The following is a 144,179-nucleotide window of genomic DNA, read 5'->3' as shown; positions in this document are numbered from 1 at the left end:
GTAACCTTGAGAGTGGAACATCATTCGAGAGGGAACCTAAACTGGCTGCAGTGCAGCTGCTACAGACTAACATCATGTTAAAAGAAGATTACACAGTAAAAACTATTTTTAAAATATTTTAAAAATAAAGGATTTTTAAAAGACCTAGTGCCCAAATAGTATAGTAAATAAAAATAACAGCTCTTAAATAAATATGTTATAGCTGCAATTTCCTAAATTATAATTGTTGTGCGACAGTGCTTGTTATGGGTTTTGCCATATTAGCCTTTTGCTGAGGTAATGTGACAAGCATTAATGTGCATGGTTACATTCAACTGTCTTAAAAACTATCTAAAAAAAGAACAGTTGTGTTTTTTGTTCTGAAAACAAATATGTATACCATATAATTTAATTTTTTTAAATGTTGGGGCTTTGTTTGTGTTCCAATCTGTTATCACCAATAGTTAACTTACCAACAATAAAAAGTTATCTAACTCTTTGATTTTCTGAGTTGCAACCAGAGTTGCACTGAGAAGTTGAGCTGATGTGCAGTTCCACCAGGTGTTTGCTAATTGCTGCTGGCTAGGTCCAGTAGTTGGTTTAATATTATCAACTCAGATGAATATATTGAACCAGCAGCTTCACTGAAAGTTATTCAAATGAGCAACATGGACATTCTTCAGGTGGGAAACAGAAGGCAAACCTGTCAAAGATTGGTGGCGCTAGGTCCACCAAACTTTGACCGAGCAGCAATCTTCAACAGCCCACTTAGGCAAAATCACCTAAGTGGGCTGCTTAATGTGGATGACTTATTCACTTTTCTGCAAACTTCTTAAAACATCTTCCTGCTGCACATAATAGATGTATGACTAACGAGAACTTCATTAAATGATCAAGTCTGACCACTTCTTTTATACCGTGTTGTTTTCTTCATAAATCGACAACAAAATTATCTTACATTGCTTAAAAAGAGTAAGTGGTCCACTATAATAAGAAAAGCCAAACATTAACTCAAAGGGGAAAAAAAGCATATATTGAGCAGGGAATTCTTTTAGAGAGACAAACTATGAAGTCTGTCTTATTCTTGATAGTCTAGTTTGTGTATATACAAAGGCCATAAGCAACTGTAAGCAACTCGTCAGGTTTACAATTCCCTGCATCAGATTTCTGTCACATAAGTGGCTGATAACAAAAACTGAATTTAAAGAATAGTTTTTAACAGTTGAAATGGTTCCTGTTTGTCACTTGTTAGGACAGAAACAGTCAATTTAATTCCAGAATGCTCCTTATATAAACAAAATGGACCAATAATGAATGAAATATGAGGTTTGATAAAAGCAGAAACTTTACTTCTTTTATGTACAGTGACAACAATGTTCCACTCTATCGCACCGCTGTGCCTTTTGAACTTGATGATTCCCCTGTTGGTGTTTGTCTCTATTGCCTTGTTAATGTCCAACCATCTCCAAGTTTAGAGAAACCTTACATTTCTCCAAACCTTTTGTGTCTGTAGTAGATACACAAGCAAATGTGTTATTAGCTTTTCCACCAATCCTAAATGCATCGGTGTAATTTGTTTTCCCACAGTAATGTAGGCTGCATTGTGTTTATAAGAGAGTCAGCCTGGTTAAAAAAAACAGTCTCTTTGATGGCTGGCTTTTGCAAAAAGCATTTTGTACTGCTGATCTAACGATACAAGTTTAAACAGTTTGTGTCCTAGATGTGTGGGGTCTGCAGTCAGGTTCGTTGCTCTTTTCCTGACCCTGTATAAGTCCTGGGTGGAGGAAAGGTCCTATCCGCAGACATAATTGTTTGTTACAGTTTGGACCTGTAGTCTTTTATGGATGAGTAGCAGCAGAAAAAACTTACATATGACTACTTAGAATATCCAGCAATTGATCTATGCATCCATTGCCTATTCATCCTGATGGGTTGAAGGGGAGGACAGGCTGGTGTCACCTTGGATTGGTTGCTGAAACCAAACCAGGTTTTACTAACTTGTTTTTACCTTGTTTATGCTATCTGTTCTTGAATTGTTACCACTATTATAATCATTTCAGATGGACACATTGTGTTGTAAAGGTACAACAAGAAGTAAGGTACCGTACATGTAGCTGAAGATCTGTTTTTTTTTGTCATCTCCATATGTAAAAAGCCAAAATGATTGTGTTGTAAAGGTACAGCACAATGTGGGAGCTGTAGAGGTTCAACTAGGGACAGCTAAAGTGCCTGATTATCAACAGGTCTGCTTGTTTGCAGCCATCAGTAATATGCATTTTTCTGCTGCTCTGGGCAGTATTAAAATGAGCTGGATGAGTCTGTGTTCATTGTGCAATTTTGAAATTGCCACCCACAAAACTTGATTGCAGCAATTTCTGCCTTGTATTTAGTTAATTGTCCAGATACTAGTTAAGATTCATGTCAGAAATGCCAGAAATTGCTTAAAAACATGAACATGACAGAATACTTTATTTTGGTCTGTGGGTTATTTATTTTATTAAGTAAAGGGCAAAATCTATTCATATTAGCATAGAAATACTTTGGTGTATCTACAAAATATGCATATGTGTGTGTCATTCTGACATAACATAACCTCCCTGAATTTTAGAGTCTAAGTCAACATTTTTTCTTCTTACTAGAAACCTTCTTCTTATTTTTCTCTATGGCGTGTGTTCTAATTAATTTAAAACATGCTCTCTTCAGCTTCAAGAGCTGGTTTGTCTCAGGATTTCAGAATATCTTAGAAGTGTAATCAAATTATTTCTGCAATTTGATTGCTGCAGTATTAAATAGATTCATCACACATGAAGTAATACTTGTCAACTGTTTAGTAGTAGAGATGTTGATGATTATGGCCTACAGCCAATGAAAACCTCAAATTATGTTTTTCAAAAACATTTCAAACTACAGAAGAACAATAAACAATATTTTATGATACCAAAATGTTTATTAACTGGAGAATGAGTCTGGAGCTTCACAGTAAATCCAATCAATACTTGGTGAGATGTTTTAACAGAAGTCACTGCATCAATATCATGTAGCATAAGAACAAGCAGATTGTGACTCTGCTAAGATGTTAAGGAAGCTATAGTTTCCTAGGCTTTTCAGCTGGTCTAGAATTTTGGATCTGGTGTTTCTCAACCTCCACTTATACTAACCCTAAACCATGTTGGGTTTGTTTCAAGGGTTTACATCCCAAATCATCACTGACATTGGACACTTCACACTTGACCTAAACCAACTTGAATTATGTGGTTCTCCACTCTTCCTCCTGATTCTGGGACCTTAATTACTTAATTTAAAATAATATTTCACCTGAAAAGAAGACTGCAACATTCTCATCCTTTTTGTGCTTGGCTCAGAAAAAATGTTCTTGTAACCAGATAAAAATCACTGATGATAACCTTTATTAGGTTATCATCATGCAAAACAAAAAGAAAGGTACATGTAGCTGAAGATCTGATTTTTTTGTCATCTCCATATGTAAAAAGCCAAAATGATCATATTTGGTCTGGGTGTAGCAAGGAAGGCACATTAGGGGATTCTTTAGTCAGCTATGATACTGAATTAAAGTTAATTGCACCACACTAACTTAAAGCTCTGCTGACTTAACAGCGATATTGAACTTTGCCATGTGTATGTGTGACTGAGGAACTTTGTATCTGATGAGTTTCATGGCTTTTGGAGTGGAGAACGACTTACAAATGTTGGTAGTGCCTTTAAGTTTGCTTTGCAGATGGAGCATTTGGAATTTTAATCAGACCATAGAAGCATACAAGACTAGAGACAAAGAAAACACAGAATATGTGGAAAAAAACACTAAATTGTTCACATTTCATTTTCAAATTTTTGCTCACCTGTACCAATCCAGCCCTCTGTCGTAGTTTCTGTCAAAAAAGTGCGGTTCTGTTCCGAGTGCGCGCACATCTGGATGTATCCGGATGAACTCCAGCACCGCCCTGGTTCCCCCTTTCTTTACGCCTACTATTAACGCATTGGGCAGCTTCTTGTTCCCATATTTTTGCGCAACACTCATATTTTTAAAATTCGCGTCTGTCCCGTGAGCACCAGGCGAACCTTGCGCTTTGCTCTGGTCCCGGGGGTTACTGGATCCAAGCTGAAAAGCCGACCTGACATTCAGCGAAGCACAGTTGTCCAGCTTCCCAAGAAGTTTCTTCCCTCCTGCGTTTTTGCTCGGCGGGCAGCGTTTCCCGTCGTAAGTCTGGTTTGTCATGACTGCACCGCGATAGAAAAGAATATTGTAGCATAAGTACGCACAGGATAGGGACAAAGTAAATATGAAGGCGAATCTAGCGCTGACTCTGTTCGCAGATGTGAGGAGCCTTTGCGCCATGTCTCCATGGGTTCAAAGTGCTGCATGATTCTCCATCGGAGTTTTCCTCTCCGCTCGGTCTGCGGTGAGAGCCTGGTGAGAAGCGTACAGACTCCAAAGTGAGACAGAGCAGTGCATGTGGACAGGGGTGGTTTTTCCCTGGCACCAGCTGCGCATATGTCCTGCAGACTGATGAAGTGATTGAAAACTTGGATCCGCAGAGGAAATGGGGTCAGTCCTCATCGAAAGTAGCTCCCTTCGAAAGACTTGAGCGGAACCATCTGTCTTGAAACGCACAGCCTACAAGAGGAGATTTTTTTATGTCCGTCATAATCCTCCAAGTCATCTTTTTTGAGTGCGAGAAAAGGAAAAAATCGACTGCGTCTCAGTGCGCCCGAAACTCTCACCAGCGCAATCTTTCTGCTCGCCTCCGGGGGGATTTCAGTGCTCATCCCTCCTCTTTCTCTCATTCTGAAGTTGCGAAGTTATAGACACTTCCACCGCCTAGTATAAATATTTAATCAACATTCTGACGTCACAATATCATAAATCTTTTGGCCTTCTCTTTTTTTTAAGAAACATACCGATTTTCCTGAAAATATCTGGGTGTAGAGATTTTCCCATTGGGGCCAGAGTCTATGTGAATAAAAGTTCAATAAACAAATGGGTTTAAGACATCCATCCATAAAAACGGTATGTGATGTTTGCACTTTCCTGTGGCACAGCTGATAAACCTGGTAAAACATTTTTTTAAATTCAACTTTGAGATGTGAACATTACCAAATTTGTTTACAATTTGTGTTTTAATTGAATTTCCGATATTTTACTAGTAACCTTACATTATTTTCTACAGACCGTTAATTAGTAAAAAAAAACGCCAAATTAACTTACCTGTCTTCCAAAAAACTGCAGACTAATATGTCATCTAATTTCTGCTGTGTAGCTTAATCCATGCTGGCTTTTCACTTGAAACAGAATGATTCATCAAGCTTCAGATATGTCGATAAAAAAGTTTGACACACATGGGTATTACTAGCCTTAGAAAGTCAAGATCACATTTGATCTTCTGTTTTGCTATGATGCAAGGTGGATGCAGACTGGAATGCAGAGTTTTCAGCTCCTTCACTCCTGTGGATAGGATTTAGCTTTGGGAGAATATTAACTTCATTGATATTGCCCTCTCTGCATTTTATTGACAACTCTGGTTAACACATTTACGAAAAATAAAGTAAACTAAAATAAAACCTTCAAAAAAATAGTTTTAACTCTGTAACCTTGATTAATTCTGAAAAGAGAAAAGCTGATTCTTTTCCATTATATGAACCCATTTTACCAATAGAACATTTTTGGCCATGACCATAGATGGTGTATGATGAAATGGATAATGGATAAAGTGAAATGCTTGCTGGATGTTTGTGTTGCAAGAAAAACTAATTTTTTTTTCCAAGTTGCGGTACTATGTGATAGTTTCTACTGCAGGAAGTTTTTATGAGACATGACAGTTTCAGGGCAGCGAACTGACTTTCAAGCTTTGCTTTTTGTTCTCATTCCAGCAAAAAGAAAGCATATTCTATACTTAAAAATCATCCCATATATACATGTAGTAGTGTTAAATAGATGCTACATAAGAAAGGCATTCAGCTAACTTAAAAAGTAGGTATCCCATTGAGCTGGACACTGACTGCTGTGTCCTAATCAGCATCACATCACTATGCTGTCCTTTGAGTGTGGCGCTACTGCCAGCTGGACTTTAGCTAAAACTCATGTTTCCTGCAGGGAAATGTGTATTGGGTGATTCATACACGCTTTGAATTTTAAAGTTCTTATAAACCACAAAGAATAAGTAACCCTGCTGAGCAGTATGCATTGTCATATTTCTCTTTCATATCACTAATACAGCAAATTATACCAGTATGTTTCACTTCTCCTTTACTTTACTACTGCTGAAAGAGAGAAGGATTGCATTAGGAACCCGAAATCATTAAAATAATTCAGCCACTCTGTATTTAAAAAATGACATGATGAGGACATATGTTATAGGCATTATTTTAGGTCCGGTTTTGCAGATAAACTTGGAGAAATAAACAAATCTGAAGTGAGAGATGACGAGGCTCCAAATTCAAGGCAGACAGTTGAGTGTGTCACTTATGATTTACACTCAAAGATGGATACATCTTTCTTATCAGTTTGATGGAAAGTCTGCCATAACAAAAAACGAAAAAAAAAAAACTACAGGTTAACTGAAAGACAATAAAATTGTGTGTGAAAAATAGACTGCCTTGACTATAAAACTTACCAACAATAAAAATGGTAAGAAAAAAGAAAAAGGATGGGAAGAACAAAACTGAAAAGGAAATGTTTTTCACTGGTGAAATTGTGAAAGTTTTATATAGGAACAGAAAGGAAAAGGAAATGGTAGTAAATTTAATTGCAACCAAGTCAAAGGCCAAATGCATATTGATAACCTACTTTCCACATTAAAGATATATTTAATATATACATTGGATCACTCTCTATTTTGGAACATCTTGGTTTCAATCATGTGCTGTTGATTTGAGATGAAACTGAAGAAATTGAATGTAGTCTTTTCACTCTGTGAACCTAAAAAGCACTAATAGAAGAAATGACTTGACAACACAAATCCCACGTTTGATGTGGTTCACTGTTCTTTGGTTTGAATGGCTCAAACTTTTATAATTGTTTTTACTGTGTCCAAAAAGCTTAACTGGCTTTATTTTTCAAATACATGTTCTGTCTCTGGTATTGATATACTGGGTCAAATAGTTGAAACAAAATCCCAGCTGGGTTCTCCAATAGTACAGTAAAGTGACCTAAAGCATATAATAATGCTGATCTTAGAATGGATAAAGTAGTGTGGACTTCATTTGTATTGAAAATCCATAGACTATGCCAAGAAGGCAGGCTAGTGCCAAAACCCATCTAATGTAATTAACTGTACTAATTCTGCCAAGAAAATCTGTCAAAACCACTGCAAGAATTGTGTCTAGAAGTGTGTTGATGGTTACAAAATAAGTGTGGTTATGCCACAGTTTCCTAAGAAAAATTAAACCAAATAGTAGTCAGGGTGCATGCACAAATTAGTACATGTCTAGATCAAAATCTCAACAATGGTCACAGATTTCATTTGTTTTTGCTGTTAATACAGATCATTAAATCCACCCAAACTTAACACAAAAAATTGTAACTTTCTGGATAACCCATAATTATATTGTTAAAATGCCTTCCGCCAGATTTAATGTTAATGTACAGCTATACGGTAGATTTCAGCATGCATTTTTTTTTTTTTTATAAAAAGAAGAATTGCGATGACATTGGAAACAGCACAAAATTTTCCTTTCCTAGTTACACTGATACCAGTTTGTCCATCATCTTTTATTTTCTTCCTTCCATAGTCTTCTCCTACCTCCTGTGTGTATGAGCTGTTGATCTGCACAGAAAAGTCAAGATGAACAAAAGTCATGCAGTGAGTAAAGGCCGTTGAACAGCAGGTTACTGCTCTCCTTGTCAACCACAGTGTCAGATAATTGTTGCTGACATTTTGCCTTTGTTTTTTTCCCCTTTTTATCCAAACTTGTCCGATGCAGCTTTTTCTTTTTTTTTTTTCCACATAAACACAAGTTCAGAAATGCCATGTTCTTTGCTGTCTGGTGTGATATTCAATATTTGACAAAAATCAGCTAATTAGAGCACAGTTGGTTTTGACAGTGCTCAGCGGTTTCCCTAAACGTAAAAGTCTAGTCCCATTGCACAAGGGGAAAAGTCGAGATTCATAAAATTGCTTTTCAGGTGGTGAATGAAAGACTCCTAATTATTAAAAATAAATAAATAAATAAAACTCTAAGTATATATAACTTCCACGAACAAAAAAAATAATAATTCAAACTATTTTATAAAACAAACATTTTGTGACAAAATCATTTAAAGGTAAAAAATACTCACCACTTTCACAAAAATGTTCATTGCCACGACACCAGAAATACATTCTGAGTTACTCATTTAAAGCCAATCTATTTTTATGTTGCAGCCCTTATGATGGACAGCTGCTTTCAGAGGCGAACATCGGTGTTGTAAAAAATGAAGCCATCTATTTTCTTCAGGTGCTTCGCAACACAGCTGCTCATTGATTTAGTCAAACGACGGGGCAGATGGATTTTTGTGAGTTTTATTTGGATCTCAGTGTCACAGACAAAGAGTCTCTTCGGTTAATGATTGATCACTGTGTGGAGAAAGCTTCTGTTGGGTTCTGCAGTCCGAACCCAACAGATTTTATTGATGGGTGAAGTGGATTTCAATGTCCTCTCAGTGCCTCTCAAATTTGTGTGCTTTGATTGCATCACAGCATCTTTGTTCCAGTTGGCCAACACGTCAAGGAAAACACACAAACATTGACAAGCTCACAAATCCTGAATCAAGCTGAAATGAGGAACCTCCCTCTTCTATAGGGCAGTATATCACAGACTACTCAGTCTGAGGAAGCCCGACAAAACATCGATAATGACATTAGACTTCGTGCAAATAAATTAGTTGTTTCCACTCTGACTTTGATGTGAGCCATTTTATAATAAATAAATAAAAACTATGTCTAAATTAATATTTACAACCCACTGCTAAGCAAAAGCCATCAATTGCTTAAAACACAAGTTGGTACTTTAAAGCACACTTGTTGTGGATGTTCCAATATTTCATTCCCTCTTGTCTAATTTATGACCCTAGGAGTTAATTAACAGCCACAAATATTGATTGAAATGTCTGGTAGCGTTTTATGTCCAACATAGATGAGGACGTTTAATTTGGCAATGTTCTGCTGAGAAAAAATTTCACAGAAGTGAGCGTGAGCACATGAAGAGAGTGTATTTACAAGTTTTCCTCTCCAAACAAATTAGCATGCTAAGCAGGGAAAAATTGGAGGGAATTGCATGTGTCTGAAATATTACACTTTGGTGTGAAAGAAGTTTAAGGGCAAAAAGAGGACATATTGTGGTGCAGGATATCCTCTTTCAGTCAGTGTAAATTATTAGCTCTAAAACGTTATTGGTCAACCAGTGCCTATTTAAAGGTTTGACATTTTCTTTCCTTTTTAAAAACCCAACAGAGATCCAAATCTCATTTTTAAAAGGGAAATGAGCAGAAATCTATAAAAACAAATATAAAAAAATTTAAAAAAAGGTTGTCTCAATTAGACATTTTGTTGATTTTTGTTTTTAAAGCACAGTAATTTGCATTATTTTGGGCCTAGAAAAATGTATCCTTCCAAAGGAACGGTAATAAGAGAACAAACAAGAATAAATCATGCACTTATGATTGGCCCTGTCTGTAGCAGTTAAGCTTTGACTAGATGAACTTTAGTCACTCAAAAAGCATGTGAATAAAAATTTTTCAGAACAGGCTGACAAAGTGAATGCATTTTATTGATCGGTTAGGGTTTTACATTTTAGAGAAAATAGTTATGACTCAATTTAAGAATTATTGTAGAATTAACAGCATCAATTAAAAAAATAGTGTGGCTTTAAATTTGGGCAAAGCACAGAGATGGTCTTTTGAAAAAAAATTTAAATGATGAAACTTAAAATGGGGATAAGAAATAAAAAATTAAAATGTACTCATAAAAAGTAAATAAACAAAAAACAGCAATTAATTAATTACCTTTAAATTTTGGACATAATACATTTGAGACAACCTGAGTCAAGTACTGATTCTTTTGAGAAATTGCTTAGGGTTTAAATTTTGTTGCCTCACTTTCCTTAATTTCAGTCACATTTCTGCCAGTGAATTTTGTGGCCATAAACAAAAGTCCTTCCATTGAACATAACTGTTTACCACCAGCTAAGATTAAAGTGAGGATTCATTATGATGAGGTGCTCTCAATAGATGATACTAATTGGTACTCCCAAATGCATCTATTAAAAGATTTTTTTTCCTCTTGCACAACTCTACCAACAGTGTACCCTCCAAAATGCTGAGCATATCATCTGGTATGACCCAGGTGACTGAGATGAGCACAGTACTTATCTGTCCGGATCCGTACATGAATTTTTAAAGATATCTGATACTGACTCCCCTGCAGCACACTCTTCCTTCAGCAGTAATTTTAGAGTTTCCTGAGAAGCCTTGCAGGTCATCAGACATCACAGCTCTATGAGTTCTGTCAGTGCAGAAGGAATAGGCTTTGCTATAACAGAGATTCTCACATTAAAAACAGCAAATGCAGGAAATGTGTTTTTCTAAAAATAACACCACAATACATAAAAAGTAGGTGAAGCGCTAAGCTCCCAGAACTCATTATCCATATATGCCTCTTGTTAATACAAAAGCTACATCATTGGAAGAGCATCACTTCTTTGCAGAAACATATTTAAAGACAACATAATTTATTTAATGTAAAAAAAAAAAAGCAAAGTATTCTGTATGATCACTGTAAACACCAGTGTTTTAACTGGGAATCCGTATGGACTGCCAGAGCACTTTACCATATTCATTATTGAAGTGTAACAGGGAATTTTTAGAGCACTCAGAATTTCTGCTGTATTCATAATTTATATTTAAATCCTTCTTGCTCCCCACTACATATTCAGATCTCATTTGCTGTCATGCGTGCAGACTCACCACCTTTATCCTTGAGTAATCTAGTCTCAATTAAAGTTCTTATTGGGATTTGGGGGGGATTTTAGAGGGAACGTGATTGACAATGACTGAGAAAAACAGATAGCAGAAACAATACGTATATTCTCAAACAGACAGTGGAGGAATTGGATGGCATTGATTTTTCTGCCTCATTTTACTGTCACTGGGATCCTGCTCCATTTACCAGATTCTCACAAAGGAATTCTGTTCATTTCTTTATGTTTATTGGGGCTTCAGAATTAAAGATAAGGAAGCCTGTGGGAGCTCTGAATATATCAACTTTTTAAATAAACAGGATTCTCCACATAGTGCACTACAAGTTCAAACTTAATGTGGAAACACAAGAGGACCTTGATAACTGAATGATTCATTGTGTTTTGCATGGCAGAACTGAAGTGCTGAAAAATTTAATTTGCAAAAGCTTCTTCAGAACAATAAGAAAATGGGGGAGGAAGGGCATGGTGTCACAGATCCTCTTATTTGATGGCATCAGAACTGACGACTGATCACTGTGAAGGCTGAAAAATAAAATACACGAGAGTGAAAAAATAGGCAATTATGGCATTAAGTGATCTGGTAGGCTATAGTTTTTCTTCCTCTATTAAATTAAACTAAAAGTGATTTAATACTTCTAATTATATTATGCTTCAGAGTAGTAAAAGTCTTTCTTTCAGAAAGGGCTATTACTGTAGGGAATCAGGGTGAATTTCCCTTGGGAGAGTCCAGACCAAACCTAATCTGAGGTTTCATCAATGCCATTTCTATGAAGAAGATGATTCAAATATCCAAACTGTGACAGAAGAAATATGTTGGTTGAATTAAAAGATTAAACCCGTATTAATAATTTTGGGGCATAGTTGTATCTGTCCAAGTGCATATTATTATTATTTTGAAATTGTTGCTATGTAATTATAGCATTTTCCAGTGTAATTTAATATAAGTACGTCACTATATGATCTGTTTAGTCAATGCAATCAAATTGGTGCTTGCGTTAACTTTCACATTCTAGGAATAATACTATTTCACAATGACTTTTTGTTTAAGACAGAAGCAATGGAGTGTATATGAGGGAAAAAAGTCCTTCACTTCCTCAAATTGAGTAGACTTGATGTCATAATGTAGAGACTAAAATACAGTTCCCTATTCCCTGTCTCAGTCAAGCTGAACGCATCCCGTTTGAAGAAGACGGCAAATAAGAGGATCCAGAAGCTGGAGCTGACACATCCACAGAGTGCAGGCTGGGATGTGACTCCACTGAAGCTTGAATCTTTGCCTCACTATCAGTGTAAGACGGCTTTTGAAGTGAGTTGAAAGAACTTAAATCTGATGATGACTGGCTGCACCTCTTCATCTGCGACTATGAGTGTGTGTACGTAGCATACCTAATGAAAACGCTGCTGTTTCAAATTTCCTCCGAAACTGTCTGAGATTAGAAAGCTGATATCCATCTGCATGGAGGGCAGTCTATTGCACATCAGGTAAAGGATTGAAACTATTGCATCACTTTAGAAGCTATAGGTTCTAAATCAATATTCATCAGTCAGATCTTTAAGTAATGAGCCTACCTGTTCATGAGCTATGGGCACAGATGAAGCACAGTGGATATGTTACATGGATCAAAAGAACAAATTCATTGCTCTGGTCTGAAGGTACACAAAATAAAGCCATTTACAACATCTTCAGGCATTTTCTGTTGAAAAGCATGTTCAATCACTAAATCATATTGTTACTATCAAATTCAAAGAACAGTTAATCTTAAAAAATGCAACTGATTGGCTCTATTTTTTGCTCAGTAATACAAGTCAGAGGTGTGGATTCGAGTTATAATCAAGTAAGACTTGAGTCACATGTTCAATCGCTTTAAATTTCACTTGAATGCAATTTGAAAGACATCGGACTTGGACTTTCACACCAAAGACTTGTGACTTTATTTAGATGTAAATCCTTTGACTTGATACTCATTGATTTTGTAGCAAAACCTGTTACAATTCTTTTTAATTTTTCGATCCACAGCAAAGAAATCCTTTTATTCTGGAAGTCAGGTTTTGTTATTCCCTTATTAAAAATAGATGACCCACTAGCTTTCAACTATCTGTAGGTCAATGTCTAATTTGTGTCTTGAATCTTATGTTCAATGTCCATTAAAAGAGTTTTCATATTCAAATGAATTACTCTCGGAAGTGCAATCAAGGTTCAGGAAAAATGAAAGCTTTTTATAAAAGCAGTACTGTGTGTCTCTTTTTATCCATCTATCAAAAGATAATGACACTGTTGACCATGGTGTTTAAAAGCACAGACCTCTTTACTTGGGGCAATCAGATTATGCAGATTCCAACGAATTATTTAGTGACAAGACTGTATAAAGTGATAGTCTTGTGTTTTTATTTTTTGATTGTCCAAAAGGAGGTGCCACATGGTTCCATATTAGGACACATAATATGGAATTTGTCATAAATTGATTATTTATGACAAAATGTGTCAGGTGCTATTTATGCATTTTTATGTTGACAAAATTATTCACAGTTTTGGATTAAAACTGAAGAGTCTGCAGAGATCTTCTAATGACTCACTCACTTTAAGACGTCACAAGTTTTTAAACTTGTGAAGAAACTTAAATTAAAGTTGCTTTTTTCCTTTGGAAACAAATTAAATATTTATTTTAAGTTCACAAAACAACTTGTTGCAGCAACATTTTTATCCTAGATTACAGAGACACGTCTGATGAATGTCTTCTTGAACAGTTTTTGTTTGACAGTCACCGTTAGCTGTACAGTCGAGCGGGACGTCCCTCCTTTTTCCACCAGGAGGTTGGAAGATTGGTACAGTGTCATTTATAAGGTCATGTTTGGGCTGTTCCCTCTTTCCATGTGTGATTTAATGACACAGACAAGCATTGATTCTTACTCTTTGCAGTCAAATTATAATTTTTTTCTCTCTGTTACATTTTTACTCAGTTCTGTCTACATGGAACATGTTGCAAAATGACTGAAAGTAACAGAACTTACGTCATTGAGCACAGTTAGGCTCAGACTAAGAGCCCTAGAGATTGAGTTTTTAAATTGTGACTGTTTTCAGCAATTATTTGTATGACATTTTAATTGTGTAATAAATCTCAGTCAGGTTCTCCTTGAGAAAAGAGGTTTTAAATCTCAGTGGGACTTTTCTGGTTAAATAAAGGTTGTTTTTCTTTTTTCTTTTTTTGAATTTACACTCAGCGTCTATGACTTTCAATCGATTTGAAACTTGCACATCGTGACTTTTGTACCCAACATACTTGTGACTTGCAAAGCAATACCTTGGTAACTCTTCTGCTGAAAAAAACATTAACCAAGTTTTCCAAAAATCCATGAGGCACTTTATGTTTAAACAAGTTGGTGTCAGAAAATTGTGCAATTATTGAAGATGTGTTGGATGTATTTGGTTAGATTTTGCATGAGTATTCGTTCTGTCAAGCTGTCTGCATGAATGGCCATTATTTTGAAAGTAACTGACAGTTTTACATTACATTTTGGAGAGCCAAAATGTGCAAAAACTCCTCTTTGTCTGCTCATAGTTTTTGAGCTGACAGCACCCTCAAATTAAAGTTGTCAGTCTGCATGTCTGCTTCCTGTCAACTTGTTACTCCACATCCAGTGCACTGACTGGAACAGTTTGTATCCAAATGTTTGGGTAAATTTGACATCACTCATTCAGTGCCATGTGTATTTAGCTGCACAGTCCTTTTCTAAAAAGTAAATTATATCATCAGCTCTGTGAGTGAGGGGTAGGAAACAAGAGAAAATTGAGGGCAAAGACACAAAGTTAGGATAGAAGAGTTCAGAAACAGAACCACAGACAGCGTTAAAGTCTTTGGTGCTAATGTGGGGCCTGAGTGTGTAACCTCACTCTCAGGGTGCTCTGATTAAAGAATGATTTATAGGCCTGTTGGAGAGCCCTCTCAGCAATCCGTCTCCTCAATGAGATTTTTTTTCCTCTTTCAAGAGGTTTGGTAAATCAAGCCATCTTTGCAAGGATCTCATGTGGACAATGTCAATGTGTTAGTGAGAGGGAGTCATCAAATGCTATGATCATAAAAAACATGGTGGATGGGTGTGGGGGGACTGTTGTTGAGGGGGTAGAGTGTGTTCGTGTATGCATAACGATACTTACTTATCACATATGGTGTTGCTTGAGACTCTGTCAATGAAATAAATCTCCTTGTGGATACACATAGACATACATTGCCTCAAATGATTGATCACCAGGATAATTCTGATGTTTCAGTTTAAAGATTCATTTATACCTGAAAATATGAAATCCATGACTGTATAGTCAGATTAAAGGATTTACCTGTATAATCCATGACTATACAGGTAAAATACTGTACAGTCATGGATTTAATAGAAGCATATTATTAGCTATAATTATTAGCTGCTTTTTTCCCTTGTTCAGATCTAAACATTTATGTTTATGTCATTGCAGCATGTCTTAAATTTAAATTTCTAACCTCTAAAACTTTTAAAGTTTGCTTAGTGTAAGGTTACAATACCTTAACATAATTAATGAAAGCCCACATGATGTCATCAAACTGTTGACAGGTCAGTTAAAAACATCTGTGGTACTTAGAGGCAAACCTGAAGACATTTTTGTAATTGCAGCTTATACAACACAAGCATTTCTTTTGCAACATCATAGAAAAAAAAATCCAAATAAATCTGCCAAAAATGTGTGGACCTCTTCAAATCCAATTCATCATTGGGGTTCAATTTCTCAATGCATTCCAACTCCACATTCCTTTGTTTAAAATGGTATTCACAAGTACATCAGTGTGTAAATGTGTTTTTTTTTTTTAAAGTTACAATGACATGTATCACAAAACCTAAACATCAAACACAAACAAGGCAATCAATTCCAGCAAACTATTTAGAAACACTTGTGGAAGAAACTCCATAACATTTGACACTATTCAGACTGTTAAAAAGGCAATTCTATGCCTAAGTAAATGTATAGATATGAGTGATTTTCAAGAAAATGAAGAACATTTCTCCAAATAATTCACTCTCTCAATTCTGGCATTTAGCAAAAACAAGTACTCAGTATCATTCACCAAGTAAATTCCAGTTTTGAACATAGTTGATCATTTGTTTTGAACAGAAGAAGCTCTTAATGTCTATTTTTCCCAAACAAGAGAAAATAATTTATTTTCAAAAATATTGAATAAGATATAAATATCTATTTAGATATAAAGACAACAGGGAACCATGATATGAAGTCACGGCATTCTCCTCTGGCACGCCCATTAATCATTACGAAGTCATCCAAAGACTAAATCCCATCTCTGAGATGGTGTCACATTACTGTTTGTTCACAGCGTGCCTCATGAATCACAAGTATGACAAAATGAAAAGCGTTTTGTTCTTGAACATCTCTAGAGATCATCCACAGTATTCATTTTCTTTTGTCACAAGATTCAAACTTAAAGCACGTCATTAAAGTTTGTACTGTGACTTGTTTAATAAGCAAGGTAAACACCCACTCTGTGTGATGTTTCCCAATTATCTCCTTCTGTTTACCCAATTATATAAATTAGAATGCATAGTATTTACATCCCCTAGGACAAATAAGCCATTGAGCTAAACCTATTAAGCTCATGTGAAAATAATTAACCCACAAACTGTTGCTATTGTCTCTTCATGCTGTAGTAACTTTTAGGAACAGCTTATAATTGGCTTATTTCCACCTGAAAAAAAATTGTGAGAAATATAAAATCATATTTCACACAAAGGAATGTCAACTTTTAATGAAATTGAAAGTTGTCTTTTACAGGCATTGTTTTTTTTGTTTTTTTTTTGTTGCTTTTTTTTGGCAATTGTGTGCTAATAACTTAATACCAGCATATGTATTTTATATGGGGATGCCTGAAAACTTAGCAAACATCTGAAATATGACAAAAAAAAATCCAACAAATATATATGTTTGTTTATAAAATGTAATAAAAGCCATGCTAAATAAAATTAAATTTAAAAAGGTAAAAGACAAATAAATATAGTTGGAAAGAAATAAGGGGGGAAAAAATGCACTGACAACTTTATTCAGATGTTTTAAAGCCACTTTTGGCTTCAGAACTTCCTGAATTGTTCATGGATTTTGGTTGATTTTGAAGTAATGCTGCACACTGGAAAAAAGATGGATGGACATTCCATCCATTATCTGTTCACCCTTGTCCTAAGTGGGGTCAGGAGTTGCTGGTGCCTATCTCCAGCTGCGTTCCAGGCGAGAGGCAGGGTACACCCTGGACAGGTCGCCAGACTGTCGCAGACAGAAGAATATTGTGGAATAAAATAAAAATATTCACGTCAACCACGCTTGAAATGTGGCAAATATACGTGTTTTACTTTTAAGTTTTTATTAAATTCTAAGGACAAAATTCTCATTAGTGCCCAATGAAAAATATGCTGAATCTGTGGCATATCCAAAAAAGAGGAAAAAAAAGAATACCACACTTTGATTTCAGAGGGAGAGTGTCTTTAATAAAGTCAGTAACAATGTAAACAAAGCAAGCAAAGGCTTTACTCTATATATTCAAATTTGCCCTTTAACAATGTAGCCCACGTATAAAGCTAACCTGTCTGAATAACAGTGATTAAACTGGGCAAACGGCTTGCTCATCATTATGGCACAAGGAGAGGGCAGTCACAGAGCACTTGAAGGTGCTTAACAGTCATAGAACACAATATTTTTTTTTCTCTGCTGATTAGCTTACATGGTGCTGCAGAGCATGGGCGACATACTAAGATGATAGGAGCAACATTTTAAAATGCGACAGCACCTTAATGACTCGAAAAAGATTTAAAGGTTCAGCACAAATTCCCAAGCAAGCTTATTCCACCTAAAGTGAAAACACGTTATCCTTGACTGCCATGCAAAATGAAGGAGCAGCCTTGGCAAATACACAAAGGCAGCTCTCAGAATCCCAAGCCATAGAGAACCCAGACTATGATCGTGCTGGGGCAGCTCATTCTGTTCAAATCACAGCATGAAGTCTTTGTGATTAACTAGGTAGTCCATCTTTGACTGGTATGACAAGACTGCAAACAATACGTACTGAATATGTAATGGGTTTATCTGTGGGGAAGATGTGTAGCTCCTTAAAACTATGCTGTCTTCCGGGAAGAAGTGCCAATTATAATATTAAAGCCGTCTCTACCAGTGACCTTTTTGCATTTGCTCGGTGTGCTATTACACTCAATCAAGAAAGGTCAGCTGTGGACGTGGGGCCCATGCAAAACTGCCTTTTTTTATATTGTGTTCATTGTTTGTGCAACTTGATTTCCTTCTTACTGTCCACAATTACATGAAACTTTGACTGACTTTGCACTAGGATGGGATTTTGCAGACAACACAGACTAGGACATAACAACAGACGTTGCATGCCAGTAGAGCTAGCACTAGTGCACTTTTAATTACTTTGTAATTTATATAACATTGAAGTGTTAATGTTTTTATATGGATGTTGACTGTTTCAATTAGTTCCTTAAATTAGAGGGGCGTTTCATTGTTATGCTCAATTATTATGACTTTAATAACATAATTCTGACTTTCAAGTATTGAATGTCTGATATTATCTTAAACATAAACTGTGACTTACAATCTGTGTCTCATGTTTTACCATAAAACTCCTGGAAAAAGATCCTGCAACCCTAAATACCAATGGAGTGGCTTAGAAAGTAGATGGATGGAAATGAATTCATCTTTTTTTTTTCAGTCAGTTCACAATAGGGTTTTTCCACCACACTGTTTAGTACATATATATATATATATATATATATATATATATATATATATATATATATATGTATATATATATATATATATATACATATATATATATATATATATATATTTTTTTTTTTTTTTCAATTTAAAAATTATAGTGCAAGAAAAAGATAAATGAATGAAAACTTTATTTCAGAATCTTTAGATAATAATCAATCATCATCTTGTTTCTGAACACACCTGAAAGGTTTGAACTAGCTCAAATACCTATTTGATCATGTGGAAAGGGAGCCCCTTGGTGGACAAAGTGTGAATTTCTTGTTAAGTCAATATAGGGGCATAAACAGAAATGTAAATGTTTTATCTTCATTCATCTTTTTAACTTATAGTGACCACATGTTAGGCTGAAAAGATATGTAAATGCTACAAAATCCTTTAACATATAATTTGTTCACATACTTGATAAATCATCTCCATTAGCACATTTATTTTAGACCTATTTATTTTTATCATAATATTTATTTGTACCCATGTTTATTTATTTATTGATCTGCCACCCACAGAAAAAATGAAATATTACTTTCATTTCCTTCTATAACTGCCCAATCTTATAGCCTCTGAATTTTTGGGAACTTATTTCTGGGAAAAAAACGTACTTCTCTGTACGGTTAATACAGCAACCCAAAATAAACTACATTAGTATAGATGGTAGTATATGTTTTGTTTAATTTACATAGCTTTTGAGCTTAAAAAAATGATCCTATTTTTCTGTTGCATTTTGAAAATACCCTACATTAAACTCACTTTTAAAAAAATTGACACATTTTTGCAAAAACATCAGAATTCTATAATATTTTCTGCAATAATTTTGAATTTGTAATTTGAAGGCTGCCAAGGGAGATTCAAGGATTCTTCAAACATGCATAAAGAGTAAAAGCAAAACTCCTGGTATGTTTTTGATGAGGGACTAACATTGTGACATGATATAAAGTTGAAAAGGTTCAAGTTTCAAAGTACACATATCCCCTCCCTTTTAAGTACTTTAATTTAAAACGTGGAACTCGTATAGATTGAATAGACACAAGGTAATATATTCATGGGTTCATTTCTGTTCAGTCTGATGATCCTGGCTTATAGCGAATAACAATTAAACATCACAAAAGAATAATAACAAAGGATTTTAATACAAAACTGTCACCCTATTTAAAAGTAAGTCCATGCATTGACTCAATATTTGCTCAGAGGTCTTTTTTCATAAATTACTTTATGGCATCATGGAGGCAGTCAACCTGTAAATGCAAGATTTGCTTTCTTTTGAAAGAGGACTTCGACTTCAGACCACAACCAACTCGTAGTCAATTTTTTCTTTTCCCTTTGTAATGCACTTCTGATGTTGTCTCTGGGATGGGAATGGCCAAAGCCAAAGAATGTGACAGTGGTAGACCACATCCAGTTTTGAATGTATTTTTGCATTTTCATTACATGTATCTATTACCCTCAAAGTTTGAAGAAATATACAGTTGAAATATATCAATTGTACATTATTAGATTTATAATGTAAATCTAAGAATTTACATTGTACAGGTTTTAATTTTTGAATTAAATCAGTAAAACTAACTAGCTTTTCAGTCATTTTTCATTAACATGTCTTTATGCTTTTACCTTATATCTTTCAAAACAGAATGGAACAGTTGCCATTTAATAGCAATAGCAACTGTTGTTGCTATTGAAAAACAACAATGTGATAATACTTTTACCACATTTTGACTTTGTTCATGTATTTATTTTATGAGCATGTTACAATTATTGTGGTACAAAAATAGGTGTCTTTTGCATTCCTTGTTCATTGTGTGATTTTATACGTCTTTGACATTTGAAATAGCTTAATAAAAATGTATAAATATGAATTCAATTGTATGTGTTGATGTATAAAATGACACTGTACCTCAAGTTCATCAGATTAGTCACACATATTGTTGATATGACTTTGGATTTGAGCTTAGTTATTCAAGACCATGCTCAGGAACATCAATAGCTTAGTGAATGAATAATGTTGTTCACCAGATTTTGCTATTTTATAATTTCCATCTGTTTTCCCTCAGGCAAGTAAAACATAAAACGTATAAATTACAATTATGGCATAAAATTATGAGACTACACCAAACAATCACCCTGTTGACACACCTAAAATGAAGAGATGTCATATTGTGTTGCTTTAACTGTCCCACTGCAGATGCTAATTAATTTCATATAGTCCTTCATCAAAGAACAAACAGAAACCCACACAATATTTTAAGCTGTTAGAAAGCATGTTCAGTTCCGTGATGGTCCTAAATGGAAAAGCAGACTCACCAGATTGTAGATGATTTAATCATTTTAACTGTAGCTCTTTGATTAATGTGGTGGTCTCTGTCCAAGAGAGTCTGAATTCCCAGTCCAAACAGCACACTTATTTTGAATTCCACACTGTAGTAAATTTGGCTGTCTGCACTGTAAGAGCCACTGAATAAATATTTTACCACTTTTGAAAAACTGTGTTCATCTGTGAATATTTGGGCCTGGCCGATCAAATCTCTTTTGTGAAAAAGAAAAAAAAAAATGTTGTTTGTGAGTGGAGCTCCCTGTCTTCCTTTTACTGTGTGAAGAGAGACTGTTAAAGTTTGATTCATCATTTCCTGTGGGTGGAGAAGTGTCCACTGCCAAACACATAGCTTCATTATAATAAAACGAGGGAAGCTATGGGTCTCTGTGGAAAATGGCCATCTGTAGTAAAGTGCTTTCTACACAACTAACAACATAATGACATCTACACACTAGCAAAAATGTTTTGATGCTCATGAAAGTAATTATGTTAGGTTCTAAGATGGCTTTAAAAAACATTCATGATGAAGTTATTAAAACACAAAATCATATTGCTCGAATAGATCAAAAGATTGCAAATGCTATAAACTACAGTTATTTGTGCAGCAACTAAGTTTTTTTTTTCTTACAGGATTTTATTACTTTCTATTGTGTCTTTTCATGTGTGCCCAAATAATTGTGACGGTATGGTTGGTTTTGTCAAAACAAAATTTTCAGTTCCAAAATTACAAGCACTGAATAAAATATGGTGAGTCCCAAATTTAACAAAGATACACAACAACTTTTCATGTATCCTACATTCGTTAGCCACTGTATTCATTGCACCCTACTAATAGTTGGCTGGATGCTCTTTTGCTTTTAGAACTGCCTTAAATTATTACAACGTAAATTCAACAAGGTGTAAAAAGATACTTCAGAGATTTTGGTCTACAATAATATGACAGCATCACACAGTTGCTGCTCATTTATTGACTGCATGTCGTTGATGATAATCTGCTATTCCAAAGGTGTTATTTTTGCATTGTGATCCTGTGTCAACAGCTAGAAGTTGTCAAATGAAAACATCAATGGATCCTTGCTCTCATAATATTTGTGCCAAAATTTGGCCCTACCATGTCGATGTCACAGATAAAATTGAAACTCATCGGACCAGACAACATTGTTTCAATATATTATTTTCCACAGGGTGCATGCTGCTAACAACTCTACCAGCGCACTGCACTGCTACCGTTTAATGAGAAGGTACGGGGTTCAAATCCCTCATTAGTGTTTCTGCATGGAGTTTCCATGCTCTCCCCATGAATATGTTATAGTACAAAAACAGCTGTGCTAGGCTGGTTTGTCTCTCCTGATTACCCTCAGAGTGATTAGTAGGGTGCATGTTTCTTTAGTTTTTTTTGTTTGTTTGTTTTTTGCTCAGTTGCCCTATGATAGATTGGTGCATGTTCAGACAGGCACCTGTAGTGGTCTTTTGCTGTAGCCCGCCAGCCTCAAGGTTCAGTGTGCTGCTCATTAAAAACTTAGCTGTAACAAGAAGAGATTTGAACTACTTCTTAGTGAGCCAGTGTCTCTTCATTGGTTATTATCTTTAATTGGTGTTAATTAGTTATCTTCATGGCTGTTTAAGCCACATATACACCTGTGAACAATGGTAATAAATCCTGGCTAAATAGACCATATTGCTGTATTAAAAAAAAAGAGAGAGAATTAAATCCAAAGATAAGCAAAACATTTTACTCTTGAATGATACATGTGTTCAGTAACATGTGTTGACCCGTTTGAAGTAATACTGCAGTACCACAAATACTAAGGACGGAAGGAAAACACTGTACAACATATTTAACCTTATAGGAAAATGTGTTTCTTGAATCTGCTAGCAATTATTGGATGCAGCCGTCCACTGTTTGAAACTGGAGAAACCTTATTGATCTAGAAGCAAGAACCCACTTGTTCTTGTTCTTGTGTTGCATTCAGTGGCCTCTGCAGGGATTCATTCGTGACTAATCAATTCACATTTCAAAGCAAGCTGAGCAGGAAATATCCTGTACAAACTCATCGCTGGCCTATGCTTTCTTATGGACATATTTCAATAAAAAATATATGGTCACAAAAACTCTTGGTCAACTGCTGCTTTCCCCTCGATCCAGAGTGTTTCATGCAGTACTGGATTTTATGCATATAATGGAACATTAAAATGTTGTTTATTAATAATGTAACAGATTAAAGCTGTCACAGCACTGCTGTGACAGTGTGACAGAATGAGATGGAAGATGCCATGGCTTGAGCAATTTGTCAATATTTTAAGTGAATGTATTATTAAGACAAAGTCTTAAACATCCTACATTTTAAAGCCAAAATGGAATTATATAATAAAAAAATTGTGCAATTTTATTTTTCATTATCTCGGTTTTTTAAATTCATAATACATCTGACCACAAACAACAAAAAGTACAATGGATTTTAAGCCTTTCTCAGAAGGACTTCTTTTGCTGCTAGGATAACACTTTATTTGATGGGTTGTGAATAAGACTGTCATGACACTGTCATAAACATGACATAACACCTGTCATGAACATGAGTAAGTCTTCATAAATATTCATGACTGTTATCATAAAGTGTCATTCAATAAATCATGACACTTTTAATACAAAGTTGACATTATTCAAAATGTCTTTGACTTTTAACTTTAAAAAAATATGTAGCTTTATGTTATTTGTCAGATTATAATTTCTTGATTAATGTCAAGTTGTCATAACAAGACATTTTAAATAATGTGAACTTTGTATTAACAGTGTCATGATTTACTGAATGACACTTTATGATAACAGTCATAAATATTCATGCAGACTTACTCCATGACAGGTGTTATGTCATTTTTACGACTGTGTCATGACAGTCTTATTCACAACCCATCAAATGAAGTGTTACCGAAGTTAAATACTTACTCATTTTGGAAAGGGAACCCAGGGCAAAACCTTTTTCTGTTATTCTCTTGGATCCTTATAAAATTAAATTATTGTATACCATCCATTAACCATGCCCGAAGGCCAATAAATGTTTGAAATTATTGCATACAAAGTGACTTAATAGGGTGCTTCATTGATTTTTATGCGCTATAACACTGCAGGTACTGTTGGACAAACATCATATCCATTATAATCTTGAGTTATTATTGTTCAGTTTATCATCCATGAACAAGTCAATATATTATATCTTCAATTTACTCAAAGAGGAGAGTGATGAATTAATGTATGGTTGTTGGAGTTTTTTTCTTTACTTCCTTCTTCCTTCCAAGATACACACCATACTTTACAGGAGAAAATCAAAACAATGTTGCACAGTTGATATCCATGAATATATCCATATTTTGGACAGGGGGAGACAAGTGGAAAACATGTATAAGAGAACATACAAACTCTGCTCATAGCTAATAAATACTCCACCAACCAGGTTTAACCATAACCCAACCCTAGTGAATGTAATACATCCCACAATTGAAACACTATATTGTTACAGTATATGAATTCCTGCTTGTGGTTTAGAAACAAATAGAATGTCGTTTATTTTGCTGTTTCGTCTTTGTAAAAACATAACTCTAAATAGATATATTATCAAGATTTTTCCTTGGTATCATAGTACTGTGACGAACCCAATATTGTGCAGTGTTTTATTTAAAATACTTGAACAATTGTACACCATGGTTTAAAATAAATATTGGCAGTGAATTATGTGCACTCCCTCCAAAGTGGGTGTGGATCAATCTGTTTCTACGGTAATGAGAGAGCATTCGCTGTCACCCTGCAGACCGTCTGTGGGTTCCACCACATTGCTTTTGCTTGATGGTAGATGTCAGTGAGAACAGAACAAATAGGTTTTGAATGAATACTGGCAAATTGAATTCCTTCCTCATTTGTTGGGTGCCACTGTAAATGGATACTTATTGACGTCCATACTTTCCTTGCCAAGAGGAGCAACCCTCGACATTAGAGATCAATAATAGCAACTCAGACATTTCAATTCGGAATCTGTGTGAACAGAGATGGAATTAAATAGCAAATATGAGATAATAGGGTGAAAGTAACTGGAAACCGGACTTTTCATGATGAGTGAGCCGATAAGCTCCTTTATGGCCTCCTTGGAACTGTGTGCTTTCTTTATCAAGTCCCTTTATATTATTCATTCTTTCATGCCAACCCAGTGATTTTGCACATTAGTCAAAAAAAGAAAAAAAAAAAAAAAGAAACTCAAAACAAAGTCAACATGAAGATTATTTTAAAGCAGAATATTGTTTAGTTGTTGAATATAAAATATTGCCCTTCGATCATTGAAGCATTAGGTTTGCATGTGCCATATGAAAAAAATAGAGCTCCATCTGTTTTTTGAGTCTGTGGTTTGTTTGTAAATCTTTACATTGATTTGTTTTTAGGTAGTTCTCTGAAAAAAAAAGGGAGGTGAGGTGAATTAAGCACAGCATTACAAAATTGTTTATCTTCATTCTTTACCCTAATGGTGAATTTGACACAGAATGCTAAATAGAAAGGCCTGATGAGCCTGGGGCATTTTGGAAGAAACTGGCTTTGCTGCAATCACTGCATGAAGCTCTGGCAAAATGTAGCCAGGGACATGTTGTCAGAAATTATGTCTCTGTCTCCCTGAGTAAACAAGCCAGCACACAATCATTAAAGAGCTCTTGACTGGAGCTCAAATGTGTATTGACCAGCTAAGGGAAAAAATAGGAACCATTTCCCTGTATGAACTGTGGCCATTTGTTACAGTTTAGAATTGATTCTTTGTCATGGCAACTACCACTGTGTGGTCATGAAACAAAAAATTGTATCATTTCAGCAAAAATTGATTTAAAACTAAATGCTCCCATCAATATGTGACAGGGGACTGGTGCACTTTCACGCATGTCAGTTTTTTTTACTTTTTTTCAGAACTCCCATATAAGTCATTATTCATAAAATTGCATGTCTGTTGCATGCTGGAATAGATATGTAAAACACACAATTTGTTTTTTTCACAAATTATTTGACCAGTCATAGTGTTGTGGTTGCCTAGTTACTGGAACCTGTGATGTTAATTTTTCGACTATATTTGCTTGTCTTTTAGGACTGTAAGGGACTCAAGTGCCAGCGGACTTGAGTTGAAAGGCGTGCAACATCAAGGACAGATCAATAGTCTGTCACAAGTTTAACACATAGACACAGAGATATATTTACTAATATTTAAATGAAATATATTTAAATATCATGTGGTAAAGTCAGTGTCTGCAATGTATTTACCCGATTATAGACTTTCATGGATATGCCTGTATGTCTCAATTTAGATTCTGTATTTATAAAGCGACTTAATAAAACTGACTTTGCTTTTTTGTAAGAAACTGGCTTTGCTGCAATCACTGCATAAAGCTCTGGAAAAATGTAGCCAGGGACATTTTGCCCCTTGATATTGGGCCTCAGAAGCTCCTGCTTTTCTGATGCTCCATTCAGCACATCATCACAACATTGCTTCTCATTATGCCTTTTAGAGCCCAGACTTGCAATTCCATTAGATATGAATCAAAGAATCAAAACAACTCTCCAGGTATGTTTTTGATGAGAGGATAATGTTACAACATAAAGCTAAAAAATTTCAATTTAAGAAATCAAAACAAACTTTTTTTAGAAAGAGGAATTAAGGTGCAAGAGAATACCATTGGAAGCTGATGGTCAGCTTCTACCACTGAAATGATATTGACCTCCTGCTACTCTCTGTGGTACTCTAGCTGCGCTGCTGCAGAAAAAAAAGGAATCTCTGAAGGGTTTTAGAGGGTCACTGGCTGCCCTCTGACCTGCTCTTGATCTAATTCCTCACATCACCCAAGAGAATCCTGCAGGGCCCCTTTTACCTCCTCTTCATCACATTCCCCTCAGGCAGAATCAGAACCTGAAACAAATACGCACACAATCATGCTGTGGTACAATTAGTAAAACTTCCCAGCCAAGCAGCCATTTTTTATTAGTAAAGAAACAGAAATTAAATTCATTAATTTTTTGTCATAAAAAAGCATTTTTTTTCTCTTTAATTTTTACAGCTAGCGCTCCTTAAATTCTTCATCTTTAACCACAAATGTCAAAATTAAATTAAATCTAACATCACCAAACAACCATACTGTGAAAGTTATATATATATAGCAATTTGGCTCACTGACAAAAAAATCCCCAAATTATATCAACAACTTTGTTACTTTTGGTTCAAATGAGTTTTCTGTTGTGATTTTGTTGTGCTCAAAACTGGCTGATGATTTTAAAGTCGCTGTATAATTCAGGCCTCTTATTGGGTGCCATTTTAAATGGCTATTTAATTTTTAGGATATATAATAATTTCTAGCAAAAATATAAAATATTCATCAAATCTGAACAATTCTGTAAAACAATTTGGGGATTATGAAGTATGTTTTTTTCTCTATTTAGCCTTCTGCTGAACAGCTATTTTCAGTGAACCCCTTTGCGGTTTGTTTGTTGCACAACTGACACTAAAAGCACTCTTATGGGGGGGCCAATGTGGATCCACAATTTATGTGAACTCTGTTTGAGCCCTGAAAGCAACAAGAAAGTTCTCTCTTCCTTCAAAAGATGAGGCAGTCTTATTCTACAAAACAACTCTGACACAGAATAAGTATTTCATTTAACATTGGTTTGAGAAGCCATTACCTTGGCACAGAGTAGACAGCTTTATTTAATCTACAAGCTGCCTTCTCTGTCCCCTTCCCAGCCTGGCACAGCAGGTGCTTGTTCATTCAATCTGCAGGGGCTGGCATTTGTTGAGAAATTTGATTATATCTGGAAGCCTGAATAAACTGGCAATGAGCAAAGTTCAAACTGGTGCCTATGTGTGTATCAGTGCAACGGAATCAGATTGAGTGTTGCAACAGAAAATTTGCTTTGCTCTGAGTATTCAAGGTTGATACATGTTTCAACCAAAAATAAACAATTGTATATATTTCTTGATTCTTTCAACATTCCTTTGGCTCATTGTTTTCCCCATCAAGTCATGCCAAACTTGCATCATTTACTCCACTGTTGTCTTGAAGTGCCTAACCAATGAAGAGCATAAATCATAAAGCATAGATCATGTCTTTGTAATCTAACACTCACATCTCACCATTCGCCTCAAGAATTCAAGCAGCATTTTTATTTTTAGATTTTGTGAGATCTAGTTGGTTGGAGGTAAACATGCATAATCTGACTCCTGCATAAAGGTGGACATTCAGGCTGTAGGATAAAATCCCTGCAACCATAATCAGAGACCAAAAATTTTGCGTCTCTACAGCAGGCTCTAGTGAGTATTTATCAGTCTTAGATGGAAATGAGATTATGTTGACTTGCTCTTTTAACCAAAACATTTAAACATAAATGGCTTAAACACACATCAGCTTACATACTGCTTTCTGAGATGTTATTCTGATCAGATCAATTTTAATGATTATTTGCAGGCTTTTTATATATATTCTACCATTATTGAAGTAAAAGGCTTCAACAATAATGTCAATGTTAAAAAGAGTTAAACTTGACAATTAGCTGGTATAAGTGGGGAATCTGACTAGAAGCAATGGAAACATGTTCCACAGCAAGAAAAACATACTCAGGCCTGGACAAATGCAATGAATATTTTTCTACAGACAGATATTCTGATTTGTGCGTCTTCACAGCATTGCCTCTCTTGTCCCATTTCTGTGATAGACGGAATATAAATTGAGAATTTATATTGTTTTCTCCTCCAGTTTGATTGGTGAAAAAGACTTTTGAAAGAAGCCAACGTCATTTTTTGTGGGACTTTTTTTTCCATTATTGTACTCTTAATAAATAAGACATAGTCCATATGCTGTGAGATTCATGGCTGGTGAGGCACTGACTTAATCAAAATCATAAAACCCTCCTGCATGCTATTGTTTACATACAGAAATTTTGCACATGTAGACAACATTGAAACTCAATAAAACATAGAAATATAGATCAGCTTTGCTTTGCACAGCAGCAGCAGCAATTTAGTGTTGTGCTCCACATCAAAGGGAAACCCATTGAAGTACAACTCAAAATCACCTTTTTCTCACTCCCTGTCTTGGTCAAGCTATACATAGACTTGTTGCGTGTAGCTTCACTTATTTACTGTATGGCTAGCTTGTTGTTACTGTCTCTTACTCTGCAGTTGTGGAGTCACAATGTCTGTCCGTCCGTCCATCCATCCGTCCTTTCTTCCTTCCTTCCTTCCTTCCTTCCTACCTACCTTCCTTCTTTCCTTCCTAAAATACACATCCACAAGCGAGAGGTCAAGGTTTAACCAGCGTGTAAATAGTCTATACATGTACAGACTATTTACCACTATTGTAGGGCTTTTGCTAAATTAGTTAAAGGACTAATAATATTAGTGTACATAGAAGTATGAATTTCCAAAATAGAACCAAACATATAAAGGAAATAGTTTTGGTAAGTCTGACTTTGCAAAAACAGAAAAGATTTTTTGACTAACAATGAGGAAAAAATAATTAATCATTTTATATAATGCATGTAAATATATAATTTAAATTGTCTAAACAAGGATTTATAAAGCTGCTGAAGCTATTGTTTAGGAAGTTACCTTTTTACGCCACCACGCGTAATGTCTTCTCTTCTTCCCTTTATGCTAACAAATCGCACCAACCTGGCACACTAAATAGACACTGTGGAACTGTTTGTTTTCAGCATCCTATTCTGGAGACAAAGTAAAGACTAAATGCTTGTTGTAGCTTCAAGGTATTTCTCTGCAAACTACGCCTTGGGTCTATTTGGCTTGTGCTGTAATTATTCTGTTTTATATTTCATGCTTGTTGGTTCTGCATACAACACACAGCGATCACAGAGCCAACACATATTTCCTGAAGCTGTAATTGAATAGAGAAAGGAAGAAGGCAGCTGTGACTGCAATGTGCTGCAGATGGCAGTAGTTGAACAGGCACAAGCTGATAAGCTCTTTCCTTTTTTTTTTGTCTCCAATGTTAACTCTTCCTGCAGTGACAGATGAGAACACAGAGCTTCCGCAACAGTATAGTAGTACTTTTAATCTAGTTCAGATTTATGATATCAACAAGGGAAAATTCTCCCTTGCTTCTTGTCAGGGATGAAATGGAGAGTGAGGAAAGACATTAAATAGGGAGGAGGGTGTTTTGGTTGGAAATAATTTGCCCAGCATTCGCCAAAGTCAATACCTCATGTGATTCATCCCCAGCACCTTTAGAGGTTTGACTAAGGAAAAGCATGAGGTGAACAGATACCGAAGATCCACATCAGACAGGAATGAATTGAACAACAAAGTGTAAATTGCAGCAACACCAGGAGAGATGAAAGGCAGAACCTGAAGAAAGTTCAAATTGGAAGTTAAAACAGGCCCTAAAAAAAGATGATGAACAGCCTATATGCATTTACTTTATCTACTGCCTCATTCAACATGTTCACCCTGTGGCTGGGTTCCTCATTTCCATAAAAGTCTGGGCCTTCATCTGTTGAGAGAAAAAGAGAGAAAGAGAGAGAGAGAGAAATAACTGGCTGCTTGCTTGAAGAGAACACAAACCATGACAGAGATTGCATCATGGCTTTATTCTGGAGACTCTCCTATGAGGTTACACTTGACATATTCATTCACACATTACCGTGCAAGGACAGACACATTAAACATTGATCCAGATGAAGTCAGTCCTCTGCTGCTGCTGTGCAAAGCAAAACTGATTAAGAGCACATTTTCTAAACAGGTCATGATGAGCTAATCAAGGCAAGTCAACATTAGCCACCACTGAAAGGCAAATTTGAATAAAAAGATGGGTGCCTGCAAGAATAGCTAAGTCAACCCATAAAATATTTATATATTAGAGAGCACCTAAGATTTACAATCTCATCTTGTGTCAAAGTTTGACTATACGGCCAAATGGTTCAAAGCTAAAGCTGTCCCAATACATTAATGTCACATTGTACCATGAAGACCACTGTTTATCGCATCTCAAAGATCTGAGCTTGACCTTAATGATTTGTGAAACAAAGAGTTGAATTACCACGTTACTTGAGACGACCACTGAAAGCCATACTGCATGTTATATTTTGATTGTGTGGGCAGGAGCCAGTACCCTCTCTGCCCTCCTTGCAAGGAATCTGACACCGGCAGAGGGACACTCGGGGGAGGCTACAGCAGGATGAGGCATTCAGCTGAACGGCAATGCCACACAGCTCTGTAATTTGTCTTCCCCTTCCTCTGGATGCACCTCATGAAAACAAATGAACTCTCACCTTTGCTGCTGCAGCCAGAAGGCATGCAACATCATTGGATACAACAGCTCCTTGTATAATGTCAGTGTTGTTAGAGCTCTTAAGCACCAGCGCCTTAGGGTTCCATTGGACATCTATGCAGTTGTGACTGGAATAAAAAATAAAAAAAATTGAGAAGATTGAATAAATAAATAAAAGCGAATTGCACTTCCTAACCAATGATAGACCACAGCTGTTTGCCATCAAAGTTTGTCGACAAGATAAAAGACAGCAGAATAAAGCTGGTTTAAGAAATACATTTTAGGTTTGAGGCTGGCTCCTGTATAAGCACTTGTGATGCAGAAAGATCGTAAAACAGTGGGTGACCTATTGATTTTAAAGTCTTTATCAGTGTTTCTATTCAGCCAGTGGCTGAAACACTGTGGGAAGAAACATGTCTGTCATCTTTATGTGAACATTTACAGTGCCCAAGAGAAACAGAGTGTCAGACACTCGTCTATTGCTTTCTGTCAACCGTAGAATTTTTTTTTATCCTGTTTGTGTTTTCTATATAAAAAAAAAATGGCTAATCTGAACTTCGATAGAATTTTATGAATGTTGTATTCAAAACAGAGAATTGTGTTATTTTTCATTTTTAAATTGAACAAAGCTGCATGAGCTTTTTTATTCTACCTCTGGGTACCGTGAAGTACCCAACAGTAAATGTCGGATGTTATAATATGGCTGTTACAGAAAATACAGTCGGGGGAAAAAAATGAGTAGTGCAGCAAACAGTCATTACTTCAATCTATTTCTTTTAAAAGTAAGGTGTGAGATTATTTCCACTACGTTTTTTTTTTATAGTGCGTAGCAGCTGGTAAAGCTGTGATTATGATTTGAGCAGTAATTCTTGTGTATGTTCCAAATAATTTTAACCAACCCAGGCGGTCCGTTTAAAAGCTTGTCTGACAGCTGTTGATTTTCATCCTATTGGACATTTTATAAAATTGCAGGATCACTCAAGTAACCAGCAATTAACTTATACAGTGTCAGAAAAGTGTGCCTTTATTCCTTCAGCAATAATCACTTCTGGCATAAACAACAAGCACTAAAAAGATTATGGGACAATAGAGTTTTGAAGATTTTCAAATAATTTGTAAATATCAGCAGGTGCCTCAAAGCACTAGAGAATTATCAAACCAAGTTGGTGAGGCAACAGAATAGAAACAAATCTAAAAAATAAATAAAGCATTATGTCCTTATTAAAGTGAGAAAAGGATTATTACCACAACTGCAAAAATGATTTCCAGACTTGAACTCAATATAATACCTCTTTAAGAGTAAATCACAATTAAGCTCAATTGACTTGATCTTCAGGTAAAAAGCATATCATATAATGTTATCATAAACTTTGAAGTTACTAGACAGCATTATTTCTTTTTCAGCTCTCCATGTTTCTGGCAGAATGAGATCAAATGTGAGAAAAAAAAAAGAATGAGAGATTTCTATCAACCCAACAGTTCACTTAAAAGCTACAGTCTGTCTGGGTCATGATAGACTCAACAAACGGAGTTCATGTTCAGGTTAATTATCTCTTTCTGTGTAAATAAACACAGATTGTCACTTTTAAAAATTGAGGCATCTCATCTCCACTGACTGTGATTGACTTTCTTTGTAGGTTTAGGGGATTAGTTTGACCCATAAGATGAATTGAATCAGCTTTTTGTATGGAGTTCAGCAGAGTAATTATGGAAGGACATCAGGACTCCATTTATTGAACAAGTCTTTCTTGTCATAGTTTTTGACAGCAATTAACTATTTTCTTGCAGGGTTTTTTCTGTTTAGACAGCAGCTGAAAAGTAACTATTAATTTTGGACTGCTATGTTGTACCGTTTCTGGTCATTACTATCCATTACCTTCCAGAGATTATTCTAGCTGTTGTATCATCAAATCTTGAATATGGACTTATTTTTTTCATTCTGTAAGCATTTCTAGTAAGAATCCAAGCCACCTGGTATTGCAGCTGAATGTTGCTAAAGAAGGTTAATGTTGTAAAGTTGTTAAGTTCATAAAGTCAAAATAAGTTATATGGTCTTTTTTTTTTTATCAAATGAGGATATGGAAGCCAGGATACATTTTGTCAGAGAGCTTCATTCTCAAGATCTAAAGTACCAACACTATCCGAGAATTTAACAACTCAACTTACATTAGCAGGCTGTGTTGGGATTAAGCAGGGAAGCATTACAACCAGAGGCATGCAAGCACTAGAGAAAAAGATAATGATCTGTGAGTTCAGCCTTGAAAACGTTTCCTATATAGAGGCATTTGAAAATGTGGTGGACATTTCTGGTTTTATCTGCCCTGCCTATTTTATTTTGGTTTACTTACATTATTTTAAACATGCTTTTTATGTTTTCTCCTTTATACTGTTTTTGTTAAGAAGTTTGGTAACCGGATACTGTGTGTGTGAATGTGGACCATATAAATAAATGATTGATTTAAATGAAAGAGCAATCAATGGGGAGTTGACACCATCTATTTCTGGCCCAGAATAAAAAAGACAGTTTTACGTCTTTTGTGTAGCACTTGGCTGTTTTAACCCTCCATAGGATTCCTGCACTTTGACTGGTTCATGGTTGGCAGCAGAAAGTTTTCACCCAGTATGCCATACATTCAGGAACTGACACTGCTATATGGTGTTAGCACTCATTGATTTAGCCCATTTTGTTGACATCAGCAGACATTTTTTGCTGACAGAAGAGGCATGGTAAGAACTGTATTTTCTTCTCCCCCCACAGCTTGGGAATGATTGTTCCTTTAAATCCCTAACATAAAAGAACATATCGGTTATGAAGGTCAAGACTCAAACAACTTTTTGTAATGTCAGAAAAGTGTTTTAAGATTATTTAATCCTTAAAAATATATTTAAAAAAAAATGAATTTAATTATGATTTATATTTTCATTTTCTTTATTCCAAAATATAATTGAAATATATTTTTGGTCTTTAAACTTCATAATCCACAAAATTAGAATACAGCTTAAACCAGAAATGTATAACCCAATAAATGAGTTAAATCAGATCAGTTGGAATTACCACCATTATTCCTATTTGCTAAATGTCACAGTCAGAGAGAAAAATATGTTAAGGATTCATTTATTATTGTCTTCAAAACCAGAAGTTTATATACAGAAAGGTTACAACTTCTTTAAACAACGAGCGACAGATGGTGATGGTATATCTTTGGAAATGCCTGGTAGGAAAACTGACACATTTGAGTTAATTCTATAGGCTTATTTTAAGAACACAGTTGGAACACACTGATTGTATTGTTTGACACCTTTGGAAAGTAAAAATTAAGTGTGGAGCTGTGCAAATCTGGTTCATCCTTGGGAACAATTTACAAATACATGAAGGTGCCACATTCAACAGTCCTAACAATTACAGGCTATGTAACTAGACATTATGGGTATGTAAACTTGTAGTTTTATAATTTTTAGATTGTAAGTGCTCCCTTGAAAACACCAGCCTTTTCTGTCATGATGAAAGTTCAGTTCAATGTTGATTTTTGTTATTTTAGATTGAACATGTTTTAGCTTAAATGTCAGAAAAATTATTAATTGTGATGTCATGTAAATGTAGATTGACAATAATTAAACTTTTAGACATTTAAATAGCTGCTCCTTTCCACTGAACATGTACCAGCTTTGACAAAATATTTGGCATACAAGAAAAATGTGTCACAACACTTGTGACAAATGCTAGTGTCAAAATTGACTGTTAGCAAACACATTAAAATATTTGGCTTTGCCTTGTCTCTTTCACTTGCCTTGCAGTCAGAATAAATGGGATTGAATATGGAGGAGTGGAAGGTCAGTGGTACTGAGTGTGCAGGTGTGCATGTGTCAGAAGTTAATAGAGGGAACGGTGGTTTTGTAACAGATTACAGCAACTCTGTCAAAGGAAGAAGGGAGGCAAGGCCTGCAGCCCATTCATCACCAGCCCTGTCTACTCCTCAGCCTTAGTCTCTTTAAGCCAAGTGATAAAGGTGCATGTCAGCTCCTCTCTGCTGCTCAACTGAATCAACTTCCTGCTGAATCCTGACACACAGGATCGAGTGCCTTCACAGCACGACACTAGGAGTTGAAACATCAACACTTCCATGCGCTTGATAGGGTGGTATGCAAAGAAAAAATCTTCATTTATGTATTTATTTTTTACTTTATGTATTTTAATTATATCTTTTTTCCTGGTTCAGAGTATAACGTTACAGAAATTGCTAACATTTCAAACATCAGCTCAACAGCTTCTTCTTATCGCAATTATGTGAATGTGGTCTTGCTACATGCAGTTTTAGAAACATCTAGATTGCTAATATAACCTCACTCAGCTTATAAAACACTTGGAAGTTAATATCTGTCTGACCTACATTACAACATCAGGATATATTTTTTCCCCCATTAGTGACACAAGCTTATATTTGCTCTCAACTATGTGTAGGTGGCAGTTGGTTGAGTCATTTCATAAAGGATAAGCCATTAAATCACACCATGTTCTGGTATAAATCTTGCATTTTCACATATCAATGAATGTTTATCGTGTCTGCAAATACTTGTCAGACATGGTAAACCTTTAAAAAGCAAGTCAATAATTTCAAATTGAAAAAAAAACAAAAAAACAACAATATCAGTTTCTGAAACAACTAAATCAATGATCACCGTGCAAAACATCTTCTCCAACCATCACACAGCTCCACACGTCTAAGCATATAAGCAATTAAGTTGATTTTGCGATGTAGAATGACCACAGATCGCACTGCCTTCCTTTATTTTCTGCGACATAAAAGCCTTCAGTCATCTTTGAAAACATAAAAAGATAGACATCTTTTTAGGCTAAGCAACTGCTCACAAACATGGTGGAAGAGCTACTAAAAAATAAATATGATTAGGTCCTTTTCACACGTAATTAAAGATCTTGAGGACTTTTCATTATTTTCATCCAACTGAAGCATTCAAAATTCCTTTCCTGTCATTGTGCAAGAAAGCACATCAAAATTTAAAAATGACAAATCTGAAAAGTCTTTTTTTTTTCAGTTTCAAGTCAAACACAGATTTACTGGGCTCTAAGAACATGTCATAACTTTTGCCTTGCTGGTTCCCTGTTCATCTTTTGACAGTCGACAAGTATTATATTAAATCAAGAATATATATTCACAATCTACTGACTGCCCTGTAACACACAAATAAGATCAAATATTTAGACACTCTGCACAATGACACAGTTTTTTTACTTTCTCAAATTGAAGTGGAAAGGAATTTTTTTTTTTCCTTTGGTGAATCTGATCCGCTACTTTAGAAATCAGAGCAGCTCCACAACTTTCATTTGTAATTATGGAGGTTCATGCTTCCTTTATTTACAGATTAAAGCATGATTCTAATACAGCAATAACAATCTCCATGTTACTGTTGTGGTTCCTTCAACAACTCAGACAGAAAAAAGTCAACAAGTTTCTTATCTTCAAGTGCCAGTAATATATACAGTGTTGTCTTTACTTTGGGCTGAAAAAATGTAGACATTAAACTTGCTGTAACAACAAACAAATTAATCACAGCTAACAAATTAATCACAGCTAGCAAATTAATCCCAATTGGGCTGTTCTAGGAAACAATAGCTTAGAACAAAGAAAACAATCCTTTAATAGCACATAGGACTAGAAGTGCACTGCAATATCTTAAAGGAACCAGTCAGCAGTATAAAGGAGGCCATCTGATAATGAAACTTTACTTTTAATTCTACAGTCCATTTCATTTAAACCCCTTCACTTTGAATGGGGTCCTTGAGGTAAACAAGATGAAATGCTGTCCCAAAGTGAATAAATGTTGTGCAGAAACCTGGTTATTCCTTCATTCATTTCGCAATCAGTTCCCTTCTGTGCCTCCAACACAATAAGGGTACTTGTGTTAAGAACTCTGCCCTGTGAAATCTAATCCAGCTACTTGAAGTCTGGTATGAAATGAAATTCTGTCCGCCACCTAACAATACATCATCTTTGAGATGCAGTCCATATCAAAGTAGTTACAAGAACTGAGACATTTGAGGTGAAACAAGGTGTACTGTCCTCCAGAGACACCAATTTTTGGACTGATGAGGATTAGGACGGAGAAAATTCTTTCTATGATGATGGGATCAAACAGATCACATGAATTATTAATCATCCTCATTTTGTCCATGATACCCGGAGGAAAAAGCCGCTACATCTAACACAATTTACTTCGCATTAATTGTAAGGAAAGTTATTCAGTATTTAATATTAACTTGGCACCGAGAAAACTGCAAATGTGTGCTGCCTAGTTTGGGCTTAAAAAAGGATGAAAACATTGATTTATTCAGCAAAATGACATCCACTATGAAAAAAAAGCATTCTATGAATTTTCATTTTAAGGCAAACACATCGTGTAACAACAGAATGGACACTGAAAGACAAAGTAAGGCTTTTAAATAAGAAGATGCTTATAAAATTTTTCACAGTTGAGTTGGTAAGCACTAGAATGGTTGGTAAGCAAGCTAGAAATTAATGTCAAAACCAGATTCAAAACACTTCAGTAGCCCAGTTAGAGTAAAGATAATGTTCATAGTTGAAACCATATGTTTACATATACCAAAAAAAAAAAAAAAAAAATACACAACACCTTTTATTTTACTATCTGAAAAGGTTTGTGAGAGAGAAGCAGTCTACAAACCTAGAGCAGTTCTGTCAGGGCGAATGGGCTGGAACTCCAGCAAACTATGAAACTTGCTGAAGGAAACCCAAAAGATTTGTGACAAAATGTGGATATATCCTTATTAGGTTTGTTTAAGTATCTGGTTTCAACTGTATTAGCCAAATTAATCAGAAAATGTGCGATTCCATCTATTTTACAGTAAGTCTCAAGCATCTAGTATGCAGAGATGAGTGAAACATAGTGTGTTTAAGTAATAAATTTCTGCCATGAGTCAGTTGCTGTGATATCTGGAGCATTCATAAGGTGAAAATTGTAGACTAAACACAAATCTGTGGCAGCATGACTTATGTGATGGTAAAATTTTGTATACTAGCGTGTTAAACATATAGTTAAGTGATGTTTGAGCATTATTTATTATTTATGAATTAATTATAAATGTTCTTGTTTTCTTATGCCATGGAATGATGAACAGAAAACTGGAAAAGCAATATCCTGAGAAAAGTAATCAGACATAAACAGCATGTAAGAGTTGTGTATAATCAGAGAATGAGATCATGATGCAACTTGGCTGACCAAGATGGAAAAGTAAATAAAACTGCCAGAATATGAAAAAATCTGACCTGAAGGCAGAACATTCATCTAAACCTACAAAAACAAATGAAAACATAGAGATAATAGAAATACTAGCAAATAGACAATAAAATACTGCAGATACTTAGAAGATACTGTTGTAATAACTTTAAATGCACACTTACATAGACCATTAATCAAATAGCTCAAAGGATGTGTGCCAACATTTTCTGCATTTTAAAGTGCTACAGAACATCTCTGAAAAGCATTAAATCAAATTGCCGCTGTCTTGCTGAATTATTGTCACCCTATATTTTCTTTGTAGAACAACACATGGTGTGTGTTTTGCCTCAATTTTTATTAATATAACAGCCTTGAGAGAAATATTAATGTGAAGCAAACAACCAATCTTAGGGGCCCAGCTCGCTTGTGTTGATAAAAGCCTGTGCCACATTACAGTGTGATGTAAACTCACTGCAATCAAATGTTTTTTGTGCTTTTTTTTTTCCTACCTCAGTGCTGCTGGCATTTGTACCTAAATTTTCCACGGAAACATTGCTATGATTTTAAGTGCTCCACTTCGGAGCATAAAGCTTTTTTTTTGTGCCTGCCATCTTGAGAGGTTCCCCTCCAGTGAGGATGTAGACAATGCCTAGAGCACTTGTCTGTGATGGCGAGAGCTGATGAAGAAATACAATGCCATGGCCAGCGGTCAGTAGTGTTTATGAGGAGTGCCATCACAGTTGACAGCCTCCCTGTTCTATGATCTATATACTTCCAATCACAACAGATAAGTAACAACTTGCCTGGAGAAAAGTGCTAAAATGTTTGGAGATTGTTGCGTCCTTGAATGACTTTGAATGACACAGTAGTTCAATATTTACATTGTATAGCTGGAAAATCATGGAACTGTTTGTTGAGAAATAATGTTATTTAGAATTGGACTTTTCATCTCCTCACATTTGTCATTTTATGTTGCAGTCACATTGCTCAATAGTTCAAATAATTTTCTACTTTAATGCAATATTACCCATAAGATGTTATTAGATTTATCATGATATGTAGAATAAGTGTTTCTGGAACTCTGTGTCCATTTTGATGATGTGTAGAGTTGAGTTAGGTGAATACATCCACAGTTTCACATCTCAAAGTTTTCAAACAAAACAGTTTTGATTATGCATAGTCTAAAAAGTGTGAGCAACCAAAAAATGGCCTCACATGATTTTTTTTTTTTTTTAGATAACAGAAACCCACTAAAAAGATGCCTGATGCCTGTCATTCTTTGCTGGTCAAATCTGTTTTAGTTTCATTTCAGTTTTATTTTCAGGGTTCATTACGTTGCCTTTCATTCACAATTACATACACTATTGACTAAATATTTTCAATTTCTACTTGCTATTATACAACTTGTATCTTCTGATCATAACTCAAATGAAATTCATCTGAAAGAAATGCGAGGCAAACTAAATATAACTCCTCTCATATTGTTGTGCTGCCCATTAGGAGGTTGATTCATTTCTGTGTTTGACTTTCTCTTGCTGTTTGATGCAACATCAGGGATTTTGTAACACACCCATTTGCTGTGTAATACTGTGTCTAAAGCGCACAGAACTGTAATTTATTTTTTATAGACTGATATATAACGGGACAATTCCTTTGTAATTTAAGTGACAATTAGTCATGACACCCCATAAAAGAGGCAGTGATACAAGAAGAGCTTTGGAATCATTACTCAATTGGGTAATAGGTGATACATTCAGTTCTTGATTCTTTAGACAGTTACAGTCACATGTTTTTATCACCTTTTCTATTAAGTGACGTTTTTGTTCTTGTGAAGTGAAGATAAGACTAATTTGACAGTTTAATCCCATGAATTGATGGTGTTGCTTGAGCTGCTTTCTTTCAGAACATGGCATGAACTGATAAAGATTCTTCTTCAGTTTACTTATTCCCTGTGACCTTCAACAAGGTACAGAAAGTTAGAGAATATTATAGCTGTTAATTTATTAACCCTTACCAAATTGCTCAGGTTGGAGACAAACATAAGTGGCTTCAGTATAATATTGATTTTCCAAAGACCAAAATTGTATGTGAACAAAATACTGAAGTAGATGTTTCTCTCTTTTTCTAAAATGTTCCAAATGTTGTTTGTATTGTTTATTAAACAACCAATTTTAAATGTTCATACCTTAATATACTAATTACATATACATACCACAGAAAGTGGCTAATTACAGTTGTAGTATTTGTAAGATAATAGTCAATAGCAGTTTTTCATGAATAGTGCCCAATGCGAGCCCCTGCTTCTGTCAGCCACCATCAAACCAAGTGACATGCAGGGTTAATCTATCTGAGGCAGGATGAGATGCAATGCAGCTCCTCACACAGCATTTTAAATGGTTTGAGCAGGAAGTGGCAAATTTTGCATTGACTGCACATGCATAAAGCAATAGAAAACTTGTTGAAGATGCAATTGACACATAGGTTATATATTTTTAACTGTTGCATCTTAATCCTTTCTTGGTAAAGAAAGGATTAAAGGCTACTGCCTGTAATGACCATATCAAATACATTCTTGTTATTGTTTACAAATTCTCCTTGATATTAAAAGATGAAAAAATACATGAGTAACTACCCGCCTGGTGAACTTTTGAAGAGCTTGTTCTTGGATTGTTTTACTGTATTAGAGGAAAAATCTATAATTTGGTGATTTGTAGCTTCCAAATTTTTGGTTATGTAAATAGGTATTTTACACATCTGAACCACTTCATACATAGAAAATATAACCTTCAAAACTTCTGCTTGTTAAACCTGGAAATATTAGTTTATACAATTGTCAGGTTTTAACATATTTGAAAGTTTTTTAGCAGTTTTTATTGTTACTTTACTAAGTTGATTCAGGTTACAGTGACAAGTCTTTACTTGCCTTTAAAGAATAAGAAACATCAACTTCAGTATCTCTAGTTTGCTAACTTTAATTAGCTCATCCTTAGCTTAAGGCTAATGTTAGAAAGGTTAGCTTTCACCCTCAAACACTTTGCACAGTGCAATTAAGTAATTCTAAGAGAAAAACAGAAATAAAGTTAATAAAGTTAAAACTTACATCACTTAAACTACTGATTCTTCTTTAACAGGAAGGATAATTTTTATGTATATTTAGAACTATCTGAAATGGTCAGAAATTATCACAGTATTACAGATATTATTCCTAGTTAAATAAACCTAACATTATTTTAAATGTATGATTAAAAAAACAAACATAGAAAATGAAATCTCCAGGCCAATATTGTTTGCCTTTTGTTAGGATGAGTTTCACATTTTAACTTGAAGGACAACCTGCTATCAGTTTGCCATCATAAGTGGTTAGATGGAGCAGTCATACAAATGAATAAAAAATATTCAGTTTACAGAAGCTGTATTTTAACTGGTGAAAGAATACACATTAATATTGCAATGTTAAGGTAAATGACCAATAAAAAATTATTAGCTCCAAGGATTTTTTAAGGCCACATAAATTATCATGGTCTGATCTGAGTAATAACCAATATGTTATCCACTACATTGCTTTTCCAATGTTCCAACAAGTTTAGCTTCTGTTTTTCCACTGAGCCACCCTTTAGTGATAAGGACTCACTATGTCCTGGAAGAAATGGAAAAACCAAACCAGAATCTTTATCTCTCGACATAGTGGATAAACCTAACCTCTGCCTGAGTGTTATCAAGCACCTTTGAGCAGGACCATATTTCTTGTTCATGTGAACATTTACCCTCTGGGTCTCCCTGAGTGGAAAGCTACTGTATATTCTAAATCACCCATGTGGACAAATGTTCTCTTTGCACCAGTCTTTGCCTATGATAAATCCTTTAAATTATTCCGTGCATGTTCAGAGGAAGAAACATTGGTTTATTCCTTCACTTCTTTCAGCATAGAAGAATATAATTTACAACATGTAGAACAAATGATGGTGGTGTAATTTTACTTACAATGTCTACTCAGAAAAAAAACTGCTTAGCTACACACTCATAAGAACTGTATAATTAAGATCTTCTAGGAAGGTATTAAATTACAAAAAATCAGCTAGCTGAAGGGAGGAGAGGATTTAAAATGCCAACACTGTAGTTAAAGCACATGAAGTAAAACTGTGAGGTTAAAAGCCTAAAAAGGTATATGGAGGAAAGAAAACAATTATGTAATGCTCACAGAAAACATCAACACAATACAAGAGGGTTAAGAAGTAGCCTAACCAAAGTCTGATACCATTTTTTTGAGGACTGTTTGTACTATTGGATTATGGTTGAGGGTTTGTCAATCACCAATGTTGAAGAAGCTGAACTGTTTAAGATTTGAGAGCTTCACAGTTGTATCCAAGAAATATGATGGAAGTGTGATAGGTTTTTTATGAGGTGAAGCACATTGAACTGCCTTCTTGCTGAAATGTGGTCTACCAATAAACTTAATTGTTTGATTAATAAGTGGACCACCATGATCTTTGCACAACAGGCAGCTAAATGGCTTGTGGTGTTTTACTTTTTGAAAAAAACTCTATCAAGATCTTTAAAAAAATATTTTTTATTTGCACATTAATACTTGCAAGGTTTATCGACCAAGGTGCATGGTGCTTCCAAAAAGTCATTACTGAGACAGAGAGGGAGTGGATTTACATATGCATGACCAATAGAATGCAGTTGTAATTCTTTGCCAGCACTATTAAGGGTGTTCTTCATTCACTGCACATGTTTTGTGAACAGTATAGCATTCTAATTTTTTTTTTCATTTCAGACGTATGGGGCACACTCTCTGCAGCTCAAGCCCTGGAGTGAGAGACTGCATGTCTCATCTACTGCAGGAGCCAAGGCCATGAGAATAATTTGTTTGGAAAACCCATCATAAAATCAACTGGAAGTATCATGTCACTCTGACTTATGTCGTTGTAGCTCATTTTATCTTTCAAGTCTAAAGAATAACAGAAACATATGGTTTAGTTTCCTACTCTCAGAATCTTCCTCTTAAAAACAAAAATAGAAATAGCTTAGCGAGAAATCTCACAGGCTTGCAGGACTCTGCAGCCTAACTGAGTTTTTTGTCACATTTCACAGCAAACCTGGTTAACAGGTATATTAGAGGCACGGCCACGCTTTTGTGTGGTAAAATTGGAAAATACAAAGCGCTGGACACATGTTCCACAGAAATGAGCAAAGTCTTTCAATTTAAAAAAAAAATTGTGTTTGTTGTTTCATTTTGTTCAAGTTGTAAGACCGTGAATCCAAAGACTCACATCCATATATTTCCAATGTGGATTAGAAATGTGCAATGCTATATTATAGAAGTAAATACAGGACCCTTATTGCTGATACCAAAACTGATACAGATTCTTTTCATTTAACTATTACATGCCATTATTTTATAGTGGTATTTCTACTCTGTAAAATACTTATTAAACTGTTAATATTGGTAAATTTCTTCATACTCGAGAAGGCAGCTTTGACAGAAAGCCAGCTGCAAAAAGCAATGGTCTCATGTTGCTTTTTATAAAGTCTCTCATCATTTTTATGGATCATTCAGATATTTTAAAAGTACAAGCTGCAAAATACCACGTTTTGTAAGTATTCATGCTGTGCCAAGTTTTTGATGTGTTCCGCTGTGTATTTGTTTATGTCTTGGAGACAGAATATGTGATTTATAGTTAGACTGGTGGGGGTGGCAGCAAGGGAAGCTGTTATGTTCTTCCTTTACTGTTTGTCGTGCGCTGCTGCTGTTCTCTCCAGCTTGCTGTACGTTCACCCCGATACACACCCTGAGGCAGTATGCCTTTCATTATTTCTTTTGAAACTTTCATCTGAAGTCTCTGAGGGATTAGCCCTCTTGATTCCTGACACAGTCAATGAAAAACAAGCCTCATATACAGGAAGGCTTACAGCCGGAGAAGCGGCACTCAGCCCTCCCTTCATATCTCAGTGTGAAGCTGTATAATGCTTTACACAAGATTTTTATTCCATTTTGGCATATTCAGATTTGCATTCATTATTATATGTGGAAGATTTCTTTTTTCTCCATACAACTGTTTCTCAATACTATATTTCACCACATTTTATATATAAATGCTAATTGGTGAACATGTAGTTGTGGCTTATACAATCAAATCAGAAGACAAACTAAAATTTTGAGTACCTTGCAAACTAAATATCAGTTGTTTGCTCTTGCCAGCCTACTCCCAGGCATAATGTACACGTTAACCTGCATATGTGAAACTTTTTAAGCCAATTATATTTCAATGATTGGCTTAAAGAAAAAGAAAATTACCTAGGTTAATTTGACAAATGTTGTTTTCATAAAAGAAAACCTTTGTGTACAAGGTTTAAATGTGAAAAGATTGAAGTCCTCTATCAGAATTTTTTGAAGACTGTATTTCAACTTCTTATTCCCTTATTGCAATATTTATGTATACATTTCATATCTGTCTGAGTTCACTGATTTTAGTTGAAAATCCCATTTTATTTAGAAAACTGTAAGTTCCTTCGTTCAGTGCTGCATGCCAGATCCCTGTGTGCAAACACAAATGCACTGTCGAACCAGCAAACACAACAGACAGGAGAAAGAATTATGAGGCACACTGAAGGGGAGAGACTGTGCTCCCAGTATTAATATTGAGCTTATTTATTGCTAAGAGGTCGTTTGGTGACCTACAGAAAATTATTACTTGACTTTATAGAGCTTTATAGTGATTTCCTATATAGCAAATAAGTTCTAAACACCCACAGCTCACCATGTGCTCAGCACCAAATAGGAGACAGGCACAGTTAGCAATTAACTGATTGAGAGACTATAAACAGAGCTATCAGAAAGAACTGTAATTATATTCCTACTGCGTTTGAATGAATGTTAACAGTGCTGCATAACTGCGGGATATATAAATATTCAGTGAATAGGCTTATTGATTTTAAGTTCAAAGAGGTGAGGGAATGGCAGATCTTCCTATTCAAAGTATAGATGAAGTTGCAGCTGTAATGGTCTGTCAAAGTAACACAAAGCAATAATTGTATATCTGCAGCCAGAATATTTCATTGGAAGAAATCTCTATATGTAAAAGCAGATTTCTAAAGGAGGAGACAAATATAATTCAGAGCAGCCATTATGTAGCTAACTAATAATGAACTGACATAAACTGATTACCAAAGCTGCAAATAATCCAAAATATGTGAATGTTTTGAGCATAAATAATAACAAGAATCTTGCATTGAATATGGAAAATTATGGAGTCTGTGTACATTGAAAGTCTGGGTAGCAGACATATCTAAGCAAATGTGAAAGAGCCATCAGATGTGACATGAGAAATCACAAGATATAAAATCCAAAACAAAATTTGAGCATACATGAAATACATTATACTTGTATCAGACTTTTAACCAAGTTCTACAAACTATTTACCTCCCGCTAATAGTACAAGTAATACTTAACTTTAAGCACAATCAGTGAAAGCTGGCAAAATATTTTAGCTTTCGCTCTATATGCAATGAAAGCATGAGTTATTAATTTAAGTTCCTTTGGGATTTACATGCTGTGTGATGACACACTCCCTCCTTTGAGCTTACTCTTGTCAGCAGTTTCATTACTTTGCACTTTGCTACCAAGCAGGTGGAGCTAATCTATCTAGTTTGCCCTTCAGTTATGGTTTACTGTCCGGGGGACTGGACACAAGTGTCTCCAATAATCCCTTAATTAGGCAATGATGGACTGTTCATTTAGTATGCAAAGCTGCAAATCTTCCCATACACTGAGTGGAGCCCTCCGCAGTCATACGGAGGCCAACGCTAATGATCTCAGCAAGTGGCAGCAATCCATTGGAGCGCTGCAGCAAGAGCGCATTAATCTTACGGGTGATCCAGTTGATGAATGACCCTGGCCCAGAAGCCCTGGCAGATCCCACCTTAATTATGCTGAGAGAGCCACACCTGGGAGGCACCGGAGGGACATTGCTAACTCAGAAACAACGACTCAGGAGAAGGCCTCTAGTCCACAGACAGCGTGTTCCATGCAGATCAGCCCAAGTTCCCCTGTATCACTTTAGTAAAAGAGAGAGTCCTTAAAACAATGTCAAAGAGGACATTATTGCTGGAACGAGGACACACTGCACAATGTGCAAGAGAAAGTCATTAGCTTGGGACACTCAATTGATAGATCATTAGAGAAAAGTGACTATTAGACCAGACTCAAATGAAAGTCATTTAAGAAGTTGCTTTTTGTGTGATGATGCTTCCCACCGAACATTTTCACCTCTGCCCTAATTGTACCATATTATCAGACTGTGCTCCGACATGTTTAAAGAAAAAAGCACAAAGCACAGCAGGCCAAGTGTTGCATCAGCCTAACATCAACACCCTGAAGATAACAGACTGCCGCGACGGGAGGACGGCAAAGAAGAGAGTGCAATCAAAAAGCATGAGCAAACAATTTGAGAAAATGGAAACAAATCCCTAAACATTACAAAGAAAGACACTACCATTATCTTCCAAGTTTATCTTGACATAAGCAGTTCTTTTTTAGGGAACACTAGTTTATTGTATTTTAAAGGCCTAGATATAAATTAAATATCTTTATTTAATTATTTTTAATCACATGGATTCCATTTTCTATGAAAAAACATTAGGGAGAAAAATATGCAGTAGAAAATCTAAAAATTAGCTTTTGCTTCTGGCCCCTGAATATTGTTTTGTCATGTTCATAAAAAAAAAAAAAAGGAGGTCATACTTTTTAGCCATATTAGAAACAAATGCATTCTTCCTTATTTGATTCAAAATCCTAAGGCTTTTAAAGAATGTTTCTTTCTTGGCATTGCTTATTGTAATAATAATTGTAATACTGTTAGAAACATTCATGTTCTACACACTATTCTATTTTCCAACTAAATGGAGAACTGATCATTATGAATAAAAAAAAACTCTGATAATGTTTTATAAAAGCATATCACTTATTAGTATCTCTGACATGACAATTGAAAAAGGATCATTTGTCTCTTTTAATGAAGCAAAGCCACTGTGACCTATGCAGAAACGTCTGTTGTAAATCAATAGTTGTTTATGCTGTTTTCCTTATTCCTTCTGTCTACCCATAATTTTTACAACAAAAACTGATCAAACTGCATCTCAGTAACACGTTAGATCAAAAGGTCGGCTGAAAATTGGACAATGCCCACAGGATTTCTCTTAAGGGCCTCCTGAATTTAATACACATCCATCACTTTTTATCATCTAATTAGGCTTCAGTGTGGCAGCCAGAGCAACACTGGAAGAAGGCAGAATTATTGATCAGGTAAAGGATGGTATCTATCATTTCACCTCAGCATTGACCCTCCAGCCACTTAAAAACAAGGAAGACAATATCGTTGCAACAGATGTGAATCATGAATGTTACACACGTTTTGTTTGTACTCACAAATAGACTTGTTCCTGATTCTATAACCACTTGGCTAACATGGGAAATACATTTCTAAGTTCTTGGCAGCTGGCTCTGCATTGATCTTTCATCTTTCATACATTGAAAGCAATTTATGGGATGTTGTTCATAAAGTTACACAATAAAAAAATAGCAGCTTACCAACTAAATATTTAGTTTATCAAACTATATGAGAATTTTTCTCCGGATGTCACACTTAATCACTCGTTGCATTTATTTTCAAGGAATGTTTTTTTGTAACTGAACATAAAACCTATTATATTATTTGAACTATTTAGGATAATTATTTCAGACTCTAAAAAATTGCCATTACAAACATATATTATAATTACATACATTGTAAATATTAACACATCATCTTTCCTTGTCGCCCATAATGTGACCACAGTGTGATATACCTTATATTAAGAGAAGCCTGCCAATAGACATCATTCAAAACGTCAAAATCCATCAGGCCAAGCTCCAGCATATAACAGCAGACTAAGTCATGTATTTACACATTATATTTATGTGTTTACATCTTGGTTCTGTTTATGTGTAAACCCTGAGGCCTCCTGTCTCGAGATAGATAGAATTCATGACTTTGCTTGCCCCATTTTTTCCGTATCTTGCATGAATATAAACATTAACCAGATTCTTGTTTGTATGATTTGTATACCAGTGAACAAAAAAAAAGATTTCACCAGAGATTTTTGTCAGTAAAACATGGACGAGGAGTGTCCAAACTGGAAAAAAGCCCAAGGCATTTTATTTTGGCTGGCTTAAACGAAAATCCTATTCTTAGCTGTGTAGCAGTCCTTGCTCTTTATTGCTTAATAATAATAAAAATGATAATTTAACATTTTTTTCAGGATGTTTCTCAACACATAAATTGAACTTAAGTATTCTTTCATCCATCCATTCTGCAAAAAGACAAATGGGAATGTGTGTTTAGATGATACGCAGAAGCATTTTCCAAATAAATTCTTTTTTTTTATTAAATAGACAGCAAAAGCTAACATAATCTGAAACAGTGCAATATACTTTAAATTTCTGCTGTGTATTTCATTTTGTTTTTCACTTGATACATTTCTTCGCAAGACTAAAATGTGCAGACACCTTTATTTGTGACTACAAAGTCTATGAGCAATTCAGAGGGTGGAATGAAAAGAGAGAAAATAAATAACACGGTCTTATTGATTCGTCATTTCTTAGTCTAAGGATTGTTGTGTTTTGCAGCTCATAGACCTGTGTTCCTTTATTGTTGTTTTCTACGTTCAATTGCATTACTGGACAAAGTCCCTTAACAATTTTTCACAGATATAAAGATGGTCAACACCAACTCAATTTGATTCCAAATATCATTTTTTGTGCTTTTTAGCTTTAGTAATGATTTAAATAATTGACTGAGTTATCAGTATGTCTGTACCTGCTAAAGGATGCATAGAGTGCCTGTTTGTCTAATTCCATCAGAGTTCAGAATCAGGTCATTTCATAGCAGAAGACCCAAATCTCACAGGTGCTGCAGCAGCTCCTGAGCAGTAACTATATTGAGAGGGTGCCTCAGGGCTGATGTATTTTACACTGACAGCATAGGAACATCATGTTTGTTGTATTCTACAAATTTGGACATAAATTGAGTTACAGTCTTAGGGGTTTATGATTTCTCCAAACACCTCTGTATTATACATTCTGAAGCAGAATCACATCATGAAGGAAATCTGTTCTCACATTAATACATCATTAACATATCAATGAGAGTGTGGCTGTTGTTTAAGATGCTAATTACCTTCAGGATAACCAAGTTTAATTCCCACAACAGAACTGCTGACCAAAAGATGTGCGCAGCTGAAAGACTTCATACATTTGTTTTCAGTTCATTTATTTTGTTCAAATTAAACAGTGGGTTCATTAAAATATGAGGAGCATGGGTTTCATATATTGAACAATGACAGCCTGCTGCCTTTTTATGTGTCCAACAAACCAGGTAAATAAATCTGTTTAACAAACTAGATAATAGTATCAGGCAAATTTAATGTTAATTAAAGTAGGAGGCATCGTGCCACGTGAGGTTCCAAGTTAAAACCTGATCTTTTATTTTTAACTTACTGCACTGTAGTGACTTACCTGTGTCATATTATATTCAATGATGTTGTTCTCACTCTAAACTATTGCAATGCTTCACTCACCTCATTATGTTGAAATCTTAAAAATATAATCTCAAACTTCTTAAAGCACCAGAACATTTAAAATAAAAGTTATGTGGACTTTGCCAGTAAACAAAACATCTGTTCTTTCTGTCTCTTTCACTAAGATGTTGAAATCAATATAGCAATGGTTTATCAAAGATTGACTTCTATGAGTATGATATTCCCCACCTAAAATCTATTGAAACCCTGGTGAATATATTGAGGAGAAGAGAGGATGAGAGATGCCTGTCTTTTGGATGTTCCAAAAGAAATTTCTCTGTCTCCTCCAAATTTGTAAGATGTTAAAGTAAAAAACTAATAGTTTGCTTTGAATTATTGAGGGACACCAATAATTGCACCATGATTTCAGTTTCAATCAATGGATTTTTCTCACCACTCTATTAAGTGTACTCAAATTAAAGGGTGGATTCTACTTCAATAAACAATAAAATTATTTAAGGGTCTTGCTACAACTTCACTGAGGGTTACAATAAATTTAACCAGCACTGTTTATCTATATTTGAAGCAGCACTTGTCAAAAACTGATTAAAAAAAAACATTAAATCATTTAATCCTATGAAGACCTGTTGCCTGAAGGTAAATTTGACTTTGGCCTTTAAACTCGACTTACTGAATCTTATGCAATAGATCTGTCTGGCCCCACCTCATCCTCATTGAACACAATTTTTCTTGAGTGACTGCTTATTTGTTAACGCAAATAGACACTATCTCATTACAAAGCATCCATTGGGACGCACAATGTCTGAGCGATTTATGAATGGCTGAGATAACAGGCGCAACAAAGAGAAGATGAAACAGCTCAATATATTGTTGCTCGTGCTTAGATAGCAATTTATCATCAGTGGGAAGGAGGAGAAGCCAACTTAATAAAGATAATTCCTACTGTTAAACTGAGACACTCTGCTTTAGCTGTTTTATATCATGGCTGTCTGAGCATGCTCACAAAACTGTGTCCGGGTGGCTCTTAGACAGGTAGTCGGAAAACGGCAGGACCTTACAAACGTGGCAGTTGGTGTTAGAGAGCTCTCTGCTTCACCAAGTGGCAATTTGCGAATACAACAATTTCAACAAACTCATTGAGCTCTCCTACGCTCTCTTGACAGCAAAACATCCAGGAACCATTGTGCTCCAAACACTTGCCCGTGCTCTCCTCCCACTCACCCAATCACCTGCATTGCTACGGAAAGCTCTTGTTTGTCACGCACGAGATGTTTCAAGCTGAGAAATCGAGTTGGAACAGAGATTCAGAACGGACTTTTTCAGATTTTATATTTTTTAGAGAATGTTGCTTTGTTTTTTTTCAGCAAAAGATTAAAGTTACTCTTCACAGAAACATTGGTGATGACCTATAAACAACTGTTTTTAACACATTAAATTTTGCTTGACATATTTTTTATATTTGATAAAGTTTAATTTGCATTATGTAAGCCCATATTTCATTTTAATTTCTGTATAAATTAGGCATCAGCATTTTTGGGCAGCTACTTGACATTGCTTCCAAAAAGGACCTTAGCTGTTCTTATTTGTAGTAAAAATGCTAGTTTTAGATTTTAAGCATCACCTTGAACCTGAGCACAAGAATGAGGCACAGAAAGGTTTGCAGTAATACTTTTTTCTTCAACTCTGAATAGCAACTGGCTTTGTCACTTGTTGAATGTCAACATGCAATGGCAGTACACTAACTTTGTCAAAGATATCTAGTATTGTCACACCATCCCTCCTATGCATCCCCAGTAAGTAACAGGCATTTAGAACTGACAAATGTAATCAAGTAGCAAGGTTATATAAATATTTCCACTTTCCCAACTCAGAAACCCCAGCAGCTTTTTTGTCCAGACAACCAGGCCCTGCAAATTATTTGTGACTGATTACTTATTGTGAAAATGACTCTCCTGGTGTGTGATGAATTAGATTCACTAATACAGGGAGGCATGTGGGTGACATGCAATTTTAGATCATCATATTGTGGGAACAGAGTGTACAAGATGAGGTCCACTGAATATTCCAGGCAGTAATTACAGTCAGTGCCCATAAATGTGTAATATGTTTAGAGTATGATGTGCCAAAGCAGCGGCATGGTACAGAATACATGACTGCTTTCTTTGATATTTACAGAGGAAAACTTAACATTCTCCTTGACCTCTAATTCTGATATCAGAATATCACAGCACACTTTTATGTGTGTTATACATCAATCTTAACATTGTGTCATCTAAACTAAACACAAATTTCCGTTTTATGCTTGCAATACTGTACTGCTCCCTGTTAATCACCTAAGCTCCAGGATTATTTTAAAATACTTTAAGACAGTTTGTTATTCTGAACTGTTTTGGAAGACTAGTGGGAGCATGCCAAACTCCTACTCTACCCAAATTTAAACCTAACATTCGTCATTATAGATAGTTCCCACAAGACCAAAACAGAAGCTAATTATCCCAGGAATGCAACATCTCGATAGAAAACAGTAAGTAGCATTTTTTTTTCAGGCTTTTTCTAATCTTCAGGAGAAGCAGTTTATGTCTGGCAAAAGTAGAACTTATGAAAAAGTCAACAAGTCATTTGTGTTTTCTGACAGCAATGGAGAGAATGATGATGTGACTGGCTGCATCAATAAGAATTGTCTGCATGTCTAGTTGCATATTAAGTGGATAAAGTTGATCCATGTCCTAAGGGGATCTTTCTGTTGTGCTGATTGTAAGCGTAAACTCCAGAAACAGCAAAAGAAGCATTACTAATAACATATAGGCCTGAGTATCAACAAGAATGTACCATCTACTGTCTCCATCTGTAATATGTGCAACTGCGACACATAAAAAGCAAATAGAATGTAAATTTAAGCAAGTATTGTTTGATTGTAAATATGGTCACATAAGCAGTAATTGTATGTGCTGAAATAGCCTACATCAGCAGCTCTGAATGCAGGTATGCAGCAAGAAGAAGTGCATCTTTTTATGCATGTGTATAATATTTACTGTAGGTGCACTGTAAAAAGCAAACTATAGAATTTACCCTAAAAAAGTGAGGTAACAATTTGCACTGTCCCCGTTAAGGTATATTCAGTTAAATATATTGAGTATTAAGTAATTAACTTAGACATGTAAGAAATACTTAAAAAGTTGGGTAAAATGTACCTCATATTTATGGTTAAATTCAACAGGTATTTAGTAAGTTAAAATAGGTAAAAATTTGTCTTGTTTGCTAGTAAATCTTAGCTGAAAATTAAGAGTTAAAGTTAACTGAAATCACTGAGTTACCTTTACTTATTCGGGTAAGTTAAAATGCAGCTCCAAATAATAGATCGAGATGATACACTTTTACAATTATTTTATTCTAAGAATTCATCCAAAAAGTACAACAGAAATAAGTACAACACAGCAGTGTCAAGCAAAATTGCAAATACTTAAACCGCAGTATAACATCTATATTTTTTCAGTAATGTAGGACTATAAAACATGTCAGACATCCAATCTCAGGAGTACATCAGAGAAAAGGACAATTTAGGAGAACAGAGAAAATTAAAGGAGAAGTGAGGTGCAAGGTATAAAGTCTTAATTGTGTTTCCTCGGCCTCACACAACAGTGACTGAGCAAATCTTCAGATGTGCAGGTGTATTTAAACACAACAAATAACAGAACTATAACACATTAACAATAAATGAATAAAGTGCAGTACAACAGCTACAACATTTAGACATTTCAAAACACATTTTATAACACACTGAGCTAAGGCTACATTTGTTGTCTCTGGATAAGTATTTAATGCAACCAAACTTTAAGAATCCCCTTATTCTATTCCAAAAGCCTGAAAACCCACACACAAACTGCAATGTGTTTTTTTTCTGCATGTGTACAGTATGAAACATGTGGATGAAGACAGATCAGAAAAACAACAGTCCTTAGTTAATATCGTTGCACTCACTCTCAGATAGAATGACAATAACAGAAACAACAAAATTGGGAAAGAGGTGATTTTTAAATTTGTCAGAATTCAGTCAGTGTTAATGACCAAACTGTCCAGTTTACATTGTTTTTCCATTTCTGTCAATGGAGAAATCAGAGAACAATGGAGTGGGCTCAGAAAGGCTGCAACGTACTTATGTATCCACATATATGTCTGTGTGTGGAGCAGAGGACAGAACAGAACACAAATAAAAAAGCTATACTACCTTAAAACTCTGTCCAGACAAAAGATCCTCTTGGAACAAGACGGAAAATATATGTCTATTGCATGAGCTTGTTCTTGAGGCTGTGGACCTTCTTCAGTAGTTTTGCCCCATCAATTTCCAAAAAAAGTTTTTGAAAAGCTTCAAATGTGTTCTTGAGCTGCTTTGGATAGTCCAGGTTCAGGGCAAATATGAGTCCCATCAGCAGTACACGTCTTTGTTCGGCTTCCACATCCTTCCATCACTTGGTTTCCCTCAATCACAATCTGATGGGTCCTCCTCAGCCATGATGTTGTGCATCACGATCACCTTCATTGTTTTGTCTGTGTGGTCCTCACATTCCTATATGTTAAAATAAAGAATAAAAAAAGATACACATTTAAAATTTTATTGAAGATGCTTTTTCCATACATTTCAACATATCTAAAGGAGAGCAAAGGGTAGTGATCAGAAGATAGAAGGAAAAGATGAGAGAAGGAAAAGGAGTGAAGAGGATCCCTTGAGTTAATCGATCATCTGTTTTCAAGGACATACCTGGCAGTCATGGAAAAGATCTTCTGGTCTTTCACCAAAGTAGTTAATGAGGCAGCAGACAACTGTATCCTTTTTTCCTCAATGCTCTGTGGCTGTAGGGAGATGCAATTTAGTGAAAAGACTGTTAGTGGAGAGTGGGGAGAGATTTACACACACTAAGTTGGTAAGGAGCTCAACTTTGTGCACAACAAAGCAACTCTTTACAAATTATTTCAATGTTTAATTTAAGTATATCAATAATGACATATTTCTGAAAAAAAATTAATTAACATACGTCATTTAAAGTGTCCAGCAGAAGGTGCATCTTTGAACCAGCAGCCCCTCCTTTAGCACTAAGCTGCAGAAGACCTGGTGTGTTCTCATCAAGCTTTAGCATGAATGTCTCCTCCAAGGAAACTGTCGATAAGTCTGAACTCTTCCTTGATCTAGGACATAAAAGGACAAAAGTCTAATTTTAAATGAAAAACCAGATCTCATAGTCTTCACATGAATGTTTCTTGAGGGGAAGAAAAATTATAAAACGATGAGAAGTAACGCTAAACTTTCACAACATAGACACACGTACGCAGACATGCAGGTGAACTGGAGAGAAAATCATGTTGTTTTTAAACAGACCGCGGCGGAGAGCGACTCCAGCAGCCATGTTAGCTAACAAAGCTAACAGGTCAACAATATAAAACACGGCAGGCATTTCATATGTTGGCGACATATTACTATTAGTATTTTAAGACGGAACTTCTCATGTGCGGCGAAAATACACTAATGAATTGTTCAGCAAATTATTTGTGCCCGTGTCTCGGTGCAGCGTGACGTGGGAGCAGAGACCTGCAGATACTTAACGACCGTTACAACTTAACCACACCGGCAAAAGTTCAGCGTTAGCGTTAGACTAGTTTCTAACCTTAAAACCAGCGGTAACAAACAGTCATGCATGCTGGCTAATCTCAAAAGCACTGCGAACCAATTCAAACCTGCAGTTGTCCAGACAGTTAACAGCCATGTTGCCGCCATGGAAAAATTCAAATTTTGATGTACAGTATTGGCATGTTACAGAGATGCACATCGAATATAAGTGAAGTATCTAATCATTTGTAATGTTAGAATTTGCATTCGTGCTATCATTCACAGCACAACTATATTAATAGCTTACCTTCGCTCCCGGTTCGATGGCAGAGAGGATCCAGAGTTCCTTGTCCCGCTTCTCTTTCAAAAACGCGGTCTGACGCATGCGCAGCTTTGGAGCACCGGACTTAAGAATGGGGGGTAGATTTTACTGTAATTTCCTATCTAATAGTTTTTAATGTTAACGAATGGGTAGCACATGTAGAAATTACCCAACATTTCTTCAATCATTGGCTACCTGAAAAAATACATTAAAATGTACATGATTTTTATGGATCATATTTAACACTCGCAAAAATCACTTTTTTCAGTGTGTGATTTATTTAACTTATACAGTTTGTGTCAGTAGATGAGCATACATGAGATTCAAAATTCCAGAGATTGAATAAAGCATAAATTGAGTACAAGACAACTTAACATTATTTACTTCAACTCGTCATTGTAAACAAAACTTTGTTGTAAGTTTAACCATTGCAATTCTCTATAAAAAACCAGCAGGGAGCAGACATGAGCTTTCTCTAAAAAAAAGGGGAAAAATACATATCTAAATGATGTTTCTGAGATCGATCTTAATTGTGAACTCCACACACTCCGAGTTAATTCACCTCATGATAAGCGCTGAGAAATCTCAGCAGTCTAATCTCCGCCAGCAAGCACAGGGATGAGCGGAATTTTCTATAGCCTATCACAAAACTCTCTCAGATTAGGAAATCTGACGTTTACAGCGCTTTTTTTCTGCGCGGACACGAGGAAAGGTGGGTGTACACACCAGTTGTACTGTGTGGCTTTACGGTGCCTCAGCTCAGATGAGCTCACACAGCCGATGCGCACAGCGTAGGATCCTACCAATGTGAGAAGGCGTAAGGACACGGAGCGGCAGCCTGGTAGTCAGTGGGAAGTGTGTAAGCTTTTGTGCAAAGGCTGTCGACTTTCCGCAGCACAAAGTAAATAGAGAAGCACAAATGCTCTTGTGTTCATTTGTTTCACGTTGGAGAGACTCGGTGGATTTGTAGGTTTTCTGTCTGAATGGAAATCCACTCTTTTCATCGCAGATGGGACTGGACTTCAGACTCAGCGGCTGATAGGAAGAAGCCTGTACTTTGAACACTCCGCTTTCTTCTTTCGTCCTTCTCCATAAAATGCCTGGATTCCGTCTGTCGTTCACTGTCCACTTCAAGCCGGACTGTTCATCTAGAAGGGCGCCAGACCTTCAGTCTCTCAAATATGCAAGTTCAGTCCAATAAATTGTGTCATTGTCTGTCAGCACTGGAATAAGAAATCAATACTCAAGCAAAGAGACGTCATATTCCTCCGGAATTTTAACGATCCGTTTCCCCCCTGTCCCCCTCCTCAGCCATCCTGATAAATATGCGCTTTGGTTGGATTAGGGTGGTCTGGTCCAGCTTGGCGCTTTTTTAGCTGGAGCAGCGCTGATGGGGACTGATTTTTACTGTTGATTTTGTCCATGCAAGACTCGGGGTGGAAACATGTCTGGCCACTTCTTTGAGAGGATCGCTGCTATCAGAGATGGCATTTTGGTCCAGCACTTCGGTTTTCACCTCTAAAGTGCCCCGGAAAATCTTATTCATGTTCACCCTCTCCCTTTCTGTCACCTACTTGTTCTACAGCTTGATGAGCTGCTACAACTCGCTGCAGTTCCCGTTGCAGGAGAACTATGTGTTTCAGGGCAGGCTGGTGACGGAGGATACAACTTTTGTGACACTGAGGGAGAAACTTTATTCGGCTTCGCCAGGCTTCACGGAATTCACACAAGCTGAGAGAACAACCGCGGCTCCGACGGTCGGGGAGCGCGATGAGGCCGAACAAAGGACAGTGGAGTGGATTAGGACGCAGGCATCTCCAACTAAATCTGCGGCGGTGTTTCGCCCCACCGCGCCGGAGAGGGAGCACCAGGAGATCAGCACCACGGACAGTGAACTCAGGGTGAACTGCACCTCGGATTATGGGGAGAAGAAACTTCCCCAAGCCATTATAATCGGGGTGAAGAAAGGGGGTACCCGAGCCCTGCTGGAGGCTCTCAGGGTGCACCCAGACGTGAGAGCCGTTGGGAATGAACCACACTTCTTTGACAGGAACTACGAGAAGGGACTGGACTGGTACAGGTGAGCTCTCAAATCAAACCCTTTATGGGCTCACACAATGCCTTGCAGATTTAATTACAATCACCACAAATTAGATTAGTGAATCGTAGTTTTTTGTTTTTTTTGGCACCTGGCTTATGATTGATGATGACAATTACCTTTTGTTTGATTCACAAATTAGTTTTCAATATCTCACTTAAACTTAGTGTGCAGTATCGGCTGCATTTCTTGCAGGAGAATAATAACTTTTACAGACCCTGATATCAATTTAATGTAACATCGATTGTAAGTATTAACACATTTTGTTACTTACATTTTATATTATAAAACATTTGTTTTTCAATAGTGAATAAACATTTCTCCAAAGTCTTATTTATTATAATAATTTGTTTTACCTCATCAGAAGTCCAAATAGAATTTAGATTTTACACAAATTTTTTCTAAGTGTCAATTAAAATATAAATATTTTAAAATAATGTACACAAGACTAGTTTCCAGCTCAAGGCCTCTAAAACAAGATAGATGTTTTTCAGCAAGTATTGCATTTTCCTAACTTTATTCTTTAATGTCACTTTAAAGTCCCTTATTACATTTATACTCTGTAGACATTGTAATAAATGTCTACAGTTATTTCAGATGCCTTCATGTTGACACCAATAATATTTGAGCAAGTCTAGTGTTTGTGACAAAATGTTGTCATAAATCTGAGTTTTAAAAATGTAAATATTTCTATATTGCTATATCCATCGATGGAATACTTAAAAAGTAAATGACTAAATACTTTTATAACACATATGTTCCAAGCTTGTTACCTAAAGGTTTGGAAATAGTGCTCAAATCGTTTTGAACCGTTGACAACACATTCAATTTGACTCCAGGTTTATTAGCTGTACATTTCAGATGCTTTCATAGGGGGGAGAAAAAATCAATTTGAGCTCTCATTCAAGGTTAGTTGGCCATGGCTCATTTAGGTGTTGTTCTCACAACTTTTTTTCTTTTTTTTTAACCATACACACATCTTCAAATTGAGTCAATGAGCTGATGAGAACGATGCTGACTCTGAGTCCCTTCTGCTCCTTTGTAGAACTTTGTTTGTTATGTTTGTGGAACATCTGCTTTCATCCTGCTGCATAGACACGGGAACTCTCGGCTGCTCATTTAGCCTGTGCTAATGCAAGCTGTTTCATTATGCTTACGGTGAAAGGCTCATTAGATGAGAGGACGGCATGCTTACATAAATAATAACAAATGTGCTTGTTGCTCTTAGGGTCCCTGAGCTTGCAAACTTTGTGAAGAAGGATTCATTTCACTTTCAACTTTGCCAGTTTTAGGACACCCACCAAAAAAAGGAAATCAAGATTTATTTTCTCATTTCAGCTGCCAAGGAACATAGTTAAATGGTTAAAAAGTAGAAAGCCAGTTTTCTTTTTCATTGACAAAGAAATTAATTTGACTAAAGCATGCCTCGAATGATGCATTACATGACATCTTTCTCCTCAGCTGGTAATGCTCTGGCTAATGTGCACTTAATGGAAGTGAAATTATGATCACTTACAGATGTTTGAAACATCAGTGTGGTTAAATGAGACCAGTGATCTCATAAAGTGTGATTCATAAATTTAAGACTGTCTAAGTAACACCTGCTCCACATCTTGATGGAGATGATATATAAACTACAGGGAATAAGACCCCAACACTTCATCTATTGCTGTTTTTAATGTGTAAATGTGTAAATGTGTGTGTGTGTGTGTTTTCTTTTTTTTTTTGACCAAAATTCTAACCTTGTTTGGCACAGTTTCTTAATCTCATTACACAGTCCTACACATATCCAGTTTTAGTCATCTCAAGAGAAAACTGGTATTAATGGACTATATTTATTTATTTAATTATGTTTATTTTATTATTTTTTTAATAATTTAATTTAAATGGTGATATAAAGCAAGCAAAAAAAAAAAAAAAAGTGACCGCACAATTAACTTTAAAATATATATATATATATATATATATATATATATATATATATATATATATATATATATATATATATATATAAATTTCAAATTCTAACCTAATGCTTTGAAGTATTTCATAATTACAAACAAACAAAACAAGAGGACAATTTTCAGAAGAAATACTCCAACTTTTAAACCTGAAAGCCTGTAGAATTGTTTTTGTTTTCTATATCCAGTGTCTGAATAAGCTCCCTCTGAGGGATATCTTGAAAAAATGTATGTGTGGTTAAGTGCTGTGCACCAGTTTTTACCAGCGCAATGCAGGCATAATCTTGTTTTCAGACCTGCCTATATTTCTTGTACTTACAGTTCTCTCTCCAAATACTAAAATAAAATATTAATAAAATAAATTATTCATTTGTTAAATTAGCATTATCTAAAGAAAAACAACTTAGTACTTCTTTCTTTTTGTAGGGAAGATTAAAAGCAGTGTTTCCAAAAATTAGCAGAACAAATTTATTGCACCATTCTTTCTTTGCCAGTTATTGTCTTTTATAGAAATTTACAGTTAAAGCGCATAGGGAGAGGTATCTTTGATAATTCTTCTTCACCATCTAGAGCTAGATTGTTAGTTCATTGGTTGCTACTGAAAGTTTTCTGAGAGAGACTAACAGATTTAAATGTCCTGGTTTTTCAAGAACATGTTAAGAGGACATTTATTCAAACAAGGTAAAATGTGCATACAGAAAGGAAACAAGCTACAAGCATCACAGGTTAACAATGGGTGTTACTTGGCATACCATCTGTTCATCTGTTCTTTTAGAAAAAAAAAAACTAACACATGCAGACATGTAACATGCATACCTGGCACAATAGGAAACAGTGTGAAAGTGACTTTAGTCTCATCCAACCAGAGCACAGTTTCAGTTCAACTCCCAGTAGCAGTAAGAGACAAATCTGATGGTTGGACAAATAACTTTTTTATTCTGGCATGACATTAAAAAAAAATATTTATAAGCATGTTTCCTCCTCTATGTGTGTGGGAGGATAAAGGTGAGTCCTTGTTATGCCAAGTGACCAAGGACAAAAAAAAGGGCTCCTGTGTCTTATTCTATTTGGACCCCATGAAAACAGGAAGCCATGGATTACTAACTGAATATTTCCCAACAAATCATCTTAAAAACAGATTATGAATACCTTTTATAAAATAGTTAAGAGGTATTCTGTTTTTTTTCGAGGCACATAGTGCCATTTTACAACACAATGAAGTAATTACGTTGTAATCACTTGTTTTTTTCTTCTTCTATTTTTAAAAAGGTGTACATATCAAACATGACTTAAAGGAAACTTGTCATGTCATCACAGCCATATTTGATGCCTTAAAATAGGGCTCTGTCTCTTTAAGAATCTCATAACCATGCGGACTCTACCCCTTCAACAGACCATCATGACAACGCTTTTCCATGATGTCCATTGATGCCGTTTTCAAAGAGGACTGGACTAGTGTAATGATCTCAGCAGGTGTTTACTGATTTTTGCAAATTTTTGCAACCACTATTCTGGTTGGGTTTTGTGGTCGAGGTGTATGGGGGGAACGGGAGCTCGGCTGATGCCTCGCCAGAGTTTTGAGTAAATAGGCAGTGCATTGTATGAGCAAATGCTAAGACATCCCTGGGTGGCTGCCACAAGAGATTAAAAAGTTAATTTTAAGATATTTTAGAAATTTCAGTAACTGTGGAGACAGCTGCAAGATATCTGTTAAGGTAATTCAAGTTGGAAATTTGGACAGTTTCGCATTTCTCACTGATTTTACTAATATATTCTTGTAAAAACAGCTTTAGCTTTTTCAAAAAACATGAACATCTGTTCATAAAAAAGGCCCAGGCTCAGATTTCTAGAAAAATATTAAAATATCCAAGTCTGCATCAGGTATCACAGACATAGTCCAGTGCTTGTTTTTTTTCTACTTTGTTCTCTTGAACAGCTTATCTACCATTTTTAAGCAGTACCATCATCACCACACACACCGGACTTCCAATAGTACTTCAAAATGTCTATCTTTATTTCTCAGTAAAGAGAATGAGTCATCACAGCAAGTACTTTATCCCTTCCCTTTATTTTTTCCTCAAACTGAAACATATGCTCACTCACTTTGCAATCGAAAATTCCTGATGCATGATAATCAATACAGCCATTTTTATTACTGATTCTCACGTCTTTGCTGTTTATGCTTTAGTGGAAAGATGATGTCGGTCGTAAATTGCACTAAAGAATGCCATCGATTATCAGTCATACATGAAGATGTGTGCCCACCGAGGGTGAACACTCACAGCAGGAAGTCACTCTGTGTAGACATGTTTAATGAGGATGTAATGCATTAGACACATTGTCTGTTTGGTATTTTCAATTTAGGTAAATGTCAAACAACGGTGTTTACTGAAATGTTAACTAACAGAATGGATACCAGAGTACAAATGATCTATTCAACTAAAATAAAAAAAAAATAAAAAAACATACATCAATTAAATGTAGAACATATTTATTTGGTTGATATGGTCATCACCATTATTCCAGTATGTTAAGAATAGGATGCTGTTGAGAACTGACAGCTCTCCATTTCAGAAGAATGTGGGATGGAAAGCAATGTGACCATGATCAAACAATACAACAGGGGACTTCTCATCATCCAAGTTTATCTTCTGCATAGCTTTAATGTTTGCCAGTGACTGTCTGGAACATGTTATTAGGCTGCTCACAAGGTGTAAGAATGTTATTTTTAGAGCTGTGCTCGGAAATTTACTTTTTAATTATTGGTAACAATGGCTGGAAATTGTAAGCAATTCCTAGAATATAACTTCTCTTTTTTGTTGTATGTGTTATAAGTTAAATTTATAATTAACAAATCTTACCATATTAATGCAAATGCAGAAATTTAAAAAAGCTAAAAAGGTTAAATTTGTCAAAATTCCACTTTAGATTAAAACATCTGTTGCAGGTAGCTTTCCATTGGCCTTGTGGTGTTTTTATAAGGCTCCGTCTGTGCACTGTGCTAATCAAACAATTAACAATTTAACCAGTGGATGTTGACGAGATGGACACATACCTCTGAAAGCAGATTCTGCAAAAGAAAAGTTAAAAATCAACTTCCCTAACATTTTCTTTTGACTTTCCTCATGTATGAATAAATTATTTAGCTATTTTTATTTTGCTCCTTACAAAAACTGGACAAGTTAATATACACTCACAACATTTATCAGTATAAAGCTTTACAGAATATAAAAATCAATATATGTGCTGGACTTCATCAAATAACTGGTGCTATGAGGGGTTTGACACATAAAGGTAACAGCAGCCTGGAGGAATTGTAACACCCTTAGACAGGACTATAGATTCTGAATTATAAACCTGCAAAAGAAAAGAAAAAGGTGAGCTTTAACAGAATAAATGTGGTCTAAAATAAAAAGTTATTTGAGGTTTTATAAAGTTTTGTTGAATTGTGACTTGCCACAAAAGGCAAAATAAAAAAATCAAAAAGAGATTTGTACACTGCACAGAATTCTAACTTCATCTAAATAACAATAAAAATGTTGAGAATTTACGAGAAAATCACTAGTGCCTCAGAGGTGAAAATATACTCACTTTTGGGAATCAAATTTCTGGAAAAACATTTAAACACAAGATAAATCAGCACCCTGCAAAGCAGAGCCAGAGTCTTTCTGAGGTTTGCAAACTCTAAAATATATCTATGTTATTAAAATGACACTTTAACCCCTTTGCAATAAAAGCCAAAAGGATGTTCCCATAAATCTTTTGCAAGAGATCTTCCTACCCTTTCACTGCTGCATCCCTAAGCTCAGACAGGAGCCAACAGCAGTGCTAAACCCAGAGGAATTTAGTTAACGCAGACTCCAATTTCATTTCAGCTTGTTCCATTCAACAGACTACTATATGTTTTTATTTTTGTTGACAGTTATCTTTTATTCATGATTAAACATGGCCTCTGTAAATAGATGTCACAGTGCTGCCATTTTCAAGGATTTCTTTTTGCTTTGTATGAGTTGCAGAGTTCTGTAATCAATAGATCATTTACAACTAAAACTTTTGGCTCAGGCAAGGTTGCTCAATATGGTTTATTCATTCCACATGTAGCTTATCATTGAGATAGAATATTTCTTTGCACACAGCAAGAATAGAAGTTTAAATGCCGATTTGTGGTAAACCTCAGTGTATTAAGGTGAAACAAGCAGATGTGGATTGTCAAAGAAAACGTGAAGAATTGTATTTAGTGTGTCATCATTCTTTGGTCATGAGAAAGGACTTAGTGACAGGAGGAGTTTAATGGAGATAGGAATCCATGGGCAAGCCCAGCAGCAGAAAGTCCAAATCCAACATTTATCCCTTGTTTAGCCCTTCTTTACCTCTCTTGGTTCACTTCATGGGGGCAGCTTAGCTCCTGACTCCTTCCACCTGATTGGTAGCCCAGGACTCCACTCACTAAGAAGATGAGACGGAGTAAGGTGGGCCAGATCCCCAAGCAGGCAGGATGCCATCCTCTCCAGCTGGGCCTATGAGCCGCAGCAGTGCCTTCCTGTCCCACAGCTCCCCGACGTGGCAGAATCTGCCAACGCCTGATAAGACGGCGCCAAGACTCACAAGGACATACCTCTCAGTGCTCTGATGCCGATGTTGCAGTTGTGGAATTAAACTTTTTAATTAGCAGAACACCCCTGAACTGTCAGGAGAGTGGACCACATCACTCTGGTTTTCCTCATTGCCCACCCCCTTCCCACTTGATCCAACTAACAAACACCACAGAGCTGAGAGACTTAAGCTACAACAGACGCAATCATTCGTATTTTCTGTTTGCCAGTCTGTTTAAACTCAGCACAGCTCAGAAAGATAACACATTATTTCAAACCACTAGTAGGCCAGACAGTATATCTGCTCCTTGCACACGTACACACACACCAATTTCTAAAATAATGTATCAGGCAGCCACTCTGCCATTATATCATCTTTTCTTCCTTGTTAGATCAATATTATGATGAAGTCATGTACTTCAAGTTAGAATTGACTTCTTGTGGTGAAAGGGCACTGGTTGGTGATTGTCAAACATTCAGCTGATTGCAAAGTGTAGTAGAGTACCAATGAGTGTTTCTGCAATCTAAAAGGTAAAAGTGGCAAATCTCTTATACAATTTGGTGAAGAAGTAATTGCTCATTTACAGATGTCTGCAGGTTTAGCTATTTTGTGTCAGATTATCAAAAAATGTATAGCAAAAGAATAAAAACAACAACAATCTGTTTTCAAATAATAATCGACTTTGTTAAGCAATAAAGCTATTCAAACCTACATGATCCTATTTTGGAATGTAATTGCTCCCTAAGCATGAAAGCAGGGTTTTCTAATTTTTGTGGCAAAAAACTGCCATCAAGCATCTGAGACAACTGACAGTGCTTCTTTTATGTCAGTGTACAGGATTTTGTGCAGAACTTTTTTTTTTCACAGTTTTAATTCAGCCACAATTTAGGATTCTGAGAAAGAACACAACCTTTAAGATAATTCCACAACATCTCAGTCAGATTTAAGTCCAGACTTTAACCTTAGCAAAGCAAAAACTGTCCAAGCTTTGTCTTTCAGTCAAAATAGAGATCAGAATTTAAGGTTCCAGCAATTATGGTCTTCAAGATTTTAAGACATCGAAATCACCCTAGAACATGTCACTACCACCACCATGTATGACGGATCTTTTTTGATATGCTGTATTAGTTTTACACTAGATGTAACAGGACCCACACCATTCAAGAAGTTTTCCTTTTTTTCATATAAATCACATGGAACATTAAAATTTATTTCATGTCAAACTATGTGGTGGTGGTATGTTAGGCATTAACAGAAACCAGAGTTCATTATTTCAAGGAAGAAAAAAACATTGCACACTAAAAGATGTGCAATGAAGGTGCAAATATGTGTGATTTTTCTGTTCAGCCTGAGGTGAAACCTACACATTTTATTAGGTTGAAGCTCAATCTATTTTACACAGAACCATTTCAAACAGTTCACAAGGTTTCCATCTGATCTGCAGAAAATATTACAATTTGATAGGGATAGTTTCATGTCGGTCAGGCTACAGAGTCACATTTCCATTCTGAAAGTTTTTATTTTTTATCACTGATTCATTGTTGCTAAATTAAAGCGCCCTGGCTTCCAGAACCACAGATAAGTTTGATCTTTTTTTTCAGAGATCAATGGGAGAAGTAATAACACACCATAGTATTTGCATATGAAGAAAAAAACCCTCTGGAGAAGTTAATGGGTAGAGTCAATTTCATCCTGCCTTTGAAATCTATTTATTTGCTCCTCCTTCTCTCTTATACATTTGTCCTTTTCTCTTAGCCTGCTGTAGCTACACTCCAGCCCTTCAAGTAAAACTCTATTACTTATGGCAAGGATTTAATTCACCAGTTTTCCCTTTTGTTCCTTTGAAATAGCCGTGAGTAATGGTTTTCCATCAAGTCTCATATCCACGTTCCTGTGTCCATCAACATCGTGGGATCACGATGCCTATTCCTGCCTATTCCTCTAACGCTCCTGGGTTAGTGGGATGGTCTCGCACTTGTGTTTTTTCTGCCCACAACACAGACAGACTTTCAGACATAAAATGACATTGCTTCATCTGTTAAATTATTTATTTTAGCCCCAAAATAAAGTATTAACTGAAGTCATTTTATGCTCAAAGGGATTCATTTCTCCCAAAAGATTATTTGCATGTGGCGGAATTGGAGTGTTCTGCTTCCTGTCTGGAGAAACAATGACTCTGCTCAGCAGAATGCTGGTTTACAGACGTCTTTAAATCTCTGCAAATAAGGCTACCTTGGGACAAATACGGATGTCAATCATACTTGTCAGGATTCCAATTTCCCTTCCACATCTCCTGGAGCACTTGTGCTGCCTGTACTCCTTATTGGCTGGGAGGGATCTGGTCTCATGACACAAGCTGATGCATTTGTTCAGTCAAAGGGAAAACCCTGACAGGAATGGTCATGGAGCCAAGATGCAGGGGCCTCTGGGAGTATGTTTCAAATGTGTTTCCAGGAGCTGATAGGTGCTTCTGTAGTATGTTATGCTGAAAGATGGTGGAAAGAAAATGTTTGCCTCTCCCTCTGGAATAGGGAGCATTATCACGTGAGCAAGACCATTATGCTCTAAATATATCCACCAAAATGCTGAATGAACATCTTTGTTCTCATCAAGAAAAAAATAAAATAAAACTTTCACTAGTTTTGAAAGAAATTAACATAAATGTGTGGTCTGTACCAGAACACACTTAAATTCTTTTTAATCGCTATAATTCACAAAAAAGAAAAAAAAAACTGACAGACTTAATTCAATTATAGCTGTGTGATGTGTTGAGACTCTAGAGGTGTGAGCTAATTCCTCTGTTTACACCCCTGAGTCACTGTCACAAATACAAACACATTCATTGGATTCCAGGATGTTGTCTGCTCGCCTGTCCCACCATCTTTGAAGATTTTCATCGCTTTATGTTATTTATTCATTTATGTTTTTTCTCTCAAATCACTATGTGGCGTTCTGTGTAATTTTAGCACAGCGTGAAACATTGTATGAGCTATGTATTAGATGCGTGAACTCCACTTCTAACATGCAGCTGAGAGATGCAGTGGTGATGGGTTAACTTCGAACTGGAAATCTTCGCAGTGCAATCCCGATTCCACAGCTCTGCAATCCCGATTCCACAGCTCTGCAGCAAAACACATTGCTGACATCTCTGCCACGGACACTCAAAGCATTTGGTAACTTGGAAGTCATTAACACAAGCTGTGGCATTTTCCAAACTCCCCTGAGACTTGGGATTAAGCCACTGAAATGCAAAAGGATGCTTTTAGGGATTATGCTAATTGCTGTATCAGGATGTGATTGTTTTTCCTGGGTAATTTGGATTATTGGCATTAGAGATTCAGAATAAAGTTGACGTGTTCTGCCTCTCTAATAATGTTGTTACCTGCTCTCAACCATGAAGCCAACTCTTCCCTTGTGGGGCCTTTCACATCAGTGAAATATTGTCTGCAAGCTTGTGCAGGCACAGTTGACAACACAATCACACACAATGAAATGAACAATGAAATATGCTGCAGACAAATTGAAAACACTTTTAGTTTAAATTAGTGCTCATGTAACAGCATTAGTCCTGCCCTGGGGTTACTGTGAAGAATTTATTTCTGGCCTCCTCTGGCTCTTCTCACAGCCAATATTTATCAAATGAGTTCTGCATATTTTTTTTTATTCTGAAAACTAAAATGTTAGAATCACAATATTGCATGTATAATCACTTTCAAAAAAATGCTAAAAGCTGTGTCTGTGACCAACAGAGGGCCTTCTTCAACCTTCTCACCCAGCAACTGCACCTTTTAGAAATCAATTATTTTCTAGAGTGAGGCAAACTGCCTTAGCAGTGTTTTCATTTAACTTGTCTTAATGCAAAGTGAAGATAAACATCCCTGAATACTGTTGTCAGAAATTATTTATTTTTAAATAATTTACTCTTTTAAAAGATTTTATTAAGATTAGTAATATCTATCTTTTGATATGCCTTTTTTTGCCTCTGTCATTGGACAAATATATTTTAAAACTTTTGTTAAAAAAAAGTTAAATAATTTCAAAGTTTGAAGTTGTAGACTAAGATTGATCACCACACTGATACAAATCTGAGTAATAATTAAAAATATTTTGCAAGCATGTATAAAAAGTTGCATTAATATAGAAAATGTGCATTTTTTAAAAAGTGATCACAGGGCAGATGTTGATTTTGAAATTTCAGCATATTGTTTTGACCATTATTGTGCAGCTAAGGCAGCATCTGAAAATTGCACCACTCTTTAGGTGCTTTATTTGGTGGCAAAAAATCTGAATGGCTCCAGCTTTATCTGCTGGCCTTACCACTGTGAAACATATAATATACACACAAGAGACAGTTTGGAATATTTTAATTAAAGGCCAATTATATGGCTTTAAGGATATTATGGAAGAGCATCAATTTGGATCCATTGGTGGGAAATTAAATTTAATGCCATGAGATCAAGTTGCTTGGTTGGCTGATTTTCAGGGTAAATGAGTTAAAAAGCACTAACATTTTCCCGACACTAGGGATGTCCTGTTTTGATGCCAAACATGGCCTCAGCATTTTGATCAAGTTGTTTTTTCGATGGTTAATATTATAAATCCTGACTGATATAATTTTAAAGAAAGTGATACAAAATGTAGGCCTTAAGTTTGTAAGAAAAAAATCACAGTGCAATGTCTTGATGAACAAAAGATATTGAAAGATGTGTTGTTCATCAATCCAATCTAAGTTTTTGTCAACAATCAAAGTGTTTTTCACTCTTTATCATGATGTTCAGTGAAAAAGATACAGAAGATGCAGATGATCTGTGCTTCTGCATCCTGTCTGTCTGGCCTGGTTTATATTTTGTTTGCTAGAACACTGCCAATTAAATTGCATCATGCATTTTAATAGTTAGTATAATTTATGAAGCAGCTGAAAAGTGTTAATTTACGAAGCAGTAGAAAGTGACTTCTGTAGCCTTTTGCCACAACAAGAGTTTTAACTAAAACACTATCCTAAACTGTTGAAAGTTAAATTATAAATGAGTCCTGTCAAAAGAGAAGAGAACAATTTGAACACAATCCCAGCATTTCAGCAAAATGTACCACATAGAAAGTATTAGCAGGAACAGGAGATCTGTTCATTTTGATGGTTTGGATCGGGTATATCGTTGGAGAAAAAGTATATATGTTGGACAAGACATCTCTCACTTTTTAGAAAAAGTGAAACTGCTTCATAAACAATATCATTGATTATTGAATGAGTGTGTAAACAATAACAGTGCTATTGTAGTCCATATAGGGTTTAATTTTACTGCACTTTAAAGCCACATAGTATATAGTACTTATACTGGGAATCCACATCTAGAAATATCTGTTCTCTACTGACAGGGATCAACATGAGGAAAGACAAACTATCACTTCTGAAAACATTGAATATAAAGGAGCTAATATTCTCCTCTAGATAATTAACCATGAGCAAAACAGTGTGAAATTACCAATGATTAGCTATCAAACCAGGATATATTTGTTGCTTCCTATCTTGGAGAAACTTCTACATTTTCTGTGACAAATATGTTTTTCTGTCAAGTGCACTTTTTATCTCTTCCAACTTAGATGTACCACTTTTCATTACCTCCCGCCGTGTATTACAGCAGTATTTTGGCAAGTTTTAGTCGATGGAAGTTCAGAAGTTTTTCTGCCGACTTCAGATTTCTATTTGCTATCAATCTCACTGACTTCTATCAGTAACTGTGGCTTACTGGTAGTACTGCTCTCACAGTTTAAGATTGTTAGTTTGATCCAATGTCTAGCAGAGTCTAACTGTCCCATGCTATGACATAAGCTACCATTTGCATTTCATTTTCTAATCTGTGTGTGATAATAAAACATACTGAAAATTAACATTAAGGAAAAGGTTAAAAAAATTGAAATATTAATGTTCTATTTAAAATATTAATGCATAATCACTAAAGTAAAGCATTATGCCTTGTTGTGACTGCATCAAAGCATTCACTTCTCCTGTCCCAATGCATGGATGTAGAGAGAGAAAAAGAAAAAGAAACCCTTGCTAGACCAAAAAATAAAAATAAGTAGTCAACTTGATGTGTTGAAAGGTGGAGCAACAAAGTACAAATACAGCATTGGTAAAAATACAAATGCTGTATTTAGAGTGATAAAAATCTCATGAAAAACAGCTAACATCATCACAAACTCAATAGCACCTTTACTGCTGATAGTTCATATAGCGACATATGGAATATGTAACAAAGCTTACAGGAAAAGAAAAAGATTGCTCACAAATCTTTTTTCTAGATTTACACTTCTCTCTCCTAAAATATACTAACAGAATAATTGGCTTTGAATTCACACATTATTTTGCTCTTATTAAAAACACAGCCTATATGTTGGAACTTCACTGCTCAACCAAACAGTGTTCCTCAGATTTAGGGAAGAGAAACAGAATAAATCAGATCAAATATCTTGCTACAGAGTAATAAAACTGTTGGCCAGAAGTCTGTTCATGTCATCTACCTCAGCAAAGCAGCAAGCTTTAAGCATTCTATTAGGATCATTTTGCATTAGGATCCTTGACTGCTCCTTGGTTTCTCTTTTATATGAAATGTGAACTGCAGTTGGTTTTTCATTCCTTGCATCTTAAGTGTGACCATGGTGAACCGACGAAAAGTTGCTTTGTACTCTAATCGACCTCTAGTTTGTTTCATGTCCACAAGTAGGGAGGAGACAGAATCCTAACTATGAATTGATTTTTGAATGAGCATACATTTACTCTAAAATGCTTGCATGACTCATTGAGGCTATGCAGTGCAGCAACCCCGCTGTCTTAACTGATTTGAGTAATGAACACACATTCTTCTTTTGACTCAAGGTCATTTTGTCATCGCAGACTTAAGCAGTGTCCTCTGGTTTTTATAAAGGACCAACTTACCATGAAAGTGTATCTGGGCTGAGGTGAGAAGGTGACTGCTGTAACTAATGGGTTTATTTAATTCAATTTATTGCCTCAGCATATGAGACATGCTGGTCACTGTAGGATTGAGGTTTCATAAAAGAAAGAGAGATTACTCCCTTTTTGAAAAGGGCATAATATAGTCGAATGTCATGCTGGATTTTGGTGCCTGCAAAGCTGGATGTAAATCTGCAGAACTCAGTGAATATAGGTTTGTGGTGAAATTTTGGCTCTTAGGCTCATTGTGGGCACGCCGACCAATCAGAATCCCGCCGTTGCTATGCTCACAGGGCTGGGAATCTGAAATAAATGAGGGCTTTGTCAACATGTCCACTGTTGGATCCTGGAAGGCAGAGTCTTTTGATTTCAGTGTGTCAGCTGAAAGGCACTTCAGCACATTTTTTCTTCTCTTCTAGCCCATGTTTAACATTCACTGCTATCTTTTTCATCTATTATTTATCTCTATGGATTGAGTGTGGCATTCTGTCTCTGCTTTAAGCATACTAGAATAATTAATTAATCCCTAACATTATTAAGTTGGATACATGTCAAGCTATATCTGCCTCCAAACACATTGTCTCCAATTAACATTTTCTAAATTTCAGATATAATCTGTAGAATACAAATGAAGCAGTCCAAGTTGCTGGCAACACGTAGTCTTGGCTCAGAGCAAACAGCTTTCTCTTAAACTTGTTTTGCATTATACCTTTTCTTTACAGGAATAAACATGTACACTGTTTTGAGGGTCTTTGGGCTTTAGAAATTTAATGCACCATGATAATTATGTAAGCAATGGAGCAGTGCTTAAGGACGGAATTTCACACCTTGAGTTTAAATAATGTACGGTGTAAATTTCCTAGGCTGTAATGTGCACATGTTTCTTCGTGTTGTTTTTATGGCCTTGATGTGCAAAAACACAGAGTGCCGGTGAGGTGGAATGTTTTATTTAACTAATCTCTGTGAGGGAATTATAGGCTACAAGAATCTGCTTGAATCTGTATGTTCAATAAATAAATGTTTGTTGCTGTGTAGAATCTATGAAGGCAAAGCTTACGATAGTGGAGTCAGTGCTCCAGCATGTTCACAGTATAAACCATTATACGGCTCAGACAACAAGGAATAAAACTCTGAGAATCCAGAATACTGCTGTTTTCCTCCACCACTGTGTTGATTGCAGGTAATTTCTTTCACCTGACATCCCAGATGTGAGCAGACTCCTGATTACTCATTCAAAATGCTTCTTTTCCCTTAACTCGTCAAGTTTTGTCTTTAAAAAAGTCATGTTTGTACTATTTGACATATACCGGTGCCTGAACAATGTTAAGGAAGGTGGAGGGGGACTAGAATATTTTAGATTTTTTAGGCTTGACACTCTTTACCTCACAGAGGGATGTCTGTGGAGGTGCAGAAGAAAAATATTCTGACGTATAATGAGAGAGTGGGTTGCTCAGGCTCTTTGACATCAGTCAGGCTATGCCTCCTGCCCTGTATAAGTGCTAACCCACAGAGTCAGATGTGGTTCTTTTTCCTCTATGAATCCATTGGTTTTTGTGTCCTCAGTCCTCTTTCCTCTTTTCGTTGCTTTTTGTGAAACCTCAAAATGTGAAAAGCACAACAATGTCCACCACATGTTCTGTCGTTTTCTAAAGTTGCCAGAAAAATCATGCAGTGAAAATGAATGCAATTATCCAGTCACCCATTGTTCTGACACAATTACAAAAAAAAAAAGAAAGTAAAGTTTAGTGCATTTTTTGAGCAACTTTCCTACAGAATTTTGAGGAATTGTATTATTTTATTACAGTCAAATATGTGTTAGGGCAACTAAAAGAAACTTCAAACGCAGTGTCTTATAGTAAACTGTATATGCATCAAGCATAAAAGGAGGTTGAAATGCAAAACTAATTACATTGTAATTTCTTTGTAAAGAATGACCAAATGTGGTCAATATAAAATATGTCAAAGGAGTGGAAACTCATTCTGCTGTTATTTAGTTCACGGTTTTCTGTTCTTATGGTCTAAAAGTTTTTAATTTAACACCATCAGAACATTTGCTTTAGTTCTATTTGTAACCTAACCAAGTCAAATTGGAGTTGAACCAGAAACTCATGGTTGACAACAACTAGTCATAAGTACATGAACATTTTTAGAGTCAAGTCCTCACAATCTAGTAGTTATGCAAACTTTGAAGATTCAAACATTTTTTCTGATCCTGTCACATAATGTGGTGTATCTTATAAAGTTACGTATTTTCATGCCTATGAAATGTGAGTCCTGCTCATGATACTCCTGGTTTTGTATTCGCTTTGTGTCTTGGGAAAAATGTTGTGAAATTTACAGACTGCTATTGCAGTAAGAGATTGAGTGCTATGACAAGACACACATGGTAGTTTTTATTGGGGTTTTATGCCTAGTTTTCTTCTGCCTAATCAAACAAAAAACCCTGATAATATTGCTATAACATCTGAAACAGAAAAGGCATTTTATTAAATCTCAATATCACAAGACTAGCATAAAATAGTCACTCTGCAAGAACATTTAGTGTTGCTTTTTGTGCGACAATGACATTTAACCCTGGATCTGGCTCATATCACAACCTTAATTGGGAGGTCCTGCTCTGTTGCGCTGCACCAAAATAAACCATTTTATTCCTTATACATGCCGTATACCTTAATTTTTTATATGCCACTTGACTGATATGCTAATTATTGGTGAACTTTTTACCTTACATAAATGCCACAGGGAAATGATTGGAATGCTTAGGCGATTGGATACTTATTTCTAAATGCATCAGATCAGATTATATGCTTGTTTGCAGGGTCTTCATAAAATGTTGTTGATCTGGTCATGTAAAGGTTTAGAGCATGTCAGTTTTTGAACTGCAGTCTGTGACACATTTCCAGAGAAACTAAAAAGGAAAAACTTTAGAATAATGAATGTAAAAACACACTTTAAAATTTATTCTGTAGGGCTCTTTAACTCTAAATAACATTCTACATATTGATTTTGATTTAAGTATAGACCTAAGAACCCAATTTGGGTCTTTGACACAGACACTATACATTTTAATTTTGGGTATGTTCTTTAGTACTCATTCCCTTGTTTGGGGCTTATTTCTTGTATTCTACCTTACAATCACAAATAAACATAATTTATACATATATCTATCAAATTGTCTCACTTGTTTAGCAGCTACTCATACTGAGTGCTGACAAATAAACAAAAATCAGTATTTTATTGTTATGCACAGTCAGAGGTATGGACTAAAAGAGCCTAATAAGATGTGGATGTGTTGTTCAATTCATTTATGTAAGGGAACCCTCTCTTTTTAGTACAGGTAATGAGGTATGAAATTATAATGCAGGATAAATTAGCCAAAATATACAACTAGAAAAAAAATGTTTCCTTTTTGTCAGTCCTTTTAACATTTGAGAATTATTAGACAACAGCTGCATGGCCTTGAGTATAATTTCTGCCTCATCTGGGAGAGTGTTTTGATTCAGTGCAATGCCTTGCCTCTTTATACCTCTGTTCCATAATGCCTTGATTTAATGTCCTCTCAGAGGTCAGATATAGTTTTGGCAACAACAAACCACTTGCTTCAACACTACTCTATTAATAACCGCAAAAAAATCAGGGCCCAAAAGGAGTTTCCTAATTTGCATGCAGTTTTTCAGTCCCCAATTTAAAACATGTGGTCTATGTCCAAAATAATCAAATCTCTGATTAATTGTTGCATTATGTGTGCATTTTTAGGCTTCTTGATTAACCTGTAAGTGGTACAATGTGAGCTCTGCTAAAGAAGTTTTTGAACAAATGTATCTCAAGTAAAACATTTTGCAGTCTTTTTTGCTTGTATGGTCAATCACAGACACAATTTTTTTGTGCTTTGTCAGAGATGTTCTTTTGGTGAAGCTCTTTGTCAAATTTTTACTCATCATCCAAAATAATGGTGTGGTTAAACAGAATTATTTTTGCATATTCATGTCAATATGGGATTTTGCTCTGTGTAATGTAGTCTACCCAGAAAGGATGTTTTATTATACTGAGTGGCAAAATTTTGGGGATTAATTTTGAGTAATTAGTTTCACCTGTGTTGCATTATGCAATTTCTGTCTATCCTGAAGGAAAATAGTGTCTGGATATTGTTATTGAGAGACGCTCAGTATGGGGGTAAAAGTTATATTTGCCATTTAAATTATTCTTTTAAGTAATGATATTCAAATAAGATGATTAAAGAATATTTTATTTCATGAAAAACACAAGCATTGAGTTTTCAAGTTTGAATTTATTGTGATACCTTTAGCCCATATGTTCAAATCTAAAATCAAAGACACAAATATGCCACAATAATATTTGGTTGAAGTTTGTTAAGTTTTAATACAGAAAATCCACAATAAATTTTGCATTTTGCTTCAAATCTTTATTTGATATTTGTTGTATATTTATGGTAAAGTCAGTGGCAATGCAAATCATTTAAAGCATATGTGTGCATGTGTATGTAAAGTTTTATTTGGTGCTGTGTTTGTTTTGAAAACCATATTAGTACAGCTTATGTACGGATTACATTTTAGCCGTGTAGATTTACACCATATCACGAATTGCTGAAGTGGTGCCCTTATAAACACATATATATGTTTGGAATGTAAAAATCTTGTTTCTTTTTTAAGCAAAACTAATTCTTCACTGAATTGACTGAGACTGTCTAAATGAATACATGCATAAAAATTAAAAAAAAACAAAAAAAAACAATAAGAAGACAGGACACCAGTTCTATGGTTATTGAGGCATCTATATTGTTTATGTACCATTAAGCTCACAGTGTATTCTCCCCCTCACTTTTCACATGAAAGCATATATTGCTCCAGGCTACTCTCATTGAACAGCAGCTTGTATGATCCAAGCTGCAACAGAGGCATTCACAAAACACTCTGAGATAAAACAAACAATAAAATTAAAACAATACAAATAAAGCATATAAAAACAGTGGACACTGTGGTTGTAGGCATTTTCTGCACATATAATTTTGATTTTGTGGAGATGCATTTTGCCAAGGCAAGATATTGTTATCAAACTGATGAAAATGAAGCCGCAGTAATCAAAGACTCTACATTCATTACATAAATGAACAAAGGAATCTTGTTTCTCAAGATAAACACCATCAAAGTTACTGAAGGAAGCTAATGCAAATATGGTCCTTGGAGAGAGGCTGTGAAAGTGTCTTTATACGCGTGTTGACAAAAAGACATGCATGATTTTAGGGCTAAGCCTAATAATAATTACAATCATGGTGAATCTGTGCATTTCTCAGGAAAAAAAAACTGACATAATGAGAATTGGGATCATTAGCTATTCCATTTTTCCTCAACTCGCCATTAAAAATGTACAAAGCCATGATAGCTGCAAAACATGGCAGTCAGGACTTTGCCTTGATTTGCAAAGCAGCCAGTAAAACGTCTCAGAGTGGGTGGGCATTCTCTTAGATGTTAAAATGTATGAATTATTCATTAAGCTGCTATTCCAATATTTATCACAACTGTATATGTGATAGCCCTTATTGTGTGGGAGGTAGCAGGTATGACATCACATGTTTAGATCTCATGGTAACAGCTAGGTGAATCCAAAGAATTTAATGTCAGAAACAGGGCCCAATTATCTACTTTTCAGTTTTTCAATTACAGCAAACTCATAAGTCTGCAGTCAACTTAAGTGGATTTCAAGAAAGCAACTAGGTAAAGGAAGATTGAATGGATCTCACATTTTTCACTCCCATGCTTAACCAAATTATGCACTGAAGCATTGTTTATTCATCAAAGTAGGCCCTCTTCCAGCAATCCACTCACAAAGAAATTCAAAATTAATTGGCAACACCAAAGCAGAGTCACAGCAAACAGACAACTTTCTTCCTCTCCCCATGATGCAAATGATATTCAGAACAGAAAAAAGCAACGCTCGCTGGGTTTTATGTCTTATCCGTCTCGGTTGTAATGCCAAAACGCAGTTGGTCTGTGGAGTGTTTTACCTCTCCGCCCACACTTCCCCGGGGTTCCAGCTGGATTTTCTTGAATAAAATTAATGCAGGATAGAAAGCAGCAATTGGGAAGGCAAATGAAGGATTGTGAGTGACGGTCTGATAATTGGGGTCTGGTCCTGCTCTCCATCCTCTTGCTGATCTGGGGACAGGAAAGGAATACGATTCATGGAGGAGTAAAGAAGCAGGGCTTACTCAGCAGAATAAACTATTTGAAGCAGGGACACACACACTACCAGACTTGCACTCTTAAAATATCCCTTTCGTGTACTCTTTAAATTACTTCCTCAGATATATTGCATGTGCCTGATCTGTTCTGAAAGTTACCCTTTAACTATCATTGGCCCTTGTGGAGCGTGCTTTTCATTCATGTGAGGTGATGAAGGGGAGAGTTGCTAAATGCTGCACCTTGGTGTGAGCTGTTTACTACTGAGCCACTCAGCGAAGTGACACATGCATTTACTTTGACTAATAAATCATTGATGGTCTTATGTGCATCGATGGAAATGCAGTGTCAGTTTTGATACTTGATTAGCATTTCTGTCACTTCACCTTATGTTTAACATAACTCCAGCTATGCAACTCAATTCACGTTGCCCATGGGCATGACTATGATGAACCATTCCTCAAACTGACAGCCAGCCATAGCAGCACATCAACAAATGTGTAATTTCACTGGATATATGAAGCAAATAAAATGCAATCTATGCAGTATTTGAATCTTGTAAAATTAGAAACAGGAACTGATGCTGAATATTCTTCTGTTTTTTATAGAAACTGAAATATATCCATTTTGTTTCATAAAACAGTGTTCTGTGATTGAATGATGAAGAAAAAATAATTTGATTTCAATGTTACTCTCAACTCTGTTATAGAAATTGAGAGAGTAAAGCTAAAACCTGAACAACTGAATGAATGTATTCCTAAGGTACATAATTTGTGCAGAACATTCATTTTGCTGTAAAGTCGAACACACATCACTGTTAGATTTTTAAGGCAAACGTGACAACTATGAATCATACATTGGGTACATATCATTGCTAAACCGAAATATTAAACTAAGCCATGCCTTCCGAAACAGTTACCTCTCAGTAACTTTAGCCCGGTAATGAATACAAAAAGAAAATTGGTTAATGGTGTTGGAACCTGCTCCACTCCGAGTGATATGTATCTCAAAATAGAGGCTGTTCAGACAACCCTCCACTACAGACAAAATGCTGACTCCTTTTAACACCACATAACCCCACTTCAAAGAATGTAAAGGCTCTCAGGTTAAGAACATATTCAATGAAAAATTTCATCATGCCACCTGTTATGAGCAGGATTTAGTATAACAGTTTACCCCGAAGCATCTTATTTGCCTCTCAGCTACACGTTACCTTGAATAGGTTCTCTATAGGAAGAGAGCTCTATATGTGCCTGAATCTAAGGTCAGTTGCAAACTCAGATGCTAATTTGTTGTACACATCCATCTACACCCATTTAATGTTATTCTTTGTTTGGTTTGGACTTTACAGGACAATGTGCTTACTCAGTATTCACTAGAATCTGACAGACACTGCAATCACACATGCCATTTCCAGTAATTAAATGGATAGCAGGTGTGTCTTTTAACATAGCTTTCATCTTCCACTTAAACTATGTGTATATCTCACAAAAGGGTCTGATTAAAGTGTACTGTTTGTGTAGTCTCTAATCTGCAATTTGTGAACAATACATTGTTTGGATTGAAGTAAGTAGTTTAAAACTCAACAAGGTATAGCGCAAAAAATTTGACTTTACACATATGTTGGATTATCATGTAATAAAATATGAGCACCTACAATTTTTCTATGAAACCCTGCTGTTCAAAATATTTAAAGACAACACATCTGCAGATATTTTTACCATATCATTTTAGTTTCAACATCAACCAATTCCCCCTTTTACATAGAATATTTAACTGTAATCACACTTCTAATAATAAGTTTTATGTCCACCTTACATAAAGTTAATTTATATTTGGTGTTGAACTATTCACTTCCTTGATTAATTTACAAGAAAATCTGCCTGCTGAGGTTCAGTCTTCAAGTAAACCTGACACTAGTCACAGCACAAGAAACACAAGACAAACAATTATAAAATTTTTGAAACCCATTAACAAAACGCTGACATCTTTGTTTCCTTTTTTGAGATTTAGAGATAATGTGGGTATGTGGATAAAGTTTGCCATAATTTAATTGAAGGATGTGCTTGCGGCCCATTTCCATGCACACAGTTAATGTGGTACACCTTTATTCTTTTCCTCATTCATCCTGGCTGTTGTGATTCCTGTCCATGTTAATGTCCGCTGCGTGGCTCGTGATGAGGGCTGGTCAGCGAGGTCACCATTTGCAAAATTCCTGTCAGGTCAGAACCTCTCTGTGGACATAACAAGCTTTTACTTCTCAGTTTAATTAGTTTATTTTGAATCTACATGCTATGAACCAAAGCTATTATTAAATAATGGTACTCTCCTTTATAATGATCAGCTATAAGATTTTGAACCACATATTTTCAGGAATAAATCATCAAAAAAATGTCATTGCTGTAGAAGTTGGTTGTTCACAGAGTGCTTTATCCAATTATGTTATTACAAAATTAAGTGAAAAGAAAAAGTTGGTAGCTCAGCATTAAAAGTTATAAAAGTTTAATCTTTATGGTGTTAACTAAGGATTTTTGTCAAATCAGATTTTTATCTTACTTTAGTAAAAGTCTCCACATGCATTACATGTTATTTACATTAACCCCTTCTTTTTCTTATTCACATTTGAACTTTGTTGTTATAGCCTAAAGTTAAAGTTATTCATCTAATCTAAATCTTAAGTTAGTGTACAGTAAAGATGCACAACCAAAAGGGATACCTACAGCCTTGATAGGATTGCAATCAAAATTATTTTCAAGAGAGATGGGGAATCATTGAAAATTATTGAAAAACATGCAACTAGTGACATGTCTCATGTTTCATAGATTAGCTTTGACTTGTTCTCAGAACGTGTTGAAATTTGTCATTTTAGAGCGTCTTGTCACTTTAAATCTAAATAAGTTGCTGCTGGCAACATCCCCCACAATCCAAAATGGCTGTAAACATATGTTCAATTATACGGCCAGCAGCCATGAGCTGACCTAAACTCCAAGAATTCAGCTTGTTTTGCTGGGGTTTCTAGGTAACGGGGAAGTGTCTGCCGATTGTTGATACAGTTAGGGCCAGAAATATTTGGACAGTGACACAGGTTTTGTTATTTTAGCTGTTGACAAAAATATGTTCAGAAATACAATTTATATATAGTATGGGCTGAAAGTGCACACTCCCAGCTGCAATATGAGAGTTTCCACATCCAAATCGGAGAAAGGGTTTAGGAATCATAGCTCTGTAATGCAGAGCCTCCTCTTTTTCAAGGGACCAAAAGTAATTGGACAATGGACTCCAAAGGCTGCAAGTAACTCAAAAGGCCTTTCCGTCGTTAACCTGTAATCAAGTAAGTAGTTAAAAGGTCTGGGTTGTTTCCAGGTGTGTGGTTTTGCATTTGGAAGCTGTTGCTGTGACCAGACAACATGCGGTCAAAGGAGCTCTCAATTGAGGTGAAGCAGAACATCCTGAGGCTGAAAAAAAGGAAAAAATCAATCAGAGAGATAGCAGACATGCTTGGAGTAGCAAAATCAACAGTCTGGTACATTCTGAGGAAAAAGGAATTGACTGGTGAGCTTGGGAACTCAAAAAGGCCTGGGCATCCACGGAAGACAACAGTGGTGGATGATCGCCGCATACTTTCTTTGGTGAAGAGGGACCCGTTCACAACATCAACTGAGGTCCAGAACACTCTCAGAGAAGTAGGTGTATCTGTCTCTAAGTCAACAGTAAAGAGAAGACTCCATGAAAGCAAATACAAAGGGTTCACATGTAGATGCAAACCATTCATCAATTCCAAAAATAGACAGGCCAGAGTTAAATTTGCCCAAAAACACCTCAAGAAGCCAGCCCAGTTCTGGAAAAGTATTCTATGGACAGATGAGACAAAGATCAACCTGTACCAGAATGATGGGAAGAAAAACGTTTGGAGAAGAAAGGGAACGGCACATGATCCAAGGCACACCACATCCTCTGTAAAACATGGTGGAGGCGACGTGATGGCATGGGCATGCATGGTTTTCAATGACACTGGGTCACTTGTGTTTATTGATGACATAACAGCAGACAAGAGTAGCCGGATGAATTCTGAAGTGTACCGGGATATACTGTCAGCCCAGATTCAGCCAAATGCTGCAAAGTTGATCGGACGGCGCTTCACAGTACAGATGGATAATGACCCCAAGCATACAGCCAAAGCTACCCAGGAGTTCATGAGAGCAAAAAGGTGGAATATTCTGCAATGGCCAACTCAATCACCAGATCTTAACCCAATTGAGCATGCATTTCACTTGCTCAAATCCAGACTTCAGACGGAAAGACCCACTAACAAGCAAGACCCGAAGGCTGCGGCTGTAAAGGCCTGGCAAAGCATTAAGAAGGAGGAAACCCAGCGTTTGGTGATGTCCATGGGTTCCAGACTTAAGGCAGTGATTGCCTCCAAAGGATTCGCAACAAAATATTGAGAAAAAACTTTTTTGTTTGGGTTATGTTTATATGTCCAATTACTTTTGAGCTCCTAAAATGTGGAGTGTTTGTAAACAAATGTGTACAATTCCTACATTTTCTATCACATATTTTTGTTCAACCCTTTAAATTAAACGTTACAATCTGCACTTGAATTCTGTTGTAGAGGTTTCATTTCAAATCCAATGCGGTGAAATGCAGAGCCCAACTCACAAATATTGTGTTACTGTCCAAATATTTCTGGCCCTAACTGTATTTTCATCCCGGAGGTTTTTATAAGGACTCATTCTCCAGACATCACAAAAGACAAACTTCTTTCACTTCCGGGAAATGCCACCTTCACTTCCGGGACATGGTTCTTTCACTTCCGAAAAGTGACCCCTTCACTTCCGGGAAAATGACTAATTCACTTCCGGGAAGTGACTTCTTCGCTTCCGAGAAAAGATTCATTTACATCCGGGAAGTATCTTTTTACTTCCGGGAAGTGATTTTATAATTCCGGGAAGTGAATTTTTACTTCCGGGAAACTATTGTTTACTTCCTGGAAATGATCCATTTACTTCCGGGAAGTGAATTTTTACTTCCGTGAAACGATGGTTTACTTACGGGAAATGATTTTCTACTTCCGGGAAGTGAATTTTTACTTCCGGGAAGTAGAAAATTTACTTCCCGGAAGTGATTCTTTACTTCCGGAAAGTGATTGTTTACTTCCCGGAAACTATTGTTTACTTCCGGGAAACTATTGTTTACTTCCGGGAAATGATCCATTTACTTCCGGAAAGTGATTTTTTACTTCCGAAAAGTGAATTTGTACTTCCGGGAAGTGAATTTTTACTTTCTGGAAACAATTGTTTACTTCCGGGAAACGATTGTTTACTTCCGGGAAGTAAATTTTCTACTTCCCGGAAGTGATTCTTTACTTCCGGGAAATGATCCATTTACTTCCGGAAAGTGATAGATTACTTCCGGGAAATGATTTTTTACATCCGGGAAGTGATTTTATACTTCCGGGAAGTGAATTTTTACTTCCGGGAAACTATTGTTTAATTCCGGGAAATGATCCATTTACTTCCGGAAAGTGATTTTGTTACTTCCGGGAAACTATTGTTTAATTCCGGGAAATGATCCATTTACTTCCGGAAAGTGATTTTGTTACTTCCGGAAAGTGAATTTGTACTTCCGGGAAACGATTGTTTACTTCCGGGAAATGATCCATTTACTTCTGGGAATGTATTTTTTTTACTTCCGGGAAGTGAATTTTTACTTCCGGGAAATGATCCATTTACTTCCGGGAAGTGAATTTTTACTTCCGGGAAACGATTGTTTACTTCCGGGAAATGATTTTCTACTTCCGGGAAGTTAATTTTTACTTCCGGGAAGTAGAAAATTTACTTCCCGGAAGTGATTCTTTACTTACGGGAAGTGATGTTTACTTCCGGGAAATGATCCATTTACTTCCGGAAAGTGATTGTTTACTTCCGGGAAAACTATTGTTTACTTCCGGGAAACTATTGTTTACTTCCAGGAAATGATCCATTTACTTCCGGAAAGTGATTTTTTACTTCCGGAAAGTGATTGTTTACTTCCTGGAAACAATTGTTTACTTCCGGGAAACGATTGTTTACTTCCGGGAAATGATTTTCCACTTCCGGGAAGTTAATTTTTTTTACTTCCGGGAAGTCAATTTTCTACTTCCCGGAAGTGATTCTTTACTTCCGGGAAATGATCCATTTACTTCCAGAAAGTGATTGATTACTTCCGGGAAATGATTTTTTACATCCGGGAAGTGATTTTATACTTCCGGGAAGTGAATTTTACTTCCGGGAAACTATTGTTTAATTCCGGGAAATGATCCATTTACTCCGGAAAGTGATTTTGTTACTTCCGGAAAGTGAATTTGTACTTCCGGGAAACGATTGTTTACTTCCGGGAAATGATCCATTTACTTCCGGGAATGTATTTTTTACTTCCGGGAAGTGATTTTTTACTTCCGGGAAATGATCCATTTACTTCCGGGAAGTGAATTTTTACTTCCGGGAAATGATCCATTTACGTCTCTGAAATGTTTTTTTTACTTCCGGGAAACGATTGTTTACTTCCGGGAAATGATTTTCTACTTCCAGGAAGTTAAGTTTTTTACTTCCGGAAGTAAATGTTCTACTTCCGGGAAGTGATTTTTTTTACTTCCGGAAAGTGAATTGTCACTTCCGGGAAATTGTTTTTTTTTTACTTCCGGGAACGATTGGTTACTTCCGGGAAATGATTTATTTACTTCGGAAGTAACATTTAAATCTCCGGGAAATGATTTGTCTACTTCTGGGAAATTACTCTTTCACTTATGTCATTTTACTGACTTTACAGTTGTTCAATAAACAGTTTCTGACACCTCCACAAGTAGGACCAGCCACAAAATGTCATTGTTATAAGAAGTTGTTCACAAAATGCTTTATCAAATCATGTTATTACAAATTAAGTGAAAAGAAAAAGTTTAGCATTAAAATTATAAAACTCTAATCTTTATAAGGATTGTTGTCAAATCAGATTTTTATGCTACTTTAGTAAAAGTCTCCACATACATTACATGTTATTCACATTAACACCTTCTTTTTCTTATTGACATTTTAACTTTGTTGTTTAGCCTAAATTTAGTTATTCATCATAATCTAATCTTAAGTTAGTGTACAGTAAAGATGCACAACCAAAAGGGATACCTACAGCTTTGAGAGGATTGTAATCAAAATTATTTTCATGAGAGATGGGAATCCTTTGGTGTGTACTGTGCAGAAAAACATTGCTTTTGTGATCATCATGCACACACATATCTAGGAGGTAGACTGCAACTGTGTTAGACCCTTCCTCAATCAGAGACACTACCAGAAAGGTCTAATCTGAGTTAATTTATTTTGCTTCAGTTGATGATGGTTCACTGTGTCTTCTTAGATCCAAAGTAAGGGTAGCCATCTACCAGGAAGCGTAAGGGCACTTCATAATATCCCTCGTGAAAAGCTTTAATGAAGATGCTAATCTGAATTTCCAGCAAGACTTGGCACCTTTGCACACTGCCAAAAGTATCAATACTTAATAATCATGGTATCAATCACTTAATAATTATGATATCACTGTAGTTGATAGGCCAGAAAATTTGCCTGACCTAAATTTTACAGTATCTTCAGGGTTTTATCAGGAGGAAAACGAAATGGCAAAATCCACAATTAATAAGTCAACCTGGGCTTCCTCTACTCTTCACCACAGAGACAGGCTGATTTCATCCATGTGATAATTTATGCAAAAGAAATCTGGACTAGGTATTGTGCATAAACTGTACAACACAAAATTATTGGAAAAACATGCAACTACTGACAACATGTCTCATGTATCATAGATTAGCTTTGACTTGTTCTCAGAACGTGTTGAAATTTGTCATTTTAGAGCATCTTGTCACTTTAAATCTAAATAAGTTGCTGCTGGCAACATCCCCCAATCCAAATGGCTGTAAACATATGTTCAATTATACGGCCAGCAGCCATGAGCTGACCTAAACTCCAAGAATTCAGCTTGTTTTGCTGGGGTTTCTAGGTAACGGGGAAGTGTCTGCCGATTGCTGATATTTCATCCCGGAGGTTTTTATAACGACTCATTCTCCAGACATCACAAAAGACAAACTTCTTTCACTTCCGGGAAATGCCACCTTCACTTCCGGGACATGGTTCTTTCACTTCCGGGAAAACGACTAATTTGCTTCCCGGAAATGACTAATTCACTTCAAGGAAGTGACTTCTTTGCTTCCGGGAAATGATTCATTTACTGCAGGGAAGTAGATTTTCACTTCTGGGAAATTATTCATTTACTTCCGGGAAGTGATTGTTTACTTCCGGGAAATTATCCATTTACTTCCTTGAAGTTGTTGTGCACTTCCGGGAAGTGATTGTTTACTTCCTGGAAGTGTTTTTTTTACTTCCGGGAAGAAGATTGGAAGACATTTTCTCTAAAATTGAAATGTTTGAAATTAATGAGTATTATTACATTTAGAGAAAAAACAGAAAATCTTCCTGAGAATATCATCCCAACAGTGCAGTATGGCAGCATCATGCCGTGTGAGTGCTTTGACACGGGAGGGACAGATGCACTGCTTACAAATAAATGGCATCATAAGGAAAGAAAAGGAATGGGACATACTGAAACAACATCTCAAGACATAAACCAGGAATGCTGGACGCAAATGGATCTTTTAGATGAACAATGACCCTTAGCGTACTACCAAACTGGTTACAAAGTCAATGTTTTAGGGTCATCATCACAAAACCCTGTTCCACAACAAATAGAGTATTTGTGGTTACAAAAAAAACAGTCAGTCTACAAGTCAATTCTTACTAAAAGAATAGCCCAATGTTTGTTTTTTTTATTTATTTTGTTTCCTGAAAATTTCATACCTGAACATTTGGAAGAATACTGAAGTGGAAAAACATGTTCTTTTTTCCTAAGTGAGGAGAGGTTGAGAGTATCCTGGCAAAGGAAAGACTTCTTTTCAGTTGTTCCACTGCACCTCATGGGGATCACTTATCAGCAGGCAAATCAGCTTAGTCATTGACCTCATGCCCTCTGGCACTCATTAGTGCAGCATGTGACAGTGATGGAAGGGTGGGCTTGTCCTGGAATACACTACTCACACAGGGAATACATGGTTCACAACTAGTGGGTGGCCAGATTAGTGTGTACCATAGAGAGCTCTCTGGTGTGCTCTGCCCCAGGCAAGCTTTCTCATTCTTTGCCTCCCTCTGCCAAAACCCCCATTTCTACCTTTTTCTCTTCCAGTTATTCTATTCTTGTTAGCCTGAATATCGAAGGAGAAACTAGAACTGGAGAATGGCTGCACTGAGCGATGTCATGAGCTCAGGCAAGCACTCAAGGCATTATGGGCCCAATATGCTGAGTGCACTGAAATGAGAGCGGATCAGCTGTGGCTTTCTAACTTTTTCTATAGCATCATGGACTGTGAACAGTGCCATCTTTGGAAACCCTCCCGGGGTTCCAGTGGCAGAACATTTGTGATGTAGTTGCTGTGAGCTTAAGCCTGGGATGTGCCACTGTTTACCTTTTAGTCAGGAAGCAGATTTGAATAAATTATTTCTGACACCTATAACACCATAAATGAAAAAAAAAAACATATATACTTAATATCTTCTGTGACATTTTGTAGTTAGATTTTTTTTTTTTAGCATAAAATGTTTTATGATGAAGTACATAATTTCTATTTTTGTACTGGTTTAAAGAGAAATAAAAACCAGGAAGAATAAATGTTGGAGGCACAACTTTTAGGCCTTCATGTCATCTTATGTCTTTGGACGGAGAAATGAATGTTCACGGTAATGTTTAAGAAAGAGGCAGAGGAACTGTTAAAGTACTCAAAGACTTTATGATGGTTAGAAACACATGCACCTCATGTCTAAAGAGGACAGTGTTACCTGTTTGGCTTGTGAATTAGGCACAAGGAGAAAAGGTAAGGGGTTTCTTGTCAGGCGCTTAATTTCTCTTAGCTCATCAAGTTTCATCCACTGATTGCCTGTCCTTCAACAAGAGTGGGACTGAATAAAAGAACATGAACAAACACATTTTGAATGACATGATGATATTTTGTGCAGTTTTTGACATAGTTTGTTGACTATTTTTTTATTTCATTATTTCTAGCATCAAGGTAAAAGTAACGAATAAAATCACAATGATTTTTACATGTGTGCAGTTTGTGTATCATTATAATTTTAATTTACACCAAATTAAGATTTGCCTAAAGTAGCACCACTGTGCAAAACGTGTCTTTTAGTGATAAAGTATCAAAGTGAGACTTAATTAGTAAAGCAATAAGTTTATCCGCAGCTACCACCAAAAACTAAGAAATTTACAGTGACTACTTAGAGTAGCAAGCAATCACAGAGATAATTACAGAGTGAGTAACAATTTTTCATGAACAGTAATGGGAAATTGCAAAGGTAACTGGAGCAAATTAATAGTGAAAAACCAGAGAAGCTAAAGAGCACATAATTAGCTACTTCTAGAAAAGGAAATGGTTGATCAGATGTCAGAATTTGAATAAATATAACAGTGCCTGTCAAAACCCAGAATTATCCCAAAATAGAAAATTCAAAATTAAAGTTCCAGAGATCATAACACTTATCTGATCTAAGAACCAAATGCTCACTGTATCTTCAAAAAAGTGTAACAAGGCATGTCAGCTTTCATTTAGTCAATTTTTCATGGCTAATAATTTTGCTCTCAACGGTTTTTCTGTGTGTTGTCTGTTTTCTGTATTTCACGCTGCTGCCACTCAATAATTTCACAGATCTGGGACCAATGAAATACACCTTATCTTTATATTCTTTTCCCATCATGTTTGTCAATCTCTGCAGCTACTCCAGAGTCAATATGGGCCTGTTAATTTTTAGATGATATTCCTTGGGTTTTGTGGTGCTGTTGTTCTAATTTACTACCAAAACAAATCTAAGACACATTCACATAGCAGCTATATTTATATTAATATACATACATAGAGCTGAAGATTATTATCCAACATGACATCTAAAAGCAGTTGGTTTTATTGGATTAGCAATGTCTCAGTAAAAAGGAATACAAACAAATACATGCCACACTAAATAGATTTTTGTTTTAAAAAAACAACAAATGTATATTTTTCTTTCACTTCACTTTTATCAACTTTTTGTCAAACATTTGTCAAATTTGTGGTCTTAACCACATAAAATGCGGAAAATATATAGGGCATAAATACATTTGCCCTGGTAACATTGCACCAATAAATATTCTTAGATTTGCTTTCCACCCCGAAATAAAAAAACAAACAATCCATGCTGCTGGATTTTTTATTGCTCACATAGGGACAGCAACTGAAACATTTGAATAAGTCTTCTTTTGGATTTCGCATTGATGTAAACTGTCTGCTTTGAGAAAATATTTTGCAATGGATATAGTTTCTGTTTGCAACCAGAAATTGAAGAAGTAAAATGCAGAGAAAGAAAAAGGCTTGAGGCTGGTGGGATGTGTGGCTACTTTCATTCATTAGCATGGGCGGGTGTGAACACTTTGGAACACTGTGCACCAACTTACTATATTTCCTGATTAAACTGGTTGGACAGCTGCTCCCATGATATTTAATCAGCTTCCTCAGACCATAACCCCAGAATGGGAGAGTGCAAACACCCAGTATTGTCTTTTCTTGAGCTCGGTACTATTTCTTATTCAACCAGCATGGCAAGAGCAGACATGGGATCAGCAGCAGTGGTGATGATAGTGTGTGAATTGTGTGTGTGTGCGTGTGCACGTGTGTGTGCTTGCAAAGAACTGCTTTCATGCAAAGCTGTAAGGAATGACAAGCATGGAACTCCTGAGAGAGAGGATAAATAAAGGAATATCACAACCTCTAACAAGGATTTTAATTAGCAATTCAGAGACATAATTACAGAGAGTGAGTAACAATTTCTACAAATACCTGACCTTCATTTCTGTTAATGGTATCCAAATTGACATTGCAACTATTCAGTTAGGGTGTCCTAATTATTCAGTAATGGAATTAAGCTATACCAGAAAAAGAAAGCATTGTAAAGGACAAAATGTGAAGAGGTACAAAGGGTGCCCACTGCTTAGCATCACTTAGACTTAGTTTCACTTTGCTGCTTAAATGCCAACAGCTTAAAGGAACTGAATTAGTTCTAAGTAAGAGACATGTTTTTAGGTATTTTTTTTCCAAATAAATTTAAAAAGCGGGATCTCGAGAGCATCAACTCCCTTTAAGGTTTTAACACAGAAAAATCCCTCTGAAATCCATTTCAATTACCTCATTAAAATGGAGAAGGACGTCCAAATGAAATCAGCCTCACACTGTCTAATTGGAAGGTCATCACCATTTGCCTCTTTGAGGATAAATATAAATTACAATGAGCAACAGGGTAAAATTTAGTTGGAAGATCAAACTGCCATCAAAGTGAAGATGAAGTGATAAACTTCACCTCAGAATATGCATTTTGCCTACAGCTGTAGTCAAACCTTTGAGCTATTCCTTGGCTCTTTGTAAAACAAGCACATATCCGAGCTACACAGAAGACTCAGGAGGAAAAAGTCTGAGGCAGTTAAGATGTTCTGGCAGAGCTCACTCCACAGATCAAAGTGTGAGGCTTTGTCCAGAGTGAGATCAGTCGGTGAAAATGGGAGCAGGGACTGGCAGACTCAGCTCTTTTCCTCGGTAATGGGTTAATGCAGTTTTGTCACTAAACCTGTCAGAGCCTGTAGCAGCAGGGAAGATCTACAGCCAGTTGCTCATATGTGCTTTTCTAATGGTAGTGCAAATGGCCAGAAAAATATTGTTGCAAACACAAACTGATTTAATAAACTGACTGTTCCAATGTAGGCTCTTAAAATAACTCTACCTAACATTTCCTTGTATATATTAGTATGAGTTAGAGTTGCTGGTGTCAGACGCCCTGCTTTAGAGCACAGTGTTTCTCGTGTACAAGATGATACTCCCTCACAAAAGTTACATCCTGCCAGAACTGGCACTCAGGGTGTCAAAAGGAAATGAAACGAGAAAGTTCCCATTATTCCCATTAGAAGTCGGTACATCATCTGATAATTTTAAATGTGTTAAGCTAAAAATACAATACTGTCCTATAGATTCATTCAAAATGAAGTGCAACCTGCAGCATGGATGTTTTCTCTGCCATTATTTTCAGTTAGAATGATTCCACTAAAACTGTACCTGCTGCTGGTAGTAAATTAAAGGTTTTTTTTTTTTTTTTTGAAAAGTTCTGCCATACATTTGTACCAATTTTCAGCTTTGTAAACCTAATCATTGCTGGTTGATGTGAAACCAGCAATGATTACTGCCTTATGAAGGTTGCTGCAGTAGTAAGATATGCAGACATAAAAAGAGTTATTTACCTGCAGGCAAAAGGCATAGTACAAAGTCAGAACCTCTATGCCAAGGGCTTCAATGTAATAAGCATGAAAATACTGCTGTTATTTCATAATCATTTTAACATTCAATACTGGAGTTTAAAAGTAAAATGTGTTTCAGATTTGAGTATAAAAGACCGACCTGTGATTTTAAAAGTTCAATAATTTGAGGAGACCTGATTGTTGTGGGTTAGATGTTTTAGCATCAAGTTTTGGTTAATGGGAAAAGAAAACCTTAGGGAATATAATTTTACCCTATTTTTTTAAAGAATATACAGGCTTCATCTTAATGATCTCACCCATGTTGGAACTGGATAATTTTTAAAAAATGTATGCTTCTATTTTCAAAGAAGATCGTGGAGTCGATATTTTTTTTTTTTTGGTATAAATATGAACTTTCACAGAGGCCAGTTTCACTAAGCCTCTGTTCAAAATGGGAAAAACAAAAGGACATGCCGTTCAAGTTAGACAGGTTCTTAAATCAGAAAATAAATAAAAAGCTACTGACCTGAACTTACCTGTTTGCAGTTTGAGCAACAATTAAAACATTTTGAAACAACTGGAGCAGTGACAAACAAGGCTAGGTAAGCATCCATTTACCTTTCAATCCCGTAAAGTGAGGAGGATGGTAAGGACCATTAAAAAAATAAAAAATAGATACTTTTAAAGTAATAAGAGCAAGGAGGAGTAAAGAATGGGATACTTGTTTTTCTAAACATCTTTACCATCAGTGCCAATAATTCAGGAGGGCCCTGCAAAAAGATTTCAGTTGTACTACAGAGTCGTCATATAAAGCTCTCTGCACAGAAAAAAACTGACAATGCAAGCGTTGTGTTGTGCAATTCTATCTCCATGTGTAAAATAAGAAAACGTGTTTTTAAATACAATACAGGCAAACGGAAAACAAAAAAAAAGCAATACTATTTCTGTTTGTATTCATTATGTTCAGATTCAGAAATTCTCAAAGGAGAAAATAAAGAAGATTTTCTTTGTTCAGTAGAATGTAGGCCATAAGCCTCAAAGCAAGGGTCAAGCCCCAGAGAGTATTATCTGACCTGCACTGGAAGAGAATCAGAGAAAACCACTAAAGCTAGACTTATCTAGTGGGATTTTGTACACTCCACTGTTATTACATACAGTGGTAAAACCAACAAATCCATGAGTGAACAAACATAATTACATTATTTTGTTATGTAAGGTATGTTTCTTTCTTTTGTCTCACCTCTGGTCTGTTTTTACATGAACTGGAAGCTCTTTTTACAGAGAAAGGGCTTGTTCTTGCTTTTACAATTTCAGATCTGTGTGTTGTGAGCAATTGTTAATGTTCTTATCATATAATCTCAGCAAAAAATGCTTTTTTGCTGAGATTTACTATAGCAATAAACTTGCCTTGCCTTGGATTGTTTTGCAACTCAGGTCTCTGGTCAAGCTTCTTGAAACCAACACCTTCAATTCCATATGTTTTTTTTTAAACTTTTTTATTTTGTCAGATTTATGGTAACATTTAAAAAGTCTATTAAGATTCTGTTCATTTCAGCTTTCCTATAAATTACTGTGGACAGTCTGACAGAAGATATCATGACGATTATTTATGTAGTGAATTGAAATGAATCAAGACAATTATTCCAATAATTTCTAATAATATTCCAATAATTAAGTTTGTGTTTTTTGTTTCCTGTACATAAGCCCTATGCTATCACAAATGGATTCATAAGTAAACTGAGAATTACATTCTCAGTGATTTGCACATGTCATTCAGATGCGTAAGTGATAACAGCAATCAAAACTAATTTGCATATGATTATGTAGCTGTTACTGTGGAGAACAAAATGCAGACATAATTGTTTAACTTTTAGCACCCAATTACATTAGACTGTAGAGACATGACAGTGAAACTGCTTGATTAAAAATGGGTTGTCTTGAAATATACCACTGGTCTTAATTTACAACTCCTAACATTACTCTTTTTAATTTTAGCTTCATGTGGCTTTTAGATGAGTCCAAGACACAGTTATGGCTTCCAGCTTTCCGCTTTTAAAAGTATTTTCTTCTTCACTGGTGTAATTATCATATATCTAGCAAACCTGAACAGGTTTTTTTTTTTAATCTGAATTCTGTGGTTGCCTCGCTCAGTCATTATATTTCCATCCATCTGGCACTCTCTTAACTGTAGCTGAAGCAGCATCAAAGCGTCTGATACCTTTAATCTTGAAGAAACAAAATTTAAGAGAATGGTAAAACCAACAGTAAATTGAATTTTAGGCACTGAATGTTATCTGCAACCAATGTGTAAATATTTGAAACTTTGTAACTATCGACACATTTGATGCTTTTATTTTGGCAGGACATCGAATAGCAGTTCTCAGGGAGACTGACAGTAGCTGTAATCAATTTGGTCATCTGTTGTCAGAAGAAAACAGACAAGACCAGAGATGGCCCGTTCATCTGGGAGTGAAGAAGACATCACAGGTTACTGGACAAGGCGCCTGAAGCACTTAGCGTACACAAGTGCAAATAAATAGGCTCTTTAGTTTTATGAAGTTTTCAATATCATTGAGGTTGCTTAAATTATGTATTAGGTATAGAAACAGAGACAGGTTTTACAGGCTCTTACTCAGAGCATTTGTCCCTAGGAGATGAAATAGTTCAGGAATCTAGACGTTTTACATCCGGACAGGTTTCGGCAATGTCAAAGGAATCTCATGGAGACATGTGCTTTTTTAAGTAAATCAGTAAAACATTTTGTTTTTTCATGTTACATGAAAAAAAAAAAAAAACCTGTTGTGAGGCTTTTCCTGAGTCTAAGCCAAATAGATTGAGAAAAAAAACTGCTACTAATCAAATATAATTGTATGAAATCACTACATGTATCCCAAATAAAAATTGTATGCTTACTTCTCCATACAGTTTCAATGCAGCCTAAAAGCATATACTGCCGTCATCTGGAGGGAATTATCACATTTATACAATGCAATTATCACATTTGTACAATATATTATCATGTTTACACAAAATATTGTCTTGTTTGATCAATATATTATCATGTTTACACAAGATATTGTCATGTTTGATCAATATCATGTAAAGCAAGTATTTAAAAACATATTTTTCTTTGTGACAGCAATATGCTTCCATAGGCTTTGTCTCTCCCCGCCCCCATGTCGTTTTCTTTTATGTTAATACAAGGTAAACTTTGTTATTTAATGGAACATAATAAGACACAAAATATTCTAACTTTTGCAATAAAAGAAAACAAACTTCTCCAAGGTTCATTCCAGAGAACTTCTGTATAACAATTTAGAATATTTATATTGTCCAACCTTTGCTATGTGAACTTTCATACTTTTTCAATTTTGAGGTTAGTTCAGTTTGTTTAGTCTTGTAGGAGAAGAATAGAAACAACATATGCCACTGCAGGCGGTGTCCAACAGCAGGCCTATAAAACTAATTCCGTTCAAATGTATTATTCATTTTGTTGGCGTCGCACAAACACAAACACAAACTGAAGTAACAACAGAGACAATTTGATTAAATGTTTCTTTCACACACCTTTAGGCTGGAAAAAAAGACTCAACAAGTGATCTTGTCAAAGCTACAGCAGTGTTTATTTAAATTTTTTATAATACCAATTTTGAGGCCTCAAGCCAGGGTGAAATCCAATCCTGAAAATGAAAGAGTATTATGATATATATACAACACGTCTTCCTTCTTCAAGATTTCAACAAACAAAAAAAACATAATAAAACATTGTGTTTATAAACTTGGAGCAGGTACAGTTTTTCATTTTTAAAATTAAGCAATCACAAACAATATCAGAGAGACTACAGCACACATTTATTCACTAAAAGAAATACATTCACTTTAGCTGTTTTGTCAGAAGTACCTACGTCTGTTGCTGTTAGACCTAAGCCTGCTTTCACATGCTGCTTTAATGTTCCTGCCTTCAGGATTTTTATTACTATTCTTTGTGTGTGTGTGTGTGTTGTCACTAGTCCATGAATGATGCATACACAAGCAGAGCTGCAGGGGCTCTCAAACAGTGACCCTGTGTTGCTTCACTCCCAGGACTGAAAGGGAGAAAGGAAAGAAGGAAGGCCTGGAAGTGTGTTGTGACATTTTGGAGTGAGTGATCCACAACAAATGTCCATTAATGGAGTGTTCCATTTCATGGAAGTCTGTTGCATTCTTCCAGCATGGCACAGGTCATCTCAACTCAGTGAGCGGAGGTGACGCTCCACCAACCTGCACAAATCAGTTTCCTGTTTCACTTTGCATGAAATGCTGTTTAAAATCGGATTTGGTTCATAAGTTCCTGTTTCTCTGATGGGAATGAAAGTGACACTTGCTGCACTGTCAGCCTTACTCTACTTTATTGTTGAGTTTGTGCTTTCCTTTTTTTGTAGTCAGTGCTCAGAATTGGAAGAAAGAAAGTCATTAAAGTTAATAGATAAGAAACAAGACATTATTAGTGTCCTTGTGTTACACAAGAAAATTAGGGTTAATATACAAGTAACCTCCTGGAATGTGTTTTTAGCTGCAACTGTGCCTCCATTATACATTAAATTCAAAATGGAAAAGGCAACAAATCTTGGATATCTGAAAAACAGTCTAAAATTACTCACACCCGCCCAACCAATTTAAAGCTATTTATAAGCTAGCAACTACAAGGCACAACATTTGATCCTGTAAACTGTAACAATTTCATACAGAAATTGATCAAATTTGTTGTGCACAACAAAAGAAATACAAAGAATGCACCAGAAGCATTATTTTTTTTTAGTGTTGAGTTTTAATCACAAATGTTAACTGAAGCAAATAAGACCACAGTGCTTTAGATGTTGTTCTGGTGTCTTGTGTGAAGTCCAAGATTTTTTTCAAATACAGACATTGCTTTTAAAGAGTCGTTTGCCTACTTAAGACTGTTTAGATTACATTTAAATAATTTGTTTATTTTTTGGATCGCACTCACATTTTGTTATAAGTTTATTCATAATTTACCAAGAGGGGCAATTACATTTTCACACATAGCCATAATCCTGTTTGTTGATCTGAAAAGATTTAATAAAAGAACATTAATGGGTATTGGCCAAAATAACTGTGATGATTTACTAAGCTTTTAGAAATTATTTGTAGATAAATTATTTTTTTTCTGGATTTTCCACAAATTAAAAAAAATGCTTAATTGATTAATATTCAACTTCATTAACAGACTAATTAATGACTGAAGAAATCATCTTCTAAGGCATGCTGCAAGTGGATTACTTATGATATGGAACAAAATATCTACAAATATTCTGCAAAGTGTGAAACAAAAACTTTAATCACACTTGCCAATTGCTCTGTCAGTCAAATGAATGGAAATGCTAATTTTCTCATTAATAACCATCATTTGAATGTCTGCAAAAGTCCACTCATTACAGAATTACTTGTATTATGTCATATGTTAAGATTTTATCCTGAAATAAAGTAGTGAGGGGAAAGTGAGTATTTGCTTTTCCATCTACATATCCTTTCACCTGCAGTACTTATACCATGAACCAACATTGGATCTTGAAGCTATAAGGAGCTACATGAATAGGAGACCCAACCTGCTAGATTACATTTAATTTGTACCATTTATCCGAGGAGATAGAGGGACTCAGACATTGTATTTCTTGAAAAGCTTCAGATGAATCATTAGAATAATGTCCATGTGTTGGGAAAAGATGAAATAATATTCCTTCCCACATTCAGACCCACTGAGGAATAAAGGGAGACTTCTATCTTGCAGCACAGCTATTGTCATGAAAGATTGTTTTGCTTCTTGGTTTTTTAATTGAAAACATCACTAATGTCCAGCTGTAAATTCAAATTGTTAGAGTGGAGATAAAGTGAAGCCTCAGGTAGCCGCTCTTTGTGGTGCAGTTATCTTGGAGTGTGAAAAGAATTCTTACATTCTCTGTCCTCATGCATACAAATAGAAGTAACACAGGACATTATCCTGCCAAAGGTCCAGAAATACTAATTACCTGCTGTTTACTGGGCTTTAAACACCCCACCTTCTTGGGAAAATCAATAATTACATACAAAGGCCGAGGGAATGAATTCACCCTGATAACCATTAGCATGAAAGAGGATGAAGTTCATTAGTGATTCTGTGTGCATGGCGAGTAATATCCAATATCGGAGACAACTAGCTCTGTTATGCCTTTGTTTTTTTTGTTCCCATCAAGGGGCGTAGGCACACAAGATGGTTTTTCTGTGACAATTAATTACACTCTTACACAACAGAAAAGATGAGCTGTTTATGATACATCTTTATACTGTTTACATGTCCTCTGTCTCACTCTTCCTGGTCTGAATTACCAAACTGACTGACAATTATTGCATCCTGGAATGATGAGGCTTTTTCAGCTTCCCCCCCACCAGAGTGTGACATTATATCAAATTGAATGCAAATGTGGAGGAGATTAATAAATGAAAAAATAAAATGATGATCATCAGTTTGGGATAATGGAGTAAAGTAAAACTGGTTGCTTCAAAATGTAATGTTTATTCTAGGTGCTTGCATGAGTTTCTTTTTTATTTTACTATGATATGTGACAAGCTTCAAGATCACAGTTACAACCCTTTTCTCCGTCAATGTCTTTCTAAATGCATTTAGTGTCATGTACTTACAGGCACTTAGTAAATCAAACCTACATTTGCACATTATGAAAGGAAATTTGAGAAGCAGGGGCTTTTAACCTAATCTAAATAATAATTATAGAACTGCAGCGCAGTAATCAGAAAATCTGTTATGCACCTATTTCCATCAGCTAAACTCAGATCTATTCAGAATTCATGTATGAAAATCTTATAGCTCCTCAGAAAACTCAGAGGTGAAGGTTGACATGTTCTGGTGGTTGCTGAGTGCAACATACATACAATTCATCTGCACAAAGTAGTGAAAACATAGTAGCTGTAGTGACTGTAGTGAAAACGTTCTGCTATTTATGTTACTCTTTTTAAAACATGACTTAATTTCATCCATCCATCCATTTTCTTACACCCTTGTCCCTAGAGGGTTTGGGAGGGGTGCTGGTGCCTATCTCCAGCTAACATTTTGGGCGAAAGGCGGGTTACAACCTGGACAGGTCGCCAGTCTGTCGCAACTTCATTTCATTAAGTAAAATTAATTTAGATTTGAAGTTTCAAACAGTTCTCAGACACATATAAGGGCATGCATGCTTGTCTTTACAAGTATCATTCCACTTTTTTGCAATACCTTTTGCAATACCAATACCTTGTCATGTCATGTGAAGTTGGGGGGGAAATCTACTTTATTCCTGGAAGGCTCTCCGGTATGCTATCAGCCACAGAAAATTGTGCATTTGGGAGAGGATGTAATTCCTTTCACGCAAGGTTTGGCTTAATGTTACATCTTTGAAAAGCACATGGTTCTGAAATTAGTGTTAAAAAGCTATAATTAGTCAGGGCGATTTGAATAATTGCTGATCTGCACACAAATTACACAATTTGGAGCACATTTTTGAAGCAATCGGCAGCTGAAATGTCATAGTAACATAGAGTAAGTTGAGGCAAATCTTTTGAAGGGATCAAAGCACAGTGAAATGTTGAAAAAACACAAAAGCTGTAGAACCATAAACCATGCAGTATGAAAACTAATAGCCATGTCTCACTGCATTGGCTTCCACTTGAATTTGCAGAACATTGAATAAAAGCCTCAGCATGTAAACATTATTTTTCATTCTGAATATAAATAGATCATTATTTAACAGATGTCCATCCTTCCCCCATGTTCCACCTGTGCTTCCCCGTTTCGAAGTGAAAAGTGAAATTTATTGTGTGCTGAAGAACACTTTGCTTCACTTTGGGAAACTTGCATCTTTCAATTTTTCTTTTTCTGTTGTTTTTTCTAGTTTCGGCAGTACATTAACTGACTGTGGTTCTCTTCTTCTTCTTTCCTTAGACACATTTTGTTTCAGTTTTCTGAAAATCACAGATTGATTGAGGTTTTCAAGTTGTTGTTTACTGCAGAATAAACTGTCTCAAAACTGTCTCGAAACAAATGACTTGTTTTGAAGAATACTGTCTGAAAACTGGAAGGGCTTGTATATACTTCTTTTATTGTTGACCAAATGATGATGATGTTTGAGCAAAGCTCCAGGAGTATTTCTTCATTGAATGTATTATGTAAAAACTTGTGAGGACCCAAGTTTTCAGACCCTGGGTGTTTGAGAAAAATAATCTTGAACAAGATTTACAATAAAACCACGTCAAAAAAACAAAAACGACTCTTGCAAAAAAAAAAAAAACAACAACAACAACAACAACAAAAAATACGTGAATTTTCAAAATTGTCAATTAATATATTAGTGGAAGAAGCTCTATAATTTATTTTATATCTGCCAGAGAGGTGTGAGATTTTTTTTATGCTCAATGAATGTGGAGTGACCAATGCAGACATAATGTAACATGATTGTGCTAAGTTGATTAATTTGGATTTATTTATTATAAATTGTCTGTCCTGGTGAGGTGTAGCATCTTGGTGGCACTAAAAGTTCAAGTGCATTTCAATGACATTTTGTGCAATCTTGTCCTTACTCTTTCCAAAACCCAAACGCCATTTAATATCTTTTCCATCAACTCAGATGGTCTTGTTCCAGAGCTTCCTGGTTTGAATGCAGGAACTCAAAATTCTTTCGGGGGAACACTTACTGGAGAAAAAAAAGCGATATAAGCTACACTTACAAATACATTCACAAATATTAGTAATTTGTCATTTTTATATATATTTACACGAGAGCAAATTTAAATCATTTTGAGCAATTGTTGATTGCCTTTAAAAATATTGAAAACATTGAAACATAAATCTTGTGTCTCACTTCTTAGTTTTTGTTTATATCAATGTATGAGTGCATACATCCAAATCTGGTTTAGTATACTTAAGTAATTTAGAAAAGGAAAATAATATTTTATTCTTGCTGTCTATTCTGCTGTGTTCCCATTGTGTCACTTTTTTTTCTATTACAGTTGTTCTTCCATGAAACTCATTAAAAAATCTTTGTGTAGTCTGTGACGAGCTTGTTAACCATTTACATGACACATATTGACCACTTGTCTCTTTGTATACAAGAAATAATTGATAATTAATGGTGAATTGGCACCAGATGCAATGCCCAATTTTACACAGAAATATTTAACCGTCGCTCTTTGTCACTTTAAACGTAGTGCCAAGGGACAGGAGCAGGCGTGGGTTTTGGCATAACATTAAAAAAAATGCCTTTGCCACAAGAAAAAGATTATTTTTATGAACCCATAAACTGACATCAAAAGACAGAATTGAATCAGATTTCCTTTGATTTTGAAACCTCAGGAACTCAAAAAATATGACACTCTTTGACCTCGTTAATTACTCAAGCATGTATGAGTTGAAATGCCAGACCATTTACTATACAAGTGTATGACCTTAAGTGTTTCCATGCCAGTACACATCCACTGGAATGGACAAGATCTTTAAGCAGACCTTATCTTAGCTAAAAGTATAGCTTTTAGCGCCTTTTCACCCCAGGCATATCACTTACAATAGCAGAACAGAATACTTGAGCCAAAAAAGATTCCATCATAAATGCAGGCCATTTCACTATTTCAGGGGTGTCTTTGAAATTTTTTGTTTCTTATGATATAACAGCCAAAACTTTTTTTTAAAATAGTATCTTACAAAAGTAAAAATAAAATCTTTCACATTTTGTCACATTGCAACCACAACCTTAAACTTATTTAAGGTTGTTTTATGTGATAGACCAACACAAAGCAGTGCATAACTGTAGTTTGTCTTAGTTAATGTGAAGATTGTATTGAATATTGGACAATCCTGGTTAAAAAACAGTTGCAGATATAAAGGTATCTGGGTCAAAAGACCTGAGATGAGGCCAGAGGTTCTTATTTAGGCATACAGTCCAGGTGCGGCCACCTCCATTTCTTAGGAACCAGTGTACTGAATGCATATGTAGCACATGACTCAGATTACAAAATTTACATAGGTAATATATTTTTTAAAGTATTTCTCAATCACAAAATGATACATTACTTCCACAGTTTTGTGTTTAAAACCATCCTTTTTCATTTGATTCAGCTCGGTGTCACTTTGTGTTTGTTTAATATTGTTGTGGCTGACTGCATCAGTGGGAAGAGTTGTTATCTTGTGACTGGAACATCGTGGCTTTGAATCCAGTTTTCTCCTCTGCTATGTGTTGAAGTACTCTTGAATAAGCGACTTCACCCCAAGTGTCACATCAATGAATTTAATACTGCATAAATGCAACTTGGTGAATGTAACTTTAGGACTTTAAGTGATCAGTTGGATAATAAAAATGTTATTTAAATGTAGATAAATTTTTTATAAGGATGAAAAATTGATAAAAGCTTAAGGGGTATGAAGACTTTACCAAGTTACTATAAATAAAACCTCATGCTGTGGTCCACTATGCTTCTTTTATTAAACCTCTTCACTGCAGTTTGTGTTACGAAGTACAGCCATTTAAAAACAGCTATCGTATTTTGACAGGAATGTTTATTTTAAGACATAATCTGAGCCACAGCTAAAACTGTTTGCTTGCTCTGTTCTTTTTAGTGTTTATCAATTTGATTCCCCCGTCCCACCTGGATTAGCTGTAAATCAGTCTGGAGAGAGTTAGCGCGACCAGAGTATTTTCCCTGTTTCTAAAATGATAAATGCCATCAAAGAATCAGAAGACTCTGCTAATAGTGTCTGGCTTGCAGCTTCTGAAGTAATTAAATGGGTGGGTAGCTACTTTTCGAATGTCAAAGGGATTTTGTCATCACTCTCCTAGAGTGCTATAAAATGAGCCTCAGTGAGCTGTAGCCTTAGCTTGTGTTTCCTTTCTTTGTTCGGGCTCGAGTTGAGGTTTTTGGACAAGTTTACCATCCTGGACCACATGGCTTGACTATTAAAAGGTCGAAGCCACACAACAAGAGACTGATCACACAGCCACCCCTCAACAGGAATCATCTCATCTCGTTTACAGCACAGCGGTTGGCTTTCACAGTGTTACGCTCAGAAATGTGACCTGGCCAACAGTGACTGCTTGAAACATACATAAGACGCAGCGAGAGTTGGCGTTCCATCGTGCCCACTGAAAGAAGATTTGTTTTGAGATGCAAATTTTTCACTAAGTCTCGTTACACCTCACTTTTCCTGACAGCGTTGTCACATGGCTGAGTGCCACTCACACACAGTTCAGGCTAATGATGTTGCCGTTAATGAGGCAGTGTTTGATGACACACTGCTCAACATCTATTGAATGTGAACACACAACACATGAAGGTTATAGACATGGTATGAAAACAGACAAATTGAAATATTTTATTTTATATATTATGTATTTTTATTCAGTCAAGTTTATTAGCATATTTCAGCAATGAGGCAATTCAAAGCGCTTTACATGTTGAAAACATGAACAACAAACAGGAAACATTGCATCGCAGAGGCAAAATCTGAAAGCTTGGAACACAATTTAAAGATGCTCCAATTTTTATTAATCAAAGGCAACTACTTAACATTGGTTAAAAAAATGTTTTTCAGCATTTTTGCAGTTTTATGGAATTGTGTTCTAAATTAGAAGAGCATAAAATCTGAATGCTGCTTCTATTTATATTTGGTTCCGATTCTGGTAATGGAGCGTAGTGTTGAACCAGAAAACTTGATTATTCTGGAGAGTTAAAATGTTCTATAACAGGTATCTTATGCATGTTGGTGCTCAGCACTTCACTGATATATAAGCAAGAAAAAGTATTGTAAAGTCCATTTTTGAGTTACAGAAAGCGAGTGTAAGGACTGGGATGATGTGCTCTATTTTATTAGTTTCACTCAGCAGCATTATGGATTAGTTGCATGTCTGAATGACTTTTCAGGTGGGTTTGTGAAGACATTGTAGCAGTAATCAATGTGACTGAAGATACATGCATGAATGAGTTTATCAAGATCATTATTCCTTTAGTCCTGGAAATATTCTTCATGTGTTAGATGAATGACTTTGTAATTTTCTCTGAAGGTTCAGATCTGAGTCCATCACTCTTGCCAGATTCTGGGCCTGATTAGTTGATACTAGCTGTAAAAGCCGTTTGGTGAATCTTGATCGTAACTTTTGATTTAAAAATAATTATTTTCAGTTTATTTTCTCTTCATCTGGGGAACGTCATGCCACATCTATTCATTGATTTGTCCTAAGTGTCAGCTCAATGTTTGCTTGAATGTGTTCATAGTCACCTGGTGAAACTGTGACATACAGTAGAGCTGTAGAAAAAAAATAGTTATGGTAACTTACCTTATTATTGCTTATCATCTGAACTAGTGTGAGAATATCATATAAAATGAACCCCAGGATGGAACCTCAGGGTGGCCTGCATGTGAAGCTTGTGCTTACATTTCAATGTTTTTAGGGTTTATTTTGAGAGGGAAAAAAAAGCACTGTATATGTCATTAAGCTACCTAAGTTTTTCAAAAGATCTAGAAAGAAAAATATATATTTAGCTGTCATTGTGCGTCGTCACACAAATGAGATAAGACTGCTATCCCTTCATACTTTTCCTCTTCCCCAGTACAATGATTCAGCCTTTGTCAAAGAAAACATGCACCAGGCATCAATCTTGCTACACTTGTCCATGCAGATTTCCAAAATCAGGGACATCTTTTCACACACATACTGTTTTCTCCCAAAAATAACCTGACTCAAAGTGATGACGCGGATCATCTCAAGACTTTCCCTACAAGCCCATTTCTAGCCGGTAGCTGAGGTAGTTGTAATTTACACGGCGGGTTTCTGGATCTCAGTCATGCTGAAAGTGACTCCCCGTGAGTTGCATGTGCACGCAGACACACAGAGTATTAGATTGTTACAACATGGTGATTTGGCTGGCTACCAGAGCTGAGCATCATCCCTAAAAGTGCCACATCACTGAAAAAGACATTGGGTTTTCTCTCTCTGCAGCTTTGGGGAATAATTAAATCTGGTGCATATGTTGCCACTAAGTGTTTAATTATACCAGCCTTCCACTCATAGGCATGACTCTTAAGTGCAAAATAATTTTAGAAGGCTCTATTATGAAGTTTTTAGTGGAAAGGCTGAGTTATGTTTCTGCATGGATGCAGGTTTAAGATTCTGTAGATTTATTTGGCATTGCTGAAGAACCCTGTTTTGTCTCCTGTCAGTTTTTCATACTTGTGTCTTGGTCAGCTGTCAACTAGAGATTGGAATTAGCCGATTTGTGAGAGACAAACTGGCCAAATTGAATGGTTCACTTTGTGGGGTTTTGCAATAAGAGGTTTTAGAGATAGCCACTGAAAAGTGAACAAAAATGACCACCTCTTCTCCATTCAGCTTCCATTCCTCAAACCCAGCTTTTTTGTCTTCTGATTGTCACTCTAGCACTGTTTTTCTCTTGCTTTTAGTGTTCTATGACAAACCTCCTCTCTGCCTCTCAGTCTCTCCACGCTTACAAAGCTTTTAAACATTGATAGTGCCTGCAGAGGGCACAAATTTCCACGTGGGAGGACAGTTGGTGACCTCAGGTGATTTTGAGCACCTGGCTCTCAGAGGAGATGCGTGAGGAACGACTCTGCAGTTTCTGCTTTGCTTTTAGACGGTGTGTGCTTCAGACCCACTTTCTCCGACTGCTGATGAATTCTTTTTCTTCTCACCAGTCCCAGATGTGCCTTTGATCATTGTCTATTTTTTAGAGTCTTTCTTTGTCACCAAGAAGCAAAACTAACACAATGTAGAAAGAGAAGGTGTATTTTGCAGCAAAGAATTCTGATAGAAAATACTCTTTTAGTGAGTGCAGCTTAAACTTATCTCAGATGTCTGACACAGGCTTTGCAAATGAACATTTTCATCTTGATTTTCTCGGTCTGGCTGCATTTGTTGCTGGTTTGAAACATAATAGACAACACATCATGGTTTAATGAGAATGGCAGACGGGCAAATTTAGAATTTCTCCAGTATAATTAGAAATCATGGGATTCTGTGGATGTTTTTTTCTGTGTTTGACATGCAAACATGGGCCTTTATCTCTTTGGTTACCCAAAAATGTTCTGTGTTCCAAAAGTTAATCCAGCTTTACTTTTCTAAGGATGCATTTTATCATACCTCATTTGGTCTGAGAACACTTAACACTCTCAATTAGTTTGTCTTTTTCACCATTATTTTTGAAAACAATTATTGCCTGATTCCCTGGAATAATTATGACTTGCCCAGCATATTGATTCAGCGGACCAAATGACTGAGTGATACTCACCAGTAACCAGTTACCAGCTTAACTTTGTGAAGCTGCACATTGCAACTTGTGCCAAACACTGATTTAGACGTCAAAACCCCATCTCTATATCCTGTTAAACTAAAGCAGCACAGCCGTGAGCGAGAGGTCAAGCGTGACATTAGTTTCCCAAATTCCCTGAATTTGTTGGGTTTTAAAGGATTACAAAAAGAGTATGTGGCTTAGCGCCGCTGTACAATTTCCAGATTTTGCTGTTGTAATGGCTGATCTTTTTTAAGCCTGTTTTGAATCTGTTGATGCACTTAAATGTATTGCAATTTACAGCACCACAGCATATCATATGGAAGAAAGAAAGTTAGTTAACAACTCCACTGTGAATGGGAAAAGAAATGGAAATTTAGCACCATCTCCCCTGACAATTTTCTTGGAACAACAAATTTATGATTAACAGTAAAAAGAAATCTCATCCAGCTGGATAAATTGTAATTACTGTACATATATTTCTCTTTCAGCTGTTGGAAAGAAATCAGTTTTCCAGGTACACAGAAACATTATCTTTCATAGAAGCTGTAATAAAGGTTCTGAGAAGGATTTAATAACACCTTTTAATTGAGATCACTAAGCCCCTTCTCATTAGTAGTTACTGAAAAATGTATGGTCTTCACATCTAGGCATCGGTTGGCAATTAAGAGCTGTGCAGGGACTGCCACAATGAACAGGCCCCAGGTTATGAATGTTCCAACATTAGTTTGGGGATTCAGTAAATTCAAAAAAGCAAATGAGTCATTTCCCGTAAGTGAAAGAACCATTTCCCAGAAGTGGAGGAGTCACTGCTCGGATGTCACTTCCCAGAAGCAAATGAGTCATTTCTTGGAAGTGTAAGAACAACTTCCCGGAAGAGAGAGCCACATCACGGAAGTGAGGGAGTTGCTTCCCGGAAGTAAAAGAACCACTTCCCGGAAGCAAATGCGTCATTTCTCGGAAGTGAAAGAACCACTTTCCGGAAGTGAAGGAGTTACTTCCCGGAAGCAAACAAGTACTTTCCCGGAAGTAAAAGAACCACTTTCCGGAAGCAAATGCGTCATTTCCCGAAAGTGAAGAAGTCACTTCCGGGAAGTGGAGGAGTAACTTCCCGGAAGTAGAATAACCACTTCCCGGAAGTAAAAGAACAGCTTCTTGGAAGTGAAAGAGAGAGTGAAGTGGAGGACTGACTTTCCGGAAATGGAATAAACACTTCCCGGAAGTAAAATAAGTACTTCCTGGAAGTGAAGAAGTCACTTCCGGGATTTCTTTCACTTCCGTCATTTGCCGGAAGTGAAAGAACCACTTTCCGGAAGTGGAGTAACTTGCCAGAAGTAGAATAACCACTTCCCGGAAGTAAAATAAGTACTTCCTGGAAGTGAAAGGACAGCTTCCCGGAAGTGAAGGAGTCATTTCCTTGAAGTGTCTCCTTCCAGAGGTGGAAGGAGACAAAGTCCCGGAATAACCACTTCCGGAAATAACCAGTTTTTACTTCCGGGAAGTGGTTATTCCACTGCCTGAAAGTAAAAAACAGCTTCCCGGAAGTAAAAAACAGCTTCCCGGAAGTAAAATAAGTACTTCCCCGAAGCGAAAGATAAGCTTCCCGGAAGTAAAATAATCACTTCCAGGAAGTAAAATGCACTTCCGGGAAGTTGAGGAGTAACTTCCGGGAAGTGGATGAGTAACTTCCCGGAAGTGGAAAAGTCATTTCCCGGAAATAAAATGACCACTTCCCGGAAGTAAAATACCCACTTCCCAGAAGTGAAGGTGGCACTCCCCGGAAGCAAATGGGTCATTTCCCAGAAGTGAAAGAACCACTTCTGGAGATCATATTTCCAAAAAAGAACATCGGGTTTCGCTTTTCAGGCTGCATAATCCCAGGATTCACTTTGACCAAATGGGAGATTTTTACTCTTGGAACAATAACCAACAAAGTGGGAAAGAAAGTGGAGTTTTAAATGTAATACATACTAAAATCTGAGCAGGAAATATTATTTCACTTAATATTCTCCTAAACCACATGTGGATCTTTGAGTGTGGAAAAGAGGAAATAACGTTATCTTTGAGTTGCCCTGGTTTATTTTTGCCCGCTGTTCGGCGGCGAAATAAAGCCATTTTGTTTGACACTGTGTGATATCTTTGATTCTGCCGGGAAAGTTGAAGCTTTGATGTTTTTCTCTGAATCTCATGAAAACCTCATGCTGACAAATTTCGAAAACATGCGCACAATTCGGTTGCACGTATTTGCAACACTTTGAAAAATGTTTCAACTTCAAGGAAATCCTGAAAGCCCCAAATTCCCAGAATGTGGAGATTCTTTGAAGGTTTCTTTCTGCTACTGGAGCGTAAACACTTTTATTCGTTTTGGACAGTGATCGCTACTGAATAACAACTCTGCCATACAGGTTTGTGTCTCAATATCCAAAATAAAATACTTAATATTCATTTATTCATTTCTTATCATAATAAATGAGAAGAGAGGGAGTTTTTGATGTGCTATTGATGCTATTTTCATTCAATCACACCTGCAAAAAATCACTGATTGCACAGTTGTGATAAGAAAATTACCATAATCTCCAATATAATCTGAAAAACTATATAATGAAAAAATAAACAAATGCTTAAAGTACAGTTCAGTGAACCACTTCCCGGAAGTGAAGGAGTTACTTCCCCGAAGCAAAGAAGTCATTTTTGGAAATGAAAGAACAATATCCCGAAAGTGAAATAACCACTTCCTGGAAGTGGGAAAGTCACTTCCCGGAAGTGATGGAGTAATTTCCTGGAATAAAAAAAAAACACTTTCTGGAAGTAAAATAATCACTTCCCAGAAATGGTAGAGTCACTTCTGGTAAGTAAAATGACCACTTCCCGGAAGTAAAATAGCCACTTCCCGGAAGCAAAATAGAAACTTCCCGGAAGTGAATAATTTACTTCCGGGAAGTAAAATAATCACTTCCCGGAAGTAAATAATCACTTCCCTGAAGTAATATAATCACTTCCCGGACATGGTAGAGTCACTTCCGGAAAGTACATTAAGTACTTACGGAAGTAAAAGGACTACTTCCAGGAAGTGAATGAGTCACTTCCGGGAAGTAAAAAAAACGCTTCCCGGAAGTAAAGGAGGCACATCTCGGAAGTAAAATGACAACTTCATGGAAGTGAAGAAGTTACTTTCTGGAATTGATGGAGACACTTTCCAGAAGCAAATGAGTCATTTCCCGGAAGTGAAAGAACCACTTCCTGGGAGTGAAGGGGTCATTTTCAAACTTGAAATATTAAATATTTGAAAAACATGCAACTACTGACATCATGTCTCATGTTTCATAGATTAGCTTTGACTTGTTCTCGGAACGTGTTGAAATTTGTCATAAGTTTCTTCTGGCAACATCACCTGCAATCCAAAATGGCTGTAAACATATGTTCAATTATACGGCCAGTAAAATTTACTGCAGTAAAATCAGATGACCTAAACTTCCAGAATTCAGCTTGTGTTGCTGGGTAACGGGCTGGGTTTTGCTGGGGCTGCTAGGTAATGGGGTAGTGCCTGCTGATTGCTGACATTTCATCCTGGAGGTTTTTAAAACGACTCATTCAAATTTCTGAGTATAAGTTTTAGAGAAAATTGTCAACATGTATTGTTGAGTGAAGATTTGTCGCAATGTAACAACTTTATAAACTGAAAAGTTAAAAGTTGCTCATAGAAACACCAGGGCAACAAGCCTAAACATACAGCCACCAATACTAAGGCAATAGAACAAGGCATATTCAAGTGTTGGAATTGCCAAGTCTAAATCCGCATAAGAATCTGTGACAAGATTTCTAAATTCATGTCTACATGTAAGAGGAAAGGTGTAAATGTGCAAAACTGATGGAGACAAAAGACTTTGAGAGGCAAGAGGAGAAATGTGTGAATCTACAATACATTAACTCAGGAACTGCATATATGCCACACTTTTCAGATTTCTCTTTGATTAAAAACAATAGAAACGACACATTATTTTCCTCTGACACTTCACAATTATGCTCTATATTGTGGTATTCAGTTGCCAAAAATGCTTTATGATGTTTGCTGGACTTTATGTATGTTTCATGATTGAAATGTAAAAAATTTGATTAAATTAAAAAACTACAGGGTGTATTATCACTTTTACAAAAAGCTACTGCAATGCCACTAAAGCTGAGACGGACTAAATCTGCAACACGTACACTTTAAAATCTTACTAAGATTAAAATTGATCTTCAGTGGCACTTAAGCTGAATGTCACTAGCTAAGTTTAATTGTCAAACCTATACAAAGAATATAAAGCAGTCTTTTTCTTTTCATTCTTTCTCTTCAGAAATTTTTCCTCCAATGAAAACATGGCCTCAGTATAATCCTTACTTTTTGTTCCCATGGTGACAACACACTGAAGGGGCAAGCTTATTTCTCTTCCAGGTCTTAGTGGATATGAGGTCCACAAGCCTTTTCAAATGAATCATGTAAACATAAATTGCTCTTAAAAAAAATATATATATATATATAAATTATATATATATATATATGTATATATATCTATTTTTATGCATACTTTTTTTTATACATGCTTCTTTCTTCAAATACACCCACACTTTCCAGTTGATGTTTTTCTGCTTATTTATTTGGGCACATATTACTGTCGCTGCTGTAGATGTCATTGGCAAGCACATTTTCCACTTTTCCTTCAATTTCTTCATCTTTCCATGAAGACTTAAGTGTTTTTAGCATGAGGATTATTATGAAAAAAAGTGAGGAAAAGCTTGAACTGGCAAACATAAAAAAACAAAAGAAAAACAAAACAGATTTTAAACAAAATTATGGGAAAAAATGAAAATCATTTATTTCAGTTTAATACAAAAAATACATAAGTAGTATTTACTCCTCACAGAAATTGCTTCAGTTGTTTAGTTTTATTTTTCAACATGGAAGTCACCTTCTTTTATGCTGAGCAGATGTCTACATTTACACCTCATCATAACTGTGAAATCAAATTATTCAAAGAGTCAATCATTCTGCATTACGTCCATTAGCACTGATGGATGGAGGTCCTGTTGAATGTAAAAGACACATGTTCAGTAGAAGTTAGCGGACATATTGAGGTTTACAAGACATTTTGTAGTAAACTCCAATAAATTGTTCCATCAATAGGGAAACCACAGAAGTTTAAAGTGCAAAATCTGAATAAATGACAATCATTATAGTATTAGAGCTTACACTTCTGCTGTACTTGTAAAACACAACATGAAAATATTTTTTTGTTTTGCTGCGATCATATAATCTCAAAGGGCTGCATTGTTTTGCTTGAATAGCCTTCGTTTTTATGCCTCAGTTGCTGTGTCTATTACTTGGTCAAATACAACGTTTTCAAAAAGAAGACAAGCATCTATATTTAATGATATTGTTTGTATCTGAGTCTGTTGTTCTTCTCTCTAGAGTGCCATCCCGTCTTGTGAGTTACACGGGTAGAACCAAATTCTCCCAGTTCAAATGTAATTTTTATGTGACAATGCGTGAAAATCTGTTCTTTAATGTTGCAGACTGATTAACCTGGTAAACTCCAGACAAAGCTGGATGGCTGCCTCACAAATCTGACATGAAAACATCAATAATTCAGTTACTGGTGAGCTGCAAGCCAAATGCAGAAAAAAGAATTGTTGCTTTCTTTGTTTAGTTCTATCTACAGTACATAAAATCTGATTTTGTGCAGAGAACATCAAACTTTATGACAAACTCTCTTCAGAGCCACAAGGTGATAATGCACAAAGTAACATAAATAATGCAAAGATTTTTTTGTGTATTATTTTCTTATCAGTTGTGTTTCTAATGATACTTTAACAGTAATGTGAGGTTAAAGATGGTTTCACAGGAAGATTTAAAAGCATTGAATAATTCTATGTGGCAAAATTAAAAGTAAATAATAATTTATATCTGTATATCTTCAAGCGAAAGAGCCATCTTAGTCCGCATATTAAAATTTAAATGATCATCACTTCCTGTTCTAGCAGTCAGGGTTCATTAGTTTTATCAGGATCAGTCCTTCAGCCATTAGTTTGATGCTTATTAGCCAATCTGTTCAATCTTTTTAAAAACTGTTGCTTGCCCCGAGTTGTTGTCTGGTCAGATTTGAGTTTCCAACAGCTAATTATTATCTGTTTAGTTATTTTCCTCTTTTTTCCCTTTTTTTGAACTTAGAAATACGGGGAAATGGGATACAAACATTGTGACGGTCATTAACAAGCGTAATAAAACATAAAAATAGAGACTGTATTATAACAAGCAAATTTAACTGTGTGAGCTGTTAATACATGGAACATGTGAAATTCTTTACATGAGGAGTTGAAAGTGATTCCAGATCATTTCCATATTAAAACTGAAGGAGTTTCTTAAGGAAGGTGAATCTTGTAGTCATGGTTAACAACCTGTACATAATGGATTCATAATATTTCTTGTCTCATTGTGGTCTGTATAAAAGCTAATTTTAAGATTTATATATTTTTTATGATATTGTAACTTGCTATATTGTTTTGCGGCTTTTAAACTGTTTTATGCTAAAGCGATCTAGGCCCAAGAACTTCAAATTAGCTTCATAAACTAAATCAGGAGTCCCCAAAGTCGGTCCTCAAGGGTCGGCATCCTGCATGTTTTAATTCTCTCTCTGATTTAACGTACCTGGAATATTGACATTCTGAAAAGGTTGTCACTACCACCAAGGACAGAACTAAAACATGCCAGCCCTCGAGAACCAACTTTGGGGATCCCCTAACTAAGTAATTGTACCCATGCAAATAAACAAGAACATAAGAAGAAAAATAAAAGTGTGACACTTTTTTCTGTAATTGAAAATATAAACCCAACCCAACCCAGCCAGCATTACCAGAATTAATCATAATCATCATTATGATTTTAGCTAAAAAATATATATTTATTACAATTATATAGAAAGATTACTCACATCTCAATATGTGTTTTCTGTTTTAAATCTATCAAAAAGCCCAACTTTGGCAGCATGAGGTCCTTATTAAAGAGAAGTCCCCCTCTCCGCCCAGCGGGGTCATGACAGATCAACTCTCACTGTGATATGTACAACCCCTTAACTGTAAAAAGCACTGAGCAGAAAACACGACAGTATTTGAAGCAGTAAAGGTCAAACGTTTTGGATTGAGTTAACTGATGTAATGCCTCAGTCTTAAACTCCTAATGTTACGTGTGAAACTCAGCCTTTGCAAGCACTTTGACAGCGCAGTGGACTAATTGCTTGAAAATAGAAGTGACCTGATAACCTAACATCTCTTAAATCAGTCTGTGGCACAGTTATCTTTAATTGGCTGCAGTGAGGTTTTAGACCTTGATCCATGCTGTACGTTCGATAGCATTTAACTACAATGACTGACATTTGCTTCCTATTTTCCTTCACAACATATCACAAGGCCACCCTATCAAGAAAGCTATCAAAACACTTCTGCCTATGAGGGTAACAGCCCCGCCATCTTCTTTTGTGGAACCTTCGAAAGAGCTGTACTCTGAGGGAATGACAGCCGTTTAGACAAGATTTATTCAAAATTTATTCCAGTATTAAGGTACAACAGGAGTTCATGCAGGTTCACAGAAGAAAAAGGCAGAATAACCCAGGAGTCTGTCAGGTAAAGACAGACTAACAAAATTTTCAAGTCTCTCATATGGAAGAAAAAAAAACCTCACAAATATTTGTATTTTCATATCTGTGCCATGTCTTGACAAATCTAAAAATATTCCCGTTTTGTTTATGGTAAGCAGAGCACGGATGGTATTTTAGAACACTATTCCCTGAAGAAATCCTGAGTGAGTTGATCAGTCTCAGTTGGCTGCTGTTCTAAATGACAAAAAATCTCCATGACGTGCAGTCAACTCGCTGAATATCTTGCCATTGAAGACAAGTAATGCGAAAGACTAGTTTGACACTGTATTCCTTAGCTTTATAACACGGTTAACAAAAAGTGCATGTCTTACACTCAGATAACAAAGGACTAAGGTTGCAGTCAGCAGATCTGACGGTAAAGAATGTGTCTCCAGTTGGCTACATTTGTTGAAAAGTTGTCAATGTGAATACAACCCTGATCTGATAGAGAAGAACAGTACATGCACTTTGTGGAGGAAGTTGAAAAAGGATAGGTATGTTGCAGCATAAAAGCACAACCCATCAAAAAACTGTCTCATTTTACAGTTTCTCATGTTGCCTGTTGAAAATAAGCTCTACATACAAAAATTGTATTTTTAACAAACATTTTTCTTTTCTACATAAACAAACATAACTTGAATGTCGCATGAAGACCATAACCACATTATTTAGCTTATTAATCATGGTTTACATATTTGAAAAAGTTTGTTCATTTCATAAATTAGGGTCTACAACTACAAAAGACATGCCCTACTATGTGTGTTAGCTACAAGTGAATAGCTTTAGTGACCTGTCAGCTTTAAAAGGTCAGAAAAGTTATAAAGGTGAAAGCATGTAACTTTAGCAGTGCTAAATTTAATCATCACCACAGAAAGAATTTTTTCTCAATAATTGTATGGGGATCAATGTTTATATGTAGCTGACCTACATGCATTTACCTTAGTAAACTGAGTTGTGAATTTCTCTAATTTTTATGTAATGCATGTTACCTGTATAGATTAAAATGAGTCATATTCACTGAGCTTACATCTACACTTTGTCGATGTCACCATGGCAGACCTTTCAAGTGCAACAATACCTGATCACTACCCTGTACTACATCCACAAATCAGCCAGCGTGGAAAAAGAGTGAGATGTTTACACTAAATGGTAAAGCTATTGTTTAATAATTCAATCTCAGCCATTGTTCTGATTTAAATGAGAGCAAAATCGACATTCTTCTTTTTTCACTCACATTTCCATTATTCTAATAGCATTAGGAAAGTCATAAATAAATAGACCATTGATTATTGATTATTTTATAATTAAGATAACAGCTAATAAATAATTTAAAATGAATAAACATTTGATCTTGTGTGTTCCATTTATTCTGATCCTTTAAAACAGTGTTTTGGTGCATTTCACTGGCCGTCTTATTTCCATAGAACATTATCAAATAAAAACTACCTGATTGAATTAAAAACTAAATGAGGGTTTTAACCTTGATTACAGTTACAAATACTTTGGGATTAGAGGACAAAAATATCAATAATTGTCATCACACTGTTGACAATGATCTTGTGTGTTCCACATTCCATGTACAATGAAATTCAAGAATTTGAATACAGTATTTATTTTTGGACAATTGATAAGGTCTCCGTAAGCTATTTATTGAGTAAAACATTCAAAAACATCAAATAAAATCCCACGCTTACCTGGGAAGTATTTTGTTTTTTCTTTCAGAAGATAAGTGCATCCAAATAAAGATATAGAAAGAAAGTGATTTTTTCTTGGGTCTCTGACAATATTTACCTATTTCCACTATTGCAGACAACTTGGTGCATTGCCATCATAAACATGCCACTTTTGCTACTTTTGGTAGCAAAAGTGGTATGTTTATTACAAGATTAAAAAAGAAGGTTGCTAGTCTTTATTTACAGAGCACTTTTTATATACAAGGTCAACACAAAGTGTTTTACATAGGACAAAACAAGAGTCTATGAAAAAAGGAAACTAAAAAAATATGTATTACGCTGAAGTTAGAAAATTGAAGAGAAAGTTTGAAAAAAAGGACTTCATCTTAAACAATATTAAAATAAATGTAATGCTTCTTAAATACAATTCAAAAAAATCAAGAATTTACATCTTGTCACTGGTCAAAGCTGAAGCATGTGACTTTTACAAAAAAAAAAGTGTTTTGCTAAAACTGTAACAATGTCCTGACAATAGATTTTGAGACAGATATTCTGTGAAGAAATAAATCTGTGTTGCCTTCTTCCTGTGGTCCGACAGTCATTTGTAGAAATACACAGCTCAATCAGAAACAGCCATGAGGAGATTTTACCGTGGTCGATCATTCTCATGTATGTGCTGCTCACACCAACTCTGGGCTTCTGACACTTTTTGTTAATGTTACATCCTGCAGCTTTAAGTAACTTTGAAATTAATTTTCTCATGTAACTATAGTAAAACAGAGACAAATAACCTGGTGACTGCTTACAGGGTGTGCGTTGTCAAATGAAGCAATAACAAACAATGTTTTAAGTTACCTGGCGTTAATCCAGCCCCAGGCGTAAATCCAGTGTTCGGGGTCTAGAATTTTTATTGTGTTCAAACAATAAAATAAAAGTCTAGAATTGTCTCCCCCAAAGAAATCATAAAAGAAACGTTTGTATTTAAACAATATCAATATAAAAAGTCAATAGAAACAAAGAATAAAATAAATCTGCCATTCATCTAAGAAAAAAAATAAGAATTGATTAGGTCCCTCCGCCCACCACTGTTAAAACAATAGTTCAGTACAAAGTATAGGGGGATATTTCAATTATATTTAGCTCTCTGACTCTTATTTTAATAAGGGTTTGAAACTGGAGCGGCTGAGCATTACCACTAGCCAACAGCTCTGGAGCCGAGAGCAGAGGGGCTGCTGCAGCTGACAGTAAAACAAAATAAAGTATGCCTTTATTTCTTATTTTCTTCAATGGAGCAAATCAGAAAACAACTTCAGTTAAAATTTAAATAACACATGACTTGTATTGAGGACCACTGCAATAAATTAATATTTCTAAGGAATAACCTTAGAAATATAAGTTATTAAAACATATTAAAACTTGTTTTTAGTCGGAGCTTTAATAAGGTTTTGTAAAGGTGTACCAAAGAGAAGATTGGTGATGCTGAATCAAACTCATATCTAAGCAACATTTTATTATTATTTTAACTTCTATGGGACTCAACAAGTTGTTTACCAAGAAAACAACCTGTTATTCATTTCTACATGCTAGTCATTTTCGGTAGGGCATCTTGAACACAATAAAAAATAAATAAATTAATTAAGCCACATTTTACGTTACATTTGACTGTAACTTTGTTGACCCCCTCAAAATTGCTCTTAAAAAATGTCCCTGTTTATGGTCTCCCCCCAATAATGAGATGGAATTTAAGCCTTTGTTTACAGTACAGTGACGGTAGGTATACATAGATACAATGAAGAAAATGCTTCAGCAAAACCAATTAAGTCAATGACTTATTGGTTAATTAGAAAATATAGACCTGGGAAGTAATTTCAAGTCTGGTATTATGTTGATATTACTGTGTCTTTATTAAAATGTACACACACGTACCGACAGACAAGGCTGTCAGCTTTGGGGCAAGGAGTTTAGCTCAGCTGTATTAGCTTCCATTGTGATTTGTGCGTGTGTGCGTGTGTGTGTGTGTGTCTGCTTCAGTTAAAATGGCCATAAGGAACAACAATGATACGTCTTGACAGGTATTCAGAGCCACTTCAAAACTACTTCTGTTACAGACAGTGGTGTTGACTTTCGGGGTTTGCACACTTCTCATTCCGGCTGAAATAAAATGTCGATGTTTTACGCAGATTCAGCGCATGGGGATGTGTATGCAGCTCACAGCCATGTGCTCCTCTGTCACGGTCAGGGCAAATGACAGCCAGACGGGACTCTCTGTCACATCAGCTTGCGGCAGAGGTGGAGGATTGTCTGGGGCCAATAAACACACACTTGAAAACACTGCAAGAGAGTGTCATATCATCAAAACACTATACCTGCAAGGAAATGTGATGTCTTTAAAGCAACAGGGAATGCATTTAGACAAATTGTATTATGTTCTAAATAAAATGGGTTTGTATGCCTTAAAATAGAAGAAAAGCTAAAGGCTGAACAATTCTTCAAAGTAAAGTAAATTGTTGTGAAACAAACCTTAAAAGCATCAAACTGACCAATAAGAAGCTTATGAGAATATATGCATTTTTGTATAAGCCTCTAAAATAATATTACTGACAGACAACCCACTGGCTGTACTATTAAATCTTAATATGGTGTATCACTAAAGAAAAATATTTTTGGCAGCGGATCGCCCTAGCAGTTGTAGAAACTACCACATTATTCACACCATCAAAAGCATTCTTTATTGTAAAGGGATGACAGCATTCGCTAATATTACCTAGCAATACTGGTAACTGGTCACTTTGGAAAAAGTTCAAGCAATATGCAGCTAATATGCAAAAATGCATGAATTTACTGTGGAATATTTTCTTAATATAAACCTTAGATTGTCATAATCAATCTTTAGAACATGTGTGAAAGTGTGAAACGCAGAATAGTGCCATCCATAAATGTTACAGTGTGAGAATTCCAGTTCCAAACAAACCATTCAGTTTGCTTCTGTTTTTGAACAGGTGTAAACAACCTCATGTTGTCTAACAAAATAAACCGCTGCCCCCTATTCACAGGAACACACTGCAGTAGCATTAGTAGGGCAGAATCTTGTGATTCCGTATCATCTTAGTAAAGAATATATATATTGTTTCACCTTAGCAATACCTGTTGCAAATAATTGGATTTTGTCACATTTATCATGTACATATCATATTGAGACCAAAATGTCATTTAAAAAAAATATTAAAAGCTGCATGTGTATGTACTTGATTTGATTTCAGCATTGTTGTTGTTTTTTTTGTTTGTTTGTTTTTTAAAAATCTTCTGAGAGACACCTAAACTTTAATGGACTATAGGCAGTGTAGAACTACCTGAGCTGAACACATTGCTTTTAATTTGGTATAAGACATATTTGGCATAAGTGAGCAACCATAATCCCCCAGTTAATGATAAGGAAAATCATGATGCAGGAATGTCTGAACAGTGGTGTTTATTGTCTGAGAAATATGATCCATCTGATTTCTCTGAAACTTCACCTCATGTCAAAGTGTTCGTTTAGTCATGACTCAGCACAATGGGCTGCATGTATAAAAGCAGATAGGGTGCAAAAAATTATGTCAAGAATATCTATAATAATAATAATAATAATGGAAGAACACCAATGTTGTACTTCACCAACAGCTGTTCAGTGGATAGTTGTTACTATGGGTATGCTATATTGCAATTCAGTAATCAAATCACCTTAATAAATGTCTGACGTGATTAGTTGCATTTCAGGCACATGAAAAAAACTGATCTTTGGGAACAAATTTAACTTTTAAGGGACATAAATTACCAGCTTCTCCTGGTACTTTCAGAGATAATGCATTTGTTTTACACCTGCCGACACTTTAGCACTAACCCTAACCTTAAGCTTCACATAAACCTCGCAAAGCTTTGCTTAGAAGGAAACACACCTAATAGCCTTCAAGAAAATCTTTGTAATGCCAGTCAAATTAAACTTTACTTTCCCTTTAAGCACTTAAACAACATGAATAATTACTAGTTTCAATGGAAATGTCCAGGACTGTGGTCATGAGATTGGTGCCTGTCACAAACTGCACATTAAATTGTCATGAATAAAGAGCTGCTCAAATGGCTTTGTGCTTCATCTTTTTTAATTATATAAATCTCTCACAGACTTCATCATTCTGTCCCAGAAATGTCTCAAGGAATTGAAACAAAGCTCTTATTTCCCTTTTCTTACTGCACATTGCACATCTGTTTAAGAAATGAGGCATGTAAAAGAACAATAGTTTTCAAAAAGTCATTATTATTATTGTGCATCATAATTTTTTGGACATTTACAATAAGTGAAAACAGCAATAAATATATGCATAAGAGGCTTTTCTGAATTTTCCCTAACAGGCCCGGGGCCGGTCAGTTCAGGGTTTTTATTTGAGAGCTGACAAATAATGAACATGCAGAGAGAGAAGAAAGCATTCTCTAATAGCCTTCTGTCTCAGTGAGGTAAAAGTCAATGTGGAGACAATTTATAATGAGGCAATCATCAGGTGGAGTCTGCAATAATATTGTTTCTCATAATAAATCCTGAAATTCTCCTGGCTTGGAAACCTTATGCCCCTGAAAATCAGTCGCTGCTCTTCCTCAGCTTGTTAAAACTGGAGAAACACGATGCATTCCAGGGCAACTGATGAATATTAAAATATATCATCTAAATTGTTGAGCTTTTTAACACCATGTTCATATTGAGAGGATTAATGGAGAAAATTCATCCAGACAGGTTTTTAACCATCCAGAAACAGAAACTGTCCATTAAAAACATGCATAATCCTCCACCCATGTCACATTATCTGAGATTATCTGTGCTGAAAGCATTCTTAGTTTCATAGGCTCCATAAGTTCAAAGCAGATCGAATGGCCGTCAGCTGATAGTTGAACTTTGAAAACTGGATGTAATAATCCAAGTGGTACGTGTTGCTGATAACACCAGCATCTGTCCAGAAAGATGACACAACTTAATGAAAATCCATGCAAATATACTAAGATGTAGCAAAAACTGTGGCAAATCACTTGGATCTCTGAAATGTGCAAGAGACATTTTAAAATGAAGAAATGTACAATGGCTGTAAAACATACACTGGATGTCTAAATATGAAAGATTATATATTTTCAGAGGGCTTCCAACTGTGCTTTAGAGATTGAGCTCAACATTTCTGTTTATTTTCTATTTTTCTGTCTTACTGGTCAGTTCACCTTTTGGTGAATTTGTCTATTTTTGCCAATAAATTGTAATTTCTTTGCTTTCTGCTTCCACTTCTGCCCCTGTGCCATAATTTTCTTGGAATTTAAATATTTTTGATGGCATTTGGAGAAAAACAATATTTTATTGTTATTTCCTGAAAATTTTGTATATTTTCCATTGACTGTTTTTAATCAGCATTTGGATCAAAACTTTTATGAGCAACCTTAAATTAATACCATTAGTCACAGAACCAATTTCTGCATTTCTTTTTTATCATAGAAAAACAGTCTAAAAGTATTGTTTTCTGCAGGTCACAACTATTGTGCAGGCAAGTGCTGACAGAAACAAATTTTAGGGGAAAAAAAACTAATACATTACTGAAACAACCAAGAAATAAGCAGTGAAAGTCCACGGTGGGGACCAGTGTTGCAATTTCCTCTAAGTCTGCATTGTCTATTCCCAGTTTATCCCAAATATTGCTTCAAACAGATGTAAATAAACAGAGATGACAGTTTCTTTAACACATCTTTAGCTTTCGAGTGACAGAATCTCTCGAGATTTCCTCCAATGAAGCGGTTTTTCTATTTCCTTTAACACTTATCGCTTAAGTAGATTGTTATTGAAGAATTTAGAGATATAGTATATCATGTTATGACTGATAACTGAGTATTACAATACATGTCTGCTACAAAGAGCTTTTGTTCTCGGTTTCTGTAAGCTCTCAAATAAAACGAGGGGCTCTCTGCTTTATGACTACTTTTATGAGAATATATTGCTTGTATGTACAAGAGTCGTTAGGAAATTAATTTATTGTGTAACATTACACACCCCAGTGTCCTATTCAATTTATGAGCTAGGAATGATTGTGAAATTAGATTCTTCAAATGAGCTGAGCTTTTATTTTATGAAAAGGGAGAGTCCATATTCACTGGAGCGCAACATAAAGAGTTCAAGGATTGGTCAGATTGGTGTTTATACCGGGACTGTTTTATGCGGATGATAAATCGGTAAACAGCTCGGAGGGTTTTATGATGTATAGAGGCACAAAAATCAGTGAACTGAAGGAAAGCTGAATATCAACAGAACAAGTATACAAGGTTTTTTATTTCAGTTTCAGAAAATGGTGTTGAATTAAAGCGATCCCAGCACTTGACATGCCATATTTTTATGTAAATGGGATGTCTGAAACACATTTTGTTTGCTTTTATCTTCATGCGCTGAGACTGGTTGAAGAATGTATCTTTGGTTAAGGGTATTTTCAATAGAAGAGTTTCTGCACAAGAGAGAAAGAAGCTCAGAATAGCTGCAGTGCAGTTTGCTCTGCCAAATCATCTGATCACAAGACTTAATTGAATACTGATGTGAAATGCAGAAGGCTGGAAATAGTGAAGCAGGTTTCAAAGTAATTAAAACATGCTACTCAGCCTATGTGGGTAAATTGCTTTAACTCATTTATGCACCATGTTAGATGTTTACCTGTTTTAAGAAGTAGCTATTGATAAAGAATTTTCATGTCAGCAGTTTGTTTGCTTCTCAGAAAAATTAACATGCAGTCAACTGTTCAATAAAGCTGCACCTGTTTTGTTTTCTAAGTAATCAGGATTCAACCAAGTAATGTCAATTTGCATATAAAGGCAGATAATGTTGACAGAAGTGGTTCGATGGCAACATTTCCTTCAGTTTGACGCACAACATCAATTTTAAAATATGCATTTATCAGCTAATATGTGCATGCATTCAGGACTGTGGAGCACAGTACGAATCTTGGTGCATTATCCAGTCAGCAAGTTGTCTTTGGCAGAGATACGATCCAAATATCGCCACAATTAATAACCCAATTATGTTTTACATCTGAAAAATTTGGACTGCTACTCTGAATGAGCAAAAGGTAAATTTGCACTTTTTTTGTGTTTTGTTTTTTGGTTTTTAAGAAAATAGGAAAATCTGATTCCAGGTACTGCATACATAGTAAGACAAATACTTCATAGGGCAAACAGATGTACAACTACGAAACTGAACGCAACTAATAGATAAATATGCTGACACTTTAATGGTGATAACAGCTGAAAATGGCAAGACATTTTCAAACAATAATAAATCTGGAAGTAATTAGAGAGGAACAGCAAATAAAAATCAAAACACAACTGTGAACTGTGACTAACACTATTTCAGCTGTGACTGAATAAGATGCCAGAGGTAAGATGTGTTTTATTTAGCTTATTATTTTCTTAATGATCCAAACTCATATTTATGAAGTTATTTTTATGAAGCTACACATAAACATATTAATATGAACAACTAAAGGCCCAAGGTCTGTGAATAAAATGCTCCCATTGACAGGAAAATCTCAAAACTGCAGTCCGTGGCTTATTTACTTAAAATCCCTGTTCCATGATTACATTTTCTTAAAAACAGACAAACTTATAAAAACTTTTATTGACAGAATAAGTCAAGAAATCTAACAGCATCATTTTTTCACATGTGGGGGGAAATCAGATACTTATAGCATTTACTCAGATGAGTAAATGCTATAAGTAAAGCTTGTGGTCACTTGCCACAAACTTTCCCAATTAGATAATGTTTTTCATGAGAATTTCTAGTCTTCAGAGCACAACTCGAAGTCATATTTATAGTCTTTTTTTTTTTTTGCAGCTGAAGCAGATCTAAAGTTATACAGTTTGTTTTGCCAGAAAGAATTATTTTGTCATATTCAGTTGTGTTATCAAACAACAAGTTGATCCCACGGTGCTAGAGCTGGTTCCATTTACACATATTGCATGGCTGCTCACGCACAGACCTTTTGAAATCCAGATTTTGACAGCATGAATATTGTTTAATACATGAGTCAAAATACCCACCATCTCAAACAACGCAAATAAATCATGTTAAGTGGGCCAAGTGTGCTAAAAATCAGACTTTTTTTTGTGCACGCCTTTGCTTTTATGAATCAGTGAAATGAGGTCTTGTGATGCTCAAAGCGGTTTGAGGGAACAATAAAGTAAAACTTCTGTGCCTGAATTTAATCAAAGAGTAAATTTTTAAATCTATCACCCACTAGCCTCCAATCTTCGCACATACCCCCTCTAATTTGTCGATGCAGAATATAACAACATTTCAAAACAGAGCAGGATTCTTTCACAAGCAGGAGTAGTTTCAAACAGTAATTTGTTTTGGCTTTAATAATATAACTATTAGAAGTGATATGCGTTTTTCACTCTCTTATTTTTTCACATGAACTTGTGCAATTAAATCAGCAGTTCAGCAGATCCCAAAGGAATAATTTGGGTGGGAGAGCCGAAAAAACTTGCTATTGCATCAGGATGAAAGTCAGATGTTTTATTTTTGTGTGATTTCCAGAATAAAAACTAATTAAGTTTAATTCCAAAACTAGCTTAAACAAAGTCAAAAATCTTCCAAAATAAGCTTGGGTTGCCTGTATCACTTCAATTAGAACAAATGAACCTTTAGAATGAACCTAAACATGTGACAATAAAAAATAGCTTTTAAAGATTAAGGTTTAATAATAGGTTTTATTCTATATATAAACAGTTGACACTTTTCTCTTTAAGCTCTCCCTTTGGCTGTCTGGATTACAGAAGCTAATCTGTATATCTCTAAAACATTATCCTGCATTTGTTGTGTGCTTATAGCAGATTCACTTGCTGTGTAAAACTACCTCTGCTGGGGAGATTAAGGGTGTGTACCGGGGTTTACTGAAAGTGCTCAAACAAGCTTCTCAAAGGGCTGAGGGGTATACTGAGAACCATTCAAGGATTACATCCTCATATCACCCACCATCTTGAGTATTAAAAACAAGTGAGATGTTCAATGACTTATAACAGCCATTTCACAGCTGAGGTGTTTTCTGTCCTTTTTCTTCAGTGATAAAGAATATCTTTTTGGAAGGGGCTGCAGCTGCAAGCATCTGAAATAAAGTAGAACCACCATAATAAAGAGGTCAGAGGTCTAGCAGAGGGGTTCTGTGCAGTGAGAGGTTTGAATATTGTTTGGCTGGTAAAACAGTTTTTGAGTTTTTGAGTGAGACGCGTGGGAAGGGGCTTGCCTTTCTTTGATCTTGATAGTTATTAAATATACATGACAGAAACCAAAAAGCTCAGAAGCCATGATATGAAGTAATTCTTGCTATAAAGAGAAGCATTTAGTGGAGCAGTTGTTTGGGAGCTGTTTTCATATTTTCTCTCTGACAGCAGCCCACTTGTGCTCCAGAGTTAGGTCCTGTTTCATAGTGGACTCCCTGTCTAATCCATTCTTTTATCCCCAGTCTTTACAGCTTTGATGCTCCGGAAGGAGGAACGGCCCGTAGAGATTATAGTGTTAGATTAAATCTAACAGTGATTGAATAACCAACCATTATATGACTGTGGCAAATTAATTTCCCCAGTGCCATGTCAGCTCGGGTAACACGTTTCATGTATGGAACAAACTGTGAGCTGCTAATATTAGCTGCAGTCGTACATAGAATTGTGATAAATTGGATATCCCATAAGCTGGCCTTTCTTCAAAAGTCACAAGAAAAAAAAAAGATGTACTCAAGCCAAACTGGACTTTCACATCCATCAAAATTGCAGCAACAGATTAAAATACATAAAATGTGCTCATGTCACGGCTGTGAATAAAACTGTCACTCAACTGATTGGAGCATGATGCTACAACAGGTACGGCCATTTAATCTGCATAAAGCGAAAGCAAGCTCTAGGCATTTTGAACTGGTCATAGCCGGAATTTACACGGAGAACAAGTGTAATATCCATCACGAAAATGAGCTTTCCTAAGTGGGGAAAAAAATACCCTCAGCTCATGTGCTTGCATAATGCTGAAAGATAAATATCTCATCCGTGATAGCAGCTCACATGGCAGGTGAACTGTTTCCTTTTTTTCTACCCCTCCCAACAGTCTGTCTGAACTGAGCAATCTCTGCCAGCTAAAGCACAATTTGGATTAGCAAAAGCCCGACTGATAGGTCAGCTTAGCTCCTAATGGTGCGGCTTAGTCCTTGTCTGCATGATTATAACATTCTTAGCAGCCTATTTTCTCACATCCAGATGTTACAGCCCAAACATCCCTGTCTCAACAAAATCTCTTAGTTTACAGGGACATAAAAATTATACAGCATATTGTCACACGAAGTTTGACATAAAAGCTAATTGTAACTGAGCATGTTGTTTGCTATGATTCCATCGCTGCTTCTTGCTTTTTACAAATATATAAATATGATTACCTTTGAACCATGTTTACAGTTTGATCATGCTGAATCAAAGCACCAGAAATATTTTTTTAAACACTTTGGTCACATTCTTTACTGGATTAAATTCAAAAACAAGATATGTGTCATAGCTTTCAGAAGTAATTCAGTTTTTAAACATTTATGTGTGTATGCATGTGTGATTGTTTGAAAGGACGTAATGAAATTACCTTTGCTTAAAGTTTCAAGGGTGTTTTTTATTTATTCTTTTTTGTTGTTGTTGTTGTTGTTTAATATAATTGAACATGGTTGTCCTCACAGCACAATGTGAGGATCCTCACTACAATCAATACTGCAGTGCAACAGGCCAGCAGAGGTTTGGAGGCTTTAAAGGTTCATAAATGGTGCTGTCAATAATGGAAATAAGTTGAAAGGAAGATTACTTGGAAAAAAATCAATAGTTTATTCTTGCATGTGATGGTCTGAAATTTATGCAAACTATAGTGTGTGTTTTTTTTCCCCAATGACTTTTTGTATGAGCTCAACTCTCACCCTGAAACACTTTTTTTATCACTTTGACTAAAAACTTTGATTAAGTTTCTTGACAAAAAAATAAAAAATAAATAAACTTTTTTGTAATTAGGGTGTCTCTTTGACACAGCACACTTTTACTTTATGGGTTCATGTGCTAGAGAGAAGTACAGTGGTTTGGGTGCTAATTGAATAAACCAGCAGCACAAAAAGGCAGCAACCCCGTAGGAACCAGCTGCTGCAGGGCAGCCAAGAGCTTTGTGAAAGCAGGCAGCAGACAAATAAATATTGTGCTGCTGAACGCTTTGTGTAATTTTTTAGGATCAGAAAACTGGGATTATCCAGCATTATTGTCTAATCTGAGTAATCTGGCCCCACTTCTTGCTTTTACTGTTGCTGATTTTGCAACAGTAAATGGTGACTTCATGCTACTGTGACACTCTTTTGGATTCAGCTAACTACACATACCATCTGGACTTAATAATACATCAAACTTCTTATGGAAGAAAACTGCAAAGAGTTTGAAATTAACTTTTTGTAAAAGTTCTAAAATATATTTTTATGAAGGTCCAACCAACATTTATACTGCCATAAAAACTGTTTTGGAAGGAAGTAATTTCCCTAATGTTGGTTCTGTCGATCTTAAGAGCTTGAAAGGTTGATGCTGTCACTAACGTAAAAAGTTTATCAGTGTGGGCCAACAATCGAGACAGAGAGTGCAAATCCATTAGTGGTCAATGACTTAAAGTGTTTAGGAAAAGAGATCTAAATTTAATAAAGTTGATAAGGATACCAAATTACTCACTGACAAAGACTTTCTTCCCATTGTCATTTTTGCTATCTTTTATTCTACCTCGCTATGTTCCACTTCTGGCAGTACAATGGATATCAATAATTTAAGGTGAATAATTCGATGAACTAAATCTTCTGGAAAAGCTTCTTGGGGTTGTGCAAAACAGTTGCGCTGAAGGTGCATTGGCATACAGAGAGCTTTCTGCAGCATGTGTTGCAAAAAGAAAACAGGGAACAAGGTATTTATTGTTAAAATATGCTTTATTGTTCTTTTTCTTGTTTAGTTTCCTTAATATTTGTTGAATGCAAAACACATGTGCTCAAGGACATAGGAGATTTATGTTCCTTATGTTTGATAAACCATATCCCTAAATTACATTCAAAGAATAAAAAATGGTAAAGCGAAGTGAGCACATCAGTGGCAAAAATATAAGACAGCATAAACATGATACACTGGCACTTATCATTCGAGTCCCACCATATTTAAAATGAAATATGTTGTTTACAAAGGACTATCAGAGCAGTCTCATAAATATGATCAAAATCTAACACCACACACCAGCAATCTGCCAGATAGAGTGACTGGCTCCCCTCCTCAGGAGAGAAAATAATTTCTGTTTGTCACATTTAGTTGCTGACCAGTTAACAGCTAAAAATCACAGAGAAAACATCTCACATAGCTTTTTATTTTTATTTTTTTTTTTACATTTTATTTCAGAAAACTAAAAGTTGAAACATAAGTATAATAGTTTAATCTATGCACAAACCTCTTATAGACAGTTTTAAGACATTTGTAGCACTTCCCATAATAAAACTGCTTATGGTTTTATTATTGATTCTTCTAAATTACACTACTAATGCCAGGTATAACATATACTTACATTATATTTATATATAGTACAAAGTACTTATACTTAATGAGTGTCAAGGCTTCTATATAATAGTTAGAAGTTCAAAGAAAAGCATGAGATCTCAATGGAGGAAAGATCTGTAATGGTGATAGAGATTTTTGTATTTTTGTGAGCTGCTGTATATTTCTTGGGAAGGCAAACACAACTAAAATCATTCCATCTGTCTTCTAGTCATTTTCACTTATTGTCTGCAAAACGCCCTGCAGCTTTCTCCTTTCGAGCGTCACACTGACCTATAGATTCATAATGAAAAACAAAAAGGATAGAAAAATAGTGACTATAATTTCTAATCCATTGTTTAAAGAGTTTTACCAACATTTGATGCACCTAATATGAGGAGTACACTGGAAGAATCACATGCTGTACAAATAATTAACAATTATATGCATGTGAAACTTAAAATTAATCACCTGCTTTAAGAAACAATGTGAATCACAGATGTGTCATTTGGGGACATTTTATTTTAATTAATTCTGCATAGTGCAATGGTTTTGTTGGTTTTCTTAAACACAATTTTTGATCTTCCATCTTATTGTAATGTGGAATTCTATAACGGAGCATTGTGTCCTTAGAAATAACCGATACCTTCTTATTTTAAAGATTTTTATCTCAGGCCATTATAACAATTAATTGGCAAGAGTGACAACTAATATGAGTAGCATATAAAAAATGAAATAAATAAATCATTGTTCGCGCGACTGTTCATTTGAACCAGTACCCCACATGCTGCAGTTAAACAGGTGTAGAGTTCTGTTAGCGGCCAACTTAAATGATTGGATTCAGCCAGTTTTCTCAGGCTACCAAATCTATCATGTCCAAACTGTCATATTAATTGGTTCTGCTCAACTGAACAGAATCTGCTACATTTCCAGGATGTAAATTTCAGCCTTTGACTCTGATGTACTCAGGTGTGACTTTCAATTAGAGTAGCTTTTTTGTGCTTTTCTTTCAAGTAATATCCATTTTGATAAGGTTTTTAGGCTGTAAGAGAACATCATTGGAGAAGGCAAAAAACAACAACAACAAAATTGTTTGTCCTTCATATGCTCTAAAGTACCTCTGGGAATACTGTAATCAGTGTAAGGAACAAAAGAACTGAAGTCTGTATTTTGTATGGACTTGCCTGTTAATTGTACTATTCCATTTCTTATGTAGCCTTTAAAATGTGTCCTTGGAAGGTGTCTGTTTTTGTCCTGACCACAAAATTAGCAAATATGTTTTGTGATCCTCTGGCAAGGGAACTAAGATCTCCTGAAAGCCTTCGTTTTAGCTGTGAATATCCGTGGGTAAGTATTGAGGTCAATGCAGATCAAACAGGGGGAGTTTTATCCTGAAGTGCTCCCATCAGCCCATCATGGGATAAAGTAATAGACAAACAAGAAAGAACAAAAAAGGAAAACATAATCTTCAAGAAAAAAGACACATTGAAGTTCATCTACTGCACAGATGAACTATTATATAAGGATCTGTGCTTTATGTTTATTTCTAGATTTATGAGGAGAAATCAGAGCTCTTCTGTAGGCAGTGATGACAAGATTAGAAACAGGGGTTTAAAAAAGCAAGAAATCTCCCGGTCTGGAATGCAAGATAAGATTGCTCACGTTTTCTATCTGGATTTGATTGCATAATACAATGATTCCTGGCTCATACTATTAAGAACAGAGCACTGAAAATGAATGGCATGTTCCTAAACATTCTCTTTATTTCTCCAATTGTCTTAATTTATATCACTCTTCTACTTCCAATGGCCATCTGAGCCGAGCTTCAGATCTCAGCACTGCAGTCTGGTGATGCGAGCATAGAAGTACCTGGCTTATCCACTGTTGGAAGTGGGAAGGTCTTTGGGGGGAACTCGGGAAGAGAGTAGGGAATAAGGTTTTGATCAGGACCAGCTGTCACTGTTGTCCTCAAATATTCAAGTCCACACTTTCCGCAGAAGCACAAGATTATGAGTCTATATCTAGAGGAAGGTTTTGATGTTTTAATTTGTTAAACTGTTTTATTTTTTCTGCAGTGCAACATGTTTGACATTGCTAAAATAAATGCATTAAAAGTAACAATGTTTTTAAGGTCTATGCCAGTGTGATTGACACTCTTTTTTTCCTACCAAAAAAGAAGAAATGCAATACATGCATTGACAGCAAAATTATTTATATGCTTTGACTTTTTTCTTATTAAGCCAAATACCCAATATCTCAATGCATATAATAAGGATTTTATATGAAACACAAACAAAAAGTGACTTCATTGTGGAGAAAAAATGTGGTTTAAAACGGAACTGTAATTTTTATAGCTATATCACAGTGCAGACAATAACTGCATGTCTTCTGCATCTTTCAAAGTGTTAATGACGTCAACTTCAAAGCAACAGCAGTACTAAAAGGAATATTACTGCTATTATAACACAGCTTTGCCAGACACCATTTAGAACAGTAATCTGCGTAAATGTGAAAATAATTTGCTCCACTGTTCAGAGAATCTTTTGCAAGACTGGAGAGAAACTGTGTGGAGCTCTAAAACACAGCAAATGAAGTGATGTTTAATTGCAAACAAGTAGGTAAAGTAAATAAAATGGAACTGAAAAACTGTGATATAAAATTATTTGCTTCTAATGAAATCTACATTATTACAGGGATCATGTACCAATAATTTTGTGATCATATGTTCAAAGGAGCAAGGTCAGTCAGTCCTAAAAATGTGATTTGCGAAAACTGGTTTTCTGCTTTTGAATCGTTGCCTAAATGACACACAAGAGTGGTATTGCTTTTTGATCAGTTGAGTTTATTTGGCCTCCAATGTAAAAAAAAACAAAAAAAAAAACAAAAAGTTAATTTCCAATGTGTTGATATATACATATATGTAAAAAAAAAGGGGGGGGAAAGTCCCTTCTCACCCACTGCGGGTGGTTTTTATCCTCTGAGCTCGGGTCTTCCACCAGAGGCCTGGGAGCTTGAGGTTCCTGCGCAGTATCTTGACTATATAAGTGTTAGACAAGGTGCCTGTACTTGAAGGATGACGAGCGGTCTTGGCCTGATTTTTCTGCCTCTTTCTCACTGATGTTCAAAAGCTGTAGCACGCTGATAAAATATTTAATATGCTCTATCATATTGCCTCTTTTCATGTCTTCAAATAAAGAAAAAAGAAACTGTGTTCACATCTATTTTTACACATATTTAGTTTGAAAGGCCATAGGATTAAACTTCTAAGGCAAAGGATGCTATGTAGAAGATGCAGAAGATATGTTTGAAAAAAAAGCCAAGAAATAAATTGACAGTGTGTAAAGATTGCAATGGAAAATAAGGATTAAAAAAAATTAATGTGAATATTGGCAAGATTAATCTTGTGATGCAAGAGTTATAAAAACATCCCTCTGTTCCAAGTTTCATTCCTGGAGTCACAAGAGTATTTTTATTTATTGATTGACCAAATAAATAATCTTCATTAGCTCTCCTCCTTTCAGAATATTACAGAATTATATCTAGTGAATAGCTTTAAGTCTTGACCCCCAAAGAAATACTAAAACAATGCTCAATTGCTGCTGTCAGATTAAGTTTGAGGGAAAACAAAAACAAACCAAGTTCTCTGCTGTTATTTTACCTCACTCTGATAGCTCTGATGGCTGTGTTTTTGTTTTCCTCCTCAAAGTACCTTTGCAGTACAATGTCTCCTATCCATAACACACCCACCAGGACCCTTCGCTCTCATCTGCGGGATATTTCGTTAAACATGTATGCATCCGTCGTCGACAGCTAAGGAAAAAAATTATTCATTTGACTAGGTTTTAAGGGAGAAGAGTTTTCTCCTTTTTGCTCTGAAACGATTTTTTTTGTTTATGTTTGCTGCTCTAATCACAAGCATGTCACTCCTGGGAAATTATTTGTGTTATTCATTGCAAGCTGCCCACCGTATCATTCCCTTCAAATGTCCATATTGACTTCTGTTTATAAATGGATGTTCAAACCTCTGATTGATGCTGTCAGTACTACATTGGATAATTCAATAAAAATTCACATACTCCTTAAATCTAAATTGTTTGTCTGCAGAAAATGAAAAAAAGAAACATTTACTGACTGTGTAGCTTAGAGAGAAACATATTTTGTATATAAAATGACTGAAGTTTAATTTTAAACCATTTTGTTAATTTTATTTGCACTCCGTCAGTTGATCCTTCAATATTACAAAAAGCAAAACATCAAGATTAAGGAATCTATGTATCCCAAAGTGACATGGTGCAATATTACGAGTTCCATTCTTGGTATTTATATGCATAAACTATTCAAATCTACAGTGTATCAGAGGTGACAGACATAATTTAAAAACCTGACAGGATGTGATCTTCCTCAGTATCCACTTTTTATCCATAAATACAAATACATAAACTGAAAACTGTGACACCAGTAGTTTTTTATGCAAATAATATGCAACCAAATCAGTAATAAAAACAACTAAATGTGATTTGTGAAACTGGATGCTATTAAGCATTTGTCAGTTTCAAGTTGTTTCAGAGGAAGTAGTTTTTTCTTGTTTATTGTGGAACGGTATCAACAAATTTCTGCATGTCTGTAAATAAGGACCTGGGCATCCTTTACAATCCTTTTTGGTGTGGGTGTTTGGATCTGGAGGAACCTTGATTATCTACCAAAAAACTCTCTTAACAAACATAAAAATGTAATATAATTGCAGTTAATGCATATTCTGAATGATGAATCAGCCTTTGGAGATGACTGGGCATCCTCCATGTTTGAATTGTACAAAGAGTAGGTGTGAAGTGGATTTTCCAGCCAAGTTGTACACAACCCTAATCCAACAGGGGGTATATAGTTTAATGTAGTCTTGATATTAATGTATCGCTTAAGTTATTATTTTCCTAAATGTGATAAAGTTTTTGCCAGCAATTCTTGATAAATGACTCATGCTTTTAAAGCACAGAGCATTAAATATTACTCATTAAAGAGCATGGGGCCGCATAAGTGTGTCTTCACACTTCTGTTTGCTATGTAAATAAATATATGGACATGTGTTAAAAATGCAAGAAAATAAATGTTGTGTGTTATATTTTCAATGTGAAGCAGTAAACAGCAGATGGCCACGAAGGCCTCTTTAGCGCTATGGATTTTCTCTAACTACCCACCTGAATGACCTGTGCTAGAGCATAGCAGCTGATGCAGAGAGAGGAAAAAAGTGAGTTAACTGTTTGCTCATGTTTACTTCAGTTCCACTAGACTGCAAGGCCAGAGGAGACATTTTGCCATGCATGAAGAAATTAGCTTGTTTATCAGCGTTTTGATTTCCATCCCCGCCTCGCCATCCCACTGACATTTTAGACGTACATGATCCATGACTGATTCCCAATCAAAAGCACAATGACAAAGTACTTTGCTTGTGCCGTTTCCATTGTTGTATAATTAAATGTTTGATGATAAGCACTGAGCATAATTAGGAAAAGGGCCTTGTTATGTACATGCTTTAAAAAAAAATAACCTTGAACAGTGCACATCTGTCCTGTCAATTGGACATGCTCCAAAGATTGCTAGTGAGATATTACACCTCATGTCCATATTGGTTGCTTCAAGGTGATTTGAGGTGATATATTAGAGTTTTATTTATTTTTCCACTTCATGTTGATGTTGCACCCTCAGACCTCCCACTGTACTTTGGAGTTAAATAGAAGACAGCGCCAAAGTCCTTGAAAGGTGAAAAAAATCTTTAACCATTCATTACTGTCGGAGGGCAGGGGGTGGTGAGTGAGGAAATATAATGAAAACTAATGCTCTTTCTAGTCACCAAGTTATCTGTAGATATGTTTGATATCCCATTACAGGCCCAGAAGTAACCACAGTTCTATACTGTCAAGAGACAAACATAATCCAGAGGGAAATTACCCATCAGGAAGGCAATACTGCTACTGAGATGCAATTACCAGGCCACTTGTGAGACTTTCAGCCCAGTGTCCATGGATGAATGTGTGTGAGGGGGGTCGATATGTGCATAACAGCTCTTATGTTTAGCAGACTAAATTGGATTCTTTCTTGGAGAACAGTTAATTTAGAATATGTCCAAGATGCAAATGATTGATGTGACTATATGGTAACAACTGTGGGTTTGTGGTGCAGGGCAGTGTAATGGAAAAAACATACTCCTGCAAGAGGGGGTGGTGGAATGATGGAGAAGTTCTTGCAGACTTTCAGGATGGCTGGCTGGTTGTGCACACATTTTCAAAAGCACAGTCCTTGCTCCTGCTTCATTTTACAACACATCAAAAAATGAAGCAGGAGCTGTGTTCATATGTGTTAGTTGTTCAATAACCTGCATGTCTCACACAGGATTTAATGTACCAATTTAGCACTAAATCACATAGCCTACAAACAAAGAAAACCACACGGATTGAAACGAACATGAGTGTAAACATTTGATAAGGTTTCGCCCATGGCAATCGCTATGCTTTATTATTGACATAAAAATGTAAACCATAGAAAGAAGATTTTCCCTTGCTCTGTCATGCTGTACATATTATTTTACAGGCCTGGTGAGCTGAACAGAACATTTAGGGCAATTGCAAATAGCTTCCCATTACCCCCCATATAAATATCTCAACTTCAGGCCATTGCCAGCAAACTAGGAATCATTTCCTTTAATTTGATAATTAATTATAGCTGCCTTCCATGTAACCTTATATGTAGTATAGGGGGTTGAGGGGAAGAGAAAGAGCTGCTTTCACCTATTGCAATGGAAGTACATGCGGATAAGAAATAAAACTGCCTGCACGGAGTTTGAGCCTGGCATGCATAATAAATGTATGACAAAACAATACCCCAGGCACCCCAGTATTAATGATATGCAGTGAACTCATTATTAAAGTTCCAAAACAGCTCCTGGAGTAACACAGATGGAGTCAATTAAGCAATGAGCATACTTGCTTGCCTGCCGTTTCATCTTCCTTCTTTTATCTCTGGCATATTACTCCATGGATGTAATTAGCTGTATGTTTCTCCTTACAACATAATGTCCAGTGATAATACCAGTTATTTTTCCCTTGTAATTTCAAATAATACTCTGCTAATAAATGTAAAAAATTTGCTTTCACTATGTCCTTGGGTGTTGTATTTACACTGCGAGAGATGTTGGGGGGAATGCTATCCTAAGCTGCTCTTTTTTTGTGTTCTCTCTGTTACTAGAGACCTGATGCCTTCTACGCTGGAGGGGCAGATCACCATGGAGAAGACACCCAGCTATTTTGTGACTAACCATGCCCCCAAGCGCATCCACTCCATGGCCAAGGACATCAAGCTTATTATTGTTGTGCGTAATCCTGTCACTAGAGCCATTTCAGACTATACGCAGACCTTATCTAAGAAACCCGAGATCCCCACCTTTGAGGTTCTGACTTTTAAAAACCGGACGCTGGGGCTTATAGACGCCTCTTGGAGTGCTTTGCGTATTGGAATATATGCACTTCACCTGGAGAGCTGGATGCAGTATTTCCCTCTTTCCCAGATGCACTTTGTTAGTGGGGAGCGGCTGATCGTGGACCCTGCCGGAGAAATGGCTAAAGTGCAGGACTTCTTAGGCTTAAAGCGGATTGTCACAGATAAACACTTCTACTTCAATAAAACTAAGGGATTCCCATGTCTAAAGAAGCCAGAGGACAGCAGCACCCCCAGGTGTCTTGGAAAGTCCAAAGGAAGAACTCACCCCAAAATAGACCCGGATGTGATTCGGCGGCTGCACAAGTTCTACAAACCCTTTAACTTGATGTTCTACCAAATGACTGGCCAGAACTTTGAATGGGAGCTAGAGGAGGACAGTGTTTCTCGTAGCTCTCAGGACTAGCATGGCACCGCTGAGCCACACCACCAGCCTTCTCACTCAAACAACCATTGTCCCACTTCATCTTAAGAGAGTACTTGAGTGCCCCAATCAGTCATGGCTCTCCTTGCAGTTTATGTATCCATTAGCAAGAGTTTACTGACATGCTTTTTCTTGAAGATGGCAAATCATTATTGTGTATACTAAACATAAAATATATTTATATTTGTGTAAATGAGATGATTTATTCCTTTTGTTTTTAAAGCATATAATTGATAAAGATCACATTGACTATGGCAATGCATGTGATGAGTTAAGTGTCCTTACATCATAGGCCCCAAGGGTAAACTCTGCCCGTTTCTCCTCCCTTTTCTTTCCTGCTATTTGTTGCCCTCACACCCACTCACCAACATTCAGCAGAAAAAGATATTCTATTTCAACTATCAAGGCCATGAAGTGCCCTGTATTATTTCTTTTACATGGTCTTACTGCTTTTGAAGGCAGAAAGGAGAACATATGAAGTACTATTATACTTTGACATGAGCTCATCCTTCATGTTGTCCATATTGTGAGTGGAGACAATCCTTTTAAGTTTACCAAAGTGTTCACTTACTCTGTTCTGCCACCGCTCTGGCTGCTTGGCAATTAATAATTGCACAAAAATTCAAGTGACTAGCTCGATCACACTGGCCATCTTTCAAGTATTGGATTTTTTCAGAACAGTACTAAACATTAGCATACTGATGATTGTACACTTTAATGGGAAAGTTTCTGTTGCCCTGGTTTAATTTTAGAAATGAGTCCACACTCTTTTTGCATATCTGCCAGAACATAGCCAGCTATCCTTCTGTTTTCCTCATGACCCTTCTTTTGTCACATAATACATGTCAACAAGGGGGAAGAACAACACCGCAGGACCGAGCAGGAGTTTGTTACCAAACATCTGCTGCAGCACGGTCCTCTGTCATTAGAGATTAATGGTGTGTTAAATAAACTGCTGCTGGTGGAACAAAGTCAATGTCAGACAGAATTTGCTGTCAAGGTAAAGCCACATACAGGCCCAGGTAAATGATCAAGCCATTACTGTATGTGCTTAACTTGAACAAGACAGTTTCTGCCCGGCAAATGTGGTGTAACATGAAGTTTGTTAGCAAAGGCATAATCAACAGGCTTTTTGCTGTGAAATTAGCCATTTGCCCAAGCATTGAAGCACCATAACCCATCGTCTTATTATTTTTTGTTTTGCATAGCTCACTGTGTGTCTGTGCTTTGTCTCTGAACTTTTCATCAATTGAGACAATCAATACAGTCAATGAGTCAATAAATACAGTCTGCTTCACATCACTGGTTGCTACAGCTATGATGCATTACTCTCTTAATTCTTCTTGTTCTCTTGCCATGGATGGCTGGATTGGTTCACTCTCTGCAGACCTCTCTGTCACCCCGGGGAGGCCGACACCAGCAGCTACTTACACAGAGCAATTGATTCAATCAAAGTAAGCTCTGCGCTGCCCTTTACAGCACCAAGCCTCAACACTCACCTCGGAGTCGCGCCATTGCAGAGTTACAACTTCCACTTTGAGGCTTTTCTGTGCAGCCCTCCCTTGGTGTTTTCCTGACAATCTCTCAGCACTTTTACTTCATTCCCATTTCTCTTACTCCCCCGCCCCCCGTCTCTCTGCTCACACGTTCTCTTCGTAGCTGGTGTTGCATGCGGGAAAGCAGCTTCACAAAGGTGCTCTGCTGTGAAGATATCCGAGTTGCAAGGATGACATATTAATCATTCTTTTAAAAAGAGAAGTCATAATTTATACATTGTCTCTTTGTGGTTTAGAACATGTACAAACCACCTTCTAACCCTGAAAGTCCCTCCTACTCAGTGTAAATATGCTCAAAGAAATCCACAAAGGGCCCCCCACAGTGTTATTAGGATAGATGAGGACTCCATTTTCGTTCCATGAATATGCACTTTTGCTGTCATTTGCATTTTTCAGGATTACACACTTGAGGGAAATTTTCTCCAAAGTGAAATGTGGAATCCAACCTCTCATTAAGAAAAACATATATGCACATTCACCTTTTGGGTTTATATACCCTCGGCTTGTTTTAGAATCAGTCAGGGCACCGGGATACATCCTGTGAGTATTATTATACATACAAAACATGTTAAACTGCCCTTCATGTGCTTTCCCAGTGGGGGTAACTCCATTTGTGTATGTATATATACATATATACACACACATTAATGCGATATATGTATATATATATGAAATGCAGAATTATTGTCCAAGTGTCAAGGGGAGACACAACAGATTTATTTTCACAAGTGAAGCATTATGGCTTTTGTTATGATGCTTCACTTGATGTATACAGCATAAATGAAACTTTATGATAAATTGCTTTAGGCTTATTTCAAATGTAATAGACACAGAGACAGAGAAGAACAAAGAAAAAAAAGAGAGAAAGGTAAGAAAAAAGTTGTAAAGGGAAAATGAAGAAGTAGAGAAAGAAGGATAAAAAGGGCACAAATGAACATCTGACAAGTCTGCCTTGAAACCTGCAGAAAGAGACAAAAAAACAGAGACCAGAACAACAAACAACACAGCAAAAGTAACAATCATAACATCACTGAAAAGAACATGGTACAAGGTAATATTAAATGTAATTAGTGTCATCTTAATCTAAACATCTGTGTATGTGTGTGTGTGTGTGAAAATGACAACGAGTGAGAGAAAGCAAGACAGACAGCACTTGTGTATATAAGGTTTCTCCATAACAATGTTCAATTGTAGGTGTTGGGACCCACTTCTTGAGGATGGAGGACGACAGGAACCACAGACATCCATTGGGCCATCGAGCATGGAGTCCCCAGAAACACCCTTGTCGGGACAACATTGCAACACAACATATTTTTAGCTAAATAATTTTGCCATAATGATAAATTATAGTGATTGAGCATGATTCATTTGGTGACGACCAACAATATGGTGTCCTATATCCTGTGCGATATGCACATGGGCAGAGCTACGGCGCTGAGTGAATTTACACTGGCTGCTCTGCTGGATGAGGACTAATGACTGTCATCTCATCACAAAAGTTGCATAGGAAATGAATGGAGAGAGACATTTCTATTACCGTTTTAAACAAAATAATTTTGTTGAAATCAAAACCTGTAAAGCAAAGAATATTCAAACATGTTTGGTTTAAGATAATAAAGCACACACTATACTTTCTGTAAATAACCCATGGGGAATTTTCTCCTGGTGGGTAATGTGATGGATTTAAAAATTCCCACTGCCCAAGCTCAGGGACAAATGTTTTTCTTCTCCTTATTTTTCTGTGTTTTTACCTTCACCTGAATGTGAGGGGATTGACGAAGATGACACCTGCTGTAAGTGAACACACTGCAACCCAAAATTCAAACATCTATCTCTTTCCCTTCAGCATAACTCTTCATTTCCATCTGAAATGTATTCAAGCGCTGCCCTGGTTTGTGAAGTAGAAATAATTTTCCATGCATTTCAGAGTTGAAACTGATGTTGACACAAGAACTGAAGCAACTGTATTAGTCATCACAAAGCCAAAAATCAAGGGGTTGAAATCATTTTAGAAGCAACTTTCTATTGCACATGGTTCCAGTGGCCTGAGATCAAGAGTTCCTGCCATTTCCACAGATCAGAGTCTTTACTAGAAGTAATCATTTTCATCTAATGTGTCTTCCGGAGTCAGGAACTTCCCCTTCAACCACCTCAGGAGAGGAAAAGCATCCTCTCATAAATCTTGACTCGGTTCTTTCCTCTCCTATGTGATGGGCAATTTTTCCATCCCAGCTGCCTGACTGCATTCTCTAGTTGTGACTTTTTTTTACACAAAGTATTATTTACAATAGTTTTACTATCACTTTGGGTGAAGGGGGAGATAAGCCATCTTTAAGATGGCAAGCCATCTTTAAGATCTATTTAAACTTAAAGAATAGACTTGATTTGTCATGGACATCAGTGTTCACTGAATTACAGACATAAAAACACACAAGAATCCCACACAAGACAAAGGAATGACTGGAACTTAAATAGAATGTGGGACAAAAAACCAAACATCCAGACATCATGCCACTTACAGAGACTCCAAAGGATTGTACTTCCAAAGAAGAAAAACCGAGATTTTGAGATTAAAATATTTCCTTTATGTATTGGTATCAATGATTTGGTGTTTTAGAATTAGCAAAAACATTTACTTTTCACACTCATTTTACAGATTAACTCATCAACAAATTAAAATACCAAAAAATTCAGTACGCTACACCTAGTATTTTGCAATGTGATGCTTTGCTGGCAATAACTTAATAACTTGTTGGTTTGAATTTATGTAATTTGTGTTCAAATTCAGGTTCAGTGGATCCACTGAAAGAAATTTAAAAACCCCATTTAGCAAAGATGGCTTAAAGAGCAAAAAAGATAAATGCATGACGCAGTCCGTATCAGTGCTCACAGTTATCATCTAATAACCAATTAAACGGTAATCAGCAAAAGACAAACATGTTGATAACACAGACCAATAAACTGGGCATATATAATTAATGTGTGACTAATGACTGACAGAAAATTGCATTGGTTTTATAAAATATGCAATGCTGATTAATCTGGTTGCAACTAAATGCCATTGATCCTGTGTTGTCCCAATAGTTTTACTTTATTAATTCTTATAGTACCAGCTACAGTTCCCTTGTTAGCCCACTAATGCACACAAAATAATTTGACCTTGTTGCTTAATTATTATTTGTAGTGTTGTATGTTAATGTGAATAAACACATCATAATCTCTGAAGTACTTATGATCTAATAAAAATGCATCTTCTTTTATTTTTTTCAGAGTACTCAGAATGTCTTTGAACATGCAGCTCTCCTGAACCCTCACACCGATTAGATTTTTCCAACACTTACCCTACCTTGCCTCTACAGAAACTAATTGGTACTTTTTTGGACTGGGTGTTGTTAATAGGTAACTTAGGAATGGGCTGTGTTAACAACTATTTAAAAAGTGTGCATTTTTCTATTAGTTTTAATGAAAAAAACTATTTTGAAGTTTTTGTATATTTTCTTTTTCTCAACATGCTTTTTTCAATTAGTTGAGAACACTACTTGACTGAACAAGGCATGTAAAGAGCAAGAGTAAATCTATGACAATGGGGAGAAACATTTTCACAGCTACAGGCACTCAGTGCCTTCGGGAGCCAGTGTCCTGCAGGTGTTTGATCCTCCCTGACAGTTAACAAGCCACACCTGGTCTGTATCTGCTTGGCACAAGTCGTGGCACATTAACCATCAAGGAGGATCAGAGGGAGGATCAAAAACTTTGAGGACACCAGCCCTCCGGGGGAAGTTTGCAAGCTCTGGGGCAAAACAAGCAGCAGGCTAGACTCCTAACATTTTACTGGTGTGAAATTGTTTCTACAACATACTCCTCTGTAACCCAGATTGAGATGTATAAAGAGAAAAACAAGTTTGCGCACATATGAAACAAGGTTTTCATAAAACATAATACGTTCTTGAACTAGCTTGTAGTACATTGCTTCTTAAGTATTTCTTAAACATAAAAAAGCACATTTATACCTGTTAATTTTTTTGTTTTGAAGTCTTTTAAAAAGCAAACTGATGGATAAAGATTTTTCTAAAATTAGCAAAATTCCAATCGAAACTAAATCTCCTTTTACCTTATGAAAGAAATATTGCTTCACTCTGGTTGGGAGGATTAATATCTGCATTGATGTTTATATGATTTATAACAAATGTTAAATATCACATATGTCGTATAACATTTATATATGTTATGATATGTTAATTAAGTGTGAGTAAAAAAAAATATGCAATGAGACAGAACTTTCAGTATATTTTAATTAGAAAATATTCTATTAAAATCACTTTTTTATGAAATGTGCCTTTCAAACTATTATGCTTGCGGCTGCTGTCTTGCACACAATGTTGACTGCTAGTCAGCTAGAAGACAAAATCAGCATCAAATAACTATTTCCTGAGGGAAAATGGAGTTCCAACAGCTGAGAGACCAATTATAGAAGCAGTGGAGGTACATTCTGGATAGTTAGGAAACAGTATTTTTCTGGTAACAGTGTGCATGTAAGCATGACAGGATAATGGTAAAAACAAGCACTTCTATCTAAACGCAAAGAAGTGCCACTTGGAATAATTGCAGCTGGTTCCCTGGTTCCACTGTTCTTGCTCAAAATTGAAGTATCGCCAAACATTTCTGTCCATAATATATAGTCATAACTAAAAAAAAAAACTGCTGAAAAATAAGGTAAAATAACACCAAAATATTATTTAAATATTGCTTGTCAATTACCCTAACAGCACATTTTAGGTATATTAAATCACAAAGTTTTCCTTAGTTTTAGACTGCATGATTATAGAAGCAACACTATCAACATTTTTGGATAAGATGCAAAAGCTCAAAAATGGGGGTCAAAACTGTTCATTATTTAAATGAATACATTGCAGCTTTTGGAAAAACCAAAGCTATGGGAAGCAACTGAAGTATAATTCTTCCATTGCAAACACTAAAAATGCACCCCAGACATGATTTGTACTCATAATTCATAGCAATAATTTGCAAGAAAGTTGACCCTAATTGGGTGATTGCAAGGTTTATCAGTTGCTTGGTCGTAATGATCTTAGATCTGTTACCCTAAAAGAACAACAGGTACAGCTGGACCATATTGTTGAATAGTGAATTTAACTTTGAAATCCAATTAGAATAAAAACACTGTGTTTTGAGATCTTTTCATATAAAGCCAACTTCACTGTACATCAAAAAAGTGCTTCATTCCAGTCCAAGCAGATCTTTCATTGGCTTTGACCTCCATTACCAGGGCTTGCTTAGTGCAGGCCATCTGGTCAAGGGCTCTACCAACAGATGCATTATTTTTCTAATCAATACATTCACATCCCAGACAGTCCTGCTTTGAAACACAACTAATTTTGTTATCAATCCATGCAGGTAATGATCTCATTAATTCACTGTTGATTCATTTTCAGCTGAGTGGATATTAACCTTTAGCCAGTAATCATTAATTCTCTGTGGGAGAGGTGTGGTGTGCTGAGATTGGAGCTGCATAAACAAAACAGTTATTAGAATCCCGACAATAGAGGTCCTCCTTGATGTCCAGCTGACTTCTAACACTCAGATGATTGATTTATTGATCGCAGTATGTTTCAGCCACCCGAGATGCTCATCACTCATTTCACACGGTCAAGTTCTGGCCCAGAAGTGATGAGGGGAATCATTTGTGCTGCTTTGTTCAGCCATGCATGTGTTTTCAGGACAATTATTATGCTCTGAATATTCATAGTTCTGGAGTTGGGGATTTATCTGGCACCACCTGGTCAACATATTCCACTTAGCTTAATCATGCAACCTAATTTTTCAGAAACGTGGAGCACTTTATAAAAAGCCAATAAAAACTTAACCCCGATAACTTTGTTTTAAAACACTGATTTCCTTCCCTCAAGAAAAACAGCAGAAAAAGAAAATCATAAAGTAAATTTTGCCATCTGAAATCTTGTAAGAAAAGGGAATCATTCTGTTTTCCTGAATACAGCAATTATTCACATCGGTGATTAAATGCCTCAACCTTGATGAAATATGACTGTGTTGCTATCATCAGACTCATTACAACAAGTATTAGCGATTCTTCTTGGGGGGAAAAAAATTCTGTTTCTTTGCTCTGCTTCATTACACGAGGAGTCTAATTTAGCATTTAAGATTTGAGCTTCTGTTATTTTTGTGAAATCCTCATTCCTTACCTGTTTAATATGCAGATTATATTCATATGTCTGTTAGATGGTACGTTTATGCAGGTTGCTGTGCTACAAAGTGCTTGTCTCTTTACTAACGTTTGCATGGTCTACGTTGCGTCACAACGTGTTGTGTTTAATTACTGCTTTTTTGAGCCAGCTACAAACACATCCACATATTTATTTCTGTAAATACATTTAATTATTATATCCATTTTCATTAGTTATACCTTACTCCTTTATAACATTTCAGTGTAGAACAAAATCTCTGAAATCAAATGTACTATCAGTGAGTTTGGTTGTAAATATTACCTTTGTCACACTTGGAGCCCTTGCAGTCATGCACAAGCGAAAGCTTAAAACAGTAGATGCACTTGTTATGAGAAAAACAAAGCAATTCGGTAATTAAGTATATGCAGCGGCTCATTTTGAAGGCAACTGTTTTACACATTTACCTGACTTCCTTCTTTGTACACACACCAGGAGAAAACATAGTTCTAATCAATGTTTATTTAACCAGACCTTGGGCCATAAACAGCCTTGTACTGACACCTGAGCCCCAAACTGTAAAGCAGCAAAGCATCTACCTAAAATCTGAGCATCAACTTAGATTTGACTTGACACTTTTGATTAATAAGGCTGATGGTGATAATGTGGTATTCTACATCTGACTCAAGATGAGTTCTGCTCTGCTGATTGGCTGATTAATCAGCTATCAACTTTGTAATGCTTAAAAATTATTTTTACTTAAGGAGGCTTTAGATTTTTGATTGACCTGCATTTATATAGAATATTGGCATAAACATTAAATTGGTGCAAATATGAAAAAATAATCTGTGTAGTTTTTGTCTAATTTTGAATTATGATTCAGTGTATGCCACACTGTTTGGCAACCTTGGTAAAATGAGTACAGGCACAAAACTGTCTATTCTTGCAATAGTATAATCCC

At 35.9% G+C, this 144,179-nt stretch overlaps 2 protein-coding genes and 1 long non-coding RNA gene across 3 annotated transcripts in view; 1 reads left to right on the top strand and 2 right to left on the bottom strand.

Annotated features, from left to right (window-relative positions):
- The window catches only part of hs3st2 (heparan sulfate (glucosamine) 3-O-sulfotransferase 2), a 19,286-nt gene extending 14,579 nt beyond the window's left edge, over positions 1 to 4,707 (bottom strand). The window contains exon 1 of the mRNA XM_055021635.1: positions 3,837 to 4,707. Within this exon, the coding sequence (XP_054877610.1) occupies positions 3,837 to 4,333 (497 nt within the window). The 5' untranslated portion in view covers positions 4,334 to 4,707. The remainder of the gene's footprint in view (positions 1 to 3,836) is intronic.
- Positions 4,708 to 53,687: 48,980 nt separating this feature from the next.
- LOC129352541 (uncharacterized) lies at positions 53,688 to 56,088 on the bottom strand. The gene is made up of 3 exons (XR_008604888.1): positions 55,226 to 56,088; positions 54,952 to 55,043; positions 53,688 to 54,759 (listed from the first exon to the last, which is right to left on the bottom strand). It is a non-coding gene; the product is annotated as an uncharacterized LOC129352541 (long non-coding RNA).
- Positions 56,089 to 56,899: 811 nt separating this feature from the next.
- Positions 56,900 to 136,762, top strand: hs3st4 (heparan sulfate (glucosamine) 3-O-sulfotransferase 4). Its single transcript, XM_055021631.1, has 2 exons — positions 56,900 to 58,196; positions 134,793 to 136,762. Exons 1-2 carry the CDS (start codon positions 57,601 to 57,603, stop codon positions 135,445 to 135,447), a joined length of 1,251 nt encoding a protein of 416 aa, XP_054877606.1. The 5' UTR covers positions 56,900 to 57,600; the 3' UTR covers positions 135,448 to 136,762.
- Positions 136,763 to 144,179: the final 7,417 nt, after the last annotated feature.

Source organism: Poeciliopsis prolifica, unplaced genomic scaffold, assembly GCF_027474105.1.
Source record: "Poeciliopsis prolifica strain line A6 unplaced genomic scaffold, Auburn_PproV2 SCAFFOLD077, whole genome shotgun sequence".
NCBI classification, from domain to species: domain Eukaryota; kingdom Metazoa; phylum Chordata; class Actinopteri; order Cyprinodontiformes; family Poeciliidae; genus Poeciliopsis; species Poeciliopsis prolifica.
This window is presented reverse-complemented; position numbering and strand designations above follow the sequence as displayed.

Excerpts from the sequence above, each read along its gene's own strand:
- hs3st4 (XM_055021631.1), top strand. The coding sequence starts at position 57,601 with ATGGCATTTTGGTCCAGCACTTCGGTTTTCACCTCTAAAGTGCCCCGG. Across the intron at positions 58,197-134,792 it reads AAGGGACTGGACTGGTACAG|AGACCTGATGCCTTCTACGC; the intron begins GTGAGCTCTCAA and ends CTCTGTTACTAG.